Source organism: Mastigoproctus giganteus, chromosome 1 (assembly GCF_048544385.1).
Source record: "Mastigoproctus giganteus isolate SK-2022 chromosome 1, ASM4854438v1, whole genome shotgun sequence".
NCBI lineage: Eukaryota > Metazoa > Arthropoda > Arachnida > Uropygi > Thelyphonidae > Mastigoproctus > Mastigoproctus giganteus.
This window is the reverse complement of record NC_143575.1, coordinates 242,134,683-242,278,861: the sequence shown is the minus strand read 5'-3', so window position 1 is coordinate 242,278,861 and position 144,179 is coordinate 242,134,683. Positions and strand designations below refer to the sequence as shown.

The 144,179-nt window shown below is 36.8% G+C and overlaps 2 protein-coding genes across 6 annotated transcripts in view; both read left to right on the top strand.

The window, feature by feature from the left end:
• LOC150091709 (fibronectin type-III domain-containing protein 3A-like) overlaps window positions 1–54,108 on the top strand; it is a 489,490-nt gene extending 435,382 nt beyond the window's left edge. For all 5 annotated transcript variants that reach the window (XM_090376531.1, XM_090376557.1, XM_090376540.1 and 2 more), the window contains 5 exons: window positions 13,496–13,755; window positions 22,605–22,805; window positions 41,792–41,958; window positions 50,066–50,193; window positions 53,683–54,108. In XM_090376531.1, the coding sequence (XP_090232657.1) occupies window positions 13,496–13,755; window positions 22,605–22,805; window positions 41,792–41,958; window positions 50,066–50,193; window positions 53,683–54,009 (1,083 nt within the window). In that variant the 3' untranslated portion in view covers window positions 54,010–54,108. The remainder of the gene's footprint in view (window positions 1–13,495; window positions 13,756–22,604; window positions 22,806–41,791; window positions 41,959–50,065; window positions 50,194–53,682) is intronic.
• A 22,207-nt stretch (window positions 54,109–76,315) lies between these two features.
• Taf9 (TBP-associated factor 9) lies at window positions 76,316–143,575 on the top strand. Its single transcript, XM_090385293.1, has 6 exons — window positions 76,316–76,642; window positions 101,029–101,165; window positions 111,289–111,420; window positions 116,599–116,656; window positions 125,407–125,583; window positions 143,225–143,575. Exons 1-6 carry the CDS (start codon window positions 76,510–76,512, stop codon window positions 143,395–143,397), a joined length of 810 nt encoding a protein of 269 aa, XP_090241419.1. The 5' UTR covers window positions 76,316–76,509; the 3' UTR covers window positions 143,398–143,575.
• The last annotated feature ends 604 nt before the right edge of the window (window positions 143,576–144,179 follow it).

Sequence of the window (144,179 nt, the reverse complement as noted above, 5' to 3'; positions counted from 1 at the left end):
AGTCACTTTAACCAAAACATGATTCGTCAAAACAGAGAAATTATTCTTTTCATGGATAATGCTGCATCTCACCCGCACATTGAATTGTCCAACATTCAAATCATTTTTCTGCCACCAAACACATCTGCAGAGTATCAGCCCTTGGATCAAGGGATAATAAAAAATTTTAAACTTCACTACAGAAAACGTGTTTTAAGACATCTCATTGCAAACATGAACGATGTAACATGTGCGAGTGACCTTGCAAAGAAAATCAGCATCCTAGATGCGATTCAATGGATTTCCTGTTCAGTAAACGCAATTAGAAAACAAACTGTCGTGAACTGTTTTGTAAAGTCTGGCTTCTCAAACGTAAAAATTGAAGTTGTGAACAGCAATGTGGAGCACCAAGAAGAACAAGAACTTCAACATCTATTGATAATGTACGATACTTCCGCTGCAAGTGACCCTGGCTACAAAGATATAGACTCAAACCTCACTACAGAAGGTGCTCTAGATATCAACGACATTATCATCGATATTTTTCAAGAAGTTACTCAGAAGATGAAGAAATGGAAGGAGGTCATTCTGTTGAAGAACATATTAACGACGAACCACCGATGAAAATAGAAGAAGCGCTCATACAAATCAATCGTTTAAAAATGTTTTTCGCCGCTGAAGAAGATACTGAAGGACTTTCGATGGTTTCTTCACTCCAAACAAATGTTGAAAACAAAATTATCAGCCGGAAGAAGGTGCAGAAGAAAATAAGTGATTACTGTATGTATTTTTCTTAAGATAAAGTCATAATATGCATAGCACAATTGTATGTATATTATTTACAAAAATATTGTGCAAAATCTGTATATAATTTAATTTAATTTTACATTAAACATTTAACGATTTTTCTTTCATTCTTTTTTTTTTTCTCCCTCAGACTTCTTGTTAGCGGACACTTCTCTCTAACGGACACATTTTCGTTCCCCATGGCTGTCCGTTAAAGGGAAATTTCACTGTATAGGAATTTTGCTAGCAGGGAAAAGGAGATGATTGTCCCTCTGTGTAAGGCAATGGTCAGGCCACGCCTTGAGTACTGCGTACAAGTCTGGAGGCCTCATTTTAGGAAGGTGTAGATTTACTTGAGCGTGTACAGAGAAGGGCAACAAGATTGGTGAGGGGAATGAAGGGATCCTCTTACCAAGAGAGGGGCTTAAGTTCTGGAAATTGCAGTGGCTGGAGACTAGGCACCTGCGCGGTGATCTGATTGAGGTGTATAAGGCCTTGAATGGGTTGAACACGCTGAATTCTGATGGGATCCTTCCACTTGTTCAGATTACGAACCTAAGGGGGCATAAATTCAAATTAAGAAAAGACAGATGTAGAATAGATGTGCTGAAATTTGCCTTTAGCTAGCAGGTGGTTAATTGCTGGAACAAACTTCCATCTGTCATTGTGGAAGTTGATAGGTTGAATAAATTTAAGGAGGAACTGGACAAGCATTTGGAGGGAATGGTGTAATTTTTTTTTTTTTTGGGCTGATGCTGCATAAGCTACTTTTTTTTTTTTTTTTTATTTGGCTGATGTTGCATACACTTGCTTTCTTGCATCACATGCCACTACTACTACTACTATTACTAATTGTGCAGTCAGATATGAAGTACTCTGAGTAGTGCAGATGGGCTGCCAGAGCAGGTCATGGAGTTTTGTCAATGATATATTGGAATCTTGTTAGCAGAGACAAGGAGGTGATTATCCCTTTGTATAAGGCAATGGTCAGATCTTGAGTACTGCATACAGGTCTAGAGGCCTCATTTTAGGAAGGATCTAGAGTTGCTAGAACGAGTACAGAGAAGTGCAACAAAATTGGTGAGAGCAACAAAGTGGTGCTCTTACAAAGAAAAGCTTTAAGTTCTGCAAGTTGCGGCATCTAGGCACCTCCAAGGTGATCCGATTGAGGTGTATAAGGCCTTGAATGGTTTGAGCAGGCTCAATGCTGACAGGATACTTCCACTTGCCCAGATTAAGAACTCAAGGGGGCATAGATTCAAAATGAGGAAAGACAGTTGTAGAATAGATGTGCGGGCATTCGACTTTAGCCAGCGGTTATTGATTGTGGAATAGACTTCCATCTGTTGTTTTGGAAGTCGATAGCTTAAATAAATTTAAGGCTGAACTAGACAAACATTTGAAGTGACTGGATGGGTGAAATGGGAAGTTTTTTTTTTTTTTTGCTGATGCTGTATAAACCTTTTTTTTCTTGCATCATGTGCTTCAACTAATGCTAAATCTAGTTAACCTTATTATTTCCAAACTTAACTTTTTAACTTTGTTATGTAAGTAATTTAAGTGGTGGAGAAAAGACAATTTATCATCTAGTCTTATACCTAAATATTTTACCGAAACAAAAGGAATCTAAACTTCATTAATTTTAGCTTTAGGTGATCGATCATAATTTAATCTCCCTTTAAGAAGCATCATAACAGTTACCAGTGGAGCATGCCCATGTACCATCGGGCAAAGGGAAGAAGAGTGGGCCAAGCAAGGGAACTGGCTTAGATTGCCAGTATGGCAAGTATGCAGTGTAACTTCCAGTGTCAGTCCAGTAGGTCATCATATCTGGGACAGTATCCCAGTCGTCGTTTTCAGGTGTCCAGTTTATTGGAGTCATTCATGGGAGGAGCCTTGTCCAAGATCTGCGGTCGTGATCGTTTAGTTGTGCATTTGTTTGATCCTACACAGTGTGAAGCCATACTAGTGACATGACCCCACCAAGAACTGTAGTCGTGACGTTTGGTGTCCAGTCTGGTTTAGGTCTTTCTTGGAACAGAGTTACACTTGTGGTTGATTTCCACGGTGCCAAGTTGTGGTGTGGTCAGTTCCTTTGGCATTTCCCATGGGGAATGTCGGTGTTATGGTGGTGGTATTGATCTATGTCTCCCAAAGAGGTCTTTTGAAAATTTTGAGAATGTATTGTTGGTTTCTTTTGATTCCAGGAGATGGCATTCCTGATCCTTCAGGTTGAAATGGATGGTTGTGATTATTATGCATTTGGAGGTCTTCCTATAGTAGGCTATGGTACATTATGTGTTCCCAGGATTCTAGGAGCCCACAGGAACACAGCCGGTTGTTGGTTAGGCCTAGGGTGATTAGTTTCTCCCTGATGGTGCCGTGACTGGTCAGCAAATATGTAGTCAGGAAGCCTGGAGAAAACCAGGATGGCAGTTCCGGGTGGGTTCTATGGAGCCCTCGTATGAATTTCTTTCTTATTGCTCCTTTGGTTGTGTCATTCCAGCATTGTTGCCAGATCTGTTGGAGGAAGGTGGCGAGTCTGTTTTTTCCTCAGAGTGGTTGTTTCCCAGATCAATGAAGCTGGCCAATCTTCCTTTTGTCAGGTTGTATAGCATGCCACACCGCACAACCTCCAGGTCTAGGGGGAGGGCACCTGCCAGGGCCTGGAGGGCATGAGTGCTGATGGTGCAACAGGTGATGGTTATTAGGATTGAGCATTGTATGCTTTCTAGCTTTCTTTGATCGGTTGCTGTGGTGGCCTTTCTGTACCACACAAGGACAGCATAGATTATTGTGGGTAGGAATACTGTCTTGCAGAAGAGGCTGAGGGTTCTCCGTTTCAGCTCCCAGTCCCTCTGGGTGACTCTGGCGACCATTGCAGAGTAGCTTTTTATTTTTCGCTGGATGTAGGTGAGATGTGGCTTTGAAGGTAAGGTTCCCATCCAGGAACAGTCCCAGGTATTTAAGTTGCGTGACAAACTTGACGGTGGTGTTCTGGATCTTGATTTGTGGAGACCAGTTTGGATGGAGGTGTCCCCTCAGCAAGATGGAGCAGGTTTTTGTGGGTGATATTTAAAGGTTGTTTTGGGTGGCCCACCCCTGCAAAGATACAAGGGCCTGGTTTCCCAATGCCTCTAGCTGTGTCCTGGAGTCTGCGGCCAGCATCAAGACAAGATCGTTGGCCAGGGAGGTTACATTTCCAAGATCTTTGTGGAGGAAGTCGTCAAGCACCACATTCCATAGTAGTGGGCCCAGTACAGAACACTGCGGGCAGCCTCTATATACTTGGCATGTGACCTGGCAGAAAGGAGCTCTCACCATAATGTTTCTATGGAAGAGGTATTTTCTTATACAGTTGTAAAGGTTTGTGGGCGGGTTTGCTATTTTGAACCTGCCTAGGACAGTCGGCCACCATAAGGTGTCGAATGCCCCAGCGATGTCAATGGAGATGACTAGAAGATAGTTTTGGTTGCAGGTATTTGCAGTCATGATGATGTTATCCAGTATTGATTGTTGGAAGAGAGGTTGGTTGTGTCATAGTGATTCTCCATTCTTTGCCGCAATAAATGTTCAAGTATTAGTATTAGTATTAGTAACGGCCACATGGTGCAAGAAAGCCTATGGCTTATGCTGCACCAGCCAAAAAAAAAAAAATTAAAAATCCGAACAAAACAATGATAAAAACAAAAAAAAAAATAAATAAATAAAATAACTAAATAATAATAATTGAAAATAAATAACTAAATAATAATAATTAAAAAATATATATATATAATATAAATAAAAAGGAAATTAAACCTATCATCCTATGCGCTTCCCTTACCCGAAAGTACTATCCAGATGACCTTTGAATTTCCCCAAACTGTCGGCTTCTCCCACCCATGAAGGCAACTTATTCCAGTAATTTATAACTCGCTGGCTAAAATAAAACTTCCTACAGTCCAATCTAAACATTTCCCCCCCGTAACTTGAATTTATGTCCCCTAGTTCCAGCATCATTTATAATCTTGAAAATTTTTCTCCTCATTCATTTTACTGATGCCTCTCAGAGCCTTAAACACCTCAATGAAATCTCCTCTAAGGTGTCTAGTTTCCAAACTCTGCAACCCACATATTCAAAGTCTTTCTTCATAAGGACGCCCTTTTACCGATCTCACCAGGCAAGTTACCCTTCTTTGCACCCTTTCAAGAAGCTCGATGTCTTTCTTTAGGTGCGGTCTCCATACTTGAACACAGTATTCCAAGTGTGGTCTAACATAAGCCTTATATAATGGGATTATCACGTCCCTGTCTCTACTTGCAAAAGTTCGATAGATCATCGATAGGACACCATGGGCCTTCCTTGCAACCTGTTTACAATGCTCAGAGAATTTCATGTCTGACCGTATCGTAACACCCAAGTCCCTTTCCTCCAGTACTGGGTTTAGTTGAACTCCACCAAGTGAATAAGTTTTTTTGGGATTACTGTTTCCCAGGTGTAATACCTTACACTTTGTTGGATTAAAGCACAGCTGCCATTTTTCTGACCATTCTTGAAGTCTATCTAAGTCTCTCTGAAGAAGCTCAGCTTGACAGTGATCATTAACTACTCTACCAATTTTAACATCATCTGCAAATTTAGACATCACGCCCTCTATCTCTTCATCAATGTCGTTTATGAAAATTAAAAACAACAGTGGTCCTAATACTGATCCTTGGGGAACCCCACTTCTTACATCAACCCAATCTGAGGAATAGCCATTTATCACAACCCTCTGCCTCCTGCCCTGAAGCCATCCTTCTATCCATCTAAGGATTTTCCCAGTGATTCCAACCTGTTCCAGCTTATAAAGCAACCGCTCATGTGGGACTGAGTCAAAAGCTTTGCTAAAATCTAAATAAACAATGTTGAAATTATTCCCTAAATCCAGCTCGTGAGTGACCCTTTCGAAATAGCGAACCAGATTTGTTAAACATGATTTTCCCTTTACAAAACCATGCTGAGTATCCTTGAGAATTTCAATTCGATTCAAATGATCCTGAATTCCACCCTTGATCATTGCCTCCATGATTTTCCCTACTACTGAAGTCAGACTGACAGGTCGATAATTTCCAGCTTCACTTTTAGAGCCACCCTTATGTATGGGAGATACATTTGCACTTTTCCAATCCAAGGGAATCTCCCCAGAGTCTAGTGATGCTCGCATAATTAGCCTCAATGGTTCAATGCACTCGCTTGCCGCCTCTCTTAAGATTATAGGGTATATTCCATCAAATCCAGGAGCCTTACTGGTCTGTAGGCTCAAAAGTTTTTCATTAAATAATCTTGCGAAATTTCAATATCATTAATTACATATTTTTCAACTTCGCTACCACAATTTCCCATTGCCACAAAAGGCTTTTCATTTGTAAATATCAATGCAAAATAACTGTTGAGCTCATCTGCAACGGCAGCTGGTGTATTTATTACTATCCCCTTTCCCTTACGTAAAGGTCCGATCTGGTTTATCCTGCTCTTCTTGGCATTTATATATGTGAAGAATTCTTTATCCCCCCTCTTTGCTCTGTTTGCTAGTGATTTCTCATAAACTGCCTTTGCCTGTCGAACCTTTTCTGTGGCTCTATTACAGATCACCTTGTAGCTGTTATAGGCTTCAGTACTTTTTATTGCTCTGTAACCTTTCCATGCCACCTTTTTCTGCTCAAGTAATGTGGCAACTTTACTATTCATCCAACTTGGAACCCTTCTCGTGGAGTATTTTTTTTAATGGTATATACGCATTCAAGGCATCTGTGATTAATGTTTTAAAAGCGTACCACAGTTCAATTATATTCATTCTCTGCGCGATATCTACCCAGTTAATAGAGCCATGTACAGGCATACCTCGGTTAACGTTACCTCTGATAACGAAGCCTCGATATAACGAAGTCCGCAATTTCAAGCCCCATTTAACATAAAGAAAAGCAATTTTTTTGGAAACTAAACTAAATATCGTACGACGTGTTGAAAGCGGCGAAAGAAAATCCGATGTGGCACATTCTTTAGGATTAGCGCAATCAACTTTAACAACCATACTAAGTCAATCAGAAAAAATAAAACAGTCTGCTCAGAATTGTACAGATGTTACAGCGGCAAAATTAACTCGCTTAAGGAATTCAATTTTAGAAAAAAATGAAGAAAATGTTAAGTTTGTGGATAGATGATATGTCACAACGTCATATGCCTTTAAGTCAAATGGTGATTCAAGAAAAAGCATTATTTTTGTTTAATCACCTGAAATCTAAACAAACTGAAGAAATTACGGAAACCTTTAGGGCTTCTCATGGTTGGTTCGAGAAATTTAAAAAAAACGGGCCAGGATTCATAGTGTAAAATTAACAGAAGCTGCAAATAAGTTTCCAGAAAAACTAAAGGAAATAATCGAACGTGAAAATTTTCCACCAAATTTGGTGTTCAATGTTGACGAAAGCGGTTTGTTCTGGAAACGGCTACCAACAAAAAGCTTCATTTCTATTGAAGAAAAATCAGCTGCTGGGTTCAAAGCAGCCAAAGACCGTTTAACGTTACTCTTTGGATCAAATGCCTCTGGCGATTATAAATTAAAATTGTTATTAGTTTACCATTCAGAAAATCCGAGGGCGTTAAAAGGTAACATAAAAATGAATTTACCTGTAATATGGAAAGCAAATAGAAAAGCATGGGTTACCAAGGAGTTATTTACTGATTGGTTTGTTAACCACTTTTGTCCTGGAGTAAAACAGTACATATTGTCAAAAAAACAACTTTGAAGAAAAAGCTCTTTTGTTGTTAGACAATGCTCTGGGACATCCTACTGATCTTAACACGTTGGACACATGCATTCCTGTCAAAGTTGTGTTTCTTCCAGCAAACACAACTTTCCTGATTCAACCATTGGATCAGGGAGTAATAGCATCATTTAAAGCTTATTATCTGCGTCGAATTTTAAGCAATTTACCTGAACTAGAGGATAAAGAGGAAGTGACAGTTAAAACTTTTTGGAAAAACTACACCATTAAAAGCGCAATTGAAAACATTGATAGTTCTTGGAAAGAAGTCACTAAGAAATGCTTAAATGGAGTTTGGCGCAAAATATGGCTAGAAGTTGTACTAGAAGAAGAAAATAACATCCAAGAAATTAGAAATGAAGTTATCCAGATGGCTCAATCAATAGGTTTCGAAAATTTCGATGAAGAGGATGTTAGAAATTTATTGAATGCAGAAGATGATGGTTTTTCAGTGGAAGATTTAGAAAACCTTGTTAGCAACGAAGACAAAGATAATGAAGGCGAAGTTAAAGAAGTTCCTGCCGAAAAAGTGTTAACAACCAAAGATTTAAAAAGGTGCTTAAATGACATTGAAAACGTTTTAAATTTTTTTAGTGAAAATGATCCTGATTTAGGAAGAAGTGTTATAGTTAAGCGATCAGTGTTAAATGCAATAACTCCGTATAGGCAATTTTTAAATGAAAGAGAAAAAAAGCATAAACAATCAACTTTAACCTCATATTTTAAAATGTGATTTCACTTTGTATGTAAGTTGACTGTTTATTTAATAAAACTTTTCTTTGTTCGAAAAAAAGCTTTTCATTTTCTTTACGTAGGAACGTATCCCTATTCTGGCCATAGTATTTTTACCTCTGAAAACGAAGTTTCGGTTAACGAAGTAATTTCGTGGAACGCATCCTATTCGTTAATCGAGGTATGCCTGTAGTACCTTAAGGCATCATAATTTCCTTTTCTGAAATTAAAACCCATTCCTTTGCCTTTTACTTCTGCTACCTCTCTCGTCATCATCCACCGTAGAACTCCGTGAGTGATTACTTCCTGCTACTGGTTCCTCTACTGTCAGCCCTGTTATGTCATCTGATTCATGTGTGATGATGAGGTCTAGGATATTCTTTTCTCTAGTACTTTCCCTGACATGTTGATGCAAATAACAGTCATCTAGTTGATTTAAAAATTTTGTTCCCCATGTCGAATTTCCTTCCCATTTGCCTCCAATCAATTAGAGGCAAATTGAAATCACCCATAATAAGGCATTGACGCTTACTTTCCCATTCCATTTGCATGTAGAGGCTTTTGTCATAATCTTCATAATCACCTGGTCTGTAGATTACTCCTACTCGCATTATACCTTTGTTTCCAACTATCTCACACCATACAGACTCTATACTAGCATGTGAAATGTCTGAATCCGGGAAAGCTATCATCGCACTCAGGCTGCTTCTGATAAGAAGCATTACCCCACCACCCCTTCTATCTGACCTATCCTTACTAAATACATTATACAAGCCGTACTGAAACTCATCGTCCCCAATTTCCAGGTGGCACCACGTCTCTGTAAGCCCTATTATGTCCGCGTTACTTGTTTTAACCAGCAGTTCGAATTCGCTCATTTTATTGACGACACTTCTAACGTTACTGTATAAACAATTAAGATTTACTGTTCTTGTATATTTAACAACCCTAACACAACCCTTGAAGTTTTTTCGACTCTCTTCCCTGATATTAGCTACCCGCTTACGTGAAACGTCTTTGCCCCCAGAACATCTAGATAATACATCCAGTTGGGGTAACAGATAAGAACTCTTAAGGTATGTGCAAGAGTTACATTGACCAATATTATCAGATAAACGCATGTCAGTATTACCCACATCCCCCCTAACTAGCAGTTTCCCTGAACCTTTAAGGTATCCTCAATAATACTGGCAAAAACTTTTGCACTACCACCTTTGTTTAAGTGTATCCCGTCTCTACAAAACAAATTCCTTCTACCTACAAGTGTGGGCCATGCTGATAGAAATTTACCCCCTAAAGCCTTGCAGATTCCTTCAAGTCTTGAGTTAATCCACAAGGCTCTTAACATATAATCTCTCCTATCGTGTCTGGGCAGAATTGCAGAGACATAGACATTATGGCCTAGCTCGCGACATTTCCTCAGCATGGTCCTGTATTTTTCCAACAAATCGTCAGATCGTGTACGTTTAATATCGTTTGTCCCCACATGAATAATAATATTTTCTTTACCCCCTTTAAAATCTGACAATCTGTTGGTGACATCATCAATAGTTGCTCCCGGCAGACATACCCTGGTTCTGCTCCACCTATCTTTATTACAAAAAAATATTCCCCGTTTCCCTGACAATGGAGTCTCCTAATAAAACAATGTCCTTTTTAACCAGAGTAGTTTGCACTTGGTTTTTCTGTTTTGAGGCTCGAATCGGGTGTGCATCACTTGGTAGATTGCTGGAGTTTTGAGTCCCTGACGAGCTCCCAGATGCATTATTTTCGAGGGCAAGCACTCGTTTTTTCAGGGACTCAAATTGTTCCATCAGTGCACCAAATTGTAATTTAAGATCGGTGCACTCCTTACATCGATCACAAAAAAAAGAATCCCTAGGTGAGATAGGATTAGTCACCAGGTCGACCCTGGAAAACATACCACAGGTTAGACAACGGATTAAGTCATGACTCACCCGTAAATCGCCATCTGCTATTTCCGTGTGAGTCACGATACCCTGTGACGTGTTTAAGGCAGATCTCGTAACTACCATTATAAAATTAAATAAATATCAATGAAAGTAACTTTAAAAAATTATATCTATAATATTATTAAAATCAAACAGTTACAGGAAAACCTATAACAAAATAATCCAACAATATCTAAATAAATCAAATATTTAAAAGCACTATCCAAAAGTAAACCACTTAACTGAGGAGCCCTGTCTAAGCGCGTCCGCTCACCTCGAATGCCAACGTGAAAAAAAGTATCTTGCATATCGTGGATAGAAGAGCTATGGGACGGTAAAAGCCGGGTAAGTCCTGTTTCTTTGACAGATTTTTCAAGATTAGGCATACACCGGCTGTTCTCCTCTCAGTTGGGAACCATCCCAAGCATAGGCAATGGTTAAATAAATTTAGTAGTAGTTCAGGGGCATATTCAATGACTCTTTTGATGATTTCCAGGCCTGGTGTCTTCTTGTTTCTGAGCTTCTGGGCTGTGTGGTTGAGGTCTAGTTGAGTGAAAGGTTCCTCAATCCGGTCCAACCAGTATTATTCATTCTCCTCGCAGAGCAGGATCTGTTCATGCGTGGACGGTTGTTGAGCAGGTTAAGTATATTATTTATGGACTTCTGCCATGTTGTCGTTAGTTGATTCTTCTACGTTCTGGTGGAGGGGATGACCTCTCCCCTGGGAAGTTTATTAGTAGTGATCCGGTAGACCACCCCCCCAGGATTCATTGTTTCCCACGGTGATGACAAGGTGCTCCCAGGGTAGTTTCTTCCTCTGCCTGATGATTGCAGTGTATTGATTCCTTGTTTCTCTGTAGCTCTGTTTCAAGGCTTCAACCTCAGCTGCCAGCCAAGACCTGTGGGCATGCTGGAAGGCATGGCATTTTGTATCCACTTCCCGTCAGAGGTTTTGCAACTCTCGACACCACCAAGGGACAGCACCAGGCATCAGTTTCTTTTGTGGGATGGCAGCATTTGCAGCATTTATGATTATCTTTGTGACTGCATGTTGGTGGAGATCGAGGCAGCCAGCCTGTGGATCTTGTGCTTGTAGTGTTTTGGCACCAGCAACTAGGATATCCCGGAAGAGGGGCAGTTGGCCTTTGCCAGAGAATATCTTTGCATTTGTTGTCTGGAAATGATTGTGCAGTCTAGAGATCTTAGCATTTGGAAAATGATTTCACAGTGTTCAGATGTTAACCAGTTGTTGTGTACGGTTCAGTTGGAGATGTCTTGCTAGTGATCTGGTTGAAAAAGTAACATCGATGGTTGCTTCCCAGAGAGTGCTGGAGAAGGTGGCAGATTATTTGGCTGATTTAGGATTACATATGGGCTGTTGGCAAGATATTCCTCCAGGTGTTGCCCGTTCATTGAGCCACAGCATTCTTGAGTTTTGCTGAACCAGCTAGGGAATGGCAGTTCGCATCGGCACTGATGAGTATTCTTGTGTTGGGGAGCTCCATGGAGAGGGTCTGTAGGTAGGTTATAGCAGGATGGATGTCATTTTCAGGTCTGGATATATAGAAATGGTGTAGAATTTGACAACTGTGCTGATGATGTGGGCGCAGACCACCCAGGGGAAGCAGGGATGGGAGATTCTGGTAACTGTGAAATCTGGATTACACACTAGGGTTGCGGCTCAGGGGGTGTCGTTCTGACATTGTACAAATTTGTAATTGTTTGGATATCCTTTTACTTCCTTGGCATGAGTATAGGGCTCTTGTAGAAGGAGTATGTCTATATTTTCTTTGTCCGCTTTGAGGCATAGTTGAATTGCAACTGCTTTTGCTCTTTGTGCATTATTTTGTAGGAAATTCTCTCTGTTGGTATTATACTGTTTATAGAAGGTACCCATAATTGGGTACCTTCTGTAAACAGTTGCGTGTTATGCTCTTTGCAGTTTGCACACATTGCTTCTTCGGATTTGTTAGGACGTGTTAAAATCATGGTCCTTTTGTGCACAGGTGTGTATCCTATAGTGTGTGTGTGTGTGTGTGTGTGTGTGTGTGTGTAAATAGTGGCAAACGGCACTAGGGGTTTCCCCCATCTCCATGAAGTGGAAACTGCCTTATCATGACATCAGACAATTAAAACACAGCTACAAATGTACAAATACTACATGTGTACTGTAACATAGCTGTGCCACCCACAACAAAACTTAATGTATAGCACTAAATCCAGCACTAATTATTTGCTCTTTTCCAAGCAAAGAGTAGGTACTTTGTAGCACCATAAAAAGACTTTTTTGATGTTTTGCTGGTAGTCTTCTAATACTGAACTTATTTGGAAGGTTCGCCTTCCAGTACAGCAAAAAGTTTCACAAACAGTGCTGCTGAATCTTTCTTTAGTTTAGAGCAGGGGTGGGCAACTTTTTTCGTCAGCGGGCCGAATGAAATTTTTGCATCATGATGCGGGCCGGAATAGATTGAACGATTTAATAAAAAAAATCAGAACCTAAAAAATGTTGTATTACTTGAATTATCAAATTATTAATGTATTTTTAAAAAAAATATCTGAATATCCAATTATCATTGAAAATGCGGCATTCGGCATCAATTTTTCTTTTTTTAATCAGCTCATTTTATGGGCTATAAATTATATTAAATTAAAAATTGTAATAATTAGAAAAGGCATAAAACATAAAATATCTCGCACCAATATTATTTTTTTCAATAAGAAGTCAAACCCAAAGGAACTTCGTTCGATCGATGCTACAATAATAATTAGAAAATAACTCTTTGACGCTGCGTAGAATCACTTGGTTACTGTTGTACTGGCCGCAATTCCCGATTGAACCGAATTAAGCCGAACGTTTACTGCGAGTGTAGTCAGGTATGGATTTTCTATATTTATGCATTTACCGAGGGGGCCGGATTCAACATCGTCGCAGGCCGGCTGTTGCCCACCCCTGGTTTAGAGTGTGGAAAAACTTTACATTGTTTAGCATGTGCAGATAGCACATGATTGATAGTACTAGCTAGCTCTGGACCTTTGCCAATTTCTATAACAATTTTATATACAAATGTTTATTCATGGTATTCCAATAAAATTCCAAACTATTTGATACAAAAACATTTTTTTTTATTATTATTTAAAATAATAATAATTAAATCAGAATCTGATTCAGATTAGTGGGATCACTGTGATTTTTTATTTCACTCAATGTTATGTTGATTTTTTAATTTTATTTAAATTCTGGCATTAATTTTAAATAGGCAGTTAATAGTAGTGGATTAGGTCCATTTGGAAAAGAAGTGTTCTGTCAGACTCCACCCTCATCTCCAGGAGCTGTGTCTGTAACATCTATTCAAGCTTTATGTGATGTAGTCTCTATATCTTTATCTTGGAAAGAACCCAATTGTCATGGTGCCGAGATTCTAAACTACAATGTTGAAATTGGAGAGTGTATGTATAGTACAGAAGGAAACAAACCAGAGATTCTGATAGATGGACTTTTGCCTGAATCATCTTACAAGTGAGAATAATTTGTTTGATTTTCATTGTTTGTCAACTAGTATGAACAAGGAAGGTTTATTTTTAATGTTATTTTGTTCTAAACCTGCCTAGTGGGATCACTGGCAGGTTTAGAACAATCCTTACCATTTTTTTTTTTTAAATGGTAAGGATTTTTACACTGTTGATTAAATGGAATCTTAATTTGTTTACTGATTATTTTTTTGGTGTATATTTGGTGTCATCTGGCAATCCAGGCCATCATTCACTGAACTGGGGAGCAAAAGAAATTATATGCCACTGATTGGGGAAGCTGCTTTGGATATTACATGGTTGGATATTTGACTGTTTAATGGTGGCTACAAATTCGTTGATGTATTCACTGTTGCAGAGGGTCTGCTTTATGTATCCTGACTTACTACATTGCTTTTGAGCTTTAGAATTAGCTTCTTTAAACAAAAGAAAATCTGATAATTAATTTAATTCAGTTTCCACTTGTAGCTAAATGACTAGATGGATCCCACTGGTGGACAAGTGAATGGATGCTTGCAGGAAAAAAACAAGCTCAAACAGCTGCAACCAGAATATAATGTATGACATCTCAATTACAAATGTTTTCCCTGGCTGTGATTTTACTTTTATGCCCTGAGTGCAAAAGGGTTTGGGAGATCAAGATCTGGATTATGCAGTGAAGATGTTGGTAGTACGCCAAAGTTCTGTTCTTTTCCCTGTTCTGTTTTTTTTTTTTTATTTTTATTTTTTATATAAATTTAATATCTTGTATGCTGATGTTCTGGAAATCCTATCCATAGTTTTGCTGATGATAACATGGATACTACATTATATCTTCTGGTTTGACAAACTGCTCTGCTTAGTATGCTTTATAGTTATGCTATAGTGTAAGGAAGCCACAGGCTTTTGTTGTGCTATGTAAAAAAAAAAAAAAAAAAAATTCAATAAAATGTATAAAAAAATAAATATAGACATACTCCTTAAATATCCACCACCCATTTCTTACATTCAAATGTCTGGTTAATTCCCCAGGGGAAAAAGAAAGCTTAGTTAGCATCAATCCTAAAATTAAATCTTGTCTTATTTCTTGAAAATATATTTGCAGTCCCCATGCTCATCTTTGGCACTCACAGGGGAATTTTCAATAACATCATGTCAATACCCCCCCCCCCTTACACATCAAAACGCAAATATTTTAAAATTTATATATGTGTCCGGTTAGCTACTCCACGCATCGAACACAATTTGGTCTGCATTTCAAACTCATCTATTGCCTTCCATTTGTACAGAATTGCAAGGGCAGCCTTTTGCCTCTCCAAATCCTCAATTTCAGTTTTAAGGCATTTTAGTCTTGCCTCCACATGTTCTTGATTTTTAAGTCCTTTAACTCCATTTCAAATTGTGCTTCATGTGAGCTATAAAGTTAAAGAACCGCAGCTACATGTTAAAAGGGCTGCAGGTTACCGAACCCTGTCATATGTTGACTTCCTTTCTTTCTCTTTGTGTGTCGGTTGCTGAACGACGTTTCCGAAGCAGCCACAAATCGACATATTTTGCTGGATCAAAGCAGATCAGCAGTGGGCTTACAATTTTAAGAAACAGTAGTGAAGAAACTGTTTTTGTCATCAACAAAGCACTGGTTGGTCTGGTGATCAGATTCATTTGTGAAAAATCCTCGTTCACATTCACTCAATGAAATTGGTATCGTACTCAGAGGGTTCATCAAATTCTTCAATTCTTCCGAAACCTTCTTATAAATTAGGTATCTTGAATTGCATCTCTATCATTTAACTGTAACCTAATTGACAATTTTCTAACTTCACTTTCACCAAATGCGAACAATTCATATTTAGAAGGATTAATACCTTTGTTGTCCTCATTTTCTGTCTCTCATCATCAGTATTGTCACTAGTTCTTAAATTTGAACTTTTTTCTTTTCTTTTTTTTTTTTTTTTTGAAACTGGCCAAAATGTCGGTGTCATTTGGATATTCAGGTACTGTGAAGATGTAAACAGAGGTGGGGAAATTTTATGGAAAAAAGGGAATACTGCACTTCCGTGAAACAACAGATGATTATTTGTTGGGGTAAAAGAAAATAACTTTTCTAATTCTCGAACGGGGCACTTACAGTTGATTCACAAAGGTATCCAACCTATGGCCCGTGTGGAAAGTGAACTAAAACAGCATTTTAAATTTTGTTAATTATCAAAAAAATTCTCATTAAATGTTTTTGTTCAGAAAATGTAATTGTGTATTGTACTTAATAAAAATTTCAAATATTTTCAATTTTACTTTTACATGCAACAAGATATGGAAAATGTAACACACTAAAGAAATCTAACTTTGAATTTTTTTGAATATGGTCCCTGTACGGGAAAAGGTTGGACACCACTGCAGTAGAAGGTGGGCCAGAGCCGGTTGGGAATACACCTTGATCTGCTCACTCTTGACTAGCGCGACTCCTCCGTATGTGGGACAGGTGGTCAAATATGTTTTACCAGATACCACTAAATTGTAGAATGCTTTAGCTCACTTAATTTGCACAGCAGCCCTAATTGCCTAAATTGTCTGAAGGCCAGAAATGCGAACGGGGCCTACCGAGTTAATTCTCTCCTAATCCTGTCGCTATATGAAAATTTTCTTCGCTCAACGGAAACTATTTTAAGTGTAACTTCCAAGGGGAATTCAAAATAATTCGCTATAAAAGGACTTTTTAACCAGAGGTCCAACTGAGTAATTTAGAATTATAAAAATGGTTATACAGTTTTATATAGAAAATATCTTAACAATACACAGTAAAAAATGCAAATTTAGTTAAATAATTTGAAGCTTATTTGAATAGTAGGTAAACATATGAAAAAAAATTTATGGAATATTACAAATTTAAAAGTGCATTGCATCCAAATGTGACACGTAACTGTTAATAAAGGTGCCGGTACGCCGTACCATTGTGTACCATCCCAAAAAAAGAACTGGGTAGAAGTAACCCCAGAGAAACGTACCAACTGTGTGGTACTTCACTTAAGATGGTAGAAAATGAAAAAGACTTGGGAGTAATTGTGCAGTCAGATATGAAGTTTTCTGAGCAATGCAGACAGGCTGCCAGGGCAGGTCATGGGGTTTTGTCAATGATATACAGGAATTTTGCTAGCAGGGATAAGGAGGTGATTATTCCCTTGTATAAGGCAATGGTCGGACCACGCCTTGAGTACTGCATCCAGGTCTGGAGGCCTCGTTTTAGGAAGGATGTAGATTTGCTTGAGCATGTACAGAGAAGGGCAACAAGATTGGTGAGGGGAATGAGGGATCCTCTTATGAAGACTAGGCACCTGCAAGGTGATCTGATTGAGTTGTATAAGGCCTTGAATTGGCTGAGCAGGCTGAATTCTGATGAGATTCTTCCACTTGTTCAGATTACGAACCCACGGAGGCATAAATTCAAATTGAGGAAAGACAGATGTAGAATAGATGTGCAGAAATTTGCCTTTAGCCAGCTTGTTGTGAATTGCTGGAACAAACTTCCATCTGTCATTGTAGAAGTTGATAGGTTAAAGAAATTTAAGGAGGAACTGGACAAACATTTAGAGGGAATGTTGTGTAAATTTTTTTTTTTATTTATTTTTTTTTATTATTATTATTATTTATTTTTTTTTTGGCTGATGCTGCATAAGCTCATACACTTGCTTTCTTGCATCACATGCCACTACTACTTCTATTACTACGAATAATTACAGACCTTAGTTTGACATCTTTTGCAGGGGAAAAAAAAAAAAAAAATTGGCACCTCCGTAGCCAGGTGGGCAGGAGCAGCAGTGTGTAGCACATGCTTCTTGAATAGACCGGGGTTCGAGCCTGTGATCACCCAAATACGGAGGATGCGGAAAGGTCAGGGAATGACCACCGCATATCCCCGGAGCTAATGCTCCTAAAAACCAAATAAACAAAACAAACAAACAAACAACAAGCAGGGAAAATAATGGAGTCACTGTAAAAGAAGTAATGCAGGATCATCTAAACAAAGACCTCAGTTATACTTCAGACACAAGGGCTTGTTAAGGGTAAAAAACTTGTTTGACCAGTTTGATTGGATACTACAATGTGGTCATGAAGGAACTGAATGCAAAATTAACTTTGATATCATATACAGTCATTCGTGACAATGAAAACACTGACAAGGAGAAAATTGAGTATACTGAGTTATGCAAAGCCATTAGAAAGAGACTCAGAGAGGACATAAGAAAATTTAACACAAGAAAAGTAGAACAAGCATATTAAGGGAAAACAAAGGATTTAAATCAGCAGCCATGAGTAATACAGAAAGACAAATAATACTGAAACTGAAGAATAGGATTTTGGACTAAAGATGAATATGGCTAAAACAAAAGTAATGAAAAACAAGTATGCCACAGAAAGGGATATAATGATTGAAGGAGGCAGTAATTGAAAAGGTGGAGTCATATACTTATCTGGGACAAGTCATTAGCTGTAATAATGATAAATGGCTGGAAGTCAAGAGAAGAATAAATTTTGGATGCCAGCAGTCAGGACATATAGTCACATACTGAGAAGCAATATCCCAATTTGTCTGAAAAATAAAATAATGAACATTGTATACTCCCCACCATGACTTATGGAAGTGAAACTTGGGCACCCACCAAAAGAATGGAAGAGAAGCTGAGAACTACACAGCGAAGAATGGAATGAATTATATTGGGAATCAGACTGTTAGATAAGAAGAGAAACACATGGATTAGGTAACAAACTCAAGTAAAGGACATTCTTATCAAAACTAAAGAACTAAATTGGTCTTGGGCAGGACACACAGCTCGAAGATATGATGACAGATGGACTAAGAAAATAACAGAATGGTACCCAAGAGGAGCTAGAAGAAAACCTGGTAGACAACAACAGAGATGGACAGATGAAATTCATGAGTTGTGGGTAGTAAATGGATGGCCATTGCACAAAACAGAAAGAACTGGAAAGTTGCTGGAGAGGCTTTTATCCTGCAGTGGATTTAAAATGGCTGATGATGATGATGATGACAGTCAGTCCTCATATAACACTTGTTTACACTACACAAATTCGATCATGATTTATAAATAGGGGAATGATGTCGTATGTAACACCAACCGAATTCAATTATGCACGATTTGCCTTTGTATTTACAAGAAATGGCAGTCAAATGCGGGAATCACCCCAACTGAACGCAACACAATAGGAATGAAGAGAAAATTCTGAAAATTTATTTATGTTTTTTATATGATAGAAGATTTCATGGAAGGGGAAACATTTCACCATAATAACGTAAAAATCCACAGAATTCCAGCTATCCATATTATTACAGATGCAGTTAGATCTAGTTTACTGCCATTTATAACAGATTCCACTAGCAGGAATGCCCAATAAACCAGAAACTGCAAATTATTTTTATTGTATTATGGCAGTGACCTCCAAAAATATGCTTTAGTAAAATGTGAGGTGATAGTGTGTTTCTTCCTTTACTGCATTTTTTATTCTACATGCATGTTGCTTTGTTTTTGTGTATCAAGCGTGCCTCCTCGTTTTTGTTCTTTTTATACTGTAATTGCTTTATTCCCTAAAAATTAGTAAAATACTTGAAAAAAGTGAAAAGGAATCCTGGACAGGAATCCCGTTCAGAGAGTAAAAGAAAAGCAATATCGAATAAGGAAAAATACGAAATTGTGAAAGATTTGAGCGAAATGAAAGAACGTGATATTGTGCAGCTACAGGCCTAAATGAGGCAATTCTGAAAACAATTAGAAAGAATGCAGAGAAAATAAAAAACAACTTTCATAGTAGGAACAACTCAATGTGTAACAAAATCTGTTAGATCAAGACACAAATAATTGGAAGAGATGGAACGTCTGTTTGGATAGAAGATCAAACAAAGAAGAGATCAGGAACAAGTTTGCCTATGATAGAACAAAAGCATTAGCAATATTTTATTACATAATAATTGTAGTAAAATATGTAAGTATTTTATTATGATTATTTATTGTGTTTGGTAATGTTTTTGTTACAAATGTGTGTTCAATCTTGGATGGTCGGCACCTAATCCTATTTTTCCCATAAGGCCTGTTATTTATATTGCACGATTTTACATTGCATGAGGGTTTCTAGGAACGCAACTACTGTGTTATACGAGGACTGACTATACTTGGATTTCATGAAAGCTTTTGATACTGTTGCACATAAAAATTGGAGCAGTGTGGCATTAAGGGCAAGTTTCTGCTGTGAATAAAGGGATGGTTAAATGGGAGAAAACAGAGTGGCTCATGGGGTTTTGTCAGTGACATTACTCTTTATGGACTAATGTTATTAGTGGAGTTGCCAAGGATTCAGTGTTGGGCCCATTGTTGTTTTCTGTATTTATCACTGATATTTATGAAAGCAATGTCAGACTTAATGTCCAAGTTTGCAGATGATACAAAGGTTGGCAGGGTAGTTAATGACAGTAATGATGGATGCTACTTCAACAGGATCTAGAAAAATTAGACAGATAGCTATTGACGAAAAATTAGAAAATAGCTATTGACGTTTAACATTGACAAATGCAAAGTACTGCATATGGGTAGCAGTAATCCCAGAGTAAGAGTACCAACTGTGTGGTACTAAACTCAGGAAAACAACTACCGTGTTCAGGGTAGTGGTAAATTAAACAGAACTAGGGTAATTGTGCAGTCAGATATGAAATTCTCTGAGTAATGCAACAGGCTGCCAGGACAGCTCGTGGGGACAGCATATTATGTCAATAATATAGGAATTTTGCTATCAGGGATAAGAAAGTGATTATCCCATTGTATAAGGCATTGGTCAGGCCAGTCGTGAGTGCTGCATTCAGGTCTGAAGTCCTCATTTTAGGAAGGATTTGGAGTTGCCAGAACGAGTACAGAGAAGAGCAGCGAGAAGAAAAGCTTAAGTTCTGCAAATTGCAGCATCTGGAGATTAGGCACCTGTGAGGTAATTGATTGATTGAGATGCTTAAGGATTTGAATGGATTGAACAAGCTCAATGCTGATGCAGATCTTCCTCTTGCTCAGATCACACACACATGAGAGGGCACAAATTCAAATTGAAGAACAGCAGGTGATTGATTGTGGGAACAAATTTCCATCTGTTTTGTGGAAGTTAATAGCTTAAATCAATTAAAGAAAGAACTAGACACTATTGGAGGGAATGAATAGGTGAAATGGGTAGTCTTTTTTTTTTTTTTCTTTTTTTTTTTTGCTAATGCTGTATAGGCTTGCTTTCTTGCATCATTTGGCACAGCTAATGCTAAACAAATTACTATCATAATTAGATTTTAATGTTTTTTACCATTCAAAATTCATGCACATTTTCTTGGTTTCTACCCTGTTATAGATACAACTGGAAAAGGATTGTGGTTTAAATTTGACAAAATTAATAGAGTCAAATTTGGATATTAGTGATTTAAAAGAGTTTAAACAGTAATTTAAAAGGACAAATATGCAGGAGGAAAACAACAGGCTTCAGAGAAAATATTAAAATTGATCACTAGAGCATTTTTATTCCTTTTCAAGTTAGTCTCCATTTAGTTGTTGATGACAGTGCTAAAATTTGTACAGCACAAGAATTGTACATATTTTCTGTCCAACCATAGATTGAATATATTACTTAAAAATGTAAAGCACAGCTGAGGCGCCTCTGTAGCCAGGTGGGCAGGAGCAGCAGTGCGTAGCACACGCTTCTTGATTAGACCGGGGTTTGAGCCCATGCCCACCAAATATGGAGGATGCAGAAAGGTCAGGGAATGACCACCGCATATCCCCGGAGCAATATGGCCTTAGTTGTTAATGCTCCTAAAAACCAAATAAAAAACAAACAAACAACAAACAGCACCAGCTGAAACAAGGTGGGAAAGCTGCATTGAAGCATAAGTAATAAAACCTCTCGGAATACATATAGAAATTGATGACATTCTAATTGAACTAAGCAACAGTTAAAAACAAGAGATTGAATATGAGAAGTCAAGCACATTCCCTTGGTAAAAATTAAATCATTTAAGTTTTTGTGTTCAGATATCATGTGATATGATGTGTTGAATATAATTCACGCTGTCAGCAAAATGCTACAGAGTTCAAAATTAAATCTTATTTTTACTAATTTAAGAACAGTAATAGTTTCAAATGAAATAAATTTCAATGAACAATGGCAAATCATAAGATAACTTTACACACTGAGATTACCTAAAATTAGTTAGACAGAAAGAGGGAATTTTAGCCAGATCATGGAGCCCTATAAATTTAGAGCAAAGGCCTCACGCTGTGAAAACTATAAAACATTACTTCATATGTAGGGGTAGCCTTAGTTTGTACATAGCATTGAGCAAACCAAGTTGGCTATGATCTCATTATCAAGAGACTTCATTGCCAGTTGCCTCAGTATTGCACTTGGAGCTCCTGTAACATGAGGCCTTTGCCCTAAATTCATTGAGCTTTTAAAACTTATGCACCACTGACCATCTTACATATTTTGGATAAGTAAGAAATCTTATCAATGGATTATGTGGTTATTCATACAGGGTACCTACTCTCTTACTAGTGAGGTGCTACTCAGTGGTGAAGCAGAGTATTGGGAATGGCAGAGTATGGAGAAGGGGGGAGGTCGAAGAAAGAATACTTTTTCTGTTGATGGGTGAAGACTCCCCCACCATTAAGACTTCAGAAACAAATAGGTTATTTGGTAAAGGAATAGTGCTATAATTTTTTTTTATCTTGCATGGTATATGAATTTTTACTACCTTCAAGCTTTAATGATAGTTTCTCTATAAATTAGTTATATCATTTCTTTTATCCATTTATTTTTATTTCATAGGATACGAGTGCAAGCTGTAAATGGTGTAGGTCCTGGTCCCTTCAGTAGTTCGTTGAAGGTCATAACTAGAGGATTTCCACCCAATCCACCTTCCCTTGAGTGTTATGGATATAGCCACAACAGTCTAAAGATAAAGTGGGGAGAAGGACGCAATCCTGATTTTATACAGTATGTTTTAGAGATGGAAAATAAAACAGGAAGGTAGATGTTTCAAGTCAATATTAACTTTGTAGTAATTTTAAGATTATCATTAGGCTTCCTTCATTTATATGTATAATAATTTGGAAAATTTCTGTGTAATTATAAACCCTTTATGCTTGCATTGTTTTGAGCAGAGTAATAGTTTGACATTCACTGCCAAGTGAATATTTCACAAATATATCATTATCACAAATACAGCAGACTCTCAATTTACTGGAATTGGATTAACCGGGACATTTCAAGACTCCAAATTTAAATAAAATAAAATAAATCAACCGGAAATCGTAAAATTCAAATAATAACTAGAATAGGTATAAACACACATTTTGCAAGTCATAAATAAGCAACAAGAAGCGGCATTACAAGTCATCATTGGGAGATTAATATTACCCGTTAAAGATAATAGATATATTAATCTACCTTCCTGTTTTATTAATCTCCCAATGACGACTGCAACCCATGCTGTCTTCACACCCGCTGCAAAAAAAAAAAAAAAAAGAGAGAGAGAGAGACCAAATGTTTAGTTTGTTTTAGCACGCCACGTCGATTGTTATGTTCTGTCTCACCACAAAGGAACAAATTTTGTTTTGTTATTTATGTTTGGGGTGTTGGATTTTTTTTTTTTTTATAGTAGCTATTTTTTTTGTTCAGAAATCGCAAAAGTGATGGGGGAAAATGCAAGAGTTGTCCTTTCAATAAAACAAAAACTCGAAATTATTCAAGTTTGACGATGCATCTGTTAAATCTTTAATGAACCGTTATAATGTTGGTGACCAAACCATATGTGACATTATAAAAAATAAAGGAAAGCTATTAGATTTAAAATCAACGTTGTAAAAAAAAAAGGGAAGCATTGTATTGGACATGTGAGTAGTGCATGGTAAGTTTTTTTGTTTTTTATATATCGCCATACTTTTTACGTAGGTTGCTAAACATTTTTCGATACAGTAAGTCACTGACTTCAACTCAGGGGAGGTACCCACAGACTGGAGATGTGCAAATGTCACCCCAATTCACAAAGGAGGATCAAAGGCTGACACAAGTAATTATAGACCTGTGAGTTTAACTTCTGTTCCAGGAAAATTAATGGAGGCACTAGTTAAAGAAGCACTGCAGGATCATTTAGACAAGACTTCAGCTATAGCTCGGACACGCATGGTTTTGTTAAGGGGAAGTCTTGCCTGACCAATTTGATTGGATACTATGATGCAGTCACAAAGGAACTGGATGCAGGGAATAACTTTGATATTATATACTTGGATCTTAGAAAGGCTTTTGATACTGTTGCACATGGAAGACTGCTGCACAAATTGGAGCAGTGTGGCATTGGAGGCAAATTGCTGCTGTGGATAAAGGGGTGGCCGAGGGGGAGAAGACAGAGAGTGGTAATCAATGGACACTGCTCGTCGTGGACTAATGTTATTAGTGGAGTCCCTCAGGGCTCAGTGTTGGGTCCATTATTGTTTTCTGTATTCATAAATGATATTGATGATGGTATATCAAGCTTAATGTTGAAGTTTGCAGATGATACAAAGGTAGGCAGGGTTGTCAAGGACACTACTGACACTATGCTGCTGCAACAGGATCTGGAAAGGTTGAGCAGATGGGCTGAGAGGTGGCAAATGAAGTTTAACATTGACAAATGTAAAGTACTACATATGGGAAACAGCAACCCCAGAGCAACGGATAAACTCTGTGGTACTAAACTGACAGTGGTAGAGAATGAAAAGGGACCTGGGGGTGGTTGTGCAGGCAAATATGAAGTTCTCTGAGCAGTGCAGACAGGCTGCAAGAGTAGCTCATGGTGTATTGTCAATGATATATAGGAATTTTTCTAGCAGCGATAAGGAGGTGATTATTCCCTTGTATAAGGCAATGGTCAGGCCACACCTAGAGTACTGTATACAGGTCTGGAGGCCTCATTTCAAGAAGGATGTAGGGCTGCTGGAACGAGTGATGAATGGAACAAAGGGGTGCTCTTATGAAGAAAGGCTTAAGTTTTGCAAATTACAGTGTCTGGAGACTAGGCACCAGCGAGGTGATCTGATAGAGGTGTATAAAGCCTTGAATGGTTTGAGCATGCTCAGTGCTGATGGGATTCTTCCTCTCGCTCAGAATAATCACCTGAGAGGGCATAAATTCAAATTGAGGAAAGACAGATGTAGGATAGACGTGCGGAAATTTGCCTTTAGCCAACGAGTGGTTGGTTGGTGGAACAGACTTCCATCCCTTGTCGTGGAAGTTGATAGCCTAAATAAGTTTGAGGCTCAGTTGGGCAGGTATTTCGAACGAACCGAGGGGTGAAATGGGTGTGGGTTTTTTTTTTTTTTTTAGGCTGATGCTGCATAAGCTTGCTTTCTTGCATCAAATGCCCCTACTAATGCTAATGCTAATAGCTTTGGACTTACGTTATGTTATTTATATATTTTTTATATGACTGAAGATTTCAGTGACGGGAACACACATTTCACTATAATAATGTAACAACCCACAGAATTCGAGTTATCGGTATTATTGCAAATGCAATAAGATTGAGTTTACTATCCGTTTATTATGAATTGCACTAACAGAAAAGCCCAATAACCCAGAAAGTGCAAATTGTTTTTCTTGTTTTTTGGCAGTGGCCTCCGGAAATGTGCTTTAATAAAGTGTGAGCTCACGTGGGGTGATTAATAGTGAGTTTTTGCCTTAACCCTGTGAAGTTCTTTTCAGAAAATTTAACTTTGACTATTATCACGGTGCTGACCAAAAGAATAAGTGACAGCGGTATTAGTAAATATAACAAGAAAAGGAAAGCGATCGAGTTGAATCAGAAAATTAAAATAATAAGGATGTATATAAATGGCCAAACATTAACAAGTATCGCGTGGAATTCAGATTTGTCAGTGGCAACGGTGAACACAATAATAAAGGACAAAGACAGAATAGAGAAGCGGTGAAGCGATCGGCACCAATGAAGTTAACTATAATAACTAAGGCTATGAAATACATATCAGTTTTTACAGTACAATAACATGCACATTTTTTCTTCCTTTTATGTTTTCTTTTCTTATGTGCCACTCTGCTACTTCACTGCTGTCCCCAGATAAAGTTTTTAATTGAACTAATTAAATATATATAACTATTTTTATATATATATATATATATATATATAACGTATATATATATATATATATATATATATATATAACTGATTAATTGATATATACCTATTTTTCTTCATTCTTCTGAGGATATTATGTGGTTTTTGTAATTTTGGCATATCATGGATATAGTAGCAATATGTTTAGTCATTCCCGCGTTATGTAAAACTTGACTTACGTAAGAAGTCCTGGAACATATCTCTTACTTATGTCAGGGACTTGCTGTATTTTTGGATTAACCGAGAAATCGATTATCCAGAATTTTTTTTTTTTTTAACCATCTGTCCTGGAAAATGGAAAGTCTATTGTACTGATGCACTTGTGAAGTACATATTGGCATCATTTGGTAAATTGTGGTGATATATTTGTGCTTTCAGTCTGTGTTTAGTGGTGTCAGCCAGTAAGGAGCAAGAATCTGATGGCCACTGTGTGGCAATATCAACAGGTTTATAGTAGGGTTGGAATGGGAAGAAAGTGTCTCCCCCAGCACACCACAAGAAAATAAAGGTATTTTTGTTCAAATCAGTGAGTATGAGTTCCTCGGTGGCAGCTTAGTCAGCATGGTACATATCCATCTGCCACTTGTATTCAGAAGTCAGTTATCATCAGTCATGGTACATGATAGTTTAAAGTTGATAGCTTAAATAAATTCAAGAAGGAACTGGACAAACGTTTAGAGGGAATGGATGTGTGAAAGGATTTTTTTTTTTTTTTTTTTGGGGGAGGGGCTGATGTTACATTAGCTTGCATCACATGCCTCTACTACTACTACTACAAAGAATTTCTGGAACCCCTTTCATTCGAAGCTGTAGTTAGCCTTTCTTGGACAGGAGCAGGGTTTTCTCTATAGGTTATTGTGGGTTTTTCAGTCCCCACAACATGCAGATAAACCCATGAACACACTTCTGCAGATGTGTGGCAAGCTTCAGTGCCATTAAAATAATAATTTGAATTAGAATTTTTATCACCCTAATGAGCCCTCCCCTACACGTGTGCATGCACACACAATCCAAGATTTTTCTCAGTATCATTCTCATTCATTCTGACCCTGATTAGTAGCAAGAAACTTGTGGCTACCATTTAGTAGTTTGGTAGAGGAATCAAATCAAAATTAGTATACTTTATTGATTTGATTTCAATCATGTAGAGACTTTTCTGCTCTCACTTAAGACTGAGTACCAAATACTCAGCACTAAGGCTTGAGCTTGTATTCAATTTAGAGACAAATACCATTATCCATGGTTAATGTATATATTTTTAAAATCTGTTTAGTGTAAGTCACCACCAGTGACTTAAATTTTCTTGTGACGCTGTGCAATTTAAAACGATACTAGCAATTTAGGCAAAACTCAGGAATGGTATTTGTCTCTGAATTGAATAATAGGCTCAAGCCTTGGTACCAAGTACTTGGTGCTTAGTCTTCAGTAAGAGCAGAATGTCTGACAAGAGTTGAAATTGAATGCAAGTGAAGCATATGAATTTTGATTTCATTTCATCTACTGGAAATAACCCTGCAGTCCTATAGCATTTTAGTGGCAGGATCAATCCAGGAAAAAAATTCTCCAGAAAAAAATGAATTAATTTTTGTTTGGATCAGTAAGAGTACTAATGACCTTGATTATCTTCCCAATCCATTTGGATCCTAATTAGCAGCAAGAAACTTGCAGTTACTGTTTGATGGTGTTAGCTGATAAGTAACAATAAAATTAAGGCTGCTGTTTGTGAGTTTGGAAACCCTCTCTCATTCTGATGCCAAGAAAATCTATTATTGCTGCTGTCTTCATATAAAAGTTTTCCAGTTCTTTACAGAGTTTAATTTTTCTCAACTTCTCTTGTGTTTATGTTGACAGCTTACAATACACATTTTTCTTGTAAATACTACAGTAACTTTAACGAATAATATTTTAACTGTAAATAATAAGTTACTTTTCTGTCTATACCTTCTACTAGTAGCCAACAAAACAACAAACTCACCAAGCCATACTAGAATTAATACTGCCACGTTAAACACACATCAGCATCCTGTTCTGGGTTTTTTGGCCAGAACAACATGCAGATCAGTCCATGAACACACACTTCTACAGACATAATACACAGGGGGTACCACCAGCTCCCTCCCCTGCTTACCAAAATATATGTTTGATTAGTTGCAGAATTTTACCTTAATCGAGTGAAAGAAAAATATTACATGCAACTATAAACTAAAAAAAAAAGGCTATAACTAATTTAAAACTCTACAAACGTAATGGTAGTATAGCTTATCTTGTAACATAAACTTGATAGCATAACATATGATGAACTTGATAGTGTAACATATAACTTAAACTTGCTAGCATAATGTATAATAAAAACTTAATAGGGAAATGTATATTATTGCATTTCAGTATTTATTAACTTAGTGTAGCTAATGCAGTATCAATTAGCTACTTTGGTATGTATTGGCTTAGTGCAGCTTAGAGTCCATTGCTTAGCAGAGCAGTGGACTCAATTTAGTGGGAGTGCTGTGGCTCATGGGAGAACTAAAGAGAGCAATTCTGTGAATAAGAGCCTAACGAAATGTGCTACTTGTGCAATGTTTGCAGAACTATATGGAACATGAGATGATACAGGAAAGGGGATGTCTTTGTGTATGTTCGGTGCATAGAGTGTGAAGTAATTAAATGCCAACTTAGAGTTCTGATGGGTGTTTATGATAGCTTGAACAGTAGGGTGGATGCCCTTGAAGGAATTAAAATGGTAGGCCCATCTCAACACCAGAGCTCACACTTGTGCAGCAGACAAGACAGTGTCAATCTCTAAGACAGAATATGCTGGTCCCACAGGAGGTAGTTACTATTAGTGACTATTGTCAGAGAAATGGGAAATATATTGCTCAAGAAAGATAGGTGGAATAGGACCAAGAGAAACCTACCAACTACAAAGGAAAATAACATTGTGGATCAGCAGATATCTTTTAAGGGCAAAAAAGGTGATTTGTAAATGTTGGCACTAATAATATTAAAGATTAGGAGATTTGCGGACTTACTTAACAAGAACAGGGCAGTGTTGGGAAAAAGTCGTCAGTTAGGATTGAATTGGAAATTCTACCCAGACACGATAGGAAGGAGTACATGTTGAGTGCTTGTCAGTCAGTTCATCCCTAGAGAGAGAGAGAGAGAGAGTGCAAGGCTCATGGGGTAGAATTTCTCTCAGCATGGCGTATGCTTGTTAACAGGGATGGGATACACTTAAATAGAAGGGTTGCAAGAATATTTGCTGATGCTATCAAATCAGTGAAAGGCAGTTCAGAAAGCTGCAAAGCTACTAGCTTGGTGGGGGAATACACAAGTTAATAGATTTATTAGAGTCACAGGCTGAGGTGAAAGTGATTCTTGCACTGCTTCTGTTGGAACATGCAGTGGCCTGCAAAGCAAGGTGTCAGGAATTTCAAGTCCTATTGTGGTTTATCACAGAACAAGTAAATACATGGGCTGTATTTACTTGTTCTGTGATAAATATTAGGGTAACTAAGAGTAAGGAGAGGTGCGTGTATACTTGAATGTGCACTAATGCTAGGAGCATTGTAAATAAATTTGACGAATTTGAAGTACTGATTAAGCCATCAAATGCAGGTATTATAGGGATATCAGAGACGTGGTGTCGCTCAGACATAAGTGATGCTCAATTTGAATATGGTGAGTTTAATGTGTATGGAAAGGACAGACAGGACAGGGGGAGAGATGTGCTCCTAGTTAAGAAGCATACTAAATCTAAGGCAGTGTATTCAGTCAACATCGGTGGCTAGTGTAACATTGAGTCAGTTTGGTATGACATAAGCACTGGAAAATCAAAAATGAGAGTAGGAATGTCAGATTGTCTTTTAATTGTAACCCAAAAACTCCAGATGACTGGAATTTTTTAGTTAGTCACTAGCACACTAGCAAGACATGGATTTATTGGATGACTGTTTTCTACAGTAGCACATTAGAGAAGCACAAGAGGAAGCAGTTTTCTTGATTTGATTATCAGCGGCAATTCTTCATGCATTAAGAATCTACGGGATCACTAAGTGGCAGTGATCATAGTTTACTGATGTGTAATTTACTTAAAACTACTGCCAAGGGTAAAGGGTTAGACTTTTGCTTTCATTAAGGTGACTACAGTGGTCTCAGACAGTTTTTAAATTCTATGCAGATGATATTACTAATAGTAAATTCTAAATGGGAAGCATTCAGAGAAATGATGATAGAAGCTACCAAGCTTTTCATACCAACCAAGAAATTGTTTAAGACTTAGACCTAAATGGATATCAGATGAACTAATGAGACTTGTGGCATAGAAGAAAAATGTGTGGGATACATATAAATTATCAGATGATACAGAAGGTTATAATAGATATTAACTAGTCTGTAATCAAGTCACAATGGAGTTTAGGCAAAATAAGGCAGTTTACAAGAATTCTTTGGCAAAGAATGCAAAGAACAGCAGCAAAGACTTCTGTGCATATATTAACAGTAGAAGGAAGTGGTTGAATCACATTGGGCCACATGATGTCAGTGGTTTAACTGTTGATCTTGCTTAGGTTGCTGACAGATTGAATAGGTATTTTCCATCTACATTACAATCATACACAAGGAATTCTTTAGGGAAGGGAATGCCAGAAGTTTATCTAACCTTATGGAGAGGTAAATGATTTTATAATAACTGAAAGAAAAGCGGAATAGAAATTGTTGAAGCTAAACATAAAAAAGGTGCCTGGGATGGATGGGATCTATCCAATTATATTAAGGTAGGCAGCAAAGGAGGTAAGCAAACACTTAGCCATAATTATGAAATTATGGGGAGTTTCCTATGCACTGGAAATGTGCAAATGTGTCACCAGTTCAAAAGGAGGATCAAAAGATGACATGGGTAACACAGACCTGTTAGCTTAACTTCTGTTCCTGGGAAAATAATGGAGTCACTCATTAAACAAGTAATGCTGGACCATTTAGAGCAGGGGTTCTTAATCTTTTGCTTTAGGCGAGCAAGATTTTCCAGCTTACAGTATGTGTGCACACCATATATTAAAATATAATTTTTTTTTTTTGCTTAAAGATAGGCGCATTGTAGCCTTAGTTGCTAATGCGCCAAAAAATCCAAACAAACAAGCTTAAAGATTAAAAATGCATTTTTTAAATTAATTTTAACCGTATTACACATACAAGAATTATATTCTTCAATTAAAATTGTTGGGTGCTAATATTGATTACCTTATCAGTGAACCTTGACTTTGAAGAGATAATTGCAAATTTTCTTCCAAATATGTCAACAATCTTCTTTTTTTTTGTTTTTGATATTGTTCATTAATGAAAAAGCACTTTCACATGTGTATGTTGATTCAAAAATAGAAAGTACTTTGAACGCTTCTCTTTGTAATAAAGGAAATTTTTTTTTTGCATTTGGAAGAACCCCAGAATCTTAAAATAGTTTTGTGTTGGAAAAGGCAATTCAGAGCTAAAGACAACTGCATATCAACAAGTTCTAACTCTGCAGTTGCTATTAAGAGTAGGAAAATGAAGCAAATTTCCTTTTAACACTTGATTCTGAAACACTAAATTTTTTCTCAAATGCAATAATCTCTTCATATAAAACTACCACAAATTTATCTTTTTCCTGTAGCCTTAAATTAACTCATTTAAATGGCTGAAGATGTCAACCGTGAATGAAAGTGTAATCTTCAAATCTTCAGTAAAATTTCATTAAAAAGGTTTTCTTTATTGCTATCTATTAGAAAAGCTTTTACTTCTTCAAACACTTCCCAAATTCTGGAGAGAACCTTTTCATGACTGAGCCAACGAACTCTGTATGGGTAATAGAATGCGGTTCTTGATGATCTTCCAAAAATATTTTTAGAAGTCGCTTATTTGGGGATTTAGCAATAAAATGGTTGATTTTAATACTGACTTCAAGACATCCTATAATTTCTTTTTGATCTTTCATTCATGAACACAAAGCCTCAATATGAATCAAACACAGTGATAATGCACAACATTATCACTGTCAGTATCCTTTCATCTCTATTAAGATAAGCAATAAGGCCTTTGTTTTTACCTATCATGGAAGGCAGGCACTCCATCGGTAACAATTGATATAGGTTTACTCAGATCAATTTTGTGCACTGTGAAGAATTTCATAAGTGCGTCATATACATTTTTCCAGTTGTATGACCAGTAAGCAGCAAACTAGCCAAAAATCTTCTTCGCAGCTGCCATCATATTGAATCGAACGAACAAAGCACATGAGTTGTGATATGCCTGAAACATCAGTCAACTCATCAAGTGCCAGTGTGAAAAATACATAACTTTCGATTCTACCTAATAATTCATTGAATATTACATCTGCCATTTTATAAACTTGATTTGAAACTGTATTATTATTACTCAAAGGAATATTTTTGATGCAGCTAATCAATGTAGTTTTCTGTTTTTCTGGTAAGATGCTAGCAAGCACTTCTAATGATGACACTGCACAATTTTTTTTATTATTTCATCACTAATGTAAGGCAGTGAATTCTTTGCAATTATATTATTTGATAAAATGAATGAAACTTCATTCGCTAACATTTTACTGCTATTAACTTTACCTAAATTTAAAATATTTTTCTGTCTTTCAAGTTTCTTTTTTTTTTTTTTTCTTCTTGAAGTTCATCTTTTCTAATATCATTAAATTTCAGAAAAGCTTCATGAAAATTCCTATGGGATGTTTGGTAATGCCTTTCACAGTTCGACTTCCAATAGCCAGCCAAACATGCCTGACATAATAAGCAAATTACACCAGTTCCACTATTATCTATTACCAAATAATCATATTCCCAAGAGGACTGAAACACATACTTTTTGATTCTTTGTTTCTTTGCATTTGAAACATGCAGGTCTAAATCAGATGAGTGTGAAAGTAGTGTTAATGCATAATTTTTTCACTCATCATGTTCATTTCAGTTTCTTTTTAAAAACTTATCCATTTTGAAAGGGTTTAGTAACGTTAGTTCTGTTAAAAGAAAATACATTTAAGAATTTGCACACAAAATCAAAAGATTTCTTACTATAACACTTTCGTCTCTTTTAAAGTCAGCACTATACATGTACAGTACCTGTTGAAGCAGCGCAACTCAGCAAAACTTGGCAGAAACCTGTTAAACCCAGAAACTGAGAATTGCATGAGGCAGTATCCTCTGTCTGTAGTGACACTACAGCAACAATAATCATACTCTCAACAAAGTATTTTGTAAAAATTTTTCTTACTAAATAAATGCCAAATTAACAATAATTAATAATAAAAAAATTTAACAATACCAAATTTTGACTGTTTTTGAGATTAAAACATAGTGTTATTTTATTATTATGTCTATATTAATATATATAGTATAAATTTTACTTTAGATTTAATTCTTACAGTAGTACATTTTCACAAATGAATCAAATATATTTTCCAAGCTTTCTGCTCACACCTGGCGCTCTTTTTACCCTTAGCTGCTCTAAAGTAATACCAAAGTTCATGCAAGTGCTCAATGATCAGCTTATTTAGCTATAAATAATAGTAGTAGTAGGAAATGATGCAAGAAAAACTTATATGGCATCAGCAAAACAAAACAAAAAAAAAAAAAAAACTTCCAACATCACTTGTCCATCCATTCTAACAGTTTGTCTAGGTCCTCCTTGAATTTATTCAGACTACAATAATAAACTACTATCTGGTTGAAGGGAAATTTTCTGCAACCAGCCTTCCTCAATTTGAATTTATGCCACCTCGTGTAGTCTGAGCAAGAGGAAGGATTCCATCAGCATTGAACTTACTCAATACATTCAAGGCCTTAAACACCTCAATCAGATCTCCTCACAGGTGCCTAGTCTCCAGATGCTGGAGACTAGCACCTGTGAGGAGATCTGATTGAAAAAAATAGCTCTTAACAGGAAAGGGTTCAGTTTGCAAAACTGAACCCTTTCCTGTTAAGAGCTAGTTTTGCTTCCCTCACCAATCTCATTGTCCTTCTCTGCACCTATTCCAACAAATCCATGTCCTTCCTAAAATAAGGCTTCCAAACCTGTTTGCAGTGCTCGAGGTATGGCCTAACCACTGCCATTTTATAATGGGATAATGTTCTTCTTAGCCCTACTTGAAAAATTCCAGTATATCATTGACAAAACCCTATAAACTGTCCTCACAGACTATCTGCACTGTCCCGGGTGTAATACCACATAGTTAGTACGGTAATATGAGATTACTGCTACCAGATGAGATTACTGCTACCAGATGACACCTTGCATTTGTCAATATTAAATATGAATTTCTACTCTTCAGCCCATCTGCCTAATTTGTCTCAATCTTGTTGCAGTAGCATTCCTTGCTAACCCCTGTACCATCTGCAAACCTATACATTAATCCTGATAGAACTTCATCAATATCATTAATAAATATAGAAACCAACAATTGATCCAGCACTGAACCCTAGAGAAGGAACTCTGCTAATAACATTATTCCAAGAAGAGCCATGCCCAGTGATAACCATTCTGTCTTCTCCCACTCCACCATCTCTTTATATATAGCAGCAACTTGCCCTTAATGCCACACTACTCCAATTTGTATAGCAGTCTTTTATGTGCAACAGTATCAAAAGCTTTCCCGAAATCAAAGTACAGCGAGCTCTCTGTTTATTCAATAGATGTGTTCCCGACATCCTTGCATAAATTGAACAAGATTTTCCCATTCAAATACATGTAAAATAGGGAGGATGCATTTGCCGAAAATGAAACAATTAAAAATAAATAATAACAAACATTTTTTATTGATACATACCATTAATATTAAGTACAGAAAACAACTTGCATAAATTTTTCAATGTTTGAGGGCTGGGAATTCTCCTCAAAGTTAGGATCATTATCTTCTTCACCTTCCTCAACTTCTAACTCAACAAAGCATGGGCGTGGCAAAGCACGAGGTGCAGAAGTGAATGGTTTCCTGAAAAAAGGTGTTCTTCTTATAGAGGATTTCTTGGTAGGGAACAGCTCATTCCAACATTTTTCTCCTAACCGTAGAGGTCCTGTTGATATTGAGATAATTTTAATATATTTATTTCGCATGATGTGATCAATACACAAAGGAACCAGTTTTTTCTTGCTTCCTTCCTGTATCATAGCCGGGATATCCAACCAACCAGTTGGTTCGCCACCATCGTGATATCCAGGCCGATGCGGGAATCAAACCCGTAACCTTTAGATTGCTAGGCAGACACTTTACCTACCCTCTAGCCCGGTCGGCATTTTCATATATCATAAGGCAGGATTCAAGGTGTTGGAAGGCCTCATATAAGCATGTCATTGTAAGTTGGCGGCCGGGTGGTTTTTGCTGGTTGGTGGAAGCGAATGGTGCTTTTTCATCCTCTTTTGTAGCTATCTTCTCTATCTCCAACAATTCTACCATCTGCAATTCAAACAAATTTTCAGTTTTTCATTTTCGTCAACTTCATACAAGGCATCTCTTTGGGCCATCCTGGTACTACCTTTATAGTGGCGCTAATGGTGTCATCCACATCAAAGCCTTTAGAATTATGGCAGAATTGAGAGCAGCACAGTTTCTTCAGCATGCTGTCCCTCTGTACGAATTGCTGTGGAATTTCGATGCATGCAGACTTGGTTAATGAAAGGACATCTTTTATGGTGAAGGCCCCCCAAAATTCTCTTATGGATACATTCAAATTGTCCATCTGGTTGACAGTTTTGGTAATTGTAGAGGGCACATTGTATGACTTGAATATTTTAATTGTACCTTGGTCCATCAGTTGCAGGAGTCGTATTAGGTGGCAGAAAAACAACTTTGATGTTGTTACTCATATTGATGATCTCTGGATGACTTGGAAAAAAATTATCCAAGATAATGAGAATTTTGAAAGGAATTTCTTCCTGCATGCAGAGTCAGGCGATCTTTCACAGGTCAAGTAACGAACAAATTCGCCAACTTAATCACAGAATTATAAATAATAATGACACGTCTAATTTTAAATCAAAAGTTGCAAAAAAAAAAACAAAATTTTTAAGCAATAATGAAAGTTCCACGTAGTTTCTCCCCAAAAAAAAGTTGTGCATCTGTATAGCCTCATCAGCCAGATGGAAATCTCTTTAGAAGGTGCATACAATTATGCATAATAAACAATGCACATGTTTTAATATGCAGTTTGTGAACAGTGGGCTGCATGGCTTCAAAAACAGAATTCTTAAATCTTTATTTACTTTCAGGAAGTTGTAAAAGATTTCACACATATCTCGTTTTGAATTCTTAAGACAAATAGTGAAAGTATATTTTTCTATAAAGTACATACATTGTCATTCTCTCTCAAAATAAGAGTGTGCATGCAGTAAGTTAAAGTTGAGATATAAAACTGAGAGCAAAGTGGAGGAGAAATTGTTGAAGTTAAACATAAGAAAGGCACCTGGGGCGGATGGGATCTATCCAGTTATATTAAAGGAGGCGGCACAGCAACTAAGCAAACCCTTAGCCATAATTATGAGAGCATCCTTGGATTCAGGGGAGGTTCCCACGGACTGGAGATGTGCAAATGTATCCCCAATTCACAAAGGAGGTTCGAAGGGTGACACGAATAATTACAGACCAGTTAGTTTAACTTCTGTTCCGGGTAAAATAATGGAGTCACTGGTTAAAGATGCATTGCAGGATCATCTAGACAAGACTGCAGCAATAATTCAGACACAGCATGGGTTTGTTAAGGGAAAGTCTTGTCTGACAAATTTGATTGGTTATTATGATGTGGTCACAAAGGAACTGGATGCAAAAAATAATTTTGATATCATATACTTGGATTTCAGGAAAGCTTTTGACACTGTTGCGCATGGAAGACTACTGTACAAATTGGAGCAGAATGGTATTAAGGGTAAGTTGCTACAATGGATAAAAGGATGGTTAAGTGGGAGAAGACAGAGGGTGGTAATCAATGGGTGCTGCTCTTCGTGGACTAATGTTATTAGTGGAGTCCCACAGGGTTCGGTGTTGGGTCCACTGTTGTTTTGCATATTTATCAATGATATTGATGAAGGTATATCAGGCTTAATGTCGAAGTTTGCAGATGACACGAAGGTTGGCAGGGTTGTTAATGACAGTAATGGCAGTGTGCTACTGCAACAGGATCTAGATAATTTGGGCAGATGGGCTAAGAAGTGGCAACTGAAGTTTAACCTTGACAAATGCAAAGTACTGCATATGGGTAGAAGTAACCCCAGAGAAACGTACCAACTGTGTGGTACTACACTTAAGGTGGTAGAAAATGAAAAAGACCTGGGAGTAATTGTGCAGTCAGATATGAAGTTTTCTGAGCAATGTAGACAGGCTGCTAGGGCAGGTCATGGGGTTTTGTCAATGATATATAGGAATTTTGCTAGCAGGGAAAAGGAGGTGATTGTCCCTCTGTATAAGGCAATGGTCAGGCCACGCCTTGAGTACTGCGTACAGGTCTGGAGGCCTCATTTTAGGAAGGATGTAGATTTGCTTGAGCGTGTACAGAGAAGAGCAACACGATTGGTGAGGGGAATGAAGGGATCCTCTTACCAAGAGAGGCTTAAGTTCTGCAAATTGCAGTGGCTGGAGACTAGGCACCTGCGTGGTGATCTGATTGAGGTCTATAAGGCCTTGAATGGGTTGAGCACGCTGAATTCTGATGGGATCCTCCCACTTGTTCAGAATACGAACCTACGGGGACATAAGTTCAAATTAAGAAAGGATAGATGTAGAATAGATGTGCGGAAATTTGCCTTTAGCCAGCGGGTGGTTAATTGCTGGAACAAACTTCCATCTGTCGTTGTGGAAGTTGATAGGTTAAATAAATTTAAGGAGGAACTGGACAGGCAATTGGAGGGTATGGTGTGATTTTTTTTTTTTGGCTGATGCTGCATAAGCTCCTACACTTGCTTTCTTGCATCAAGTGCCACTACTACTACTACTACTACTACTACTACTACTATATCATGCTTTTTTGTAGCACCCATAACACTAATTACAATTGTGTTAATTGTCCAGGATTATGCATGCATTTCTTCAGTAAGTGAATAGAAATGTAAAATTTAAAGGTGCCATATTAATGTATAACAATACTATATGCAGTACTGCAGCAAAATTTTCCTATAGCTCCATACAATTTCATTTAACAATATTTGTCTTTAGTTGGTTTCAACTGTCTTTTCGAAGAGCATAGAACCCAATTAAGACTTTAAATTTCATTGTTGATGTATTTTCAGTAATCCATATTATGTGAAACCCTATATTGTTGGTTGCAGAATGGTAGCAACTTCGAAACACATCACATTTGCATTGCCGATATAAAATTTAATAGGATATTCTCTGTTTGCAATTTTAAACTTTCCAACTTGCTCTCATCTCCTATGAGACGTCCGTGCTATAGAAACTTGGTTTGCACCTCATCATGTTTTGAACATCATTGATTACATGTGTGGTACCTTCCTGTACTCTGGGAAGAGATGTTAAATGTATTTGTACTACATAATATCTGGTTATTGTCCATTGTAATTAGTTTTTATAGATTTGTGTACATCTTGTATTATCTGAAAGGTAATGTGTCTTGAACATTTATGGTTGTGTTTACCCTCTTAGTATATGTATCTGTTGGGTGGATGTAACTTTCTCTTTACCTGAATAAATAATAGTGCTCTGAAATTTGACGTTAAACTGCTATTTAATGAGATAGATTTAGTTTATGTATGTATAAGTTTTGTTCTTGTAGAATTTGTACTTTCATTACTGATTCAAACGGTATTGGACAGCTCATTGATTCTATGTTTTGCTTTGCTATTAGTATTTAGGGATATATGATGCAAGGAAGCAAGTTTATACAACATCAGCCAAAAAAAATGTACCCACATCATCTGACCATCCATTCTAATTTGTGTGGCCCTTCCTTGATTTTTTTTTTTATTCAACCTATCCACTTCCACAACACCAGATGGTAGTTTGCTCCAACGATCAGTTACTATCGGGCTGAAAGAAAATTTTCAAACACCTATCCAGCAACCATCCTTTTTAAGTTTAAATTTGTGTGTCATCCAGGGAAGCATTAGACTGTCATCAGCATTTAATTTACTCAGTCCATTTAAGGCCTTAAACACTTCACTGATTTCTCCTCACAGGTGCCCAGTTTCCAAATGCTGTATTGTGTAGAAGTGAAGTCTTTCTCAGTAAGCGTACATGTTTGTGTCCTCTGCATTCATTCCAGTAGACCTATATCCTTTCTAAAATGAGACTGTATGGAAGCTTCATGTGCACACTGTGTGTGTGTGTGTGTGTGTGTGTGTGTGTGTGTGTGTGTGTGTGTGTGTGTGTGTGTGTGTGTGTGTGTGTGTAGTAAATTGACCAATGAAGAAAGTTAGCTTGTGGGGCTATTAATTGAAAGGGATGAGAGAGTTTCCAAAATATAGAAGATAGTCAATAACAACAGCTGTGCTTAGAATATTTGAATTTCATCGCATTTTGCCGCTTTTATTTATAAGGGTGTTTTGAGATTGAGATTTTGCTCAAAGATTAATTTATTCAGTGTTCATTGGAAGTTCATTAATTTACAGATAGTTTTTGCAGAATTGTTTCAATAATAAAAGGAGATACAGAAAAAAAAAAAGTTTTTGGGTTGTAGTAAAGTTACACAATCTCTTCTCTCTCTCTCTCTCTCTCTCTCTCTCTCTCTCTCTGTAGCCTCCATAGCCAGGTGGGCAGGAGCAGCAGTGCATAGCACACGCTTCTTGATTAGACCAGGGTTCGAGCCCATGACCACCAAATACGGAGGATGCGGAAAGGTCAGGGAATGACCACCGCATATCCCCAGAGCAATATGACCTTAGTTGCTAATGCTCCTAAAAAAAACTCTCCCTCTCTCTCTCTCTCTTTCATTTCAGAGGATATATGAGTAAATGGCTGATTACACATGACCTTCAAAGTGTATTTTTTGCTACACAGAAATAAAAGGTTAAATTTTTAGTTTAAAGAAGTCCAGTTCCCAGAAATACTGAAGTGTGAAGCTTGACCTAACATATTATCTTTAACAGGTATTATTGATGATGTATGTTAGTTTGCTTACATTTAACAAACTCAAGGCAGCCACCAGATTATAATTATAATTCACTATCTTCTACTTCCCATATCATTCTTAGCAATCTTATTTCTAGTCATAACTATAAGTAATTTGGATGTATGATTTTATCTAAATAATTTAAGACCAAGAACATGAGTAATTACAGAATACTTGCTATTAAATTACATTGCCACACAGAAATCTTATTCACTCAAGCAGTATAGTCACACAATGCTATCACCTAATTTGACAACTTTTAATGTACTTAGCTAATTTAGCACCACACGTGAAAAAGATAACAGAAACTATTATTAGTTTCTGTTGTCTTTTTGCAGTACTTGGAATAAAAATTATAATTATTCTGGTTAGTATTTTAAATAAAGTTCCACAACAAGAGAATTCTTATTTATAATGTAATTATAACTTGATTTGACCTCATTTTAGGAAGAATGTAGAGTTGCTAGAATGAGTATAGAGAAGGGCAACAAGGTTGGTGAGAGGAACAAAGGGGTGCGGTGCACTTACAAAGAAAGGCTTAAGTTTTGCAAGCATCTGGAGACTAGGCACTTGCGAGGTAATCTGATCGAGGTATATAAGGCCTTGAATGATTTGAGTGGGCTCAATGCTGATGGGATACTTGTGGAAGTTGATAGCTTAAATAAATTTAAAGCTGAACTAGACAAACATTTGGAGTGACTGGATGGGAAGGATTTTTTTTTTTTTTTGGTTGATGTATAAGCTTGCTTTCTTGCATCATATGTCTCAACTAATGCTAATGTACCCATTAAAATTACTTATAGTGATGACTGTATGTAATTAAGTTAACTTTAAAAATATCAAAAATACAATACAAAAGTAGTAACCCCAAGGACTCACATCTGGTGAGTATGGGTTTTGGTTTGTTATTTGGTTTTTTTTTAGGAGCATTAGCAACTAAGACCATATTGCTCCGAGGATATGCGGTGGTCATTCCCTGACCTTTCCATATCCTCCGTATTTGGTGGTCATGGGCTCGAACCCCGGTCTAATCAAGAAGCATGTGCTGCTCCTGCCCACCTGGCTACGGAGGCGCCATGGTGAGTATGGGCTTGGCACACCCAGGGTCCTGAGCTGGATATCACCATTCTTCTATTTCTTGGTGATTTCCTTCTACTTTTGACACTCTCTCTCTCTCTCTCTCTCTCTCTCTCTCTCTCTCTCTCTCTCTCTCTCTCATTGTTGTTTTTGGTTTTTAGGAGCATTAGCAACTAAGGCCATATTGTTCTGGAATATGCGGTGGTCATTCCCTGACCTTTCCGCATCCTCCGTGTTTGGTGGTGACGGTCTCGAACCCTGGTCTAATTAAGAAGCGTGTGCTATGCGCTGCTGCTCCTGCCCATGGAGTCGCGCTCGCTCTCTCTCTCTCTCTCTCTCTCTCTCTCTCTCTCTCTGAGTAACTTTGGAACTTTTTTTTTGGCTGGTGCAGCACAAGCTTCAGGCTTCCTTGTACCATGTAGCTAATAATAATAATAACTACATGATTAGAACTTAATACTGTCCCTTTACTACAATTTAACAATATTAAATTAAAAAAAAAAACAAAAAAAACTCAAAACTGATAATTCTTGTAATAGCCTCCATTATTAGTTTTACTGTGTACCAGAATTTGAAATATTTTTTAAATTGTTTTTGAATAAATCATTATTATATATTATATAGTTCACAAAAAAAGCAATTTTTTTTTAATATTATTGTCTTTACAGTTTTGTGCCATTATATCAGGGCTCTGGTCATTCCTATAAAGTAAATAAACTGCAGGAAACAACAACATATAAGTTCCGTATATATGCATCCAACGAGGAAGGAGACGGACCATATTCTGATGTATATATATTTTCAACTATTAAAGCCATACCTCCTGCCTTAAAAGGTTAGTGCTTGTTAAGATGCAACACGTTGATGAAAAATAAATTTAACAAAAGATATTTGTAATGGAAACCTTGTGAACAAAAACCCTCCTTTGTCATCTGTGTCATCACTAAGTTTGATATAAAATATATATATATGTTATTAAATATTGGTGTAGATGCACCATAGATAGCTCTCAAATAAAAACCACGATAGTAGTGTAAAGGCATCATTTCAGTTGTATCTCATATTGTGATCATCCTTCATGAGTTTTCATGTATTTCATCGCGTACTCAAATAAGTAACTCTTCACTAATAGAGAAGACTATTGTTGCTTATTCTCAGTGGGCACCACCACCCAGATGGCAACATTTCAAGGCTTGGACTTGTTGCCCTTTCATTGGTGGGTGAGCAGGTACCCTGCTATTGCAATCACGACAACCCAGTTGTGAAGTTAATCCAATGAGAATGATCACAATATGAGATACAGTTGAAATGATGCCTTTACTTTACTATTGTAGTTTTCATTTAAGAGCTATCTATGGTGGATCTACACAAATATTTAATAGTATAATTTTAAGCTCTTATAGTATTATCATGTACACCTTTTGGCATCTTTCGTATTGTGGGATTAACTTCACAACTGGGTTGTCATGCTTGCAATACCAGGGTACTTGCCCACCCACCGACGAAAGACCGACAAGCCTTGAAACAGTACCATCCAGGCGGGCACTGTTTCAAGGCTTGAAACAGTGCCACCTGGATGGTGGTGCCCACCGAGAATAAGTGACGATAGTCTTTTCTATTAGTGAAGCATTACTTATTCGAGGTAGTGCAATACCTGGAGACTCATTGTGAAGGATGAGCACAATATGAGATACAGTTGAAACGTTTACACTACTATCATAGTTTTCTTTTGAGATATCTGTGGTGTATCTACACCAATATGTAATAGTATAATTTTAAGGTCTTATAATATTATGCCTTGTTGCATTTGTATTTATTAGATATATATATATATATATATACAGGGTGTCTGAAAAATACATGTCATAACTTCAGGAATGAGTTCCTCATATGTAGACAAAAAATATTTTATATCAACATAGTTCCGGAAATGCTTGATTCCCGAGTTATTAACCGGAATGTCTTATCTCCTGCAGGTGATTTCCTTCATCACAAGGTACTGACAGAAACTGGTGGTTTTCCCTTCCCACCATGTACTCAAATCAGGAGCAAGCGGATATGCGATATGCACTTTATGTACGGTTTGGTGGACGGCAATGCTCTGGAGGCTCGTCGTTTGTACCACGAAAGGTTCCCAGAACAAAGATGTCCAGACAGGAAAACGTTTGTAAGTATCCATCGCTACCTTTGTGAACATGGGACCTTTACACCTCATGCTGCAGACAGAGGACTACTCCTGAAGTAGAGGAGGAGATTTTGGATGTTGTGCATGCCACTCCTGGAATCAGCATATGCAGAATAGCAATGCAACTGGCTGTTGAAAGTTCAGCTATTTGGAGAGTGCTTTGCGAGAACACCAACTGTATACTTACCATCTGCAACAGGTACAGGCCTTGTCACCAGCAGATTTCCCTGTGCGAGTAATGTTCTGCCAGTGGTTCTTGCAACAGTGTGGTACAACTCCTCACTTTCCTGCCTTAGTGATATTCACAGATGAAGCAGTTCACACAAGACGAAATCCAAAACTTTCACAATCAGCATGCATGGGCTGAGGAAAACCCACATGCAATTCTTCCATCACATCACCAACAGCGGTTCAGCCTCAACATCTGGGTGGGTGTTTTTGGTGATAAGTTATTTGGGCCCCATGTACTTCCAAACTCACAGGGCAAGCGTACAGAAACTTGCTGGAAAACAACATGCCTGATTTCTTGGATGACACGCCACTGATCATTCGTCAACAAGCACACTTCATGCACGATGGCGCTCCCGCACATTTCAGCCACCTAGCGCGCAATTACCTGAATTGAAGATTTCCTGGTTGGTGGATAGGTAGAGGTGGACCAACTGCCTGGCCTCCACACTCACTGATTTAAACCCACTAGATTTTTTTCTTGTGCAGCCATTTAAAGTCATTGATGTATTCGATTCTGGTAGCTGATGTGGAAACTCTCTGCAATCAAATTGTGGCAGGTTGTGAGACAATTTAACACACACTCACTCAGATTGTATGTGGAACCATATTATTATGATGCACTATAACTGAAGTGGTTAATGTGACAAGGAACTTTCAATGCAAGCAGAGCAATTTCATTTTGATAACCACTCTATTCTCCCACTTAACCAAATATTTATCCATAGCAGTAAGGTAAGCAAGCAGCAGCCATTATCAGTCCACTGCAGGATGGAAGCCTCCTCAACAATTGCTATTTATAATTGCTACTGCACTCCTACTTCTGAATGCTCAGGTATGGGGGCCGGCTCATAGCAGTAACTTGCCGTTAATTCTCCACTGCTCCAATTTGTGTAGCAGTCTTTTATGTATTTCAGTATCAAAAGCTTTCCTGAAATCAAAATATATTTTGCTCAAATGGATGTTTAAATTTTGTAAAGTGTTTTCTCACCAAATAGTAACACTTAACGATTAGGTCTTGAGAGTATAGCATATGTGGGGCTCATGCTGAATGCCACTGCACAGTAGTGGTCAGTTATGTAAATATGAAATCAAAACATTATATACTTAATTTTGAAATAGCATTACATTTGTTTAATTCTTTAAATTTATTAAAGCTAACCCCACTTCCACAACACCAGATGGAAGTTTATTCCAACAATCAATCATTTTCTGGCTGAAAGCAAGATTTCACACATCTAGCCCACAACACCTTTTTTCTCAAAAAATTAAACGTTTTTTGAGAAAAAAGTATGCAGTATTTGTTTAGATATAATGTCGGTTTTTATTAAGAGAATATTTATATTAATGTGTTACTTTGTAAAATAATAAGAGGAGTTTACCTCAATATAGTACTTAGAACACTTCCATATAATACTCTCTAGAAATTAAAATGAAAAAATCGAAAACTTACATTAGAGTAAAAAAATAAATAATTAAAAACCAATTTAACACAATTTAAATCAACTTAACACAAAAATCAGTTTAACACAATTAAAAAGAATCTAACGAAAATATTCAAAACGATTTTCCTTCCTGAAGCTGACAACATTTTTCAACCATATGTCGTGATCACTGGAATGAAAATTTCTGAATAGGGATGAACCTGAAACTTAAATAGTGATTATTTGTCTTCGCGCATGCACGTAAAGGTCCACGCATCGGAGGTCAAATATGGCCGCCAAACATTAACAGAATTCTCATGTAATTTAATTTCTACAGTTTCTGTAATTAATTCTGTATTTATAAATGATATTGATGATGGTGTATCAGGCTTAATGTCCAAGTTTGCAGACGATACCAAGGTTGGCAGGGTTGTTAAGGACACTACTGATACTATGCTGCTGCAACAGGATCTGGAAAGGTTGAGCAGATGGGCTGAGAGGTGGCAAATGAAGTTTAACATTGACAAATGTAAAGTACTACATATGGGAAACAGTAACCCCAGATCAACGTATCAACTCTGTGGTACTACGCTGACAGTGGTAGAGAATGAAAAGGACCTGGGGGTAATTGTGCAGGCAGATATGAAGTTCTCTGAGCAGTGCAGACGAGCTGCAAGAGTAGCTCATGGTGTCTTGTCAATGATATACAGGAATTTTTCTAGCAGGGATAAGGAGGTGATTATTCCCTTGTATAAGGCATTGGTCAGGCCACACCTTGAGTACTGTATACAGGTCTGGAGGCCTCATTTCAAAAAGAATGTAGAGCTGCTCGAACGAGTACAGAGAAGGGCAACAAGATTAGTGAATGGAACAAAGGGTTGCTCTTACGAAGAAAGGCTTAAGTTTTGCAAATTACAGAGCCTGGAGACTAGGCATCGGCGAGGTGATCTGATAGAGGTGTATAAGGCTTTGAATGGCTTGAGCATGCTCAATGCCGATGGGATTCTTCCTCTTGCTCAGAATAATCGCCTGAGAGGGCAAAAATTCAAATTGAGCAAGGACGGATGTCGGATAGATGTGCGGAAATTTGCCTTTAGCCAGCGGGCAGTTGGTTTGTGGAATAGACTCCCATCGCTTGTTGTTGAAGTTGATAGCCTAAACAAATTTAAGGCTCAGCTGGACAGGTATTTCGAACGAACGGAGGGGTGAAATGGGAGTAGTGGTTGTTTTTTTTTTTTTTTTTTTTTGGCTGATGCTGAATAAGCTTGCTTTCTTGCATCATATGCCTCTACTAATGCTAATGCTAAGTCGCGTATAATTACGTTGAACATTAAGTATTTTGGCCTCGTTAAACAAAAAAGTGTGTTTTTCGTTAATGGCATGAAAGGCTAATTCTGACGCTGCTGAACGAGAAGCATGAACTGAGGCTTCATGTTGATTTACACGAATATTCAGAGAAAATCGCGTCGAACCTTGGTAAGATGAGTCGCAATCACCGCAAGAAATGTTGTATACCAGATCATTAATTTGTGTTGCGAACGCGGAAAGAACCAAGCGATTGTTCAGTATAGTGTGTAATTTCCATATTGGCCTGGCCACATTTTTAAATTCGGTATCTTTAAAGAATCTGTTAAGCTGTTTGTGCTACTGTTCGACATATGGGACAGAAATAAAGTATTTTTTGATATTACTATTGTTGGTTAGTGTAGTATTTTGTATCTTATCCTTAGCCTGTACCCTAATTCGGTTTATTGTGGCAAGGGGATAACCCTTATTTAAGAACCTTCTAGTTAATATTTGTATTTCTGAGCCCAAAGCAGTTTCCGTCGTTGAATATTTATATGCATTTAGAAATTGATTAAAGTTAATCGATCTTTTGTAGGTAAACAGGTGATAGCTATTATAATGTAGAAGCATACCGGTGTTTGTAGGTTTTCGATAGATGCTAAATTGGATTTTATTCGAGTCCCAAATAAGCGTTAAATTTAGAAAGTGTAATGGCTTTGTATCTGTATCCTCCCTTTCCAATGTAAATTTGAGTCTAGAATGAATATTATTAAACGAACGTAAAATGTCTTGGATAGTACTACTATCGGTAATAACTAGGACATCATCTAAATACTTCCCATAGTATGTGATACGGGGTCGAAAAGGTGTCAAATGTATATGCTCAATCGTTGAGAGATAGATCTCTGACATTAAGCCGCTCAGGCTCAAACCCATTGCCAGTCCAAAAATTTGTTTGTACACCTTGTCTCAAAAGGTGATATAGTTGGCCTCAACTAACAGTTTAGTCAAGTGAAAATTATTTCACTTGATTAAACTGTTAATTGCCGAAACCGTAGAAATTAAATTACACGAGAATTCTGTTAATGTTAAACGGCCATATTTTATCTCCAATGCGTGGACCTTTACGCGCATGCGCGAAGACAAATAATCACTATTTAAGTTTCAGGTTCAACCCTATACGGTAATTTTCATTCCTGTGATCACGACATACGGTCGAAAAGCGTTGTCAGCTTCAGGAAGGAAAATCGTTTTGAATATTTTTGTTAGATTCTTTTTAATTTTTAATTGCATTAAATCGATTTTAATTGTGTTAAATTGGTTTTTAATTATTTATTTTTTACTCTAATGTAAGTTTTTGATTTTTTTGTTTTAATTTCTGGAGAGTATCATGCGGAAATTTTCTACGTACTATATTGAGGTAAACTCCTTATTATTTTACAAATATTAATATCAATGCAAATATTAATATAGAACATATTGAGTATTACAGCTCTGATTCTTACTAATCAATGTGTTACATAGCCTATATGAGTTAAAGTTTAATTAAACTGAAGAATGATATTACGTGGAAATGTACTAATACGTGTTTCATGGTCTATTTAATCATCCTGAACTAAGTGACTAATGCAGACTGCAGACTGGCAATCCATTGGAGCAAAAAAATATCTTTGAGAACAAGTAGATAGGAGCTAAAATAAATGCCTTATATGTGAACAGCAGTGTAATAAAAATACTCATAATGACTGTTAAAAAGAGAAACAGAAGTATTAATTATTAGTATTTCATCTATGTTAATTTTGTTAATTACATGTAAATGTTGAATATAAGATAAATTTAAGAGCCAATATGATTTTTAAAACAAAGTATTAATTTTAACACGAATTTATTTCTATAAACTTTTTCTGCACAAAACACGGTGAACAGAAAAGACCAATAGTCATTCAAGCCTCACACTTTGGAAAAAAAAAATATATATATATATATTTATTTATTTTTTTTATTTATTTATTTTTTTTTTTTTTGATAATATGTGGGGAAATGTCAAAATTCATTCCTACATGCATCTGATTTATTGGTTTATATGTAATTTAATGTTTTAATTTAATTTGAAATACTGATATTAATATTCATTGTAATTATAGTTGGCATTAAGGTTAGTGCAGAACTGTTGGCATAAAAATAGATTAAATTAAGGATACTTACTGTTTGCTAAGTCATTATTATCTTATTCATGATATTTGGTCCTTGAGATTGTCACAGACATTCTCTCAGATATGCCAGACAAGCTGTACTTGCTACCTGGGAGTCTAAAATATCAGTTCCATCAGTTCTGATGGAACTGATATTCGGGTGATACTCAAGTCAAGTGGTCCGGACAGTCTGTGACAGCCAATCCTCTGCTTGCACCTTCACGATGCTGGGACTGTTAGTAATCCTGGGTATAATCCCCCATGCAAAAGCACACTGTGGGTGACCACCCAGGTGTGAACCAACTTAAGCAGGGGTTGAGGTGTAGTGCCACACCACGTGGAGGATTGCCATCCCTCTGTGTTACCAGGCAGTACTAGGTGATAGATGACTCTCATCAACCGGTGCAATACCACCACTTTGCTTATTGGAGGCTTGAAGTGGTGGAACCGATGTTTAGTCTCCAGAGCTAAGTTCAGGTGAACCCTTCCCCATCTCTTCCATCATGCAGTGTGACTAATGACTTTTGAGGTTATGATGGACATCATGGCGAGATCCAATCTTCCTTACATTTTGAGGGTACAGCTCTAAAACAGTGTTCGCAGGCCAGCCACTAGTTATCACACTGGACCGAACCTATTGGTAACTCTTTAGGAGGCTTCCGGATCAGCTGTATAACCTTGCTACCTCTAACTCTGTCAGATAATGACTGGGGGGAGTCCGAGTAGTGTGTATGCGGGGGGGGGATTGTCGAGGCGACGTTATGTCAAGGATCTGGGTATATTCTTATGTGCGCCATATAATTTCATTATTTCTGCGAAAAGATCTAAACCACCCAAACACGTCCTAGTTCATTTCACAAATATACGTGGTCTCAATTCTAATCTCAACGATATCCATTTTCACTTGCAGTCTGCCAAACCCCATGTACTTTTTCTGATAGAATCTCAATTATTGGTTGATTCAACTACTGCTCATCTCAGTTGCCCAAATTATTTGCTGTATGATTCCTTTTGCCTCAAAGGTGGTACTTGTGCATATGTCCGTTCTGATATGCCCTGTCAGAGAAGAGACTTGGTAATTTGGAATCTCCTCTTTTTGATCTTCTCTGGCTTAAAATCTTTCTACCTCATTCTGTAAAATTCATCTGTTTTCTCTGCTGTTCTCCCAACTCCACTAATCACTTGGAGCTCTTTAACTTCCTCTCTTTGCAACTTGACTTTCTCCAGTCCAACTTTCCTAACAGTGAGGTAATTTTTCCTTGGTGATTTTAATGTTCACAACTGCAGCTGGCTTCCATTCTCTAGTCACACTGACCCAGCTGGTCGAGGTGCAGAGGCTTTTACTAATTACTAAAGCTCTAGCACAGATTGTTCATTTACCTACAAGAATACCAGACAATCCTAACCATACAGCCAACACTCTTGATCTTTTTCTCACAAACAACCCTTCAAAGAGAGAGATTATAATAACAAAATATTTGTATATAGTATGTTTTTTATATATTGATATAATAAGAAATGTATAGATTGTTCTATTGGCTTCAGTGTGTAGTTTTCTTGCAGAAGAAAACTGCACACTGAAGTTTTAATATTTAACAGTACAGTTTCTCTTTTGTATTTATCCAGCTCCTAAAGTCTGCCCAGTAAGTGAAACAGCTTGTAGTATAGAATGGCAGACTACTAAACCCTTAAGTGAAGATTTATTATCATATCTGCTACAACTCATGAATCCTCATAATGGTGAATATCAAGTAGTAAGTATACTGTTTCAGTTTTTTTTTTTATGTTCTTATTCATTTTAATAATTTAAAATAAAACTGGTGAATCTGTTTTATAATTTCATATATAACATATTTTAATATGACAGTATATTATTTAATTTTAATTTTACCTTAATTCCCACTACACATAATAATAAGTTCACAAACCTTGTGTTTGGAATGGCATACTTGTTTTTTTTAGGTAATCTTAATCCTCTCCTTGAATCCATTACATAATGATTCTCATGCCACCATTTAATTAGAGGTCAATACAGGAAGTTTTTAACTGATTTACCAACTGATCCTCTCATTATTAAAACTGTATACTCAAGGCACATTACACAGCATTGATTAGTCATCAGTTTTACTAATATATTTAATATGTTCCAGAACTCTGGCTCCAACAGATAAAAACCTTCAAATTAATATGATTTAAAAACAAGATAGTTATTTGTATCATGCTAAGTGAAGGTGCAGAAACAAAGTGTCAACACATTAGGCCATCTTGTTTTTGTATTGTATTAATTTACAAATTTTAATTTCTTAGGAGAAAGAAAGACATACTTGTAAATTAACTAATTCTGATAAAAAAGCTTCCAGCTTATTTCAGTAAACTCCCATATTTTCTTTTCAAAAGTTTGCATGGAGTGTAGTGTTTAATCTTTAATTAGAATTAAATACTTTAGCTGATAATGAGTGAGCTGAAGATTCCTGAAATGTATTGCCTGTAAATTGTATCAATTTTATTATATAGTGTAAATTTATATGGGTAAATCAATGCAGTCTGTAGCATAACTTTTATTAAAATTGATATTACTGCATTTTATGATTCTCCAGATGCTTCTATTTATTGAAACCTGGTTTAATTTAATCATGAAGACAAGAGTAATAACTTTTCAATTCTCAGTTTATAAGGTAGATACATTCCTTTAGGTGCTTCCGTAGCCAGGTGGGAAGGAGCAGCAGTGCGTAGCACACGCTTCTTGATTAGACCGGGGTTCGAGCCCATCACCACCAAATACGGAGGATGTGGAAAGGTCAGGAATGACCACCGCATATTCACGGAGCAATATGGCCTTAGTTGCTAATGCTCCTAAAAACCAAACAACAAACAACAACATTCCTGTAAAGCATAAATTAAAAGCTAATTTCTAATTTTAAAAAATGGAAAAGGGGATGAGTGTTTCGTGTTAAGGGCTAAACCAATGTACAAAATTGTCCTCCTGTGTGTTAGGCAATTGGAAATATTTTTAAATGAATATCAATTACACAGTACCACTACTATTAATAATATAATATAAAATATAATAGTAATATAATTCTAACACTAACACTAGGTAGTAGATGACTCTTATCAACCGGTGAAATACCACCAATTTGCATATTGGAAGCTTGAAGTGGTGAAACCCATGTTTAGTCTCCAGAACATCCCCTCCCTCCCCATCTCCTTCAGCCCATGCATGGTACTAAGTACTTAAAATTAAAAAAAAAAAGTTAACTAAAAAAAATACGTGCAGAGAATTATGTTGCAGTACAGCACTGTTATGTGTTGGTGGGTGCAAGTTCGTTCTTATTGTATGCCTGTAGCTTTAGACCTTTTTTTTTTTTTTTTTTTTGGTTAAACCTGAAGCACGACCAAATTAATAAAGCAATATATACTATATTTATTGTTAAAATATATAATATATTTATTGTTAAATAGCATAACTTCACAAAATGTCGAGTCCAGCACTGAAGAATTCTAATTTAAGAAGTGATATCTGTTGATTATTCAAATTAAACTAAAAACATGTAAATAAAAATATTGTAAATCAAGAAGCAACTGGACTTATAGTACAACATAAAAAGAGACAAATGCTTTAAATTAATTCTGTTATGTTAATTCCAGTTTGGTACACAAATTTTATAGTTCTGTTAAAAAAAAATAAAAAATAAATTTTTAAAAATTTAAAAACTTTTTTTTTATGAAAATTACAACATCCACTATAACAAAAGAGTGTTTAGATATGCTTATTAACTTTATTATTTAAAGATTTTATATTTTCATATTTATATTATATTTCAGAGCTACATTATATATCTTTTGAAATGAAGACAGGAATGTTGTGCTATATAAGCATTCACTGAATGTATGAAAGGAGAGATGAGTGTGCCATTTCAGGTTCCCATAGTATGACATGAAGCAGAGTTGGGGGGAACCCCCAGAGCTGCATTACAATTAACACTATAGACTATACTATATACCCCATTCCTGTCTGGTTATTCTAATTATTATGGCAGAAAAAATCTTTAAAGCTTTTGGGACAGGTGAGTCAAATGTGAAAAAAATGCTCATCTACTGTTTATAGACTTAAAAATCAACTTGGTATTACCATGAAAAAGTATAACATGAACTAACCAGATAATGAAGATTGCTATTTCTCACTTAAGAATATTTCAATTTTTTGAGTTTCTGCCACAAAGCCACTCCCAAATTGGCAAGATCTTCCTAATTAATCAGAAAGAACTCTCCATTCCAATAAAGAAGTCCTGTTGGAAGATCCAATCACATTTGAGCTAAGCGAGCATAGTGACCTATTACATGATTTAAATCTATCAAAGCAGCAACAGCAGAATTTTTTTGGATTAAGATAGCAAGAATTTAATTTGCCACTATGGCATAAGAACTTTCATTTTTAGAAAGAGAGAAATAAGTTTATTTTATGATGTGCAAGATTCTTATTATGTGTGTGCTAGATATAAATGGACTGAAGAATTAGGATTTCAACATAAAGCTGAAGAATGGCAGCTATTAGTTCATATGAAATAAGTTTAAAGATAGTTTTTTAACATAACAAAATCACAAAACCTTCACTGACTATAGTCCATTCCATTGGAATGAAGGAAACTTATGAGAATATGTTCCAAATATTGAATGTAAATATAAGGAATGTCATTAGCAGTTGTGTTGATTTTAAGGTTACCACACTTGAATTGCAGAATGGATTTACTAAGTATTATTATTATTTCCTCTGTTTGTAGATTAATAGCTGAGCAAATGACGAACACTATATTGTCAAAGATTGGTCTTCATGAGAATAGTTCATTTCTGGGAGAAGTAATGTCAAATATGTTCCATTTGGATAAAGAAAGTGATGGCTTTAACTATTTAAAGAAAAAATTCCAAAAATTAAGTGGTGCAGAACTCAAATAATGTGTAGTTTGAATTTTGAAGTATATTAAGTCATACTTTCTCTTTTACAAAAGTTTATTTTTCATTTTTAGAACATATTTTGCCTAAACATGTTAAAGTTTTTTTTTTTTTTTTTTTTAGGTTCTGTTTTTATTTGTATTTTAAAATGTATTAAATGTTTGCATTTGTTCATTAACTGTTTGAGCACTTATGTGTGTGCATGCACATTCACATGATAGATGCTTCAATTAATACATATTGAACCTGTTCATAATAAAATTATATTTTAAAACATTTACTTTTCTTTTAAGGTATACAAAGGACCTGAAACAAGTTATTTACTGGAAGGACTAGAACCAAATATGGAATATTCTGTAAGGGTAGGGGTCATCAGGCACTGTAGTGATGGATCTGGTGATCTTCTAGGTGCCTTTAGTGGAAGTAGCAGTTTTACTATGATAAGCAGACAGTCTTCCAGTAGGGCAACTAATGCAAAAACAGTATGTGCCGCAACATCTGAAAGGCAGCCACTTTCAGATCAGCAATGGGCCATAATTATTCTTTGCAGTTTTACCCTTTTTGCCATTTTGGTTGCCATAATCATTGAACGTATTTTATCTTACAGTAAATCTTCATAACTGGATGAAGTGATGCCTTGCGAGATTTTACTGGTGTCTTTTACATTCCTAATACCCAGTTGAGAGAGAAGAAAGAAAAAATATCACTAGTTCTATCTCACCCACTTGTTCTTTCTTGTCTTCATTCTGGCAGAATTGATATTTTCTAGATTCTTTAACCTTTTTTTTGCTTTTAAAAGAAAATATTTTCTGGATGATGTCAAGTACTTGTGAAGCAGTCCTTGCATTATTCATGGGTATGTACATAAATATAATATATATGAAACATGAAATAATCCTGTGGATGTAAATGGTCAGTAATGCCCTATTTTGTGCATATGGTGCATGCTTGATTTTGTAAGCATTGAAAATATAACCTTGCTTGAGGGCATAATCAAGATGATATTTTTATAATACTGTGTTCCTTAATTTTATATCCATGTCTCATCTACCTCTTGTCTGCCACTGATGTGTTACTTTCTTCACTGAACTACCGGAAGGGGGCAAGCCATTGAAAATGAATTTATATAATAGCCAGTAATCAAAGGTGGAAAAGTCTGTTAAGAGCTTATGTATGAAAATACATTGCTTTTGGCAATTTATTGTACAATTTTTTGTATCACCAATCTTCATGGTGCTATATTCTATCAGGGTCTCAATTTTGCAGGCAAAGTATATTAGAGCAGAATGTATAATAAACATATAAGATCTGTATAGTTTTACACTTTGGTGCTTTTGTTGAGAGTATTTTGTGATTTTAATAACTCTTTGCTATAGCTTTACATTTCTTGAAATATTGTAGGTGCATTTTTCTCCTTCCAGTTATATTATTATTCCCTCTTTGGTTATGGAATATTACAAAGTAAGTTGTTTATAAATGCTGCTAGCAAATTTTCTTTTAATTTAGTAATACTTTTTATGACAAAAATGTAGCTTTAAAAAATGCAATTTTTTTAAAGGTCACATTAAACTTTGTTTTTAATCTGTGAATAATGTAAATCTGTGTATAATTTAATGCTTTAAGAGGGATTGAAAACTACATAATGATTGTGGTTGATACTTTGCTGAAGGCTGGCATTCCTGCAAGAAACTTCCAAATTGCCTCTTCTGGCCAAACTATGATGTCATGATGTGTATATGGGTTGAAAAAAAATGTACATTTTATAGTTTATATATTTGTGTGTACTGGAATGCATGTTTGTATTATAATGTGTTGTACCAGATTATGTATATTTATATGGTGGTCATTTAGCTAGATATCAAAATATTTACAGTCGCATCCCTTTTCAAATGGTTATACTTCTAATCCCTTTATAACGTTCAATGGAAAATATTGCTCTTATTTAAAAAATTATGGAGTTTGCTTGTGAAGATGTATAGAATGCGTATCTATATGTATGAAAAATAAATAAAAAAAAAGTCATTTTAGTTTCTGTATGCAAACCATACTGTCCTTGTAATTTTCTCTATAGATATTTCCACATTTAGAAATTATTTTATTAATGTGTATACATGCATGGCATACATACATGCATGTTCATGTGCATTGTTAAAATTTTTTAGGATGAGGTAAAATTTTCTGTATTCTATATTAATGTGTTTTTTTTTTTGTTTTTTTTTTTTAATATGTTTATTACCAACTAACTGAATAAGCTGAATAGGAATTTTATTTTGTATGGATTTTAGTTTTCTGCTAAGGTTTCTTAAGGAAAAGTAATGTAAAAGAAGCCCACTGAAAATCCATATCTCTGTCATCATGCAACTGATGTGTAGAACATACCAGTAAAGGACTATGTTGAATCAATTGTTTATATTAAACTGTTTTAACTTTTGTTTGTTATAAGCAGTTTTTTTCTTCCTTTAAAGATTGACATTCTAACAAAAAAGAAAAAAAATATATGTTCTGTTTCATTTTAAATATTGTATTCATGAGATGAGCCAAAAATCACACAATCAAAACATCACATCACAGTACTAGGTGTGGTTTTTATGTTCCAAGAACATTATTTTGGCTGAATCTTATTCAAAATTCCAAGCAGCATTTATACATGCATTTTGGATTACAGAAAATCAAATAACTTAAAAACATTTTCTGAAAATGATTTTTTTTAATGGTTTTAGTTGCATTGAATATTCTAAAAGTTGAGTTTCAGTTATGCATGGAAAAATCTTATTTTGACTTAAAACTCAAGCTAATTACTGAATCCCAAGCAAATGACAGCTAATTTCAGAACATTTTAAATGTGACACTTGTATTTTGCTTGTTCTGAATTAGCTAAATCATTTGCTTAACTTTCATTAATTTACCTTGTGTTTAGGCTAGTTATCTAGCATATAGAATACTAAAGCTATGAGGAGGAAATATGTAGTGTTGGTATCAAAAGAATCTACCCATGGGTAGATTCTTTTCAGCAGCCATTTTAATTTTCCCAAACTGCTGTACTCAACTACTTATGAACTTATTTCAATTATTGTTGTCTATAATCCTGCCCCCTCTAATTTGAATTTAAGCCACTTGGTTCTAGTGTCTATGAATTGCAGTATTCTATATTTGATTTATGGGACAAAACCAAATCTTGCCCAAGACTGATCATCTAGGTGATATCATGGAAAAGGTTTTTTCCGTGCCTCACTGAAGTCAGGTAGAAGAAACTTTTCTTTCCACGAAACTGCAGTTTTTCTTCCCAAAAAAAGAGCACACCAATATACACTGTGCTGCCACTTTATTAGGTACACCCTGCTGTGCACACAAATGGTTTGTCCCACAACGTTGCGAGTCACATGACCACAGTTGGGGATATAGATGCAGCATAATAACCTTTCTAGTGTCAGTTAAGCATACAAACCATAGCAAGAATGGAGAAAAGAAGTGATGTAACGGACTTCAAAAGCGGCATGGTAGATGCAAGACATGCTGGACAAAGCATTTCTGAAACAGCAGTTCTGAACTTTTCACGCACTACAGTTTCAAGAGTATATCGAGAATGGTGCAACAAACAGAAAACATCCTCTCAACGGCACTCCTGTGGAAGAAAATCATTTGTTGTTGAGAGAGGTCAGAGGAGGATGGCTAGAATTGTGCAAGCAAACAGACGGGCCACAATGTCACACATCATGTCAGAATACAACCTTGATGTATAGAACAAAATATCGCGACGGCCACATTGCATACTTTTGTTATCAATGAAGAACAAGAGAACAAACACCAGCACTGGATGGACTATTGAGGATTGGAAAACAGTTGCTTGGTCTGACGAGTCAAAGTTCCTGGTGAGTCACATTGATGGAAGGCTCAGAATTTGGTGAAAACAAACATGAATCCATGGACCCGTCATGTCTGATGACTACTGTGCAAGGGGGTGGGGGCAGTGTTATGGTATGGGGAATGTTTTCTTGGCACATGTTGGGTCCATGGATTCACATCTGAATGCCACATCGTTGCTGACCAAGTGCATCCATTCATGTTGACAGTTTATCCTCAAGTCAGATTTCCTTCCAGCAGGATAATGCACCGTTGCACAAAGCCCGAATCACTATGGAATGGTTCCAGGAACATGACAATGACTTCTTTGCTACAGTGGCCCGCTCAGTTCCATGGATCTCAATCCTATTGAGATCCATGACATCTTTGGAATGAGCTGGAAAGGGCTGTTCACTGCAGGCCTACACCACCTTCGAATCTCAGGGAACTGTGAGACAAGTCTGTATGATGCTCCATTCCTGCACATCAGCATCTTGTTCAATCCATGCCTACACACATTCAGGCTGCTTTGAAGGATAAAGGAGGCCCAACGTGCTACTAGGTAGGTGTACTAGGTGTACTTAATAAAGTGGCAGTACAGTGTAGGTGAGCGAGACAATTTTACAATGGAAATTACAGTTATGTGGTATTTTATTTTGCATACAAATTTGTGGAATGGAAACTGCAAGCTGAGACTAACTGCTATGGTGAAATAATTCCATAAAAAGTTAAAAATTCCCATAATTCCGTAAAAAGTATTGCGTTCAGTTTAACACTGCAAACTGGATAGTATTACTGACCAGGGACACATGGGATCTGGAAAAGGTGCCCCCCCCCGCATTTCGTCTCCCATATTTTGCCCCCAGTAGATAATGAATAGGCTATAGAAATGTAAATAATACACCTAATTTTTTATTAATTCTAATTTATTTTGTTTTAATAGAATGAATCAATCAAAGGTAAAGGTAATCAATCATAGAATAAATGCACATTATTATTGTTTAAAACTCGAAGTTGTATGTAATGCCTCTAAGGTAATCAATCACATTACGATTTTGAAAATCTTGGACTATTCTTTTGATTCTAGCAGAAATTGCAGCATACTTCTTGTTCCATCAGAAAACCACTCCTCGCTACGTGCCAATAACTGAAGATTGTTACTAGTGGAAAAAATAAGCATGCGACCTGGGAGCAGTTCGTCCTGAGAATCACACATTAAAAACTGTTTAATAGATATGATAATTGAGAGCTATTAAGTGCTCGATAATTATTCTATTATATTATAAATCAGCAGGGATTACCTTTATTTTAGATATAGGAAGCTTCTTTTCCAACTCGCTAATAATTCTTGAGGATGGCGATATCAATTTTGCAAAACAGGCGGGACATCTTCCCCACTGTCTGAACCGTAGTGTTCAGACCGTGAGGTCTCAACAATGAGCACTCAAGACTTCTGTCTTCAAACACCATACCTCTGGCAGCAAGGAAACAATTACGTGGATTGGCATAAAATTAGATTTTTGAAGATCTGAACTGTTTAATAAATATGGACCGATTATTTCTTTTGGTCCTGTAGCTGGACTTTAGAGTTAAATTTAGGGGTCTACTCATCTACTAGGGGGATGAAATGTGCCGGGGGCCACTTTTCCGTAAACTGAGATACACATCTGGTGAGTATGGGTTTGGCAGACCCAGGGTCCTGAGCTGGATATCATTCTTCTCTTTCTTGGTGATTCCTTTCTACTTTTCTCTCTCTCTCAGGGTAATTTGGGAATTTTTTTTTTGGCTGGTGCAGCATAAGCCTCAGGCTTCCTTGTTGCTAATGATAATAAAAAATAAAAAAATATATTCTTAAATACTGATAAATTTCTACACTACAGGTGTTTAAGAACAGGCCATTTGAATTTACACTCGGGGATCAAATTATGACCACCCACTTAATACCATGTTGGGTCACTGTTCACACATAACAGCTGTTATTTTCCTAGGCATTGACTGCTAGATGTCTGAAGACATCCATAGAGATTTGCAGCCATGCCTGCAAGGCATTCCATGGTGTCAGAAAAGATGGCAGTTGCATGTCCATATGCCTCACTTCCCATTCCAAAACATCCTACAGGTGTTCAATTGGATTTGAGGTCAGGTGAATTTGAAGCATAATCGAGATGGGTGATATCTTCACCGTATTCCTCGAACCACTCATGTACAATACAGGCCCAATGACATGGCAGGGTACATGTGGTCTAAGAACTGCTGATGGACCTCAGTGAAAATACAGATATTAATCAAACCACCGCCACCTGCCTGGATGGTGGGTCCATGGACTCGTTGCTTGTGCCACACAAGGATGTTCATTGGCACGTTGACACCAGAGCATTTGCTGTTGATGACCAATGGTGAGGAGAGTGTCTTGGGTAGTCTGCTGGGTAACCTCATACATCTGAGTGTGCAGAGCATCGTCATTTGGGATATTTCTTGCATTGCACATGTGATATCAACTGTTGCACAGTGACCTGCTGTTGAGCCCTCCATCTTGCACAACCCTTTACTGTTTTGTTGGAGGGAGGTGATTTGACCTGTTCGATACCATTCTTTACCTTAACCACTGGGCTGTGAGCAACTGGCAAGACATGCTGTTTCTGACAGAAGCACCAGACATGCTACAATCATACCCTTTTGAAACTCCTTGATATCTTTAATGCATCCCATAACTGCTACTTCATCACTTTGACTTGCACAACTAGGTGAAAATTACCACTGCTCTACCATATGAAGCTTTTTATGCTACAAGCTGTATAATCTGTTACGATGGAGGGGTTAAAATTCAGTGATCACTGATTATATGCAACCAGTAGCAACAATTTGGGTGCAATTGCTGATAGGTTAATGAGTAATCCAATTAACAACAATGCATTAAGAGCTTCAAAAATAAGTCATTAATACTGTATTGATTTGCCAGTCTGTTTCATGTGCAATCTACAACCATGCAAATTAGTATTTCCTGAAAGCTGAAGCTGTAGTCATTAACATTAGAAGTTCACAATACATCAGTGATTAGTAACAACTTGTGAAGGTTGATTCACAATATGAGATACAATTAAAATGATGCCAATAATCAACTTGAACAGTTCACTATGAACAAGACATTGTCTAAAAGCACTGACCATTCAATGGTGAATCTTAAGTGTAGACCTTGTTTTGTGCAAAATAATTGCATCAGTGATTAGTGTATATCGCGACTTTATTTTGGTGATTGAAATTGGTCCGGAGATTTAACAACTGAAGCTTTGTTATCAACCACCTGAGCTATTCATGATCACTTCTTTTGATGTTATCATAAGAAGTGAATGATACTTATTATGATCAACCTTAAGATACTATCAGGATCGTAGATGATCATATTCACAGTGCTTTCACCTGTAAAACACTTGTCCCGCCTAAAAATCGATGCTTTTCTCACAAAATAAGCGGAGAGGCAGATATCGATGCAGATAGAAAATTATCGTTTGTCCAAATTGATAGATGTCATACCACTTATATCAGGATGTGAACATGCAGGCCAGGGAAGCACATTTACTATTTGTAGGCAATATCAAGATAGGAGGGCCATATTATAGGCACAACTATTGTGCTGGAAAATAGAATTTGGGATTTGAGAGTATTAAAAACCACTGGTTTTAGAATGGTTTCAACATAATGTCTTGCCTTCAAACAGTATTGCAGTTATCCATTTTACCCTGACACCTCAAAGTTATTTAAGTTTCCTCTCCTAGAATTAACCTCCCATTGAAGTGTCACTACTCAGCACATCTTTTCAAAATTGGAAGATTTATTGGTATGTGTGAAAGTGTTCCATGTTATCAATCTTCATTGACCATTTTCACCCGTCAGTAGCAGTCTCCCTAAAGTCCCGATGACATTAGGGAAGGCTCGCACCACCTTTTCCTCTTTTTTGAAATGTATTACAACTTTGCAAAATAGTATCTTTCCTTCTTTTATCTTTCCTTCCCACCCTAGCTGGTGGGACATACTAATAAAATTTCTCCCAAAAAATAGCCCCTCCTAAGCCCCCAAAGAGTGACAGGCACAAATGCAACCTGACCTAATTGCAGCATTTGTTTTCTGCACTACCCACATGCTTATCCAGCAGGTCATCAGTTCATGTGTGGACAGTGCGGTTAATAGCATTAGTTTCCCCCTTTAATAGTAATATGGTTCTCTTTACCTCACTTGAAAACTGACACCATTTTGGTAACATCATCAGTTTTAAATCTCAGAAGACACACCAAAGTTCACTTATTCCTATTTCAAAAAAAAAAAGTTAACCGTTTTCCTTAGCATTCCCAATATAAGCGCAATCCTTCTGGGCTAGGAAACTGCTTGGGGAAATGACGTTTTGTCTTCTTCAGTATAAAGACCGAATAGGCTGTTCGACTGCAGTAATCTGAAGCCAGGATGGGGAAAATACGTGATCTATCAGACTTTGGAAAAGGTCTTACCGTGGGTGCACTTTTAGCAGGAGCCAAGAAACGTAAGACATAACTGGTTTCTCAAAAGCATCCTTCTCACAGGTATTAGTATAAGTATTAGTAGTGGCAAGCGATGCAAGAAAGCTTATAAAGCATCAGCCACAAAAAAAAAACAAAAAACTACCAACTTCAGCCATCCATACCCTCCAAAAATTCGTTTAGTTCTTCCTTTACTTTATTCAGCACACCCACTTCCACAACAACAGATGGAAGTTGGTTACAACAATCAACCATCCGCTAGCTGAAGGCAAACTTCCGCACATCTATCCTGCAACCATTCTTCTTCAACTTGAATTTATTCCCTCTCATGTCTATAGTCTCAACAAGTGGAGAAATACCACTAACATTCAGCTAACTGAATCTATTCAAGGTTTTAAACACCTCAATCAGATTGTCCGGCAGCTACCTTGTCTTGAGACGCAGCAATTTGCAGAACTAAAGCCTTTCCAAGTAAGAGCAACCGTTTGTTCCCTTCACTAATGGTTGCCCTTCTCTGAAATCATTCCAGCAGGTCTACATCCTTCCCAAAGTGAGGCCTCCAGACCTGAATAAAGTACTCAAGATATGGCCAAACCATGGCTTTATATAAAGGGATAATCACCTCCTTATCCTTATCCCTCTTTATTCAAAATTTTCTACAACATCGATCCTTCCAAGTATATCAAAATACTCTTTCCAAGAAAATACACAAGAAGGAGTACGCCCAGGGATCGGTATTAAGCCCCCCTTTCTTTGCTCTAAGACGTAATCAACTGAGAAATAACCTTCCAAATTCAGTGCAAACATATCTTTTTGTAAATGACCTATCAATATCATGTCACTCTCTAGATAAAGCATATATAGAAAGACTACTGAAGATGATAATGGAATCGCTGCAATAGCTATCGTCTATCAAAAGAAAAGACAGTAGCTATACATTGGAGAACGAGGGTAGCCTTGTGTAGGCGAAGTTTTTACTGCTTCTGGAATAGAGAAGTTTTTTCTGTTTTATTAGTTTAAATTGGCATATTAACTTATTTTCTAGAGTAGCTTTATATTCCTCGTTACGATACTGAGTTTAAAGTTTAACTTAGATAGAGATTTCTAGGTATTATTTAGTATAGGTAAGGGTATCAAAGCCACGTGTCACCAGTTGCAGCTCCACTGAACGAGAAGTGTTTTAGCGATATTTAGCCGCTTTATTGACCAATTGTTATATTAAACTATTTTCTATAAGTAGCTTATAGACCTAGTCAGGATCCTTAGTTTATTCTGATTTGAGACAGCGAGATTTGGAAATTAAATAATAGTTAAGTGTCAGTAGATTTACCGTTCTTAACTTGCCGCCATTGTTAAAAGATAGAACGTTATATCCCGAACTAGATAGCATAAGCTTAGTATAGTAGAGTATATAAAATAATATTGTTAATTAATCAGTAAAATCTATTGATCTTGTTAAACTTCATTATCAATTAAATTATACTTTTTAATTAAATACATATAACGACTAATATTACAAACGTAACATAATTAATTAATTATGGCCGCCTTAGCCTAGTGGTCAGGCGCGCGGGTGCCTAAGTACACGTGCTTTGAGTGACCAGGGTTCAAGCCCTTGGCTACTGAATACGGTGTTGTTTCTTGTATTCAATCTATCATGCAAACTCCTCTGACCGTTTGGTCGTCCCGGAGTATAAACAGAAAATTTATTTATTTATTTTAATACATAACTTGATACGGAAGTTATATAAACTGAACTCGTAGATAATACTCATACTGAAAAATATATATAGCGTTAAAACTGTGTTGGAATACAAGTTTACGGTTATGATTTTTTACTGAAATTGAAATTTTATTGAAATTAAATCGAAATCATGACTCAGACCAGAGCGGCAAATCAAAAGGCTCAAGCTAATGGGAGAGCTGTGGCTCAGAGAAGAACTGAGGGGGGGGGGGAGGCAGTTGCCCTCTGAACCACAGCCTTCTAAAATGCATTGCTTGCTTCATGTTTGTGATTCAATCGAGTACGGGACATGATAGTGCCATGGGGGATGTCTTTGTGTTTGCGCGATGTATGGATTGTAAGGAAATCAGGCTACAACACAGCGTTATTATGGGCGTATATGAGAGCTTGAAGGACAGGGTGAATGCCCTCGAAGGATCTAAATTGAGGGGCCCATCAAGCCCTCAGCTGCCCACATCAACGCCAGAGCTTGCATGTGGTCATCACGCAACACAGCGGCAACACCCAAGGCAGAATGCGCTGGTCCCACAGGAACTAGTAGTTGTTGGTGACTCTATTGTTAGAGAAACGGGGAACATGCTTTGTAAAAAGGATAGGTGGAACAGGACCAGGGTATGTCTGCCAGGGGCAAAGGCTGATGACATTGTAGAGCGGATATCATCTTTAAACTGCACAAAATGTAATATATAGTTGTAGACGTTGGCATTGATGCTATTAAGAGTAGGAGACCGGCGGAATTACTTAACAAGCACAAGTCACTGTTGAAAAAAAACAGTGAATTAGGGTTGAATTTGAAAGTGTCTGTAATTCTGCACAGACACGATAGGAGGGAGTATATGATGAGAGCCTTGTCGATCAATTCTGACCTGGAAAGATTGTGCAAGGCTCAAGGTGTAGAATTTTTTTCAGCCTGGTCTGTACTTGTTAACAGGAGAGACTGCTTCTACAGGGATGGGATAAACTTAAATAGAAAGGGTGCAAGAATATTTGCTGTTGCTATCGAGGCAGTGTTATGGGGGTCGGAAAACTGCTAGCTTGGGGGGGGGATACAAGGATTAATAGATTAACTGGCAGAGGTGAAAGTGATTCTTGCACTGCATCTATTGGGCTGCTGCTCATTCCAATAGAAGCAGTGATTCTTGCACTGCTTCTATTGGAATGAGCAACAGCCTGGAAAACAAGATGAAGGATAACAAGGTAACAAGGACTGGACAATAGATTAACAGTACCCACTGGCAGAAGTGAAAGTGATTCTTGCACTGCTTCTATTGGAATGAGCAGCAGCCTGGAAAACAAGATGAAGGATATTTCAGAGACTGCTGGGAGTCATTGCGGTACAAGTAAACACATAGATTGTGTCAGGGTAGCTAAGAATAGGAACAGGTGTATGTATACTTGCGTGTACACCAATGTTAAGAGTTTGGTAAATAAATTTGATGAATTTGAGGTATTGCTCAAAACATCAAAGGCAGATATTGTTGGGATATCAGAGACGTGGTGTCACACAGATATAAGGAATGCAGAACTGGAATTTGGGGGTACAGTGTGTACAGAAAGGATAGACAGGATAGGAAGGGAGGAGGGGTTATGCTATTAGTTAAGAAACACAAAAAATCCAAGGAAGTGAAGCCAGTCGACATTGATGGACAGTGCAGTGTCTAGTGAGTTTGGTGTGACATAAGCTTTGGGAGATCAAATTTGAGAGTAGGAGTGTGCTATAGGCCTAATGACTTTGATGAGTATAATAAGATATTGTACAGGGAAATAGAGTGGGCCAGTAAATCAGAGAGTCTTATAATGGGAGATTTTAATTTCCCAGATATTGACTGGATTTTTTGTGGGTTGGTCACTCACACACTAGCAAGGCTTTTGTGGATTTATTGGATGATTGTTTTCTACATCACCATGTTCGGGAGGCAAATAGAGGGAATAATACTCTTGATTCGATTATCAGTAGTGATTAGCATTAGCATTAGCATTAGTAGAGGCATTTGATGCAAGAAAGCAAGCTTATGCAGCATCAGCCAAAAAAAAAAAAAAAAAAAAAAGTAACATAAATAAATAAAAATAACCACTTCCACTTCACCCCTCTGTTCGTTCGAAATACCTGTCCAGCTGAGCCTTAAACTTATTTACGCTATCAACTTCCACGACAAGGGATGGAAGTCTGTTCCACCCGCTGGCTAAAGGCAAATTTCCGCACATCTATCCTACATCTGTCTTTCCTCAATTTGAATTTATGCCCTCTCAGGTGATTTTTCTGAGCTAGAGGAAGAATCCCATCAGCATTGAGCATGCTCAAACCATTCAAGGCTTTGTACACCTCTATCAGATCACCCCGCTGGTGCCTAGTTTCCAGACACTGTAATTTGCAAAACTTAAGCCTTTCTTCGTAAGAGAACCCCTTTGTCCCATTCACCAATCTAGTTGCCCTTCTCTGTACTCGTTCCAGCAGCTCTACATCCTTCCTGAAATGAGGCCTCCAGGCCTGTATACAGTACTCTAGGTGTGGCCTGACCATTGCCTTATACAAGGGAATAATCACCTCCTTATCCCTGCTAGAAAAATTCCTATATATCATTGACAATACACCATGAGCTACTCTTGCAGCTCGTCTGCACTGCTCAGAGAACTTCATATCTGCCTGCACCACCACCCCCAGGTCCCTTTCATTCTCTACCACTGTCAGTGTAGTACCACAGAGTTGATACGTTGCTCTGGGGTTGCTGTTTCCCATATGTAGTACTTTACATTTGTCAATGTTAAACTTCATTTGCCACCTCGAAGCCCATCTGCTCAACCTTTCCAAATCCTGTTGCAGCAGCATAGTGTCAGTAGTGTCCTTGACAACCCTGCCAACCTTCGTATCGTCTGCAAACTTGGACATTAAGCCTGATATACCATCATCAATATCATTTATAAATACAGAAAACAATAAAGGCCCCAATACTGAACCCTGAGGGACTCCACTAATAACATTAGTCCACGATGAGCAGTGTCCATTGATTACCACTCTCTGTCTTCTCCCCCTCAACCACCCTTTATCCATAGCAGCAACTTGCCTCCAATGCCACACTGCTCCAATTTGTGCAGCAGTCTTCCATGTGCAACAGTATCAAAAGCCTTTCTAAGATCCAAGTATATAATATCAAAGTTATTCCCTGCATCCAGTTCTTTTGTGACTGCATCATAGTATCCAATCAAATTGGTCAGGCAAGACTTCCCCTTAACAAAACCATGCTGTGTCCTAGCTATAACTGAAGTCTTGTCTAGATGATCCTGCAGTGCTTCTTTCACCAGTGCCTCCATTAATTTTCCGGGAACAGAAGTTAAACTCACAGGTCTATAATTACTTGTGTCAGCCTTTGATCCCCCTTTGTGAATTGGGGTCACATTTGCACATCTCCAGTCAATGGGTACCTCCCCTGAGTCCAAGGAAGCTCTCATAATTATGGCTAAGGGTTTGCTTACCTCCTTTGCTGCCTCCTTTAATATAACTGGATAGATCCCATCCATCCCAGGTGCCTTTCTTGTGTTTATCTTCAACAATTTCTCCTCCACTTTGCTCTCAGTTATTACAAGATTCTCTAGCTTACTGCTAGAGTTGAATACACCTCTGGCATTCCCCTCGCTGAATAACTCCTCATGTGTGAATGTCGATGCAAAATATTCATTTAGTTTGTTAGCTACCCGAGCAGGGTCATCAACAGTTGACCCATCGATCTCAAGTGGACCAATCTGATTCATCCTCTTCCTTCTAGAGTTTACATAAGTAAAGAACTCTTTGCTGTTTTTCTTCGGATCCCTTGCCAAGGATCTCTCGTAATCTGCCTTCGCCTGCCTAACCTCCTTTGTAACTTGGTTACAGATCAACTTGTATCTATCATAGGCGTCCGTGTCACGTGTTAATTTGTATGTATCCCATGCATTTTTCTTCTCTGCCATATGCCTCATTAGTTCATCTGACAACCATTTAGGCCTAAACCTTGAACAATATTTCTTAGTTGGTATGTAAAGCCTAGTAGCTTCCACGATAAGTTCTTTGAATGCTTCCCATTTTGAATTTGCTGTTGGCAATATCATCAGTTGATCCCACTGTATAGAATTTAAATACTGTCTCAGTCCATTGTAGTCGCCTTTACGAAAGCAATACCCCTTCCCTTTACCCCTAATGGTAGTTACCTCTTTGAGTAACTCCCACTTCAGCACACTGTGATCACTGCCACCAAGTGGTTCATTTATCTGCAGATTCTTAATGCATGAAGAATCACTACTGATAATCAAATCAAGAGTATTACTCCCTCTAGTTGCCTCCCGAACATGCTGATGTAGAAAACAATCATCCAATAAATCCACAAAAGCCTTGCTACTGTGTGAGTGACCAGCCCCCAAATTCCAGTCAATATCTGGGAAATTAAAATCCCCCATTATAAGACTCTCTGATTTACTGGCCCACTCTATTTCTCCGAACAGTTTCTTATTATACTCATCAGAGTCATTAGGCCTATAGCACACTCCTACTCTCAATTTTGATCTCCCAATGCTTATGTCACACCAAACTGACTCGACACTGCACTGTCCAGCGATGTCGACTGGCTTCACTTCCTTGGATTTTATGTGTTTTTTAACTAATAGCATAACCCCTCCTCCCTTCCTATCCTGTCTATCCTTTCTGTAGACATTGTACTCCCCAAATTCCAGTTCTGCATTTCTTATATCTGTGTGACACCACGTCTCTGAAATCCCCACAATATCTGCCTTTGATGTTTTGAGCAATACCTCAAATTCATCAAATTTATTTACTAAACTTACTGATTCTTCATGCAGTAAGAATCTGCAGATAAAGGAACCACTAGGTGGCAGTGATCACAGTGTGCTGAAGTGCGATTTACTCAAAGAGGTAACTACCATCAGGGGTAAAGGGAAGGGTTTTTGCTTTCGTAAAGGCGACTACGATGGTCTGAGACAGTATTTAAATTCTATACAGTGGGACCAACTGATGATGTTACGAACAGCAAATTCAAAATGGGAAGCATTGAAAGAACTTATCTTGGAAGCTACTTGGCTTTATATACCAACTAAAAAATATTGTTCAAGGTTTAGGCCTAAACGGATGTCAGATGAACTAATGAAACATATGGCAGAGAAGAAAATGCATGGGATACATATAAATTAATGGGTGACATGGAAACCTATGATAAATATATGCTGGTCTGTAACCAAGTCACAAAGGAGATTAAGTAGGCAAAGGCAGATTATGAGAAATCCTTGGCAAAGGATACAAAGAAAATCAGAAAAGAGTTCTTTACTATGTAAACTCTAGAAGGAAAAGGGATGAATCAGATTAGTGCACTGGATATTGATGGTTCAACAGTTGAGGATCCTTCTCAGGTGGCTAACAAACTAAACGAGTATTTTGCATCTACATTCACACATTCAGCAAGGGGAATGCCAGAGGTGTATTCAACTCTGGCAGTGAGCTAGAGGATTTTGTAATAACTGAGAGGAAAGTGGAGGAGAAATTGTTAAGGATAAACATAAGGCACCTGGGGTGGATATGATCTATCCAGTTATATTAAAGGAGGCAGCAATGGAAGTAAGCAAACCCTTAACCATAATTATGAGAGCTTCTTTGGACACAGGGGAGGTATCCATGGACTGGAGAAGTGCAAATGTGACCCCAATTCACAAAGGAGGATCAAAGGGCAACACAAGTAATTATAGACCCGTGAGTTTAACTTCTGTTCCAGGAAAATTAATGGAGGCACTGATTAAACAAGCAGGACCATCTAGACAAGACTTCGTTTATAGCTCGGACATAGCATGGTTTTGTTAAGGGAAAGTCTTGCCTGACCAATTTGATTGGATACTATGACGCAGTCACAAAAGAACTGGATGCAGGGAATAACTTTGATTTTATATATTTGGATCTTAGAAAGGCTCCAATGCCATACTGCTCAAATTGGAGCAGTATGGCATTGGAGGCAATTTGCTGCTATGGATAAAGGAATGTTTGAGGGGGAGAAGAAAGAGAGTGGTAATCAATGGACACTTCTCATTGTGGAGTAATGTTATTAGTCCACAATGAGCAGTGTGGACTAATGTTATTCGTGGGGTTCCTCAGGGTTCAATGTTGCGTCCATTGTTGTTTTCTGTATTTATAAATGATATTGATCATGGTATATCAAGCTTAATATCGAAGTTTGAGGACGATACAAAGGTTGGCAGGGTTGTTAAGGACACTTCTGAAGCTATGCTGCTGCAACAGGATCTGAAAAGGTTGAGCAGATGGGCTGAGAGGTGACAAATGAAGTTTTAACATTGACAAATGTAAAATACTACATATGGGAAACAGTAATCCCAGCACAATGAATCAACTCTGTTGTAGTACACTGGCAGTGGCAGAGAATAAAAAGGACCTGGGGGTAATTGTGCAGGCAGATATGAAATTCTCCCGGACAGTGCAGACAGGCTGCAAGAGTAGCTCATGGCGTCTTGTCAATGATATACAGGAATTTTTCTAGCAGGGATAAGGAGGTGATTATTCCCTTGTATAAGGCAATGTTCAGGCCACACCTTGAGTACTGTATACAGGTCTGGAGGCCTCATTTCAAGAACGATGTAGAATTGCTGGAACGAGTACAGAGAAAAGGAACAAAATTAGTGAATGGTACAAAGGGTCGCTCTTACGAAGAAAGGCTTAAGCTTTGTAAATTACAGTGTCTGGAGACTAGGCACCGGCGAGGTGATCTGATAAAGGTATATAAAGCGTGGAATAGTTTTAGCATGCACATTGCCGATGGGATTATTCCTCTTTGCTGAGAATGTTCACCTGAGATGGCGTAAATTCAAATTGAGGAAAGGCAGATGTAGGATAGATGTGCGGAAATTTGCCTTTAGCCAGCTGGTAGTTGGTTGGTGGGACAGACTTCCATCCCTTGTTGTGGCAGTTGATAGCCTAAACAAATTTAAGGCTGAACTGGACAGGTATTTCGAATGAACGGAGGGGTGAAATGGGAGTGTGGTGTGTGTTTTTTTTTTTTTTTTTTTTTGGCTGATGCTGCATAAGCTTGCTTTCTTGCGTCATATGCCTCTAGTAGTGCTAATGCTGATTTCTGTGAAAAACGAAATCCACATTCTGACTCTCAGTTATATTTACAAGACCAAATCATCCTGTTCACTTTTACCCTGCACTTCATTGGATTAACACTTGAAAAAAAAAACTTAACTTCTTAGCCCATATAAAGCAAATCCTAACCAACTGCTTAAAAAATGAACATTCTTAGAGCAATATCTAAGCTCAGCACTCCAAACACTGGGGTGCTGTTCACGTTGAGCTTTAGTTAGAGCGCGTCTATACTATGGCTCTCCATTCTATGACTCTGCCAGTAAGCGTGGCTAGCATGGCTTGAAGCTATCTAGCACAGCCCGTCAGAATTGCGTAAGGAGACTTTAGAACTTCCTCAGCTGAAAGCTTATGTTTAGAAGCTCACGAACCACCGTTACATCTCAGAAGGAAAATTTTATTAGTAAACTATGCATGAAGTTTAGGGCCTGCCAGCTCATCTTATTTACCCATAACTTTCCAGCTTCAATGGACTGCTGAATATGAAAATAAGCTGCATTTCAATAAACCTGCAGGCATTAGACTTCATGAGATCACTTCACACTGGAATCTGCAGACTGAAAAATCTAACAACATGTGCTCTTTCCTAATCCTGTGGGCTACAATTATGGTACTTAAATGTGATAGTTATTTCAGTCGGTGGGATAAGCATTCTCTGGAGCTTAAATACAGTGGCGGACAAAAAACCTGCATCACTTGTGAATTTTGCAAATAATATGTTTTGCGCTGAATTATGGGGTGAATTTGTTAGATGGGATATCTCTCTCTCTCTCTCTCTCTCTCTCTCTCTCTCTCTCTCTCTCTCTGGGTTCGAATCCTGTCGATGACGCGAGGAACTTTAGAGGGCATTTTTCACTCCGTGGCTGAATTAGTCGGTCTCAGGCATAGATAGCAAGGTTTTCCTCCCTGAAATTGGGTTTTTTTTTTCTTCCAGCAAACAGGCAAATCGACCAGAGAACACACGCAATTTACAGACACGAATACGGGTTAACGTAATCACATACGGGTAAACCTAATATAAAAATTATTTGATATCTCTCTCTCTCTCTCTCTCTGGATGAAATCCAATAAAAAGACTTCACCTGATATACCTAATTGACATAAATATCTTTCCAAAGGGTAAAATGCGTAATTAATGGATATATGAGAAATCGTGCAAATGGCAATCATGACAACCAAACACATTTTATTGCATTTGCATGTACAAACTGAAATTAGCATAGCATTAACATTAGTAGAGGCACATGATTCAAGAAAGCAAGCTTATACAGCATCAGACAAAGAAGAAAACTCTCCCATTTCACCCCTCCGTTCGTTCCATATTGCTGTCCGGCCCAGCCTTAAATTTATTTATATCTGCTATCAACTTCCACAACAAAGAATGGAAGTCTCTTCCACCACCCAACTACTCGCTGGCTAAAGGCAAACTTCGGCACATCTGTCTTACATCTGTTTTTCCTCTATTTGAATTTATGCCTTCTCAGGTGATTATTCGGAGAAATAGGAAGAATCCCATCAGCATTGAGCATACTGAAACCCTTCAAAGCTTTATACACCTCAATCAGATCACCTCGCAGGTGCCTAGTCTCCAGTCACTGTAATTTGAAAACTTAAGCCTTTCTTCGTAAGAGCAACCATTTGTTCCATTCATTAATCTTGTTGCCCCTCCATGTCCTCGTTCCAACAGTTCTACATGCTTCTTAAAATGAGACCTCCAGACCTGTATACAGTACTCAAGGTGTGGCCTGACCATTGCCTTATACAAGGGGATAAGGCAATGGTCAGGTTGAAAAATTGATGCATTTCGTTGACAAGACACCATGTGCTACTTTTGCAGACAGTCTGCACTGCTCGGAAAACTTCATATCAACTGATATGTTAACGTAATAGTATTATGTACTGTAAATCAGCAAAATAAGTCGTCAATATTTTGTTGTTCCTCCTCGAGCTGCAAGTACAGCTTTGCTACGAAATGGCATAGAGCTAATCAACTTCTGGATATACGGTAGCACAATTTCTTGGTACCACAGTCTTGCAATGCTCTCCTGAAGCTGAATCTTACTTGTCAGCTTCTTCTGAGCAATTTTTGATGACATTATGTATGAATGATTTTCAATAGGGTCTTTGTTCAATGGGATCAACTAATGATGTTACCAACGTTGAATTCTAAATGGGAAGCCTTCAGGGACTTAATTTTAGAGGCTATTAGGATTTTCATTCCTACTAAGAAATATTGTTCAAGGTTTAGGCCTAAGTGGATGTTAGATCAACTAATGAGGCTCATGGCAGAAACGCAAAATGTATGGGATGCATATAAAGTATCAGGTGACACAGAAGCCTATGGCAGATATAAACTAGTCTGTTATCAAGTCACAAAGGAGGTTAGGCAGGCGAAGGCAGATTACGAGAAATCCTTGGCAAAGGATGCGAAGAAAAACATCAAAGAGTTCTATACTTATGTAAACTCTAGAAGGAAAGGGATGAAACAGGTTGGACCACTTAACATAGATGGGTTGACAACTGATGATCTTGCTCATGTAGCTGATAAACTGAGTGAATATTTTTCATCTACATTCACACATTCGGAGTTATTCAATGGGGGGGAATGTCAGAAGTGCATGAAACAGGGAGCTAAGTGATTTTGTAATAACTGACAGCAAATTGGAGGAGAAATTGTTGAAGTTAAACATAAAAGAGGCACTTGGGATGGATGGGATCTATCCAGTTATATTAAAGGAGGCACCAAAGGAAGTAAGCAAACCCTTAACCATAATTATGAGCGCTGCCTTGGACTCAGGAAAGGTCCCGATGGACTGTAGGTGTACAAATTTATCATAGCCAACTCACAAAGGAGGTTCAAAAGGTGACACAAGTATCTATAGACCTCTTAATTTAACTTATGTTCTCGGGAAAATAATGGAGTCGCTGGTTAAAGAAGCATTGCAAGATTATCTAGACAAGACTGCAGTAATAGTTAAGACACAGCTTGGGTTTGTTAAAGGGATGTCTGACCAATTTGATTGGATGCTATGATGTGGTCACAAAGGAACTGAATGCCAAAAATAATTTTGATATCATATACCTGGATTTTAGGAAAGCTTTTGATACTGTTGCACATAGAAGACTGCTGTTCAAATTGGAGAGGTATGGCATTAACGGTAAGTTGCTAAAATGGATAAAGGAATGTTTGAGTAGGAGACGACAGAGAGTGGTAATCAATGGATACTGCTCTTCTTGGACAAATATTATTAGTCTAGTTCGCCCTGGTTTGGTGCTGGGCCCATTGTTGTTTTATGTATTCATCAGTGATATTGTTGTAGGTATATCATGATTAATGTCCAAGTTTGCAGATGATACAAAGGTTGGCAGGGTTGTTAATGACAGTATGCTACTCCTGCTGGATTTAGATATGTTGGGCAAATGGGCTGAGAAGTGGCAACTGAAGTTTAACATTGACAAATGCAAAGTATTGCATATGGGTTGCAGCAACCCAAGAGAAATGTTCCAACTGTGTGGTACTACACTCATGCAAGTGGAAAGTGAAAAAGACCTGGGGGTAATGTCTTGCAGTCAAGTATGAAGTTCGCTGAGCAGTGCAGATGGGCTGGTCATGGAATCTTGTCAATGATACAGAGGAATTTTGCTAGTAGTGACAGGGCGTTGATTATCCCGTTATACAAGGCAATGGTCAGGCCACACCTAGAGTACTCTGTACAAGTCCGGAGGCGTCGTTTTAGGAAGGACGTAGAGTTGCTAGAATGAGTACAAAAAGGGCACAAGATTGGTGAGGAGAACAAAGGGGTGTTCTTACCAAGAAAGGCTTAAGTTCTGCAAATTGCTGCGCTTGGAGAGTAGGCACCTGCGACGTGTCCTGATTTAGGTGTATAAGGCCTCGGATGGGTTGAGCAGGCTGAATGCTAATGAGATTCTTCCTCCTGCTCAGACTAAGAACCTGAGAGGGCACAGTTTCAAATTGAAGAAAGATAGTTGTAGAATAGATGTTCGGAAATTTGCCTTTAGCCAGCAGGTCTTTGATTGGTGGAACATACTTCCATCTTTTGTTGTGGAAGTTGATAGCCTAATAAATTTAAGGCGAGCTGTCAGGCATTTGAAACGAATGGGGGGGGGGGGTGAAATGGGAGTTTGTTTTTTTTTGGCAGATGCTGCCTAAGGTTGCTTTCTTCCATCGCATGCCTTTACTAATTCTTATGGTAATGCTAATGCTCAGACCTAACCATCCTTCTTGCCCTCCAGCACCATGAAAGTAAGAGAAGAAGTGGTTCTTGTAAAAGTACCCATTGGCACTCTCATATAACACATCTTAACTGCTCAGAAGCAAATACCCTCCACAGTGTACTTATTGTCATAATGGTCTCACACTAAAACATATTTTACTTGACTGCTCTTATTATCAGCAGGTAAGGCTAGAATCATTCGTATCTCACAGAAGTTTGCAGGAACTTATAATAATGAAGCACATCTTGGGAAATAGTAGTAGTAGTAGTGGCACTTGATGCAAGAAAACAAGTGTAGGAGCTTATGCAGCATCAGCCAAAAAAAAAAAAAAAAAAAATCGCACCATACCCTCCAAATGCCTGTCCAGTTCTTCCTTAAATTTATTTAACCTATCAACTTCCACAACGACAGATGGAAGTTTGTTCCAGCAATTAACCACCCGCTGGCTAAAGGCAAATTTCCGCACATCTATTCTACATCTATCCTTTCTTAATTTGAACTTATGTCCCCGTAGGTTCGTATTCTGAACAAGTGGGAGGATCCCATCAGAATTCAGCGTGCTCAACCCATTCAAGGGCTTATAGACCTCAATCAGATCACCGCGCAGGTGCCTAGTCTCCAGCCACTGCAATTTGCAGAACTTAAGCCTCTCTTGGTAAGAGGATCCCTTCATTCCCGTCACCAATCGTGTTGCTCTTCTCTGTACACGCTCAAGCAAATCTACATCCTTCCGAAAATGAGGCCTCCAGACCTGTACGCAGTACTCAAGGCGTGGCCTGACCATTGCCTTATATAGAGGGACAATCACCTCCTTTTCCCTGCTAGCAAAATTCCTATATATCATTGACAAAACCCCGTGACCTGCCCTAGCAGCCTGTCTGCATTGCTCAGAAAACTTCATATCTGACTGCACAATTATTCCCAGGTCTTTTTCATTTTCTACCACCTTAAGTGTAGTACCACACAGTTGGTACGTTTCTCTGGGGTTACTTCTACCCATATGCAGTACTTTGCATTTGTCAAGGTTAAACTTCAGTTGCCACTTCTTAGCCCATCTGCCCAAATTATCTAGATCCTGTTGCAGTAGCACACTGCCATGACTGTCATTAACAACCCTGCCAATCTTCGTGTCATCTGCAAACTTCGACATTAAGCTTGATATACCTTCATCAATATCATTGATAAATATAGAATGAAGCAAACCTAGATGAATTTTTCTCCTTTCTAAGGAAGAAGGATGTTTTCTCACTTGTGAAGCGGCGCCCTTGCTGACACTTACTTATGATTGGTCTATTTAGAAAAAAAAGTCAGTGTCTTTTACGTAAAATTTAGAAACAATTATGTATCTTTATCAGTGATGTGGAATGTTTATGCGCCGTATCGACTGTGATTTTTTTTTTTTTTTTTTCAAATTAAAAGAGGCAATAGAATTTAAAGTGCATTGTGTTAAGATAATTGATATACGGAAAAATGTAATTGAAACGAATTAATTGATATATAACTATTTCGGTTATTGGTTGGAAAACCTTTTAGCGAGGATTCGTTCTGCATTTATGTGCGGTTCATTTGGTCGAGGAAGCTTGATATGGAACAACTAACATATATACATAGATGGTTATGTTTTCTTTGAGTACTCTAGAAGCACTTCATTAATATATTTTGAACAATGAAGGATGTTACAATTTCTTCACCCAAGAGCACACCAAAGGATGCCCAAGTAATGGCAGCTATTTTGAAGGATATGGGTGCAATAGAATATGAACCACGAGTCATCAATCAGCTGCTTGAATTTAATTACAGTATGTATTTTTATAAAATATTTGGTCATTTGTAGCTTATATAATTAATATAATAGAATAGTGAAATTATTATGCCACATTAATTGTTTCATATAGTAGTGTTTCCAAAAAAATTCATTGCAGAAAGTTATAATACCAATGAGAACAGCGGTATTGCAAACTTTACAATCATGTTGTTATTATTATTAGCCATATGGTGCAAGGAAGCCCGAAGCTTAAGCAGCTCCGGGCAAAAAAAATTGCCGAGTTACCCTGAAAGAAAAAGAGAGAGAGAGAGGGAGAGGGGAGGGGACTCACCAAGAAAAGGATGATTATATCCAGCTCAGGACACTGGGTTTGCCAAGCCGATACTCACCAGATGTGAGCCCCTGGGGTTATGTAGTAATTAAATTTAAAACTAGTAAATCTCTGAACATGGTTACATTTTACAATTAGAATAAAATCGGAAATTGAGATTCCTAATTTAAAAAATATGGTTACCATTGTCTTACCTCGTGATGGTACCCCCTATAAAATAAAATATATTGGGATTACAAGGCCTACTGTATGTTCTTTAAAAAAAACTTGGAAGGACCAGTTTAATAACTAATGGTAAATGATTATAATCTGCATCTAGATTGCCATTACAAAGGTGAAACCGTAATGCAAACTGGCAAACAATCTACTATTTCTGTACTAATGCATACTCATCCTGGAATAGAATAAACCATTTTATAAGTTACGGTAGTTGCATATAATTTCTTTTTATATCAACTTCATGAACCATATTAACCCTTTAAAGAAAAAAGTTCTTTAAAAAAAGTCTGGATAACTGAATTTCTTCATCTTGTTATAAATGTTAACACAGATTGTCACAGAGTTCAGCATTGTAAATTTTAGGACAGCTTCTGCAGTAGCTGGATTAAAAGCCACAAATAGGAAAAGAAATTTATTCACGGGACAAAATTGAGATCTTTGCTTAGAATGTTTCGCTCTATCACTGTGGTTCTAAATAAAATTGTTCATGTTTTGTAACATTCCTGTGGTTGGTATAAAAAATCCATGATAGTGAGTCATTGCAAGGTAGACTATTCAGTTTTTCTTGAAGTGACAGGATTTGTGTAAATAATATGTGTAAGTAAAGATACTTGTGGTCAGTGTAGTCCACATCATATGTATTTAATACTTTACCAAAGAGTATGTTTAATCCATTGTTAATTACATGGAAAACACTGTTTAATAAAAGATTTTACCTCAATTTCCCTTAAAATTTTAAATGATCTCCTTCCCTGTCCCATGCCTCTCTGGGTTTCATGTATGTATGTATCAGACAAGTAAATAACATTGGGGAGGATCTTGATCTGGAAGTTCTTACATTTTCTTTCATTTTAAAAACTTTGGAATCAAATTTCAGACTTTCATCTTTTTAACTGATTACTGAAAGCATATAATTAATTAAAGTGCTTTTATTAAGTTGTAAACTATAAATTTATAACAATACAAGCATGATTTGATAACATAACTATATAACATAATACATAACATAATCTTATACCATAGTACTTATGTTGCCTCATAACCTGGAAATAGTGTAGCATTATTGTATTTACATATCTCATAGCTTAGATATTTTTAATTTTAACTTAAGTTAAATTCATGCCTCAGACTAGAGTAGCAAAGAAAAGAGCTGAAAGTAATGGAAATGCTCTGGCTTGGGGGAAGAACTGCAGTTGTTAACTTTCTTGCACATCAGGATTTATAATGTGCTCTACTTGTTGCATGTTTGTGAAATCTTGTCTAGTAGGATGTGATACAGCTAAAGGGGATGCCTCTGTATGTTTTTATTGCTAAGAGTAAAAAGTCCCAATTTAGCATTCTGATAGGTGAATATGAGTGTTTGAGGAACAAAATTGATGTCCTTGAAGGAATTAAAATGAGGAACCCATCAAACAGTTAGTTGCCCACATCAGTGCTAGGGCCTACACTTGTGCAGCAGACAACACAGCAGTAGCAACCCTGCTGCTGTGTTGTCTTTCAGAATTTTTCAGAGCATGTCTATGATTGTTTACAGGAGAAACTTTTTACAGGGATGCAAGAATATTTGCTAGGGTTATTGAGGCATTGTAATAATACGTTTCCCAAACTGGGGTCCACGGATCCCAGAGGGTCTGTTTCACAGACACCCTGGAACTGGTCAAATTATTCATTCTACATATAGCAAATTGATGATAAATAAAACTATTATTATATATTTATGTAAAAATAAGAATAAAGTTGAGTTGTTTTATACACAAAACTTTGAATTTCTTTTTCAGAAAACCTGTGTTCATACATATATACACACATAAGGGGCCGTAAAATTTGTGCAGCAGACTAAATATATAAGGGTCCGTAGATCTCAGTAGTTTGGAAACCAGTGGACTAACAGATTAACAGTAGCTGCAAGCAGAGATTCATGTGCCGCTTCTATTGGTACATGCAGCAGCCTGGAAAGTAAGGTTGTTTGGGATTACAAGGCCTACTGGAATCCTCATGGGATAAACAAATACATGGACTGTGTTAAGGTTATCAAGAATATACTGGTTAAGGTCATACTTGCTTGTACACTAATGCTGTGGGTGTAGTGAACAAATTTGATGAATTTGAAATACTGGTTAACTCATCAAATGTAGGCATTGTAGAGGATGTTGGAATCACAGCACCATTCTAACATAAAGGATGCAGAATTTGAATATTTGGAGTACCGAGAGGATACGTTATAACCTTCACTTCTATCCCCATATACAGGAAGACAGAAGTGGAGGTTATACTCTTACACACAGAATCTAAGGCAGTGCATTGTTAAGTCACTTTGGTGGGATATAAGCACTGGGAAGACAAAAAATGAGGGTAGGTATGTTATAGGCCAAATGACTGTAACAAAAAACTATACAGAAAAATAGTGGGAGTATACTGAACAACTATACAGACAGAGTTGACAGAGACACACATACAACAGAGACAGAGTGGTCCAGCAAATCAGAATGTCTTCTAATGGTGAATTTTAATATATTGGAAGTTTGCCCCTCAGTAATGATTTCTTAAGGAGCAATTCTTTTCCGACCATTCTGATTGGATGCTTTGAAGCAGTAACAAAGGAAGTGGATGCAAAAAATAAGCTTGACATCGTAAACTTAGATTTCACTAAAGCTTTTTATACTATTCTACGTGAAAGACTACTGTACAAATTAGTGTGGCATTAGGGACAAGTTAGTGCTATGGATAATTGAGTGTTGGAAGAAAGAGGATAGTTATAAATGGACACTGCTCTTCTTGGAATATTAGTAGTAGTTGTTATTAGTAGAGTTCCCCAGGGTTCAGTCTTCTTTGTAATATTTATTAATGATATTGATGGTGTTTCAGGCTTAATGGCTAAGTTTGCAGATGATACAAATCTTGGCAGTATAGATGACAGTAATCAAGGCATGCTACTACAACAAGATCTAGAAAAATTAGGCAGATGGACCAAGAAGTGGTAAATAAAGTTTAACATTAACAAATGTAAGGTACTGCATATGGGTAGCTGTAATTCCAGAGAAACATAATAAGGAAATGGTACTGCACTCAGGGTGGTGGAGAATTAGCATTGACCTTAGCATCAGTAGAGGTATATGATGCAACAAATCAAGCTCATACAGCATCAGACAAAAAAACTTCCCATTTCACCCATCCATTCTTTCCAAAAGTTTGTCCATTCTTCCTTGAATTTATTTAAGCTGTCAACTTCCACAACAACAGATGGAAATTTGTTCCAGCAGTCAACTATCCGCTGGCTAATGGGAAATTTCCACACATCTATTCAACAACTGTCTTTCTTTGATTTGAGTTTATGCCCCCTTAGGTGCATAATTTGAGCAAGAGGAAGAATTCCATCAGCATTGAGCTTGCTCAAACCATTCAAGGCCTTATACACCTCAATCAGATTACCTTGCAAGTGCCAAGTCTCCAGATGCTGAAATATGCAGAACTTTCTTGGTAAGAGCAACCCCGTGTTCCTCTCATCAATCTCGTTTGAGCAAGAGGAAGAATTCCATCAGCATTGAGCTTGCTCAAACCATTCAAGGCCTTATACACCTCAATCAGATTACCTTGCAAGTGCCAAGTCTCCAGATGCTGAAATATGCAGAACTTTCTTGGTAAGAGCAACCCTGTGTTCTTCTCATAAATCTCGTTCCCTTTGTAATGATTTCAGCAGCTCTACATCCTAAAATGAGGTCTCCAGACTTGTATTCAGTACTCAAGGCCTGATCATTACCTTATACAAAGGGATAATTACCTTCTTATTCCTGCTAGAAAAATTCCTGTATATCATTGACAAGACCCCATGAGCTGTTGTGGCAGCCTCTCTGCACTGCTCAGTAAACTTTATTATTAGTAGTGATAAATGATGCAAGAAAGCAAGCTTATACTGCATCAGCTTAAAAAAAAAAAAAAAAAAGAAAAAACTTCCCCATCACCTGCCCATCTTCTCCTAATAGTTTATCTAGTTGGTTCATCCTTGAATTTATTCAAATTATCTACTTCCACAAGAACAGATGGAAGTTTCTTCTAACAAGCAACCATCCTCTGACTGAAGGCAAACTTTTGCACATAACCTGCAGCCATATTTCCTTAATTTGAATTTATGCCCCCCCCATGGGTATAGTCTGAGGAAGAGGAAGGATACCATCAGCATTTAGCTTACTCAATCCATTCAAAGATTTAAAGATCTCAATGAGATCACCTTGCAGGTGCCTAGTCTCCAAATACTGCAGTTTACAGAACTGCAGCTCATTCTTGGTTAGAGAAACCTTATATTCCCCTCATCAATCTCATTGTCCTTCTCTTTACCCATTCCAGCAAATCTAGAATTCTTCCTAAAATGAGGCTGCCAGGCTTCTGCTATAGCCTAGTAGTGAGGTGCAAGGGTTAAGTACACATGCTTTGAGTGACTGAGGTTCAAGCCCATGACTGCTAAATATGGTGCTGTTTCTTGTATTCTCTAAATCTTGTGAACTCCTCTGACCATGTGTGGTCATCCCAGAGTATAAACAGAAAATTAGTGTTCTAACCAGTGCTTTGTACAATGCGTTAATCACTTCCTTATCGCTGCTAGCAAAATTCATATGCATCTCTGAAAAAACCCCATCAGCTGCCCGGACAGCCTGTCTGCTTGCTCAGAGAACTTCATATGTGACTGCACAAATACCCACAGGTCTTTTTCATTTTCCACTACCTTAAGTATAGTATCACATGGTTTGTATGTGTTTTAATAACTTAACTTTATCACGTAGTCCATAATGTACGACATTAATATTCGTGGAGCTTTTAGTATCGATGATTTGGTGTAGATGTATTTATCATAAATAGGTCACTTGAGAGTTTGTAGGTTGTCAATAGATAGTTAAATTTATTATCTATTATAACTACTTAGAATTTACAGCATAATATTATAGCATAATACATATAACAAACTTGATAGGAGATATGAAGTACAGTAGAGCGTCAAAAATTCGATACGTCAGTAATCCAAATGAACCTACATTTGTTTATTTTTTTTTATGCTAGTGTCATAAAATAATTGCACTAAACACTGGTTATTGTGATCACGTTTGCAAATTGAATTTTTATTCTATTAAACGGCAATTGTAATAAGCCAAAATCGGAGAAACATTATCCAGAGGCTATAAAAGTGAAGATGTAAAGCACAGATTTATACTTTTACCTTACCAATTAATAGAATTAAATGATAGTGAAAATCAGGAGAATACACAGGTTAGCAAAATAAAAAAAAAATTTACGCTTACATACATAGGTTAATTAATACAGTACTTGTTTGTTTATTATTTGGTTTTTAGGAGCATTAGCAACTAAGGCCATATTTCTCCGGGGATATGCGGTGGTCATTCCCTGACCTTTCCGCATCCTCCGTATTTGGTGGTCACGGGCTCGAACCCTGGTCTAATCAAGAAGCGTGTGCTACACACTGCTGCTCCTGCCCACCTGGCTACAGAGACGCCTAATACAGTACTAACTAAACATAACATTTTGTAATCTAATATTTCTGTTCACTGACATTTTTTTTTTTTTTTGGGTTGTAAAATTTAAAACAGTAAAAAAAAAAAAAAAGTGTCAATCAATAACAAAGAACACAACGTAAAGAAATTGCTACTAACATGGTACGCGCAAGTGAGATAAGGAGTAACACTTTTATGAAGTTTAGATATAGGAATGAAGAGATTCTGAACATTTACAAAGTTTTATTTTACCATACTTAAGCTATAGTCTTCTTCTTTTAAAAGGAAGCAGAAATTTTTAACAATTAAATCAAAGATTGAGATTTTAAAGAGACTTTCAAAGAGAGAAATTGGGTCTTCGTTAGCAAGATTTTACGAGTTTGGAAAGTCAACCATAACAGAAATTAAACACAACAAGGAAAAAATTTTAAAGTTCGCATCAAAACTTAATTCAGTGATGGTGCAAAAAAAAAAAAAAAAGAAAAATTATGAGAAGAGCTAATGATCCATCCCTCGAAGATGCTGTTTGTTGTTGTTGTAGTTGGATTCTGGGAGCATCAGTAACTAAGGCCATATTGCTCTGTGTATACTGTCTGTAAATTGTGTGTTCTGTGATCGATTTTCTGTTTGCTAGATGAAAAACCCGAGTTTTGGGGAGAAAAACCATGCTACCGTACCCTGAGACTGATTAACACAGCCATGTTGTGAAAAAGGCACATAAATATTCCTCCCATCATTGACGGGACTTGAACTCAGGTCTGTAAAACCTAGAGTAGGGAGGACGGTGATTCTGTCAACTGTGCTACCCATGAGGGCTAGGTATGAGCAACAAGCCGAATACTGTCTAACCTAACTACTCTTGCTGAAAAGAATGAGAGATCTGGCTACAAAGAAACAAAGTTCAAAAATGGTGTAGCAAAAAATAAGTAATTATTTTTGTTCAAGGTCTATACATATGTGTTATTGTGGCTGAAATTCCCATTTATTTTGTTACCTATGAATAAAAATACGTAACAACAACTTATTGTTTTTATTTCTAAACTTACTAAACCTTTTTTTTTTTAGTCTCCAGAACTGTATTTTTGATAAGATCGAAAATCCAAACAAATCGGAAGTTCAAACTATTTCTGGGCCCAATTAGTTCGGATTATTGACGCTCTACTGTACATATAATGGAAATTTGGTAGGAGATAAGAAATACATATACCATAAGCTTGAATATTGAAATATATACCTATATATATTCAAACCAGAGATATAACGTAAACTTCATAGCATAACCAGTGCATGGTGTTATTATTGCATTAGGATATAAGTTTAGTGTAGTATTTTTAATTATACTGTATTTGAGCTAAAATCATGTCTCAGACCAGAGCAGCAAAGCAAAAGGCTTAAGGTAGTGGGAGTGCTGTGGCTCAAGGGTGAACTGAGGGTGGGTGGGTGATTGTTTTCTGAATTACAGCCTTATGAAATGTACTGTTATTTGATGTTTGTGGAGCTATCAGGAACGGGACTTAATATTGCCAAGGGGGATGCCTTTCTGTGTGCTTGATGTAGTGTGAGAAAACTCAGTATTGTTATGGGCCTCTATGAGAGCTTGAAGAACAGGGTGGATGCCCTCAAAGAATTTAAATTGGGGGGAAGGCATCAAACTCTCAGCTGTCCACATCAAAGCATCAAAGCCAGAGCTTGCACACGATCATCACACAACACATTGGCAATGCAGAATGTGCTGATCTCACAGGTGCTTGTTGTTGTCAGTGACTATTTTCAAGGAAATGAGAAATATATTGTGCAAAAAGGAAAAAGGATATGATAGGGTATGTCTGGGGGGGGGGAAGTTGATGATGTAGAGCATATATCGTCTTTTTAAGAGCGCAAAAGGTGATATTGTTGTACATGTTGGAACTAATGATATTAAGAGTAGGAGATCTGCGGACTAACTGAACAAGTACAGGTTAGTGTTAAAAAATAGTTGTGAGTTAGGGTTAAATTTGAAAGTGTCTGCACTTCTGCCCAGACATGATAGGAGCGAATATATGACAAGAGCCTTGTCAATGAATTTGGCTCTGGAGAGATTGTGCAAGGCTAGCGGGATAGAATTTTTATCAGCGTGGTCTGTGCTTTTTAACAGGAGAGGCTGCTTCTACAGGGATGGGATGCACTTAAATACAAAGGGTGCAAGAATATTTCTGATGATCTCAAGGCAGTGTTGATGGGTCAGAAAAAAAGCTGGCTTGGGGTGGGGGATTCACAGACTAATAGATTGACAGTAGCTGGGGCAGAGATGAAAATGATTCTTGCACTGCTTCTATTAGCATGGAAAGCAAGTTGCTGGGGATTTCAAGAACTGCTGGGAGTAATCATGAAACAGGTAAATACATGAGCTGTGTTAAGGTAACTAAAAGTAAGAACAGGTGCATATACACTTGCATGTACACCAATGCTAGGAGTATAGTAAATAAATTTGATGAATTTGAAGTGTTGGTCAAGACATTAAAAGGCAGATATTGTTTGGGTATCAGAGATGTGGTGTCACACAGATATAAGGAATGCAGAATTGCAATTTGGGGAGTACAATGTGCACAGAAAGGATAGACAGGGTAGGAAGGGAGGAAGGGTTATGCTGAAACATACAAAAGCTAAGGAAGTGCATCTGGTTGATATGGGTGGCCAATGCAATGTTCAGCCAGTTTGGTGTGAAATAAGCATTGGGAAAGTAAAATTGAGAGTAGGAGTGTGATATATACCTAATTACACTGATGGGTACAATGAAAAACTATGCAAAGAAATTGGTGAGTCAGTAAATCAGAATATCTTATAATGGGGATTTTAACTTTCCAGATATTGACTGGAACTTGTGGGTTGGTTACTCGCAAACTAGCAAGACTTTTGTGGATTTATTGGATGATTGTTTTCTATAGTAGCATGTTTGAGAGACAACCAGAGGGAGTAATACTCTTTATCTGATTATCAGCAGTGATTATTGATGCATTAAGAAACTGTAGGTAAAGGAACCACTAGGTGGCAGTGATCACAGTGTACTGATGTTGGATTTACTCAAAGATGTCACTACCATCAGGGGTACTGTGGTGGTCTCAGACAGTTTTTAAATTTTGTTCAGTGAGGCCAAACTGATGATGTTACCAACAGCAAATTATACATGGGAAGCATTCAAGGAATTAATCTTGGAAGCTACTAGTCTTTTCATACCAACTAAGAAATACTGTGCAAGGTTAAATGGTTGTCATATGAACTAATGAGGCAGAGAAGAAAAATGCATGGGATGCATATGAATAGCAGAGAAGAAAAATGTATGGGATGTATATAAATTATCAGGTGACACAGAATCCTATGGTAGATATAAGCTACTCTGTAATCAGTCACAAAGGAGATTAGGCAAGCAAAGGCAGATTACAAGAAATCTTTGGCAAAGGATACAAATAAAAACAGCAAAGACTTCTTTACTTATGTGAACTCTAGAAGGAAGGGGATTAATCAGATTGGTCCACTTGATATCAATTGTTGATGATTTGACTGTTGATGATCCTGCTCAGGTAGCCGACAAACTGAATGAGTATTTTGCACCTACACATGAGAAATTCTATAGGGATGTGGAGGCCAGAAGTTTATCAAACTCTTAACAGGGAGCTCCCCACAGACTGGAGAACTGGTGATGCACAAGCGTATCCCCAATTCACAAAGGGTGACATGAGTAATTAGCATTAGTTGAGGTGTATGATGCAAGAAAGCAAGCTTATACAGCATCAGCCAAAAAAACTTTCCATTTTACCCATTTGGTCAATCCAAATGTTTGTCTAGTTCAGCCTTAAATTTATTTAAGCTATCAACTTCCACAACAACAGATGGAAGTCTATTCCAGCAATCAATTACCCACTGGCTAAAGGCAAACTTCCACACATTTATTCTACAACAGTCTTTCTTCAAAAGACAGTTGTAGAATAGATGTGCAGAAGTTTGCCTTTAGCCAGTGGTAGTTGATTGCTGGAACAGACTTCCATCTAATTACAAAATTTTAAATTACATTTAAAATTTTGCTAATTATCAAAAAATTTTTCTCATTAATTAAATGAGTTGTTTACTAAATGTAATCGTGTATTGTATTTAATAAAAATTTCGAATATTTTCAATTTTAGGTGTATCATTATTTTTATTTATTCACCTTATATTCAACCGAGTCACAGCGGTATAACTGTCCCATCACATACAGAGGAAATGCTGTACCTATAGCCTGAAAGGCTATAAGGTGACAGCCCCACCACTTACCCCGTGAAAGGCTGGTAACCTATCCGGGGGATATTCTAAATACTCGAAATAAGCCCAAGGGGAAAAAACTGGACGGATCTCAAGGGTAATGACCTAGGCAATGGATATAAGACTACAATTAAGGAACTTAAAGTAGCAACTTGGAACGTTAGGGGAATAAATCACAAATTAGGTGAACTGACCATGGAACTAGAAAATAGAAATATTGACATAGCAGTCATTACCGAAACAAAAAAGAACAACAAAGAATCCAAAGAAATAGGTAACTTCATAATGATATACTCCAGCGTACCAAGAGTGAATTGTGGGCATCATCGGGAGTTGCTGTTATAAAGAAAGAAAGAATGGGAAAACAAAATATTAGACTACTCTTGGATATCACCCAGAATATTGAAATTAAGACTAAAAATTCAATCTTATACAATAACAATCATTGGCATCTACGCACCAGTAGAAGGCAACATTGATGAAACTGCAGAATTTTATGACGAATTACAACAGATTATAGACCAAACTAACAAAAACGAGTATCTCATACTAGCAGAAGATTTTAATGCAAGGGTTGATGCTCAATCAGTAGACAAATGTATAGAATCAGAAGGCGAACCCGTGGTCAACAATAATGGAAGATGCCTGATAGACTTCTGCATTTTTAATAAACTTAAAATTACAAATACTTTTTTCAGACACAAGAATATCTATAAATTCACATGGGAAGCAAGAAACACAAAGTCTATAATAGATTATATTATCATTAATGAAAATTTAAATGACAAAATTAGAGACACAGTATTCAGAGGCAGTGAAATTGACAGCGATCACTACCTAGTAGAAAGCACTTTCAAAATAAAAAGAAGAAAATACCAACAAAAACTAGTAAGAAATTAAAAATACATTTGTTGGAAGATGAAAGCACTAAATTCCTGTATGAAAGTCGATTGAAAGATAAACTCAAATCAGATGAAAGTGCTAATGTTGAGGAAATCTGGTCAAACGTGAAAAATTCAATTCTGGGAGCTGCTGAAGAAAGTCTTGGATATAAACCTATATAAAATAAAAACTGGCTAAGAACTTGGAATGAAGAATTGAAACAAACAATCAATGAGGAAAAAAAGATCTATAAACTGTTCCTACAAACTAAAGACCTACATCTACACATAAAATATAAAAAGCTTAGAGCAGAAGTCAGAAAACTAACCAGAAGAATCCGACGAGATGACTGGGATAAATTTGTTAAATCTTTAGAACGTGATATCACAAGCCCACAGAGAAGAGGGCCTTCTAAAATTTTTTTTTAGAAGGCCCTCTTCTCTGTGGGTCTTCTAAAAAGTTTTAGAATTTTTAAAATTTTTAAGAAATTACAACTACACACAAATGATCAAATAAAAACCAACTCCATCTCCCAAGCAGAATGGAAGCAACACTATTCCAAACTATGGTATAACCCAGGCACTAGGGAATTGGAAGATGAATCTGTGATAACCAAAGATGAAGAAATAATAACAACGGAAAAACTAGAGTTAATATTACAAAAAACCGAAAAAGCCCAGGCATAGACAATTTGAATGTAGAACTATTTAAATATGGGAGCATTTTACTAAAAACGCACTACTAAAATTATTTAACATCATATGGCATAAGCAACAGATACCCAAAGATTGGGAAACAGGAATAGTAATCAATTTACACAAAAAAGACTCCAGAAATAACCCTAACAACTACAGAGGGATAACACTGCTGTAGTATATACAGCAGTGTTATCCCTTTAGTATATACTCTAATATACTAAAGAATAAACTTAATAAATATAGTGAACAATTCTTAGAAGAAGAACTGTGGGTTCAGAAAAGGGAGAAGCACAATAAATGCCATTTTCTCACTACAACAAATTTTGGAGAAAAGAAGAGAATTCAGTCTACCAACATTTCTGCTGTTTATTGATTATGAAAAAGCATATGACAATGTAAACTGGGAATAACTTTGGCAGATTCTACATGAACAGGCAGATTCTATCCCAACCCAACTCTGGAAAGCTATCCAAACCTATATAAAAACTCAAGTCTGTATAAAATATTCTAATGGCCAACTATCAGATCCAATTAACACCAATAAAGGAGTCAAACAAGTATGTGGACTATCACCAAATTTATTTAATATCTACATCAGTAAAATTCTTAAAGAATGGAAACAAACAATTAACAACGGAATACAGTTGAACAACAGGAATAAAATCCAAACTATATTATATGCTGATGATCAAGTTATAATTGCAAAATCCAAAGATGAACTACAGATAACAGCAAATGAACTTAATAAAATAGGTAAAAAGTATGAGATGAAAATCTCCACCTCAAAAACAAAATCAATGGGATTATGTGGAAAAAACATACAAAGAGTCAAAATTGTTATTGATGATAAAATAATAGAACAAATATCTTACTTCACCTATTTGGGAAATTTAATATCAAATGAAGGGAAAGACATCCACACTAAACTACAAAAATATAATAAAATGAATGGAATGATTAAACGCCACTTCGGAAAACAAATGACAACTGTAACAAAATTATGACTGCACAACATCACTTCAAAACCAGCCCTCTTCTACAGCTGTGAGATTTGGGTCATAAATAAGAAAGATGCACACAAACTAGAAGCAGCAGAAATGAGATTTTTAAGACTATTATTAGGCTTTACAAGACTAGACCACCAAAGAAATTTAGATATCCACAAGGAATTAAAAGTAGATAACATAGTAAATGACATAAAACGGTATCAGGAAAAATGGATCAGCCACATAGAAAGAATGAACCAAGACCGGATCCCAAAATTAGCCTTTAACTACAGGCAAGAGAGTTTTGTTATTTGGTTTTTAGGAGCATTAGCAACTAAGGCCATATTGCTCCGGGATATGCGGTGGTCATTCCCTGACCTTTCCGCATTCTCCGTATTTGGTGGTGACGGGCTCGAACCCCGGTCTAATCAAGAAGCGTGTGCTATGCACTGCTGCTCCTTCCCACCTGGCTACGGAGGCGCCCAGGCAAGAGAGAGAGAGAGAGAGAGAGAGAGAGAGATATGTTGGTCGACCAAGACAACGATGGCAAGATCAAGACCACCTCCAAGTTACAGCAGAACAGGTCTTAAAAGACCTAAGCCACACCAGGTTCATGATGATGACCTTATATTCATCTTAAGCAGTGATCCTTTTAGGTTGTAAATTTTCTAAAGTGAGCATTTAAAGGCAAAAGTAAGGTATTTTTTTGAAAAACAAAAGAAAGCCATATTTTTATAATTTTAATAAAGTGTAAAAAATAAATTAGTGACACAGATTTGTTACACATAAAAGTATTGGGAATTTGCATTTTTTATATATAGCCTGAAAATAAAAAAGAGTAACATAAAAACTGAAACTTCCTTTTACATGTAACAAGATATGGAAAATGTAACGCACTAATTTTTCTTGAATCACTCGGTGTGGCCCCCAAAAGAAATCTAACTTTGAATATGGGCCATGTACAGGAAAAGGTTGGACTCCACTCCAGTAGAAGGTAGACCAGAGCCATTGGGAATACCCCTTGATCTGATCTGCTCACTTTCTGCCAGTTACATTTGCTCTTCCACTCATCCCCATTTACTCTCTATTTCCTTCATGCTAGGTCACTCTTTCTTTCACCAAAACTGCCATTTATTCCCTTTTACCAGTGCGACTTCTCCGTATTATAAGACCTAGAGCTTACAAATAAAATAGAAATTTTCATTTAGCTAGAATAAATCCAGGGAGGGCGATGGAAAGGGAGTATTAAGTTTTAAAAATAGTAAGTATTAAGATTGAATATTTAGTTTGAATGCAATAAAGGTTAAAGTTGGAGAAACACTGGTTTTGGGGATGAGGAAGTTATAGATGTATGTGTTAAATAGCGGCTAAATGGAAACAAGAAATTTCAAATAATATAAGAGAGCAAACAGGGATAGTGGCCAGGACTAGGGAAGGGGTGCCATCTGTGAACGGGCTAGAACAATAGGACCATGAAACTGGGTTATAAAGTGTTCCTTTTGATCTAAGCCGCCGTTAGGAAGTAAATGGGAAATGAGTGGACGTCCAGTATTCACGTAAAAAGAATAGGTTTTACCAGGGTGGCTGATATTTGGGTAAGTTGGCCATATTTAGCAGAGAAAGCGTGAACATGAAACCTTTTTGGAAGTGACCGGCAAACATGAAAAGGTCATGCTGCCGTGTGAAAAAAAAAAATAAGAAAATTATGGGGCGAAGGGTTTCGTTTGTGCAAAAGAGAGAGGGTTGTGGTCAAATAGAAAGGAATTAAAAATTAGAGTATGGGGATTGGTTGCGAGTCCTGGGGAAGATGTTCCAAACTTGGGAGAAGAAAAAAGGTTGAAGAGGAGAGGGAGTTTTGTAGAGGTATGTGGGAGAGAGTGGAGTGTGGTGTTTTTTTTTGTAAGTGCATGGGACAGATTTAGATAGGAGAGCTTAGTAAGGTAAGCTGCTGGAACGGAAGGAGTGTAGATTTTTCTTCGGGCGGACAGTAAGTCTGTCCGCCTGAAGAAAAATCAGAGTGCCCAAGAAAGGAGCGTAAGCCTGTCTGCCACGAAGAAAAATCAGTGCCCAAGAAAGGAACGTAAGCCTGTCCGCCACAAAGAAAAATCAGTGCCCAAGAAAGGAACGTAAGCCTGTCCCCCACAAAGAAAAATCAGTGCCCAAGAAAGGAGCGTAAGCCTGTCTGCCACGAAGAAAAATCAGTGCCCAAGAAAGGAGCGTAAGCCTGTCTGCCACGAAGAAAAATCAGTGCCCAAGAAAGGAACGTAAGCCTGTCCGCCACGAAGAAAAATCAGTGCCCAAGAAAGGAACGTAAGCCTGTCCGCCACGAAGAAAAATCAGTGCCCAAGAAAGGAACGTAAGCCTGTCCGCCACAAAGAAAAATCAGTGCCCAAGAAAGGAACGTAAGCCTGTCCCCCACAAAGAAAAATCAGTGCCCAAGAAAGGAGCGTAAGCCTGTCTGCCACGAAGAAAAATCAGTGCCCAAGAAAGGAACGTAAGCCTGTCCGCCACGAAGAAAAATCAGTGCCCAAGAAAGGAACGTAAGCCTGTCCACCACAAAGAAAAATCAGTGCCCAAGAAAGGAGCGTAAGCCTGTCCACCACAAAGAAAAATCAGTGCCCAAGAAAGGAGCGTAAGCCTGTCTGCCACGAAGAAAAATCAGTGCCCAAGAAAGGAACGTAAGCCTGTCCGCCACGAAGAAAAATCAGTGCCCAAGAAAGGAACGTAAGCCTGTCCACCACAAAGAAAAATCAGTGCCCAAGAAAGGAACGTAAGCCTGTCCACCACAAAGAAAAATCAGTGCCCAAGAAAGGAGCGTAAGCCTGTCTGCCACGAAGAAAAATCAGTGCCCAAGAAAGGAACGTAAGCCTGTCCACCACAAAGAAAAATCAGTACCCAAGAAAGGAACGTAAGCCTGTCCGCCACAAAGAAAAATCAGTGCCCAAGAAAGGAACGTAAGCCTGTCTGCCACGAAGAAAAATCAGAGTGCCCAAGAAGTGAATGTAAGCTTGTCAGCCAGAAGGAAGCCTGAGTGCAAGGAATATGGAATCAGCGACCATTTCGGAACATAAGTCTATTCCTGTTTTTTTTTTTTTTTTTGAGTGATAGTCCTTTCTAAGAAAAATTCCGGTTGTATTAGACAAGTTAGTTACTAAAGCTGAGATAAATTGTAATAAATGTCAATGATCATGAATAATGAAAGGGTGGTACAGGGGTAAATAAAGGGAGAGAAATACTATAAAGGAATTAGTAAACAAAAATATATTAATAGAGGATATGTTAACCTATATCATTAATTTAGACCAGGTGCCAACACATGATAACATAACAGATGAAGTGTGGAGAGAAAGAAATTTTATTTATTAAGAAACCTCTTGAGTAAAGGGAATGACTAAGATGATAACTAGAGAGTAACTAAAGTAGAATGGGTGATCTATACTGAATATTATTGATGTAAGAGGATACCAGTTGTAATACATTTCATGTGTTAAAGGTAGAAAAAAAAAAATAAGAGTAATAAGAGTAAAAATGAGTTTTACTGATGTAAGTGATAAAAATTGGTAATGGAAAGGAATGATTAGGTAATCAGTGATGATTCATGATAAGTAAGATACAACTGATACAAAGTGATGTTGATAAATTGTAATGGAAAAGGAATGGCCTCGTGCATAGTTGATAAGGGGGAGAGAGTGTATTGTACTAGTATGGTTCATATATATTGAAATTGGTATGCATGTATGTAGTTTGCTTTTTTGTAAATGTTGTATATAATGTTCATTAAAGGTTTGAAATTTTTTTGAAAAAAATCTCTCTTTAATGTTTTGCTAACACCTGCTTTACACACCCTAGGATCTAGAATTTTCTGTGAATTGCAGTAAGATTTGCATTTTGTGGGCTGTTAGTGACTTCTGTAGGGTGGAGGTCAAACAAAAAAAAAAAAGTACAAAAAAGGGAAGGGGGGAAAAGAAAAGCACTCCCACAGTATGTGGGACAGGTGTTTGGATAGGTTTTACCAGGTACCACTGAGTTGTAGAATGGTAATCCTTTAGCTCTCTTAATTCTTACTTAACAGCATCACTAATTTCCTATGTTGCCTGAAGCGCGAACAGTGCGTACCCAGTTAAGTCTCTCCTAAGCCGTTTGTTATATGGAAATTTTCTTTGCTCACAGAAACTATTTTAAATGTAATTCCAAGGGGAATTCAAAAAATATTTGCTACAAAAGGAGTTTGTTAAACAGAGATCGGACTGAGTAATTTAAAATTCTAAAAATAGTTATAAAGTTTTATATAGAAATACCTTAACAATAGACAGTGAAAAATGCAAATTTAGTTAAATAACTTCAGGCTTATTTGAATAGTAGGTAAACGTGAAAAAAAAATTCCGGAATATTACAAATTTCGAAGTGTACTGCATCCAAATGTCACACGTCACTATTAATAAAGGTGCTGGTACACCGTACTGTTGTGTATTGTCCCAAAAAAAAAGTACTAATGAAATTATTATAATTCAGAAGGAAAAAAATTAAAAACTTTAAATTTGTTGTTGAGTGTTATGAATCATTTGATCTGACAACCACTATTTCTTCCAAGATTTTTGATATAGAGCAGTGGGTATGTTCTTTTTTCTAAAGCATGTTGTACACTGGGTTGTGATGACTCATGTTTAAAAGCCTGTATATATTTATGAATGTCCCATTAATTTTTTTTCTTATCAGCACTGCTCTAAGCACTCCAAGAATATATATTTATCATCATAGCAGTATTTATACATTTATTATTTAATTTTTGCAAAATATTTTAAAAATTTATAACCTGTAAATTTTGTCACATCACCCTGGTTTGAGAACCTCTGGTATAGAACCCAAAAATGATAAGCTTCATGATGAAATAAATCATAATTTGACTGCATGAAAATTATTTTCCTTGTATGTATTGAAATTAAAGATACACTTTAGTCCACACTTTTCAGTAGCCCACACTTTTTAAAGTGTGGACTACTGAAACAAAAATTTCAGCCCTTGACATTACTTGGAAACATTCTATTAGGTGCTGCTTAGTATTGATATCTTGTTGCCCTGCAACAAAATAGGGACTTCTCCTTTGAGAGCTGCTGTATCTTCATAATGCAGTACTAGAACAACTTACAGTAAAGATGCCCTTGTATTGCATTATTATTAGAAGCCATGTATTTATAAAAATGTTCAGATAATACCATAAGTTGGCTTTCAAGAGTAGGAATGATATTGCTAATTCTTAGCAAATTGTGAAGATATACTAGAAAAATGTAAAATTGAATATTATAATAAAGATGTGCCAAACATAGTACTGTACATAATTTTTTTTTTGCTTAGACCATTTCTTATAAATTTTCTCAAAATATTCTCTCACAAGAAGTGATCACCTATTGGTTATCACTTGTTGTGAGAGAGTATTTAGTCAATATCTTTCCATCTTTAGTTGCAAAATTAGCATTAATCTGGTTACTGTCGTTTTGCAGCACTCTAAATATGCCTTTGAATTTACAATTTATATTTTGACGTAAGTGTATAATACAAATAGACTGTCAGTTAACCGGCCCCTATGGGACCGGATCCCAGGCAGATAAACATTGGCTAAATGGCCGGTTAATCCAAAAACACATGCAAAATACCATTTATAGGTTGTAAATTAAATAAAAAAAATATATACAGTATGTTGTATATACACTGGTGTTCAAAGAAAGTGCATTAATGACTAGCATCACAAATAGAAATATAAACAACAGATATTTATTAATAGTTAAGGCAAAGCTAAGTAATATTTAACAGGTGCTCAAAATATTCCAAAATGAGCATTTGCAACCTTTATACAACAGTTTTGGTAAACATGACAATTATGGCTGAAATGGTATCTGAAGCCCTCAATTTGCTTCAGTTTATCATTTTAAATCGAAAACAAAATGAAAAGTTCACCAGGTGCAAACTAATATTTAGTTGAACCATCGAGCATTGACAAGATCAATTTCTGAAGATAATCACCTGATATTTCGTGGTTCCAAACATGAATTATGGCTTCATGAAGGGTCTTTGGTTTCTTTCTGGCAACTGCAGATTCCACACGATGCCAACAGTTCTTTATAGGATTCAGGTCTGGGCTGTTCCAGCTAAGAGTTATAGTGGGCCGTTCTTCCAACCATTTTTTCACCTGTAACAAATGTAAACACATTACTGTCAAACCTCTAATGCAGAAATGAAGCTAAAGTAACTATAGAAGTGCCTACTTACACTTTTCACTTGATGACAAGGAACAGAGTTGTCCTGAAAGATGCAGTTACGTGGCAGGTTGAAATGGTCTCTAATGGTTGGCAGCAATTTGTCTTCCAATATAGCCAGGTATCCATTGGCATTTACGGAACCTTTTATGAACTGCAGGTGACCTACTCCGTGATACGAAATGCACCCCCATATCATTTGGCTGGTAGGGAATTTCACTGTTGACACCATACAGTCTGGATGGTATTCTTCATGTCTACGGCAAATCGTTTGTCTCCATCAGAGCCATGCAGGTTGAATTTCTTCTCAACCGAGAAAATAACTGACTTCCACTGCTCAGGGGTCCATTTGACATGCTCCTTACACCAAATTAATTGGGCCTTTTTCATTTTTTGTGTGGGGAGGGGCTACAGATCCATTTTTGAAGAGGTGTCTTCCGACTGTTACTGTACTTACTACCACTCATGTATGTTCTTCCCATTCTCTTTTCAGCTCAGATGAAGCTTTATGGTTTTTAAGGCACAAGTGCTTCAAAACGTGGTCCTGTTTTGGCATAGAGACTCGTTTGCATCCGGTTCCTTTTTTCCTCTCAGCAATTCTTGCCAGTATTCTTGAGTTTGGAAAGAAATCTACTCACTGTTGACTGATTACAAGACACTATAAGCGATATGACCGGAAGAACATCCTTCCTCACGTAAAGCAACAATAGCACTCTTTCTTCGTGGTGTCAACTATGTGTAACTCACCAGCCTAACACAAGCAAGGAATGACTGCAACTCTTGCAGAGTGTACTTATATAGCTGAAAGTAACTGATGCAATATTACGTCATCACCTACGTGTGTCAATCTTATCTGATGCAATCTATAAGAAATATTGCCATATATTTATGTTATTTGGACAAAAATTACAATTTTAAGGGGTGATACACTTTCTTTTATCACCAGTGTAAATGTTTATTAAACATTTACTTAGATAAAAAAAATCAGTAATCTTCATTTGTCTTTTTGATTTAAATTTGTTTTTTGAAGCAAAATCATGCCACTTTTTCATAAGAATTATATCAATGGCAGATGAATTATCTTGCTGTTTGATATATCTTATCACACTTTCTTTCCTTCTGAATGACTTATTCTTTTGTCATCTTTATCTCCACTCATAGCTTCTGGGTTCTCTGGTTCTTCATCTTCAGCCATTTCTCCTTGACTAACTGCTTCGATAATTTCATCTATTAACATTTCATTTCTAGAATGTTATCACCTACAAGCCATTTTTCGATGTCTCTTTCTTCCAGACCTTTGAATTCTGATAATTGTTTCAAATCATTAAGCAGAGCAGTGTTGTTGTGGTCTCTCAGATCCTCAGTACATGGCTCTTTGTCCAGATTGCAGTTTGCAGTTAATTTTTCGACGTCAGGCCATAGTTTTCTCCATGCCCTCACAAATGTTGATGATGGCACTTCCTCAAAAGTAGATGCCAACATGTAAATCACATCCTTGATGTTAATTTTCTTAAGGGCTTCAGTGAGTTCCATTTCTTCATTGGCAGCCTTCTCAAGGATTCCTGAAAGATTTCTGCTGTAATGCCGTTTCAGACTAACTATCACACCTTGATCCATAGGTTGCACCAAAGGTGTAATGCCAGGTGGTAAAAACACCACCTTGATGTCATAATAAGATAGGTCAATGGGATGCGTTGGAGCATACACGATTTTTACTTCCAAGAATTTAAATGCTGTTTTTAACCAATTTTTATGCATAGAGTGGTGTCAAATGTGCCTTAACTTTTAGAATGAAATCAGTTGAAAACCATTCTTCAAATAGAAAATAATCCATCCAAGCTGACCTGGGCTTTGTAGTAAACTAGTAAATGAAATTTACATTTTTAAATGCTCTTGGTTTGGCTGACTTTTCTACAATGAAAAGGGGCAGTTTGTCACTCCCAGCAGCATTTGTACAAAGGGCCACAGTGATTCTCTGTTTATTCATTTTGAAACTAGTACCGAATGTTTCTTGTGGTGCTGCTAGAGTTTTCGTCGGAAGAAGCTTAAAATTTATGCCTGTTTCATCCAAATTGTAGACTTGTTCAGGAGTAAGATTTTCCTTCTGTATAATGTCTAAAAATTTTTGGGAAAATTCACTTGCAGAATTTTGATCTGCTGACAATTTCTCACTGCAAACACCTAAATAATGAATTCCATGGCACTTTTTCCATCATGAAAGCCACCCCTCACTGGCTAAGAATTCTTCTCCACTGTTGACTTTTTTGTACAAGTGTACTGCCTTTTCCTTCAAAACCGGGCGCCTCCGTAGCCAGGTGGGAAGAAGCAGCAGTGCGTAATGCACGCTTCTTGATTAGACTGGGGTTCGATCCCGTCACCACAAATACGGGGATGCGGAAAGATCAAGGAATGATCACCGCATATTCCCGGAGCAATATGGCCTTAGTTGCTAATGCTCCTAAAAACCAAATAACAAACAAACAAACAAACCTTCAAAACCGGCACACTAAGAGGTATTCCTCTTTGTCGTTCTTGAATGAACCATATCCATAGTGCATCGTCAATGACTTCGTTTTTTGGCTTCTTCGTAGTGCACCTGTCTGAGAGCACTTTTTCTGATTCTATTTACGTACTGAAGTCTTGAAGGGATTTCCAGTTTCTCCGCCAATCATTCACCATACTTTTTCACACACCCAGTTCCTTACATATCCATTTTACAGGTTCTCCATTATCAATACTTTTCAATGCTTTTAGTTTTGTTTCAATATTTAACACATTCCGTTTATGCTTGTTCGAGCCTATCATTTCAAGTTAACGTAATTTAAAAAACACAAATTAACGACAAAAATCTGTACACGGAGTAACTGCGATCCAAATGGCACAGATAGCAAAGACTAACTGAAGTGAAAAAAGTTAAGAGGATCGTTATAGTGCACTGTACTCGTTACCAGAATCTTTTAATTTTGTTTTCCTGCTGGGCCCATGACACCGGAACTATGATTTGCTGAAAAATCTTGATTAAAATATGGCCAGTTAAAGCGAGACTGGTTAAGAGAGAGAGAGTCTACTGTATATGATTTGCACCCTAACAACAATTACACTAGCCAACACGATTTTTACCTCCAAGAATTTAAATGCTGTTTTTAACCAATTTTTATGCATAGATTTTGAAAAATCACCATGTTAGTTTCACATCACATCACAGTTATTAAATACAGAGGGAGTTATGTTTATCAAAATATGCCAATTTTGCATAATCTAGGTAGTAACGTATGACATACTGATTTATTTTAAGAGATATAAGCTAATTCTCGTAATTTTAGGAAATCGATTCAGGCTTCGGTTTTCTTGTGATAAACATAGACTTCTACCCATGGTTCTTAGGTTCAAATTCTGATGCAACAATTTACAATTTGAAGAGAGCACAATGCCAGTTAATGAGGTTAGAACCAAACTTTTTTCCTTAAACTCCTTAAATCTACTTCCATATAATATTCGAGATAACACCTAAAAATATTTTAACCATACCAGATCTTTAAAAGCAGCAGTTTCAAGTATATAGTCTAAATTTTATTTATTTATATTTTTTTCTTATATCACTCTGACATCCAGCAATTAAAGAACATTAACAGTAAAAATTTTAATACTTTTAATAATTCAAATACAGAAAAGTTTGATTATCTTATCTAGTATGTCTACTACCAAAACTGCAGAAATATAAAAAAAAAAAAATTGTACGTAACAAACTTTCATGTCTGAATTTAACTTTATTATGTTTTTTCTTAGCTGACAAAAAACATACCTCTTAAATTATTGAGGAACCAATGTTCCTCAATCAGAGATCCACAAGAAATTGTGGAATAAATAAATAAAAATTAAAAAATACTGTGAAAATTCTAAATATCAATCAGCGTTTTTTGTGAGGATTTTTGTAGGCTGTGCCAAAGTTTTCCAAGTATTAACTGATTGTGACATGTTCTCAGGGTTGTTAATCTGTGTTTCAAACATAAACAAACCCCTTGAGAATAGGAGGGTGTGGCCCACAACCCTTGTGGTAGCAGTAAAATAATTTCCGGCTCTACTTGCTGACTTGCAAATATTTTTCCTTTCAGTGTTTTCACACAAGTAGAACTAGTAAAATGCCACTTCTGTGTGTTGTGTAGTGATAAAAATTGAATTTGTGTTGTTTTTATATTGTAGTGTTCAAAACTGAATTTACATTTTCAGAAATTCATAATTCATTTAGTGCTACAATGAATAAGCAGATGCATAGGGAGTGTGTCAATCATCCAGACATTTTTTTGTTGTTTGTGGACAGTTTACCCCAAAGACTATAAGGAAAAATATCTATGACATTACAAAACTTTCATATTATTTTTATTTCGGATGTAAAATTGGTGATCAAGACAAACCTTGGACACCTCACAAGTATTGTATTACCTGTACGACAAACGTTAGGAATTGGTTACATGGCAAACTCAAAGCGTTACATTTTGAAGTAATGCTTTGTCACCAAACCATTTTGCAAAACGTTTTGGTGACAACCATCTTTTGTGATCATTTAAGGCAGTAGCACATGGTTTTTTGGGTAATAGGAAAGAAGAAAACTATGAAATGTTGGTGTCTAAGTTACTCGAGTGCTACAAAAACGTGGGCTGTTGGATATCATTGAAAATTCATTTTCTTCATTCCTATCTCGAATTTTTCCTCAAAAATCTGGGAGATGTGAGTGATGAACAAGGGGAGTGGTTTCATCAAGTTATTTCCATGATGAAAAAGCGGTACCAAGGTTGCTGGGATCCTGTAATGATGGGAGATTACTGCTTGTGAGGAATACAAGAGAAAATCCCTTAGTAGCAGCAAGCATTTTTAAGGACAATTACAGGTATGCTGATTATAATAATATTATTGAAATATAACTGTTTTGCTATGATTTATGATAATTTTACTGAAGTTAAATGAGTTATAGAGAACGTATAATATTTTTTTACACTTGTATTACAAACTTGAATTATACATATATATCCTTTTATTTTAACATTAAACGTTGGTACATCTTTTGATATAGATGTGATAGAGACTTTTTATGCTGATTTTCAGAATCAGCATGTTTATTTTCCCCAGAATCACATATTTTAATTGCATATTTTTTTTGGCCAGTGTTATCAGCACCCAAGCAAGTGTGTTTACTATAAAAAAATCATCAACAAGCAATTCTGAATTTGTTTAATAGATATTTGTAAACAAAAACAAAATTAATTACAGAAGTTAATTTTGCAGGATATCAGACAAACATCTTGGATGATGCTCGCCTTTTCTCTTCACATGCCAAAAAACGAAGTCTAGATGTTGAAGATGTCCGGCTAGCGATTCAGCTTCAAATGGATAAATCATTTACAACCCCACCCCCAAGGGAGGTATGCTATCTACATTGTTTGAATTAACTATATAATATCGATGTAGATGCACCATAGTTTATCCATAAATTTGAACTACGTATGTAGTGTAAAGATGCCTGTACACTACATATGTAAAATTACCTAAACCCATAAGAAATTGTCTTGTGCATTTTATCTTTTAATACATTGTTTGAATATACAGTTGAACTTGGTTATAATTAGCACAGAAATAATGAGATCATGGCTGTAACGAGCAAAAAGCCATAATGATTTTAATTTACGCATATTCCCATACAATCACTCACTGTTATAACGAGCGTATTGATATACTGAACAAATTTTGGTAACTATGCAAACATTCTTAATTGCTTGGGTAGTCGAAAAAACCCAATTCTTGGAATAGACGAAAATGAAAAGGGGAACTTAGCTTTATATCTTGTTCTGTCTCAAGTTCATTAGAAGATTTCACTCTCTCCATGAACATGAATACAACATCTGCATCTGATTAGCAGCCGGTTTATGACCTTGTCCTTCCGAGGATGGGGCTATACAATAGTGTATTGGCGTTCTGCTTGTCACATTACCCTATTTACAAATTGTCTTGTATTCACTGAACCATAAAGGCACCTTCGTAGCCAGGTGGCAGCAGCAGTGCGTAGCACATGCTTCTTGATTAGACCAGGGTTCGAGCCCGTGCCCACCAAATACTGATGTAAAACGGATGCAAGAAAACAGATACCCAGAGAATGGCCACCGCATATCCCCAGAGCAATATGGCCTTAGTTGCTAATGCTCCTAAAAACCAAATAATGAACAACAACAAACAACTGAACCATAAATTTATTTTGGGACTTTTAAGAACGTTGTATACATTTCGGGACTTCTAAGAATGTTGTATGCATTTCGGGCTTCTAAGAACTTTGTATGCAGATCACTTTATCATTTTAAGGTAAAATCAGTTAGAAACGAACCCTTCCTTCGGAAATATGTCTACTAACAAAAGAAAGTGTCTCTCGATTCAGTGACAAAGTTGAAATTATTCGCGAGTTAGATGTGGTGCAAAAAATGTTGAAGTGTGTAAAAAGTTTTCTTTGTTCTCTTCAAGTGTATCAACATTACGGAAGAATAAAGACAGACATTTGGAGTGACCAGATGGACAAAATGGGAAGTTTTTTTTTTTTTTTTGGCTGATGCTGTATAAGCTTGCTTTCTTGCATCATATGCCTCAACTAATGCTAAAGATGTTTACATATCGGCACTGGAAAAGAACATAATTTAACCCCAGGGGTTCACATCTATTGAGTATGGGCTTGGCACACCCAGGGTCCTGAGCTGGATATCATCATTCTCTTTTTTTCAGTGATTCCCTCCTACTCTCTCAGGGTACTCAAATTTTTTTTGGCTGGTGCAGCATAAGGCTCAGGCTTTCCTGCACCATATGGCTAATAATAATAATTATAACAAAAAAAAAAAAAAAAATTTAGAAAGTGCGAGATTACAAACGTTGATGGAGCATTGCTTCACCACACAAAGAAGTGCTGGATTTTCAATAGAAGGTCCGATCTTGAAGGCTCAAGTGGAAAAATTTGCTAAATAATTTGGACGCAATGATTTTGTATGTAACAATGGTTGGCTGGATCTATTTAAAAACCGACATAACATTATTTATGCAAAAATTAGTGGAAAATCTCGATCTGCAGATCCAATAATGACAAATGAATGGATTTACCGTGTTTGGGAAGAAATCAGGATTTCAATGATGAAGACATCTACAATGCCGATGAAACTGAACGTTTTTATAATTTGACACCTGACAATACATTTAAATTTAAAGGGGAAAAATGTGTTGGTGGAAAAAAATCAAAGGCTCGCTTGACGGTGCTCGTATGTGCAAATATGACAGGAACTGATAAAAAAAAAAACTTTTTTTTTATAGTAAAATCATTAAAACCTCGGTGTTTCAAAAACAAGGAAACTTCCTGTGGATTACACAGAAAACAAGAAAGCTTGGATGATCAGATATTTTTTGGTACATAAATGATTGGAATAAGGAGCTATTCAAAAAGAAGAATAATATTTTATTGTTAGTTGATAACTGTCCTGCACATCTCCAGATTCAAAATTTGTCCACCATTAAGCTACTGTTTCTGCCTCTCAATGCCACATCAATTTTACAACCAATGGACGTAGGTGATCAAGAGTTTGAAAGGATTTTATAAAAGATTTCTAGTTCTACATCTGATCAGTCAAAGAACAGAAACGTAACGAGGCTATATCGATATTGGATGCTATAAATTTATTGAACGATGCATGGAACATTGTTACTTCGACAACCATATTGAATTGCTTCAAGAAATCGAAATTAAATTCAAATGAAATTTCATTGTAGATGAAGATGATGGAAACGAAGAAAACAACTTACGGTTATATGAATGGTTGCTACGTAACAACGTTGTAGGTTTTAATACAGATAACATTGATGAATTTGTACGAGTCGACGACAACTTGTTAACCAATGGTCTTCCTGCAGAGAGTGACATTGTAGATGCTGTGCTCGACAAAGACAATAACGATGATTACAAGTGAAAGTGAATCAAAATCAGTGCCAGCAATCTCACAAGCTCAAGGTGCAATGGACACATTAGTCGATTTTTTTTGAAGGAACTGAGGCAAATAAATGAGACTTTTAAAGCATTGAGTGTTTTAAGGGAAAGCTTAAGAAGTATCAAAGTCAAATCTTTAAAACAAACATAAATTTTAAGATTTATAAATAAAGACTTATGATTAATAAGATTTATAAATAGACTTATGATTTATTTATAAATTAATAAATAAATTTTAGCAAGACTGAAATGTTGTCTTCAGGGCCAGGACACGTTCTAAATATTGCAGGTTTTAAAATCAAACAAGTCGATAAATTCAAATATTTGGGATCAATCTTACAAAGTGATGGATCATCCCAAGCAGAGATCAATAAGAGAATTGCAGACAGCAGAAAGGCTATCGGCATGTTAAACTCTGTTCTGTGGAGCAAAAATATCCTAAATAAAACAAAGAAACTTATATTTCAAACGATTGTACAAAGTCTTCTATCTAATTGTATGGAGCGGAAACCTGGACATTGAATAGGCAAGCGGAAAACAAATTGCTCTCCACAGAAATGGATTTTTGGAGACGCTCAGCAGGAACTTCTAGAAGAGACAGAAAACAGAATGAAGACATAAGGGAAAGGAAGTGAAAAAGACAATTATTGACACCATCAAAGAAAAGTGTCTAATATGGTATGGACATGTAAAACGGATGCAAGAAAACAGATATCCAAAGGCTATCCTGGAATGGATACCTCCTGGAAGAAGGAGAAGAGGAAGACCTAGGAGCACATGGATGGATGGAGTACGGGAGTGCATGATAGCCCGAGGCTTAACCGACCAAGACACCTTGAACCGCACTTTATGGCGGGAAAAAATTCCTAACAAGAAATAACTTGTAGGCTGAGGAAACCCATTGTAAATGGAAACACTGCTCTTGAAGAAGATAAATAAAGACTAATTGAAATTGTGTTTATTATTAAATAGTATTGTTTTTAACTACAGAGAAATAGTGTTTAGTATTAAGTGTATTGTAGTTTATACAAGCATATTAATACAAATAATATGTAGGTATATACTTATATTATTTTTTCCTCTCTAATATTTCTTTGTTTTTTGAATCTATCTTTTTATCAAGTTATTGAGAATTTAAAAAAATAGGTGGATTTAACTCATCACTGATATAAAGTGTTTATTGTCTAATGGCCCCAGGGGGTTCCCCCATCTCCGCTATCACTGATATAGTGAGTAATGGTTATAACGAGGAAATTTTGTCATTCCCTTGATGCTCGTTATAAACCAAATTCAACTGTAGTTTCTTTTATGAAATATATATATTATTCATATTTTTTCAGCCAGCACAATATGCAGATCAGCCTGTGAATGTATGTTTTGTGTAGACATAATACACAATAAACTATATGTATTGGCATACCATATGAATTGGAGCACTCTGTATAATTACAGTAGTCAGTATGCCAGAAAAATCTCCACATATCCAACCGATTGTCCTTTTTTCCTGTATGCCACGTATAAAACATGGCATACCAAAAACTGCAGGATAAATACAGTCCTTGTACTAACAAGCAAAACTTTATTTGTAGAATCAAACTGTCAATTAAATAATAGGCATAACATAAAATAAAATTCATTCCAGTTATTTGGGACACAGACTAGTACATTTGGGCCCGATTAAGCGGCTGCCTCAATTATGTGAAGTTTCACATAAATAGTTAAAAATACAGCTTCATGATTGAAGCTGTATTTCATTAGTACAGGCATATGACGCAAGAAAGCAAGCTTATGCAGCATCAACCAAAAAAAGAAAAAAAACTTCCACTTCGCCTCTCCGTTCATTCGAAATACCTGTCCAGCCGAGCCTTAAATTTATGTAGGCTATCAACTTCCACAACCAACAAGGGATGGAAGCCTGTTCCACCAACCAACTACCCACTGGCTAAAGGCAAATTTCTGCACATCTATCCTACATCTGTCTTTGCTCAATCTGAATTTATGCCCTCTCAGGTGATTATTCTGAGCAAGAGGAAGAATCCCATCGGCATTGAGCATGCTTAAACCATTCAAGGCTTTATACACCTCTGTCAGATCACCTCGCCGGTGCCTAGTCTCCAGACACTGTAATTTGCAGAACTTAAGCCTTTCTTCGTAAGAGCAACCCTTTGTTCCATTCGCTAATCTTGTTGCCCTTCTCTGTACTTGTTCCCGCAGCTCTACATCCTTCTTGAAATGAGACCTCCAGACCTGTATACAGTACTCAAGGTGTGGCCTACCATTACCTTATACAAGGGAATAATCACCTCCTTATCCCTGCTAGAAAAATTCCTGTATATCATTGGCAAGACACCATGAGCTACTCTTGCAGCTCATCTGCACTGCTCAGAGAACTTCATATCTGCCTGCACGATTACCTCCAGGTCCTTTTCATTCTCTACCACTGTCAGTGTAGTACCACAGAGTTGATACGTTGCCCTGAGGTTGCTTTTTCCCATGTGTAGTACTTTACATTTGTCAGTGTTAAACTTCATTTGCCACCTCTCAGCCCATCTGCTCAACCTTTCCAGATCCTGTTGCAGCAGCATAGCGTCAGTAGCGTCCTTAACAACCCTGCCAACCTTTGTATCGCCTGCAAACTTGGACATTAAGCTTGATATACCATCATGAATATTATTTTTAAATACAGAAAACAATAATGGACCCAACACTAAACCCTGAGGGACTCCACTAATAACATTAGTCCACGATGAGCAGTGTCCATTGATTACCACTCTCTGTCTTCTCCCCCTCAACCACTCCTTTATCCATAGCAGCAATTTGCCTCCAGAGCCGCACTTTGTGCAGCAGTCTTCCATGTGCAACAGTATCAAAAGCCTTTATAAGATCCAAATATATAATATCAAAGTTATTTCCTGCATCCAGTTCTTTTGTGACTGCGTCATAGTATCCAATCAAATTGGTCAGGCAAGACTTTCCCTTAACAAAACCATGCTGTGTCCGAGCTGTAAATGAAGTCTTGTCTAGATGGTCCTGCTGTGGTTCTTTAAACAGTGCCTCCATTATTTTTTCCGGAACAGAAGTTAAACTCACAGGTCTATAATTACTTGTGTCAGCCTTTGATCCTCCTTTGTGAATTGAGGTCACATTTGCACATCTTCAGTCTATGGGTACCTCCTCTGAGTCCAAGGAAGCTCTCATAATTATGGCTAAGGCTTTGCTTACTTCCTTTGCTGCCTCCTTTAATATAACTGGAGAGATTCCATCCACCCAGGTGCCTTTCTTGTGTTTATCTTCAACAATTTCTCCTCCACTTTACTCCCAGTTATTTCAAGATTCTGTAGCTTACTGCTAGAGTTGAATACATCTCTGGCATTCCCCTCGCTGAATAACTCCTCATGTGTGAATGTCGATGCAAAATATTCATTTAGTTTGTTAGCTACCTGAGCAGGATCATCAACACTTGACCCATCAATATCAAGTGGACCAATCTGATTCATCCCCTTCCTTCTAGAGTTTACATAAGTAAAGAACTCTTTGCTGTTTTTCTTTGCATCCCTTGCCAAGGATTTCTCGTAATCTGCCTTCGCCTGCCTAACCTCCTTTGTAACTTGGTTGCATATCAACTTGTATCTATCATAGGCTTCTGTGTCATGTGTTAATTTGTATGTATCCCATGCATTTTTCTTCTCTGCCATATGCCTCATTAGTTCATCTGACATCCATTTTGGCCTAAACCTTGAACAATATTTCTTAGTTGGTATGTAAAGCCTAGTAGCTTCCAAGATAAGTTCTTTGAATGCTTCACATTTTGAATTTGCTGTTGGTAACATCATCAGTTGGTCCCACTGTATAGAATTTAAATACTGTCTCAGTCCATCGTAGTCGCCTTTACGGAAGCAATAACCCTTCCCTTTACCCCTAATGGTAGTTACCTCTTTGAGTAAATCCCACTTCAGCACACTGTGATCACTGCCACCTAGTGGTTCATTTATCTGCAGATTCTTAATGCATGAAGAATCACTGCTGATAATCAAATCAAGAGTATTACTCCCTCTAGTTGACTCCCGAACATGCTGATGTAGAAAACAATCATCCAATAAATCCACAAAAGTCCTGCTAGTGTGTGAGTAACCAGCCCCCAAATTTCAGTCAATATCTGGGAAATTAAAATCTCCCATTATAAGACACTCTGATTTACTGGCCCACTCTGTTTCCCTGTACAGTTCCTTATTATACTCATCAGAGTCATTAGGCCTATAGCACACTCCTACTCTCAATTTTGATCTCCCAATGTTTGTCACACCAAACTGACTCCACACTGCACTGTCCAGCGATGTCGACTGGCTTCACTTCCTTGGTTTTTATGTGTTTCTTAACTAATAACATAACCCCTCCTCCCTTCCTATCCTGTCTATCCTTTCTGTAGACGTTGTACTCCCCAAATTGCAGTTCTGCATCCCTTATATCTGTGTGACACCACGTCTCTGATATCCCAACAATATCTGCCTTCGATGTTTTGAGCAATACCTCAAATTCATCAAATTTATTTACTAAACTCCTAGCATTGGTGTACACGCAAGTATACCTGCACCTGTTTCTATTCTTAGCTACCCTAACACAACCCATGTGTTTACTTGTACCGCAATGGCTCCCAGCAGTCTCTGAAATACCATGCATCTTGTTTTTCAGGCTTCTGCTCATTCTAATAGAAGCAGTGCAAGAATCTCTTTCACCTCTGCCAGTGGCTACTGTCAATCTATTGGTCTTTGTCTCCCCCCAAGCTAGCAGTTTTCCGACCCACCTAACACTGCCTCGATAGCATCAGCAAATATTCTTGCACCCTTTCTATTTAAGTGTATCCCATCCCTGTAGAAGCAATCTCTCCTGTTAACAAGTACAGTCCAGGCTGAAAAAAATTCTACCCCTTGAGCCTTGCACAATCTTTCCAGGGCCGAATTGATCGACAAGGCTCTCATCATATACTCCCTCCTATCGTGTCTGGGCAGAATTGCAGACACTTTCAAATTCAACCCTAATTCACGGCTTTTGTTCAACAGTGACCTGTACTTGTTAAGTAATTCTGCCGGTCTCCTACTCTTAATATTATTAGTGCCAACGTGTACAACTATATCACCTTTTGTGCCCTTAAAAGATGATATTCGCTCTACAACGTCATCAACCTTTGCCCCTGGCAGACATACCCTGGTCCTGTTCCACCTATCTTTTTTACAAAGCATGTTCCCCGTTTCCCTGACAATAGAGTCACCAACAACTACTAGTTCCTTCGGGACCAGCGCATTCTGCCTTAGGGGTTGTCTCTGTGTCACGCGATGCCCAAGTGCAAGCTCTGGCGTTGATGTGGGCAGCTGAGAGCTTGATGGGCCCCTCAATTTAGTTTCTTCGAGGGCATATTGTCTCTTGTGATAGCAGTTGTCCTGTTTGCATATTCCATAACCAAGAAAGTTAGTTAATCTATGCAGTACATTAATTTCAGACCCATTAGCAAATAGTAATAATTAATGATAGCATGATGTGATAGTTATGAAAAAATAAAATTAATACTGGATTTCTATTGGTCCCATTTTAATGAATTTTGGAAGGCTCGACAAATCATTCTGAAAGAGCCACATATGAAAATCCATCCACTAAGAGCTAATTTATTGCATGTGGATGAATGGACAAAGAAATAATTACTGGATTTCTGTTATTCCCAATTTAATGAAATTGGAATCGCTTGACGAACTTTCTTAAAAAGGCAAATATAAAATTATATAAAATGCATCCACTAAGAGTTAATTATTTTATTAGTTACATGGTGTAAGGTCAAGTAAAGTTTAATGAAGGTACACTATTTTTCAGTTGTACAAATAAAGAATGAATCCAGAGTTCATGTTTTTTTTTTTTTGTCATATTTTTTCAGATAAAATTGTCATGGCATTTAGTTATGTCTTTAACTTTGCATTTAACATTTGTTGCACGATGATGAAGAAGATCGTTCTCACAAAAAAATATTCAAGTGCTTGGTCAATTTTCTCAGGGGAAAAAGCTTTAATTTTCAAATTCTCGTAACTGCGGGGACTCGGATAATGAATATTCGGATACTGAGGACCTCCTGTATATACATGTTAAGTAAAAACTCTGGCCACTCCAAAGAAATCCTACAATAAGCAAAATAATTGTGGAATAAACCCATGCAACTAAGATGTGTAAAATTCAGTGATGGCTGCTAGTGTCCACTCGTGCTATTATTGAGATTGTATATTTCCTAAATTTGAAAGCACTGTAGTTATACAAAAATTTTCATTTAACAAATTACGATAATGCTATGATTATCCTATGGACTTTGTTTTTGAAAATAATTATTTTTTACTGTGAGGTGAGTAAGCCCTATAGTGGATATACTCTAGAAAAGCTACTGGACTTGTTAGATGAGCAGCAGTGACAGAAATAGATTAAGCAACTAATAACTGTTACAGGCAGCTGCCTGTAGCAGTTAATAACTGTGGTCAGCAGCTGCCAGATGGCTTTCAAAATATCTGTTGTGAATTAATCATTAAGTGATGATTAAAAATCTGAATGTTTTTTCCCTATCTTTCAAAATGTACCCAAACTTTTATATGAGATCTTTTAGAAGTGAAAAAGTTATTGTTTACTTGGAGTTATAAATGTAAAGAACCTGTCGGTGCCATGTGACTATTTACTTTTTTTTTTATGTCATGCTTAACATGTTAGTTTTATTTTCAGTCTCGTAAACAACACATTGTATGGATGGGTATTTTGAAATTGGTGCATCGACTGACGTATAGTGGAGGAATATAATGAAGAAAACAATTCCTCGTAGTTTTATGTTTAATTTTTGTACAAAATATATTTTTTGTCCAGATTATTATTATTGGTGTAAAATAGTTTCTTTGATTATCATTATGATTAATATTTTATCTCTTTATTTATTTGATAAAGTAAGTTAACGTGTGTACAAACATTTGAAATTTTGTGCTCTTAACAATTTTCTGAATGGGAAAATCAAGGAATCTATTAGTCTCATGTTTATATTTGATGAATGTACCTTTGTTTTTATTTTCAGCACAATAAATTTTATTTGTTTTTTCAAAATACATGTCAAAAAACAGCATTTTTTAATTATTTAAAATATGTATTAAAAATTAAAAAATTATAATGCAGTTCATTAAGAAAAGAAGAAACATTGATATACCAAAAACAGAATTAAGAAAAAATCATTTTTTTTAAAATTCTCCAATACTGGAAATAAAAAGAAATTTGGTCATCTGTCAGGTGCCACATCTTTGCAACTTTTTTGAGACACAAGCACTGCCAGGTTAAGAACTTGGATGCAGTGTACTGAATTTTAACCAAAATTACACCTGGAAGGGATTGCATTTAAATTTTGAGATTTTAAGCATTTAAAAAAATTAGAGCATTATTATTCAGAAAAGAAATTTTAAAATTGATAAATTAGTTTGAATCTAGTTTTTAATTTCAAAAAAGCATCTCAGATAATGAATTGGTTTCCTTTTCAGCTATTATTAGAAATAGCGAGGCAGAAGAATAGTGTTCCTTTACCACTAATAAAAGCCAATACTGGTCCTCGTCTCCCTCCTGATAGGTATAGCCTGACTGCTTGTAATTACAGACTGAAAAGTTTAAAAAAAGTAAGGCATTAACTTGTTTTTGGGTAGTAATAGTAAAACTTTTAAACATAAGGATTTGGATTTTTATACATTTTACAAAAAAAATTACAGTTTCTCTAGAAACATAATGTAATTGTTATATACAGTAAAATTTCATTTTACTATATGTTATAAATTTCTTGAGGAAACATCAGTCATTTTGTTTGCACTGAAAATTCATTTTAATGAGTGATGGTTCAAAAATATATTGGAAGAATCATTATTTTTTCTCTGCTGCACTTTTCTGACAGAAGTAATTTCTGCTTTCTTTTTACTTAAATATTTATAAATAAAATGAAAGAATTTGTATGGAGACTATTGCTTGAAAGCATATTCTATCTATAAGCATATTAGTACCGTAAAAAATTTTAATCCATCACATTTGAGAAATAAATTTTGATATACTCAGATTATCATCATCATTGTCCAAATTTTTTATACCTAGTGGGTATATAGATTCCATGATAAAGCAAATCAGCCCTTCCATTTACAATTTTCCTTCATGCTGTCATGTTTTCTACTCTATCAACGTCAACAATCCACCTTATTCTCTATATCTTCAAACAGGCCTATGGGGCTGGGAATTTCCATACTATAATAATTAATGATAAACACCAGCCAAGAAATTGAACTGAAAATTTACTATAAAATGAAATAATATGCAGTGAAATGTGATGAAAATAAAACACTGATTAAATTATATTGTAACTATAATTTAATCAGTGTTTTATTTTCATCACATTTCACTGCATATTATTTCATTTTATAGTAAATTTTCAGTTCAATTTCTTGGCTGGTGTTTATCATTAATTATTATAGTACCTTATTCTCTGTCTGCTTCTAGGCATGTTACCATTCATTTTTACTTTCAGTATTTGTTTAGCTAACCTTCCTATTCTCATCCTTTCTTATCTGTACCATCTTAAGTTTGCTTCATCTACCTTTGATTGGATATTTGTTGCTGCACGATTTCCCCATTTGTAATATGGCTTGCCATTGTTTCCATCCATTAATTTTTCTTAAAACTTTATTTCTTAAAGATTCTTTTTGAAGCCAGTCCATGGTATAATTTGTATACAGAATCAGTTATGAGAAAAATTGTACCTGAATGAGTCAGAAATTGGAGTGAAAATTGGCAGCAGAAACATCAGTAATTTAAGGTATGCAGATGAGACAACTTTGCAGAAAATGAGAAAGATCTAATAGAATTGATTTTAATTGAGCGAAAAATTTCTTTTAATTGACCGAAAAAGCAGAACTGCAGCTTAACATCAAGAAAACAAAAATTATGACAACGGCTGGGACTGGAGAAGTTAAAATTAACAATGAAGAGGTTGAATCTGTCCGGGATTTCATCTCTCTTGGATCTAAGATTAATCGAGGCAGAGAACCTGGCCCTGAAATTAAAAGAAGCATTTCACTTGGACACAGTGCAACGATGAGCATGGAAAAGATCTAGAAAGAGAAAGATGTCAGCCTTACAACGAAGATCAAAATGGTTAATGTGATAGCGTTTCCCGTAACAACTTACAGGTGCGAAAGCTGGACAATGAAAAAACCGGACAGAAGAAAAATTGACGTTTTTGAGCTCTGGTGCTGGAAAAAACTGTTACGCATACTATGGACGGTGAAAGTTATGAACAGAGAGGTTTTGGATTGTATCAAGCCAGAAACATCACTGGAAACCAAGATCACCAAGCTATGATTGACCTATTTCAGTCACGTAATGCAATCCAACTCATTGGAAAAATTGATTATAAATGCTAAGAAAGGTCAGTGGAACAAAGGGAAGAGGTCGGTAAATTACACACTGGCATGAGCATGAAGGTCTTGAAAGAAGCTGTTGAAGACTGGACAGCATGGAGGCAGCTCACCCATAAAGTCTCTGAAAGTCAACTGCAACTGAAACAAACAAACATACTTCCTTTTTACTTATCCCATTGTTTATTTCCATGTCCAATCTTTCCTTCATTAAAGAGTTACTAGATTTTGAAAAATACCAATGCAGTTCAAATAAAAGTTGTATGTTTACTGCATTTAATTTTCAATCATGGGGGATATTCTGAAGACCATGGTTGAGTATTTAGCATTAAGGCTTGTGCTTAGTACAAATAACAGCATCCATGATTCTGCCTAAGTATAATGGTATTTGGCTTTAAGTTGAACATAGCCTGAACCTTAATGCTGATTACTCAACTTCAGTCTTCATTGGGAGCAGAATGATCCCCACAATTGAAAATTGAACACAGTAAATCTTATAAATTTCATTTGATTTCATTTACTGCATTAAAATATCCCACTGAAATTCTATAGTATTGTAACTTGATCCAGTTTTGGGTTATTGTCTATATTCTAAATTTTCCTTGCTTCTCCCAGCTTCTGTAACTTGATCCAGCTTATGTGCACATAATTATCACAACAAATTCCCTGCAACCTTATGTCCGTTTTAGACTTGGTTTAGCTAAGTAGTCAGGAGCAAGTGCAGTTAATCACATGTTCTTTGAGTGGACCATGGTTGAAGTCTGTGTGACTGCTAAATATGATTGGCAATTGTATTCGTAATTTATCATAACTCCTCTGATCTGATGGTCATGTTGGAAATAAACAAGAACTATTTTTATATATATATTTTTCTATTCAGAGATTCTTGAAGATCTTGTAGGTCACTGTTTAAACACCGTAGTATCAATCACATGTAATAATGACCCAGTTTTTATTCACACCCTAAACATTGTCAGTAACTTATTATTTTATTAAATGGTCCACAGAAATTGAAAAACAGTGGTGATAAAGTCCTACCTCAACCTAAATTTGATCTTTCTTCTTTCCAGTGCTTCCTTCAGGCCTCATTGCAGATTTACTATTTTTATACAAATTTTTTTATTTCCCTCAAAATATTAGAAAACAAATTTCAAGGTACTCTGATTTTCAGTATCAACATATCCAAAATACTGATTTTTGTTGCATTCCCATGACTTTTCTGTAATTTGTCTTAGTGCAAATATTTTACCTGGCATCTTCGGTTTGCCCCTAAATCTGACTACCCTTCCTCAAGGTTACAATCAACAGTGCTTATAACCATCATCTAAGCAGACAGAAGTACCGGTATTGATTTTACCTGGCACATTAAGGAGAAAAATTCCTTTATGATTTCCACCTCTGCTTTATTTTCCTATTTTCTTTTATTTTACAATTAATGTTTTGATGCAATCTGTTAAATGGTCTCTGGATAATGTGATGATGCCATTTTTCCCCCAGCTCTCACGATTTCAGGTCTAATATTATATAAACACCTGTCACCTTTCTCTACTTTGTATTTTCTATTGATTATTTCTATTTATCTTAATAAGTCCAATTCTCCCTAATTTCAGTCCTTTTCCCCTTTTTCAGTGATGTCTTCAGTTTCTTTGTTTGGCAATTCCCCAGTATTTATTCCATACTTCTAAACTATCTTTCGTTTTTCTGATTTAACTTCATCAAACATTTGCTGATTGAGACCACCTGCTATCTGATAAGAAATCAGTTTGAAGTAGCCAGCTCATATTTCATATTTTAAATAACAGAGCAGTAGCCTTTCAGTATGTTATTTATTTAAAAGTAGCACACTTGTTTAGGCAGTTTGTCATTAAGGAAAGCTTCTTTTATCTTGAATATTCTGGTAGCTGAAATCTGGTAAAAAAAAAGTACATAAAGGACAAGATGGTCCTCAGAAAATGATAGTCAAGAAGTACGTGAAATTGATAACATGTGCCCATTCATATGATGACGATGTGACAATTATACGAGTTGTGACAATAAAATTCCCGGACTGCTGTTGTGTTCCAGTCATGTTCACTGAATGAGTTTTAAAATAAACAGAAGAGGTATATTGTAGTTTAAATTTCCTCCAACAGATGGTGGTAGAGATTCAGGAGAGAGGCTGACAAGTGAAGGTAAAAACCAGTTTCATTAATAGCGTTAACATTCCATGTCACGATTTTGCAGTGGAGCAGCGAATTAATATCAAATTTTGCTTTAAACTGGGGAAAGTCTGTAAGAGGCACATGAAATGTTAAAAACTGTTAATGATGATGAAACATTAAGTTGAACTAGTGTGTTTAAATGGTATAAGTGGTTCAGAGATAGATTATTATTATTAGCCATATGATGCAAGGAAGCCTGATGCTTATGCTGCACCAGAGGGGGGGGAAGAGAGAGAGAGAGAGAGAGGGGGGAGAGGAATCACAAAGAGAGAGAGAGAAGGATGATGATATCCAGCTCAGGGGACCCTGTGTTTGCCAAGCCCATACTCACCAGATGTGAGCCCCTGGGGTTGTGACAGTTTTCACTGACCCAAGAAGTGGGCATCCGTCAGCCTCTCAAAATGAGGACAGTGTTGCAAAAGATAGGGAAATTGTGGCGAGAGAGAGAGAGAGAGAGTTAGTGTTGCATTCTACGTACGTGCTTCAGAGACTCTTGAGGCACATTTCCTGGGTGAGGGTCCCAATTTTGAAAGAAATGCATCTGGTTTTTGTTACACAATAGCACCTCTGCCCATTACACACTTGTGACAATTCTGAAGAAACACAGCATTTTACAGATTGACCATCCACCCTACTCTGATGATACAGCACCAGCAGACTTTTTCCTCTTTCCCAAGGTGAAAACTGCCCTCAAAATAAAGGGATTTCAGGATTTTGAGGACATAAAGAAAAACCCTAACCACAACTGAAATCATCATGTTAGATACCTTCACTGACTCTTTTTCAGAAACTTTTAGTTTAGAACACTGTAATAAATGCATTCAATCAGTGTTAATTACTTTGAATAAAAATAAAACCATTTTTGAGCTCCTTCAATCGTGTTCTTTTTTATTGCACTATTCTTTAATGCCATGCCTTGTATATGATGATGATGATCAATATACTGAAATATATTCCAATATTTGGAATATCGTGCATGATGTATGGTCAGCTAGTTTCTTACCCATCTGTAGTGTTCCATTATACAAAACACATCATTGATATAAATGGACATGTTTTATCAAATGGGATTGGTAGTGCCCAAACCAAAACAAAGAATTACCCATATTGTAAATTAAGTTATGATTAAGATATATGAAATCAAAACATATGTGAAATATAGGAATAAATTAATGCTTCTTTTTTTTCCATAAAATAGCCTAGGGTACAGATTACGCCTCGACTTAATATAACTTCTCTCCAATCAGGAAATCCTGGTAAGTTATCGTATTTCATTGAAAAATTATATGAAAATAACTATGTTAAAAATTTTAAATCTCAAAAGCAGTTAACTCCCGCCTTTCACAGATTGATGGACTTTGGAGAATTTGTTCCTTCATTGGTAGCTTTTAATTATATTCTGTGGGATGGGGGTTATAATTCAAAAGACCTTTATTATATCTATATATTGTTTTTTTTCTTATATTATACTTTTTTTATTACCCTTTCCTTTCCTTTAATATTTCTCAATACACCTGTTACTCTTATATTGTTCTCAAACAGTGAAGGTCCACTTTTATGACAACAGTCCCCCCCCCCCGCAAAGCACAGACCCACAATGCAACCTGATTTCTATATTATACTTCACTTGTGATCGGAAGATTCAAGGCCAAGAGTAATTATTTTGATATACAAACATATATTGAACAGAATTGTGTATATTTTGTTGGCAATTGAGGCTGATGCAAACAGAATAGAATAATAAAAAATTGATTATAGAACAAAGGTATATTTACACATACATACAGACAATTAGCAAAAAATTAATCACATGTATATTTCTATGTATTTTTGCTTACAGCACTGAAATTAGAGTATAAAGATAATCTGTTATGTCTATTTATAGGTATACCAGCTGTAACAGGAGAAGCAAGGGTTTCCACCTTGAAAGATGTTAGTGAGAGTCAAAAAGGAGTGATAGCATTTGGCAGGCCTAAAGGACATCTTGTTAGTATTAGATTAGTAGTGGCAAATGATGCAAGAAAGAAAGCTTACAGAGTATCAGCCAATAAAAAAATAAAAAAAAAGAAATACCCATCTTACCCATCCATTCTCTCCAAAAATTTGTCTGGCTCCTCCTTGAATTTATTCAAACTACCCACTTCTACAACAATAGATGGAAGTTTGTTCCAACATGAAGCTGTGGGTAATTGTGAAGTTAGACATGAAGTTTTCTGACCAGTGCAGACAGGCTGCCATGGCAGCTAATGGGGGTCTTGTCAATGATATATAGAAATTTTGCTAGCAGGGATAAGGACACGATTATCCCTTTGTATAAGGCCATGGTTAGGCTGTATCTTGAGTACTGTATGCAAGTCTGGAAGCCTTACTTTAGGAACGATGTAGATCTGCTGGAATGGGTGCAGAGAAAAAAAGGGTCCTTTTACCTAGAAAGGCTTAAATTCTGCAAATTGCAGTGTCTCGAGACTAGTCACCTGCGAGGAGATCTGATTGAGGTGTTTAAAGCCTTGAATGATTGAGTAAGCTTAATGCTGATGGCAGTCTTTTTCTTGTTGAGACTACACACGAGGGGCACAAATTCAAGTTGAGGAAGGATGGTTGCAGGATAGATGTGCAGATGTTCACCTTCAGCCATTGGGTGGTTGATTGTTGGAACAAACTTCTATCTGTTGTTGTGGAAGTGGATGGGTTGAATAAATTCAAGAGAAAACTAGACAAATTCTTGGAGGGTATGGATGGGTGAACTTTTTTTGGCTGATGCTATATAAGCTTGCTTTTTTGCATCATTTGCCATTACTACTACTACTACTACCTGCTGGCTGAAGGCAAACTGCTGCACATCTCTGAAGTATTGTTTTTCTGCCACATTTACGTCTTTGAGATGTAGGAGAATTGCTTGCTTTCCAGTCATTAAAAACCTTTGGGATGGATGCTTTTGAGAAACCAGTTATGTCTTTCGTTTCTTGAATCATGGCTCCTGATAAATGTATACCCACAATAAGACTTTTCAGAGTATGCCAGTTCTGGGCTTGTTTAAATTCAGATGTTATTTGCTGCATGCCTTATTTTTCTGTACAGTCCTCCTTATAGTATGACGGCTTTGCTTCTGAAGTATTGTTTTTATGGCACATTTATACCTTTGAGATGTGGATGAATTGCTTGCTTTCCAGTCATTAAAAATATCTGAGAGTGATGCTTTTGCGAAATTAGTTGTCTTTCATTTCTTGAATTATTGCTTGTGCTAAACTTCCACCAATGATAAGATCTTTCTCAGTCTGATAGATCACTTCATTTTCATTTTGGCTTCAGATTACTGAGTTGAACAGCCTGTGCAGTCTTTTATACTCAATGAGGCAACACATCATCATCTCAAGTCACAGTTTTCTTTGCATCTATTTACATTTCTTCTGTCTGTGACTGTCTTAATTAATACAAGGGTTTTAATTTTTTTTGTCCAGTGTATATTTTCACTTGCTTTTCTTTCATTTAAAATTCTCTTAATCAGTACTATAATGCAACTTCAGTTAATGAAACCATAATTAGTATTCTCAAAATTCATCTGTCTTACCTTAAGAATTCAATATACAAATTGCCTCCTAATTATCAGTGATGCTGAATTCAATTAAACCTGTAATGATAATACCATTTAATCTTTCATGGACTGTCATTTCCCAATACGTATAATTTTTAATGAACAGAATTATCGTTACAACCAGTATATTTCTTCCAATTTAAAATCCAGTCCCTGTAACTGTATGTTATCTGTCAAATCTTGTAATGTAATGTAATGTAATGTAGTAATGTAAATCTTGTAATGTAGGTAATGTAATGCTCTCTTACCAATAGAATGCCTTCTAAATAAATGTGACTCAATTCATACTAAATTTGTGCAATTAATAATTCTTTCTTTTAAATTCTTATTACACTATATAATATCGTACCTATTCTTTCATAACATCATACCTACCTCATCACATCTGTTCTTTCATAACATCATACCTACCTCATCACATCTATTCTTTTATAACATCATACCTACCTCATCACATCTATTCTTTCATAACATCATACCTATTTATAAACCTGCAGTTCAGTTAGCTTAGAATACTTGTAATTCATAAGCTTTGCCATCCACAATACTACTTATTTGTAAGGAAGAATCTGTCATTCAATCTTTTCTGCCTTTTATAATTATAATATATTATTTTAATGACAGAGAATGCTGACTTGGGTTTTCTACAATATATTCTTCCTGGTGTAACTGAGCCATCCTCCTATCAAAAGAATACCTGATCTTCACCTCTCCTATTCCACTTCCTGAATAATGTCTGCTACCTAAGCTTTGTCTGAATCTTCATTTATGCCATGATCTGGTACTAGATGAGAAGATTGTACCAGAGCCTGTGGGATATAGTATTATATTTCTGTCGATTGAAGCTCAAACTTTTCTTTCAATACTGGTGGTTCTTTCCTTTTTAAATTGCAGCAGAACATGGTCATGAATTATGACTACCTACCTGATACTATGTTGTGCTGCGATTGGCATGGATAACAGCCACTATTCACCTGAAGATGTCTGTAGAGATCTACAGCCATGCTGCTTACAAGGCTTTCTGCAGAGTCGGAACAAATGACAGTTGCATGTCCATATACCTCACTTCCCATTCCGAAACGTCCCACAGGTGTTCGATTGGATTGAGGTCAGTCAAATTTGGAGGTCAGTCAAGATGGGTGATATCTTCACTGAGTTCCTTGAACTACTTGTGCATAGTGCAGGCCTAGTGGCACATTATCATCTTGGTAGATCCTGTTTCTGTCTGAGAAAAAATACATGGCAGGATGCACATGGTCTCCTAAGAGCTACCAGTAGACCTCACTAGTGAAATGTTGGTCCATACACATCAAGGGTTCTAGTTTTTTCCAGAAAAACTTGCCCCATATTAAAACTCAAAGTGTAAACATAACCCCACATCTGTACTTTTATGAAAAATCTTGGTGTACAGAATATTTTGTTTTGCATAATAGGTTTAAGAAATTCAGAGAATTGTCTGCTTCCACTTCTAATATTATTTAAATAAGTTTGGAATCTGATTGACAACCTGTTCTGTTGTCATGCAAATTATATGAAAAATATAATAAAATATTTTAAATAAAAGGGAGATATATTTTCAATTTCAGGCAGAAATACAGTTCTGCAGATAAAAAGGTTTTTTAGGTGTATATTTGAGTTATCTAAGGGCTTAAATATAAGTGGACTTACAACAGAACTGTAATTGCTAACGTTGAAAATATTTATCTTCCTTTATTCATAATTTTATATTACAGTTGATATATATATATATATAGTTTGATTACTTAAATTATGTTACTTAAATTAAATTAAATTACTTAAATTTGATTACATTAACGTAGCAAGGGACAAATTAAAAACAATCAATTAGACATTAACTAAAATAATAAAAACACAAAATATATATATATAAGAATTATAAATAATTAACAAAAGATATAGTAAGATGGGAAAGTTATTAACAACAACGTACCAGGCCTAATGGAAGAAGATAAAGAAAAAGAATGTTAAGAACCTAATAAATTAAGCGGAATTAATGGCTGAATCACCAGGCTGAATCAACAAGCCAAATCATATTTACAAAAGCTAGAAGGAAGTGGAAATTAATGAATATTAAAAAATAGTGATAAAATAAAGATGAAAATGAAAATAAATTGGTACACAGATCAGGTATTTCATCAGGGGGCTACACCTGATCATGAACGAAAACACTGTGTTTCTATACAAACCCATGTTGATGGAGGTAGCGTTAAAGAATAATAATAATATTGTAGAAAAAAAAAATATAGTAAAAAATAATAAAAATAAAACCTCCAGAAACGAGTAAGGTAGCCCTAACGCAGTGTGAATAGTTAAGTAAAACTGTTGAATTAAGTTAAGGTGGGAAAAAAAAAAAAAAAAGTGTAAGAGGCAGCAGCATAGAAAAGGGGAAATAATACAAGGAAGGGGAGGGGAAAAGGCAGTAAAAAAAGAGGCGAAGATAGTGAGAATGCGAAAAGAAGAAATGTCCGAATCGTCCTCGTATTGCACTAATAGTTCAACGGACGGAAAAAGAAGAATAGAAAGTAGAAAGACATAAAGAGAAGAAAAAGATTTTAAAAGATACTAGGCAAGCTAGGTGCGTAAGTACCCAACCTCTTAGAGAGGGCCTTGGCTGTGAAAGTGTTAGTAGAAGAGGAAAACTAATATCGCTGGCCTGTGATATATTTTTTTGTTAATGTCAGATGTAGAAAATATAGCGAAAAGACAAGTGAAAAGAAAGATTAAGAAGAAGAATAAAATTCAATACCTTTAAAATTATGTAGCATCAAATAGTAAAATGCATAATAAACATGATTAATAAATAGAATATAAACAGGGAAAGCTATGACGATAATTATGAGAGCATCCTTGGATTCAGGGGAGGTCCCAACAGACTGGAGATGTGCAAATGTATCCCCAATTCACAAAGGGGGATCGAAGGGTGACACAAGTAATTACAGACCAGTTAGTTTAGCTTCTGTTCTGGGTAAAATAATGGAGTCACTGGTTAAAGATGCATTGCAGGATCATCTAGACAAGACTGCAGCAATAATTCAGACACAGCATGGGCTTGTTAAGGGAAAGTCTTGTCTGACAAATTTGATAGGATATTATGATGTGGTTACAAAGGAACTGGATGCAAAAAATAATTTTGATATCATATATTTGGATTTCAGGAAAGCTTTTGACACTGTTGCGCATGGAAGACGATTGTACAACTTGGAGCAGAATGGTATTAAGGGTAAGTTGCTACAATGGATAAAAGGATGGTTGAGTGGGAGAAGACAGAGAGGGGTAATTAATGGGTGCTGCTCTTCGTGGACTAATGTTATTAGTGGAGTCCCACAGGGTGTTGGGTCCTCTGTTGTTTTGTATATTTATCAATGATATTGATGAAGGTATATCATCAGGCTTAGTGTCGAAGTTTGCAGATGAAGTTTGGCAGGGTTGTTAACTTCTTTAACCTTGACAAATGCAAAGTACTGCATATGGGTAGAAGTAACCCAAGAGAAACTTACCAACTGTGTGGTTCTACACTTAAAGTGGTAGAAAATAAAAAAGACCTGAGAGTAATTGTGCAGTCAGATATGAAGGTTTCTGAGCAGTGCAGACAGGCTGCCAGAGCAGGTCATGGGATTTTGTCAATGATATATAAGAATTTTGCTAGCAAGGAAAAGGAGGCGATTGTCCCTCTGTATAAGGCAATGGTCAGGCCACGCCTTGAGTACTGTGTACAGGTCTGGAGGCCTCATTTTAGGATGTAGGATGTAGATTTGCTTGAGCGTGTACAGGGAAGGGCAACAAGATTGGTGAGGGGAATGAAGGGATCCTCTTACCAAGTGAGGCTTACACCTGCAAAAAGATATACACCTTTTTGCAGTGGCCGGAGACCAGGCACCTGTGTGGTGATCTGATTGAGATGTATAAGGCCTTGAATGGGTTGAGCACGCAATTCTAATGGGATCCTTCCACTTGTTCAGATTACGAACCTAAGGGAGCATAAATTCAAAATAAGAAAAGACAGATGTAGAATAGATGTGCGGAAATTTGCCTTTAGCCAGCGGGTGGTTAATTGCTGGAACAAACTTCCACCTGTCGTTGTGGAAGTTGATAGGTTAAATAAATTTAAGGAGGAACTGGACAGGCATTTAGAGGGAATGGTGTGGTTTTTTTTTTTTTTTTTTTTTTTGGCTGATGCTGCATAAGCTCATAAACTTGCTTTCTTGCATCACATGCTACTACTACCTTACTCATGTTTCTGGAGGTTTTATTTTTATTATTTTTTACTATTTTTACTATATATATATATATATTTTTTTTTTTTTTCTACAATATTATTACTATTCTTTAATGCTACCTCCATCAACATGGGTTTGTATAGAAACAGTGTTTTGGTACATGATCAGGTGTAGCCCCCTGAAGAAATACCTGATCTATGTACCAATTTATTTTCATTTTTATCTCTATTTTATCACTATTTTTTAATATTCATTAATTTCACTTCCTTCTAGCTTTTGTAAATATGATTTGGCTTGTTGATTCAGCCATTAATTCCACTTAATTTATTAGGTTCTTAACATTTTTTTCTCTTATCTTCTTCCATTAGGCCTGGCACGTTGTTGTTAATAAATTTTCCATCTTACTATATCTTTTGTTAATTATTTCTAATTCTTATTTTATAGTTGTATCCTGTTCTGTAACCTTGTGCATTCAGGTACATCTATTTTCTTATCTTCTGCTTTTCTTTTCTCCTCTTTCTTTCCTGCATTTCTTACCTTATATATATATATATATTTGTATATATATATAGGTATATACATATATATATATTTGTATATATATATAGGTTATAATAATGGAGATCATGAACCAGTTTATACATTAAATTGAGTTTAAGCTCATTAAGTAATATACATCAATGTTTGAAATATACATCTTGATCTAGTCCTTGATTAAGACAGAATTATTAAGTCTTGTTCCTCGCTGGAGATCCAGGAAGAACAGCGATTTCAGAAATTCAGGAAGCATAATGGATTCCAGTGCACTGAATTCTCTTAAACTGCAGACACCTCCAAGAAAACTTTCATTGTGTATCAGTGTAACTATTCTAAATGTAGCCAAATACAGTAAACCCTCGCTATTCGCGGGGGTTACGTTCCTGAGAAATGTCGCGAATACCGAAAATGCGAATACTGAGTTATGGCTCCCATAGTAATAAAGGGTTCCGTTCCAAAGTATGAAATATATAAGAAAAACTAGTCTAAAATTTTGCCTATGTATGTATTATATGTACCTTCATAATATGACTGTACATGACAGTACATAGTGAAATGCAAGCATATGGCATCGAAATGAAAATAAGAAACAATTTAATATTAAATGTAATATTTATTAGAAATTTCAAACAAATCTTTCAAACCAGCGCCTTTGCTAGCAAAAAAAAAAAACATCCCGCCAGTGCTATCACCAGTTTCGCTAAAGTGTTGATAAAGAAGTTTTGCCTTTTCACGAATGATGAGTGAACTTAACGGAATTTTATTTTGAATTCGGTCTTCTATCCACAGATTTAAAGCTTTTCCATTTTTTTAAATTTAACATCACGAGTTACAGAGCAAATTTTTGAAGCAATTAGCGCGATTTCACGGACACTACGGCAGATTTTTTCTTCCGATTTCTTGATTGATCGTACTGTTGACTCATTGATTTTATAATGTTTTGCCACTGAGGAGACACTTTCACCATTAGAAATTTTGTCTAATAACTCAATTTTATTCGCTAGTATCATCACCTTCTTTGATATTTTCACATTTCTCTTTTTATTCGTAGCCATATTTTTGTAGGGGTTAGAAAGAACTTGACCACAATAAAGTCACTTTCTTCCGTTAACGCACTCAAAAAGTCTGTTTTACACTGCAAAACGGTAGAGTTATTTTTGTAAGCATATCAATTTATAAATTGATAAATTTATTCAATTTATAAATTGATAAATTTATTCAATTTATAAACATATAAATTAAAATCAAACGACGAAACCTTCCATGACTAACACATACTGAACAAGGATTAGCGAGAAACATCCACGCTCGCGATTTTTTCACCCATCTCCCCCCACCCACTGAGCGCTGTTTTGACCGGGAAAGATAATTTTAGCCACACCCATGTTTTTTATGGCTGAAAATATTCACGGCGTTTTAAAATTCACATTTTTTTAGGTTTCATTTTATATTAAATCGGCGATCGCGAATACGCGAAAACAGATACCGCGAATAGCGGGGGTTTACTGTATATAAATATATTTAAAAAAATAATTTATCTAAAAAAATTATCTATCCTAAATGTTATCAAATATTTTAAGAAATTTAATTATACGTGCCTAAAAATAATATTTCGTTTTCCCCAATCTTTTTTGCACAGCTTTAACTACTGTCTCTAAAGTATCACCAGCTGTCAGTCTGAGTAGCAAGACAGGTGCAACACTGTCTGTTGTTACTAAGGCAGTGACATCACCAACAGTTACTATTGTGTCGAGAGCAGCTCCCATTTCTGCACTTTCAAAAACAGTTCCAACGCCAGTTGTTAAATTGTCTGAAGGTAAGGTTTTGAATTATTAATTGAATTATTAATATTTTTAAAATTTACTTTGAAACTGATTTGAGACTAATCAGCTGGCTGGAAACAATCTGCCAGTGCGTCATGAAAATATAACCAAAACTTCTTTTCTCCTGTTACAAACCACAGTAGAACCTGGATAAGAAGTTTTCGAAGGACTGGTGGTTTAGAACTTCTTAGAAGGGAAATTGACCTAAGGTTATGAAATATTAACTTAACAAATAAAAATGAAAAGATACACATACATAAGTTAAAGATGACTTTTAAGTACTAATTCAGAATTTATAAATATTTTACTCTGCTTATGGGAAACATTTTTAAACTGAGGATTTCTAATTACTTAACATTATGTTCATTAAACTCATTACCAAGTAGAATAATGAGCCCCTTTGGAGTTTCAACACACCTTAAAAGGTCACAATTATAATAAGACAGAGCAACAATCCACTAAGTGATTCAGAACTTTCAAACCATTAGAACTTAACGCGATATACGTATCCAGTTATGGATATCGATGAAAACAATTGCAATATGTCACTTCCATTATATCAATGTTTATGGTAAGTTATTATGTAACAAAGAGCAAAACAGAAGACAAAATAAAATAAAATAATTCAACGTTAATACCTTTTATATAATAAAAAGGTATTAACGCTGAAAGTCTCAGCTTTTCCGTATATATGGAAAATTCACTAATTGAACAAGTTAGTGCCAAGCATCATTTTAGTTTGTAGTAAACCACAGAAGTAGGCGAAATGGCATCATTTCTGTTATATTTCATATTGTGAATGCCTTCAGAACGAGTCGCCCTGATATTGAACTACCTCAAATAAGTAATGAGTTTAACTTCTGTTCCCGGAAAATTAATGGAGGCACTGGTGAAAGAAGCACTGCAGGATCATCTAGACAAGACTTCAGTTATAGCTAGGACACAGCATGGTTTTGTTAAGGGGAAGTCTTGCCTGACCAATTTGATTGGATACTATGATGCAGTCACAAAAGAACTGGATGCAGGGAATAACTTTGATATTATATACTTGGATCTTAGAAAGGCTTTTGATACTGTTGCACATGGAAGACTGCTGCACAAATTGGAGCAGTGTGGCATTGGAGGCAAGTTGCTGCTATGGATAAAGGGGTGGTTGAGGGGGAGAAGACAGAGAGTGGTAATCAATGGACACTGCTCATCGTGGACTAATGTTATTAGTGGAGTCCCTCAGGGTTCAGTATTGGGGCCTTTATTGTTTTCTGTATTTATAAATGATATTGATGATGGTATATCAGGCTTAATGTCCAAGTTTGCAGACGATACGAAGGTTGGCAGGGTTGTCAAGGACACTACTGACACTATGCTGCTGCAACAGGATTTGGAAAGGTTGAGCAGATGGGCTTCGAGGTGGCAAATGAAGTTTAACATTGACAAATGTAAAGTACTACATATGGGAAACAGCAACCCCAGAGCAACGTATCAACTCTGTGGTACTACACTGACAGTGGTAGAGAATGAAAGGGACCTGGGGGTGGTGGTGCAGGCAGATATGAAGTTCTCTGAGCAGTGCAGACGAGCTGCAGGAGTAGCTCATGGTGTATTGTCAATGATATATAGGAATTTTTCTAGCAGGGATAAGGAGGTGATTATTCCCTTGTATAAGGCAATGGTCAGGCCACACCTAGAGTACTGTATACAGGCCTGGAGGCCTCATTTCAGGAAGGATGTAGAGCTGCTGGAACGAGTACAGAGAAGGGCAACTAGATTGGTAAATGGGACAAAGGGGTTCTCTTACGAAGAAAGGCTTAAGTTTTGCAAATTACAGTGTCTGGAAACTAGGCACCAGCGGGGTGATCTGATAGAGGTGTACAAAGCCTTGAATGGTTTGAGCATGCTCAATGCTGATGGGATTCTTCCTCTAGCTCAGAAAAATCACCTGAGAGGGCATAAATTCAAATTGAGGAAAGACAGATGTAGGATAGATGTGCGGAAATTTGCCTTTAGCCAGCGGGTGGTTGGTGGGTGGAACAGACTTCCATCCCTTGTCGTGGAAGTTGATAGCCTAAATAAGTTTAAGGCTCAGCTGGACAGGTATTTCGAACGAACAGAGGGGTGAAGTGGAAGTGGTTATTTTTATTTATTTATGTTACTTTTTTTTTTTTTTTTTTTTTTTTTTTTGGCTGATGCTGCATAAGCTTGCTTTCTTGCATCAAATGCCTCTACTAATGCTAATGCTAATGCTTTGACAATGGATTCTCGGTGGATACCATCACCACCACCACCACCTAGGGGTGGTGGCGAGAATAAGTAACATTAGTCTTCTCCATTGGCGAAGTGTTGCTTATTGGAGGTACTGAAATATCAGGGCAACTCATTGTGAAGGCATTCACAATATGAGGTACATGTATATCAAAAACATTGCCATTTCACTTACTTTGGTGGTTTACTACAAACTAAAATGATGCTTGGAACTGATTTGTTCGATTACCAAATGTTTATATTGTTTAATATTAAAAATAAATAATTTCTATATTTAAAAAATGTATTAAGTGGGAAAACGTCATTATAATAATTCACTCTGTATTAACTTTTTATGTAGGAAAACTTTTTACCTGGGAAACACTGGAAAATAATACATTACAACATACAGAGTTGAAATTGGGACTTAAGAAACCAAACCTAGTACAGAGGAAAACTTCTTAATGCAAGAATTTCTTATCTGGGTTCTACTGTATTTCAATTTTTGCTTAACTTAATTGCATTATTGAATTTCACCTAGTAGCCATCAGTGGCCTATTTAAACACTAGTGTTTAAACTTTTTACCTGGGAAACTTCTTACACTGGAAAATAATACATTACAACATACAGAGTTGAAATTGGGACTTAAGAAACCAAACCTAGTATATGGGAAAACTTCTTAATGCAAGAATTTCTTATCCGGGTTCTACTGTATTTCAATTTTTGCTTCAATTAATTGCATTATTGAATTTCACCTAGTACAGGTGGTAGATGACTTTCATCAACTGGTGAAATACCACCACTTTGCTTATTGGAGGCTTGAAGTGGTGAAACCCATGTTTAGTCTCTAGAGCAAAGTTTCCAGCACCCCCCTCGCCCCCTCCCCCCATACTTCTCCTTCAACCCATGCACGGTACTAAGTACTATAGGTTTTGATACCTTTCGTGTTTGGGGGTTTCATAAAAAAAAAAAAAAGCCATCAGCGGCCTATTTAAACACTAGTAGTGTTTAAATAGGCCACTGATGACCCTCATACTGTAAATATGGCTAAGGGAGGATTCCATTGAAGGGAAAATGAAAGTTTTATAAGATGTGGCAAAAGAAGTGCCATTTTACCTTTTCTGCCAAAGGGAAGGATAAATGAGGTGATGAATTTGCATACTTTTTAATACTCCCCCTGCAGGAATTTAAAAAAAAAAAAAAAAAAAAAAAAAAAGCTGAATTCAAAGAATATGGTTGACTGTCAAAAAAAAAATTATTAATGTAATTTAACCAGTGTAACTTAAATCTGCATATTTTTGAATTTCAGAATTAGTACATACAAGTTAATGACAAGTTACATTTATTCTACCATGTTTCTGAAAGTGCGGGTTATTAATAAAATTTTATATGATACAGTATTTTTTATAAATGCAATGTTTTCCAAACATTACACAAAACACGTACTACTTTTGTAGTACATGTTTATTCATTTTATTTATTGTTAATTTTAAAGTGTCAGTATCTAACCCTTCAGGTTTTCATGAATGACAGTGGTCATTTGTCATATTTAAAACTGTTGCCTTTAATTAGTATTTGCATCTGCAGGGATGTAGTTCTTAGTATTTTTCTATTTTACTTGAATTCATAGTTTCCTTGTGAATTGAGATTAGCTGTGGGTCAGTGGTCCAAGTAATTTGAGCACAAAGTGAACTACTGTCCAGTTCAGTTTGGCCGGGACAGTAATCATTTGTGTAGCCACTTGTTATGATTTCATATTGCGGAGTTCTTGTTTTCTCTGTAGTCATGCAGTTTTAATTTTAGTCTCTTCCTGTTTGCTGTGTAATTACACAGTTTTATTTGTGTTGTATTGTGAAAAAATTGTGTAGATGATTTTAATTTTAGAATGGTTTAATGAATTTACAGATTATGAACTAAGAAGGGGAGCAGGTGGGACTGTCGTAAACATGATTTGAAATAACAGAATGTCATTATGTAACATTTGAACAAGAATTAAGTCTTCCTAAGTTTGCTGTTTCATTTAGAAATACTGTTTCTGTATTTTTATTGTAGTGAAATGCAGTGCAGTAATCATTTCGGAAAGTGGTAAAAATCTGAGCTCTTCAACCTTTATGGAGTGAAATCTTTCTTATTACTAGAAGGAATGCAGATATGTCATGGGACTTTTTGTAGTAATTCTTTTGGTGACTGAATAGCTGTCATTATTACAGTGCACTGGGAATGAACTGGGAATCTGGTGAAATAACAGCACTTAAACCTGCATGGAATGTAATGTGCCTTTAATTTCTTAAAGAATTAGATTGTTCTGAGACATTTTGTAGTACTTGCCATACCACTTTTTCAGTGAACTACTGTAATGCTGTCCTTATGATACCATTAGCCTGAGATGTAAACAAGTGCTCAATTATTTCACCAAATTTCCAGTTCTTGATATCTGTGTATCATGGCTCTCAAAGAATATTTGAGTGCATGCGAAATTTAAGTGTAATAAGTACAGCAATTTGTTTGCTGAAGAATTGATACAGGATGCGCTACAAAATATCTGGGAATCATTTGTATCCTTTCAAGAAATTAAAAGCAGCTTTCACTCTACTTAGGTTAAATTAGTTGAGTGTTTAGATTTTCATGGCTTTCCATTTCAATTTACCTGCACACTGTGCCTCTAAAATATAACTTGGTTACTCTTCTTCAAAACATATAGCCTAATAGGTACATGCTGAAATCAACATTTTTATTCCTTGTCCAACATCTGAACTTGTAATTTCTGTTAGTGTTGAACTATTTTTTGACAGCATTTTTTCTTGCAGAAACTCAAAATAAGAATATCATGTTTTTGAAAAGATTACCAAAAACATCTATTATGAGATTATAAAGGGAAAAAAAAATACAAATGCAAAAATTAAGTTAGCATTAGCAAAGGCACATGATGCAAGAAAGCAAGCTTATATAGCATCAGCCAAAAAAAAAAAAACCCCTTATTTCACCCATCCACTCACTCCAAATGTCTGTCAAGTTCTGCTTTGAATCTATTTAAGCTATCAACTTCTACGACAGATGGAAGTTTGTTCCAGCAATCAACCGCACATCTATCCTACAACTGTCTCCTCAATTTGAATTTATGTCCTCTCAAGTGATTATTCTGAGCAAGAGGAACAATTCCATCAGCATTGAGCATGCTCAAACCATTTGTGGCTTTATACACCTAAATCAGATCACCTCGCAGGTGCCTAGTCACCAGACACTGTAATTTGCAAAACTTAAGCCTCTCTTCGTAAGAGCAACCCTTTGTTCCATTCACTAATCTTGTTGCCCTTATCTACTCATTCCAACAGCTCTACATTCTTCTTAAAATGAGGCCTCCAGACCTGTATACAGTACTCAAGGTGTGGTCTGACTTTGAGTACTGAATACGAAAGCATTGCCTTATACAAGGGGATAATCACCTCCTTATCCCTGCTAGAAAAATTTCTGTATATCATTGACAAGACACCATGAGCTACTTTTGCAGACCGTCTGCACTGCTCAGAAAACTTCATATCTGCCTGCACAATTACCCCCAGGTCCTTTTCATTCTCTACCACTGTCCGTGTGGTACCACAGAGTTGATACGTTACTCTGGGATTACTACTTCCCATGCGTAGTACTTTACATTTGTCAATGTTAAATTTCATTTGCCACCTCTCAGCCCATATGCTCAACTTTTCTAGATCCTGTTTCAGCAGTGTATTGTCATTAACAACCCTGCCAACTTGGACATTAAGCCTGATATACCATCATCAGTATCATTTATAAATACAGAAAACAACAATGGACCCAACACCGAACCCTGAGGGACTCCACTAATAACATTAGTCCACGAAGAGCAATGTCCATTGATTACCGGGCGCATTATAGCCTTAGTTGCTAATGCGCCAATAAAACCCAACAACAACCATTGATTACCACTCTGTCTTCTTCCACTCAACCATTCCTTTGTCCATAGCAGCAATTTGCCTCCAATGCCACACTTCTCAAATTTGTGCAGCAGTCTTCCATGTGCAACAGTATCAAAGGCTTTTCTAAGATCCAAATATATGATATCAAAGTTATTTTTTGCATCCAGTTCCTTTGTGACTACATCATATTATCCAATCAAATTAGTCAGACAAAACTTCCCCTTAACAAACCCATGCTGTGTCCGAGTTATAACTGAAGTCTTGTCTAGATGATCCTGCAATGCTTCTTTAACCAGTGCATCCATTAATTTTCCTGGAACAGAAGTTAAACTAACAGGTCTGTAGTTACCTGTTAAAGAGGGCGCTGACTCTTTAAAAATTACAGGCTCCGAAACAAAAGCGATGTGTTTGCCATTTTATTTACCTAATTGTTATTTTGTATTGAACTTTATAAGTAGCCATATAGTTCTAGATACGCTGGTTATTTTTAATTTAGATAAGAGTTTTTGTAGATTACTACTTAATATATGTAAAACTGTTGTTTCATTCAAATCTTGCAGCCATTGTTTTTGTATAGAGTGGTAGGGAATTCAAATTTTTAATTGTGGTAACTAGGTAGCTCTAATGTAAAATTATATAGCATAATTTGCATCCCTGCATTTAGGATTCTATTAGATAGTGTAGTATTGACAATTAATTAATTAAATTTATTGATCTTATTAATTTAAAATATCATGCCCCAGACTAGAGCAGAAAAGCAACAGGCACAAAGTGGCAGGAGTGCTGACTCGGGGAAAAACTGAGGGGGCATTTCTCCAACGCATCACAGCCTAAAAAAATGTGCAACTTGTGAAATGTTTGCCAAACTCTCTGGAATGGAACATGATGTCTTTGTGTGTGCCAGGTGCAGAGTGTCTAGAAATTAGGCGTCAGAAACCAGCATTCTGATGGGCATCTATGAGAGCTTGAGGTGTAGGTTAGATGATGGTATATCTTGATATTGATGATGGTATATCAAGCTTAATGTCCAAGTTTGCAGACGATACAAAGGTTGGCAGGGTTGTCAAGGACACTACTGACACTATGCTACTGCAACAGGATCTGGAAAGGTTGAGCAGATGGGCTGAGAGGTGGCAAATGAAGTTTAACATTGACAAATGTAAAGTACTACACATGGGAAACAGCAACCCCAGAGCAACGTATCAACTCTGTGGTACTACACTGACAGTGGCAGAGAATGAAAGGGACTTGGGGGTGGTTGTGCAGGCAGATATGAAGTTCTCTGAGCAGTGCAGACGGGCTGCAAGAGTAGCTCATGGAGTATTGTCAATGATATACAGGAATTTTTCCAGCAGGGATAAGGAGGTGATTATTCCATTGTATAAGGCAATGGTCAGGCCACACCTAGAGTACTGTGTACAGGTCTGGAGGCCTCATTGCAAGAAGGATGTAGAGCTGCTGGAACGAGTACAGAGAAGGGCAACAAGATTAGTGAATGGAACAAAGGGGTGCTCTTACGAAGAAAGGCTTAAGTTTTGCAAATTACAGTGTCTGGAGACTAGGCACCAGCGAGGTGATCTGATAGAGGTGTATAAAGCCTTGAATGGTTTAAGCATGCTCAGTGCTGATGGGATTCTTCCTCTAGCTCAGAAAAATCACCTGAGAGGGCATAAATTCAAATTGAGGAAAGACAGATGTAGGATAGACGTGCGGAAATTTGCCTTTAGCCAGCGGGTGGTTGGTTGGTGGAACAGACTTCCATCCCTTGTGGTGGAGGTTGATAGCCTAAATAAGTTTAAGGCTCAGCTGGACAGGTATTTTGAACGAACAGAGGGGTGAAGTGGAAGTGGGTTTTTTCTTTTTTTTTGGCTGATGCTGCATAAGCTTGCTTTCTTGCATCAAATGCCTCTACTAATGCTAGATGCCCTCGAAGAAATTAATATGAGGGGCCCGTCAAGCTCTCAGCTGCCCAACACAACGCCAGGGCTCACTCCTGGGCATCAGGCAACACAGCGGCAATCTCCATGGCAGAATGCACTGGTCCCACAGGAGTTAGTTATCATCGGTGTCTCTATTGTCAGGGAGACAGGGAATATATTGTGTAAAAATGATAGATGGAATACCACCAGGGTATGACTGCCAGGACTAAAAGTTGATGACATAAAGCATATATCATCTTTTAAGGGCAAGAATGGTGATAGTGTTGTTGTACACGTTGACACCAATGACATTAAGAGTAGGAGATTTGCAGATTTACTTAACAAGTACAGGTCAATGTTGCAAAAAAAGTTGCGAATTAGGGTTAAATTTGAAAGTGTCTGCAATTCTGCCAGACACAATAGGAGGGAGTACTTAATGAGAGCCTTGTCAATCAATTTTGCCCTGGAGGAAATGTGCAAGGCTCAAGGGGTAAAATTTTTTTCAGCCTAGTCTGTGTTTGTTAACAGAAGAGACTGCTTCTACAGGGGTGAGATACACTTAAATAGAGAAAGGGTGCAAGAATATTTCCGGATGCTATCGAGGCAGTGTTAGGTGGGTCGGAAAACTGCTAGCCTGGGGGGGGGGAGATTCACAGACTAAAAGGTTAAAAGTAGGCAGAGGTGTAGGTGGTTCTTGCACTACTTCTATTAGAATAAGCAGCGGCGTGGAGCGAGGGGTGTTGGGGGTTTTAGGGACTGATGGCAGTCATCGTGAAACAGGTACATGTATACCAATGCCAGAAGTATAGTAAATAAATTTGATGAATTTGAAGAGTTGGTCAAGACATCAAAGGTGGATGTTGTTGGGATAGCAGAGACATGGTGTTAACAAAGATATAAGGAATGCAGAACTGGAATTGTACAGAAGAAATAGGCAGGATAGGAAGGGAGAGGGAATTATGCTGTTAATTAAGAAAAACATAAAATCAAAAGAAGTGCATCCAGTTGATATTGATGAGCAGTATACTGTTGAGTCAGTTTGGTGTGACATAAGCACTGCGAAAGCAAAAATATAAGTAGGAGTGTGTCACAGGCCTAATGACTCGAATGAGTACAATGAACAATTGTACAGAGAAATAGAGTGGGCTAGTATATCAGAATGTCTTATAATGGGGGATTTTAACTTCCCAGATATAGACTGGAACTTATGGGTTGGTCACTTACACACTAGTAAGATTTTTTGTGGATTTATTGGATGATTGTTTTCTGCAGCAGCATGTTTGAGAGGCAACCAGAGAGGGTAATAGTAGTAGTAGTAGTAGTAGTGGCACATGATGCAAGAAAGCAAGTGTAGGAGCTTATGCAGCATCAGCCAAAAAAAAAAAAAAAAAAATCACCACACCATTCCCTCCAAATGCCTGTCCAGTTCCTCCTTAAATTTATTTAACCTATCAACTTCCACAACGTCAGATGGAAGTTTGTTCCAGCAATTAACCACCCGCTGGCTAAAGGCAAATTTCCGCACATCTATTCTACATCTGTCCTTTCTTAATTTGAACTTATGTCCCCGTAGGTTCGTAATCTGAACAAGTGGAAGGATCCCATCAGAATTCAGCGTGCTCAACCCATTCAAGGCCTTATAGACCTCAATCAGATCACCGCGCAGGTGCCTAGTCTCCAGCCACTGCAATTTGCAGAACTTAAGCCTCTCTTGGTAAGAGAATCCCTTCATTCCCCTCACCAATCGTGTTGCTCTTCTCTGTACACGCTCAAGCAAATCTACATCCTTCCTAAAATGAGGCCTCCAGACTTGTACGCAATACTCAAGGCGTGGCCTGACCATTGCCTTATACAGAGGGACAATCACCTCCTTTTCCCTGCTAGCAAAATTCCTATATATCATTGACAAAACCCCATGACCTGCCCTAGCAGCCTGTCTGCATTGCTCAGAAAACTTCATATCTGACTGCACAATTACTCCCAGGTCTTTTTCATTTTCTACCACCTTAAGTGTAGTACCACACAGTTGGTACGTTTCTCTGGGGTTACTTCTACCCATATGCAGTACTTTGCATTTGTCAAGGTTGAACTTCAGTTGCCACTTCTTAGCCCATCTGCCCAAATTATCTAGATCCTGTTGCAGTAGCACACTGCCATTACTGTCATTAACAACCCTGCCAACCTTTGTGTCATCTGCAAACTTCGACATTAAGCCTGATATACCTTCATCAATATCATTGATAAATACACAAAACAACAGTGGACCCAACACCGAACCCTGTGGGACTCCACTAATAACATTAGTCCACGAAGAGCAGCACCCATTGATTACCACCCTCTGTCTTCTCCCACTTAACCATCCTTTTATCCATTTATGCAACTTACCCTTAATACCATTCTGCTCCAATTTGTACAGTAGTCTTCCATGCGCAACAGTGTCAAAAGCTTTCCTGAAATCCAAGTATATGATATCAAAATTATTTTTCGCATCCAGTTCCTTTGTGACCACATCATAATAACCAATCAAATTTGTCAGACAAGACTTTCCCTTAACAAACCCATGCTGTGTTTGAATTATTGCTGCAGTCTTGTCTAGATGATCCTGCAATGCATCTTTAACCAGCGACTCCATTATTTTACCCGGAACAGAAGTTAAACTAACTGGTCTGTAATTACTCGTGTCACCCTTCGATCCACCTTTGTGAATTGGGGACACATTTGCACATCTCCAGTCCGTGGGAACCTCCCCTGAGTCCAAGGATGCTCTCATAATTATGGCTAAGGGTTTGCTTAGTTGCTTTGCCGCCTCCTTTAAAATAACTGGATAGATCCCATCCACCCCAGGTGCCTTTCTTATGTTTAACTTCAACAATTTCTCCTCCACTTTGCTCTCAGTTATTACAAAATCATTAAGCACACTGCTACAATTTGATAACCTTCTTCCATTTTCAAACTGTAATAATTCCTCACGTGTGAATGTAGATGCAAAATACTCATTCAGTTTGTTTGCTATCTGAGCAGGATCATCAACAGTCGAACCATCGATGTCAAGTGGACCAATCATATTCATCCCCTTCCTTTTAGAGTTTATATAAGTAAAGAAATCCTTGCTGTTTTTCTTAGCATCCTTTGCCAAAGATTTCTCGTAATCCGCCTTCGCCTGCCGAACCTCCTTTGTGACCTGATTACAGACTAGCTTATATCTGCCACAGGCTTCTGCGTCACCTGATAATTTATATGCATCCCATGCATTTTTCTTCTCTGTAACGAGTCTCATTAGTTCATTTGATAACCATTTAGGCCTAAACCTTGAACGATATTTCTTAATCGGTATATAAAGTCTAGTAGCTTCCACGATTAATTCCTTGAATGCTTCCCACTTAGAATTTACTGTTGGTAACATCGTCAGTTGATCCCACTGTACAGAATTTAAAAACTCTGAGACCACTGTACTCCCCTTTACGGAAGCAAAAACCCTTTCCTTTACCCCTGACGGTAGTTACCTCTTTGAGTAAATCCCACTTCAGCACACTGTGATCACTGCCACCTAGTGGTTCCTTTATCTGCAAATTCTTAATACACGAATGATCACTGCTGATAACCAGATCAAGAGTGTTACTTTCTCTGGTTGCCTCTCGAACATGCTGCTGCAGAAAACAATCATCCAATAAATCCACAAAAGTCTGACTGGTGTGTGAGTGACCAACCCACAAGTTCCAGTCAATATCTGGGAAGTTAAAATCCCCCATTATAAGACATTCAGATTTACTGGCCCACTCTATTTCTCTGTACAATTGTTCATTGTACTCATTCAAGTCATTAGGCCTATAACACACTCCTACCCTTATTTTTCCTTTCGCAGTGCTTATCTCGCACCAAACTGACTCAACAGAGCACTGTTCATCTATATTAACTGGGTGCACTTCCTTTGATTTTACGTTTTTCTTAATTAACAGCATAACACCCCCTCCCTTTCTGTCCTGTCTATCCTTTCTGTACACATTGTACTCCCCAAATTCCAGTTCTGCATTCCTTATATCTTTGTGACACCACGTCTCTGCTATCCCAAAAATATCCGCCTTTGATGTCCTGACCAACACTTCAAATTCATCAAATTTATTTACTATACTTCTAGCATTGGTATACATGCAAGCATACATGCTCCTATGCCTATTCCTTGTTACCCTAACACATCCCATATACCCAACTATTCCATGATGACTGCCATCCGTCCCTGAAACCCCCAACACCCCTCGCTCCAGGTCGCTTCTTATTCTAATAGAAGTTGTGCAAGAATCACCTTCACCTCTGCCTGCGGTTACTGTTAAACTATTAGTCTTTGTATCCCCCCAAACTAGCAGTTTTCCGACCCACCTAACACTGCCTCGATAGCATCAGCAAATATTCTTGCACCCTTTCTATTTAAGTGTATCCCATCCCTGTAGAAGCAATCTCTCCTGTTAACAAGTACAGTCCAGGCTGAAAAAAATTCTACCCCTTGAGCCTTGCACAATCCTTCCAGGGCCGAATTGATCGACAAGGCTCTCATCATGTACTCCCTCCTATCGTGTCTGGGCAGAATTGCAGACACTTTCAAATTCAACCCTATTTCACGGCTTTTTTTCAACAGTGACCTGTACTTGTTGAGTAATTCCGCCGGTCTCCTACTCTTAATATCATTAGTGCCAACGTGTACAACTATATCACCTTTTGTGCCCTTGATTGTAATACTCTTGATCTGGTTATCAGCAGTGATCATTTGTGTATTAAGAATTTACATATAAAGGAACCATTAGGTGGCAGTGATTACAATATACTGATGTGGGATTTACTTAAAGATATAATTACCATCAGGGATAAAGGAAGGGGTTTTTGCTTCCGTAAAGATGACTACAGTGGTCACAGACAGTTTTTAAATTCTGTATAGTCTGTATAGTGGTATCAATTGATGATGTTACCACTAGCAAATTCTAAGTGGGAAGCATTTAAGGAATTAATCATAGAAGCTACTAAAAGTTTCATAATTATTAAGAAATATTATTCAAGGTTTAGGCCTAAATGATTGTCAAATGAACTAATGAGACTCGTGGCAGAGAAGAAAAATGCATGGGATGCATATAAATTATCAGGCGACACAGAAGCCTATGGCAGATATAAGCTAGTCTGTAATCAAGTCACAAAGAAGGTTAGGCAGGCAAAGGATGCTAAGAAAACAGTAAGGATTTCTCAACTTATATAACTCTAAGAGAAAGGGGATGAATCAGATTGTTCCACTTGATATCTATGGTTTGACTGTTGATGATCCTGCTCAGATAGCAAACCAACTCAATGAGTATTTTGCATCTACATTCACACGTGAGGAATTATTACAGTTTGAAAATGGAAGAAGGTTATCAAATTGTAGCAGTGTGCTTAATGATTTTGTAATAACTGAGAGCAAAGTGGAGGAGAAATTGTTGAAGTTAAACATAAGAAAGGCACCTGGGGTGGATGGGATCTATCCAGTTATTTTAAAGGAGGCGGCAAAGCAACTAAGCAAACCCTTAGCCATAATTATGAGAGCATCCTTGGACTCAGGGGAGGTCCCCACAGACTGGAAATGTGCAAAAGTGTCCCCAATTCACAAAGGGGGATCGAAGGGTGACACGAGTAATTACAGACCAGTTAATTTAACTTCCGTTAGGGGTAAAATAATGGGTCACTGTTTAAAGATGCATTGCAGGATCATCTAGACAAGACTGCAGCAATAATTCAGACACAGCATGGGTTTGTTAAGGGAAAGTCTTGTCTGACAGATTTGACTGGTTGTTATGTGGTTACAAAGGAACCGGATTTCAGGAAATCTTTTGACACTGTTGTGCATTTAAGAGTACAGTACAAATTGGAGCAGAATGGTATTAAGGGTAAGTTGCTACAATGGATAAAAGGATGGTTGAGTGGGAGAAGACAGAGGGTGGTAATCAATGGGTGCTGCTCTACGTGGACTAATGTTATTAGTGGAGTCCCACAGGGTTCGTTAGGCACCTCCGTAGCCAGGTGGGAAGGAGCAGCAGTGCGCAGCACACGCTTCTTGATTAGACCAGGGTTCGAGCCCGTCACCACCAAATGAGGAAAGGTCAGGGAATGATCACCGCATATCCCGGAGCAATATGTCCTTAGTTGCTAATGCTCCTAAAAACCAAATAACAACAACAACAACAGGGTTCGTTGTTGGGTCCACTGTTTTTTTTTGTATATTTATCAATGATATTAATGAAGGTATATGAGGCTTAGTATCGAAGTTTCCAGATGATAGAAATGTTGGCAGGGTTGTTAATGACAGTGTGTTACTACAACAGGATCTAGAAAATTTGGTCAGATGGACTGAGAAGTGGCAACTGAAGTTTAACATTGAAAAATGCAAAGTACTGCATATGGGTAGAAGTAACCCCAGAGAAATGTACCAACTGTGTGGTACTACACTTAAGGTGGTAGAAAATGAAAAAGACCTGTGAGTAATTTTGCAGTCAGATATGAAGTTTTCTGAGCAATGCAGACAGGCGGCCAGGGCAGGTCGTAGGGTGTTGTTAATGATATACAGAAATTTTGCTAGCAGGGAAAAGGAGGTGATTGTCTCTCTGTATAAGGCAATGGTCAGGCCACGCCTTGAGTACTCCATGCAGGTCTGGATTCCTCATTTTAGGAAGGATGTAGATTTGCTTGAGCATGTACAGAGAAGGGCAACAAGATTGGTGAGGGGAATGAAGGGTTCCTCTTACCAGGAGAGGCTTAAGGCTCTGCAAATTTCAGCAACTGGAGACTAGGCAGCTGTGAGGTGATCTGATTGAGGTATATAAGGTCTTGAATGGGTTGAGCATGCCGAATTCTGATGGGATTCTTCCACTTGTTCAGATTACGAACCTAAGGGGCATAAATTGAAATTGAGGAAGGACAGATGTAGAATGAATGTGTGGAAATTTGCCTTTAGCCAGCGGGTAGTTAATTGCTCGAAGAAAGTTCCATCTGTCGTGGAAGTCGATAGGTTAAATAAATTTAAGAGGAACTGGAAAAATGTTTAGAGGGGATTGTTTTGTAATTTATTTTATTTATTTTTGGCTGATGCTGCATAAGCTCATACACTTGCTTTCTTGCATCACATGACGCCACCACCACCACTACTACTACTGTGTCTCCCTTTGATCCTCCTTTGTGGATTGGGGTCACATTTGCACATCTCCAGTCCATTGGCATCTCCCCTGAGTCCAGGGAAGCACTCATAATTATGGCTAAGGGTTTGCTTATTTCCTTTGCCACCTAACTGGATAGATTCCATCCACCCCAGGTGCTTTTCTTGTGTTTATCTTCAATAATTTCTCCTCCACTTTACTCTCAGTTATTACAAGATTATCTAGCTTACTGCCAGAGTTGAATACATCTCTGGCATTCCCCTAGCTGAATAACTCCTCATGTATGAATGTCGATGCAAAATATTCATTTAGTTTGTTAGCTACCTGAGCAGAGTCAACAACAGTTGAACCATCGATATCAAGTGGACCAACTTGGTTCATTCCCTTCCTTCTAGAGTTCACATAAGTAAACAACTCTTTGCTGTTTTTCTTTGCATCCTTTGCCAAAGATTTCTCATAATTTGCCTAACCTCCTTTCTAACTTGGTTACAGACCCGCTTATATCTCTCATAGATTTCTGTGTCACATGTTAATTTATATGTATCCCATGCATATTTCTTCTCTGTCATATGCCTAATTGGTTCATCTGACATCCATTTAGGCCTAAATCTTGAACAATATTTCTTTGTTGGTATGAAAAGCCTAGTAGCTTCCAAGATAAGTTCTTTGAATGCTTCCCATTTTGAATTTGCTTTTGGTAACATCATCAGTTGGGTTCACTGTATAGAATTTAAATACTGTCTCAGACCACCGTAGTCACCTTTACGAAAGCAAAAACCCTTTATGGTAGCTACCTTTTTCAGTAAATTCCACTTCAGCATACTGTGATCACTGTCACATAGTGGTTTCTTTATCTGCAGATTCTTGATGCATGAAGAATCATTACTGATAATCAGATCAAGAGTATTACTCCCTCTGGTTGCCTCCCGAACATGCTGCTGTAGAAAATAATCATCCAATAAATCCACAAAAGCCTTGCTAGTGTGTGAGCGAACAACTCACAAATTCCAGTGAATATCTGGGAAATTAAAATCCCCCATTATAAGACACTGTAATTTACTGGCCAACTCTTATTTATCTTCACAATTGTAATCATCAGATTTATTAGGCCTATAACAACACCTACTCTCATTTTTCCTTTCCCAGTGCTTATGTCACACCAAACAGATTCAACATTGCATTGTCCATCAACATCCATTGGATGCACTTCCTTAGATTTTATGTTTCTTAACTAACAGCATAACCCCTTCTCTTTCCTGTCCTGTCTATCCTTTCTGTACACATTGTACTCCCCAAATTCCAGTTCTCCACTGCTTATGTCTGTGTGACGCCATAACTCTGATATCCCAACAATATCTGCCTTTGATGTCTTGACTAGCACTTCAAGTTAATTGAATTTATTAACTATACTCCTAGCATTGGAGGACAATGGTAATCTACATGACTATGGTATTAAGAAAAGCCTCAATTACTGAAGTATTGAATTGTCAATTCAACAGACTTTGGAAGTAATACATGATGTTTAGTGAACCAAGATTTTTGTCCACACAGGACCAAGAGGTGTTAACTGCCTCAGTCTGAGGGTTAATATATCTTTAATTTGTAGGTAATAAAGAAGCTAGCCTTGCTTTCCTTTATAAGTATGAGATGAAAAAATCAAAATACCACATGAATCATTTTTGTTCTCTTTTATGACCATTTTATGGATATGATTTTTTGGTATCTTATAGTATGACAAACATCAATAGGGTGCCACCTCAAACCTCCACAGAGGGTACTTGCAAGGTCTTCAAATTCTCAATGTTTCATTTAGAGTAAGTGCAGTAAAATATATGGTATTGCAACATTCATTCATATTTTTTTTATAACATTCTAGCATTTTTGGTGAATGCATATTTCTATCCAGTTTAATGGGGAATGGAGATGCTATATTAGGAAAACGCAGCAGAATTTATTTGAACAAATAATGGTTCTTTTGAAATTAGTTTCAGCAATATTCATTAGAACAAAATTTTGGTACAATGAAATAATTCTGTACCCTGACAAAGTTTGTTGTAAAGAATTTTACTGTGAGTGTAATTCTTGTATAGTGAATTTTTATGAAAAATTTACAGATTAAGATTTCTAAAAGTTGTTAGATATGCGCTAGTTCTTTGTTCTTGATTCCTTTAGTTTTAGAAAAAACTTCATTATTAAACATCAGAAAGCAAATTAAATTTTTTACTAGAATCCTCTTTCAATTTTTCATAAGATTATATTAAGATTAGTTTCTAGCATTGTCGTTAGGTAGTAAATGGCATGCAAATTTACTAAAAACAGTGTCAACACCATTATGAATTTAAAACAAGTTTCTTTTCATAAAAAATATCTTCCAGGTCCAGTAAGTACAGCAAGTACCACATCAGGAGCTGTGAATCCACCATCACTGTTAGTTAATGCCACACCAGCATCACCCATGATTACTCCACCTGCAGAGCTAGTAGCTCCATCAGAAAATGAAAATAAGCGGAAACGTGAAGATGACCAAGATGACTATGATGTTGAATGAGTTTTCCAAATAGGAAAATAATTACATTTTACTTGTAAAAATTTTTACCCTTTTTATGAAATTTTGGGCCATTAACTCAAGGAAGAAAAAAATTGTCATTCTTATTTTTGGTGCAAAAGTAAGGTTGTAAATCTTAACTTGCAGAAGCAAGTTGTAATAAATATGGTTAAATCCTGTACTTCTTTTTTAGAAGTAATTACATTTTGAATTCTGTACAGGTAAGTATTAAATCAAAGAAGTATACCTAAGGTATACAATGCTTTTGAAAATACAAAGGTTTTTAATTATGTTGTTCAGGATTTTCCAGTATCCAAAGCCAAGTTTTGTTTCACAGTGAACCAAATTAAACTGATGTGCTGTTCACTCAAATATTCTCGTAATGCTGGATCACTTTAATGAGCACGGAATTTGTTAAACCATGCCTTTGTGTTTCATTTTCAAGTGCTTGCTAATTTGAACTTTTTTTAGGGTGAACAAGTTTAAGTCCATATGTGGTAAGTATATGCTGGACTTGCACTACAGGTATGGCTTTATAAAAATCGCTCTGGAACTAAACCAAAATGATCATTCTCCACCATTTGTTACTTGAACACCACAGCATCTTTTTTTCTTACCAAACTTTGTCAGTATTGAATGTTTACCAAGATCATCAATGTTTAAATATATTTCTGAAACTTGTGTGCCCAAACTAGCCACTCTGAAAAAAAGTTTTCTTGATTTGATGATACATATTCACTGTGCAAGCTGGCTTTAGGACAGGATTCTCAACTATGGATTACCTT

Coding starts and splice junctions, on each gene's coding strand:
- Taf9 (XM_090385293.1), top strand. CDS start 76,510: ATGAAGGATGTTACAATTTCTTCACCCAAGAGCACACCAAAGGATGCC. Junction 76,643..101,028: donor GCTGCTTGAATTTAATTACA/GTATGTATTTTT, acceptor TTAATTTTGCAG/GATATCAGACAAACATCTTG. Junction 111,421..116,598: donor GACTGAAAAGTTTAAAAAAA/GTAAGGCATTAA, acceptor TCCATAAAATAG/CCTAGGGTACAGATTACGCC.